Source organism: Anolis carolinensis, chromosome 2 (assembly GCF_035594765.1).
Source record: "Anolis carolinensis isolate JA03-04 chromosome 2, rAnoCar3.1.pri, whole genome shotgun sequence".
In the NCBI taxonomy this organism is placed as follows: Eukaryota; Metazoa; Chordata; class Lepidosauria; order Squamata; family Dactyloidae; genus Anolis; species Anolis carolinensis.
In genome coordinates this window covers 34647065-34771792 of record NC_085842.1, presented here as the reverse complement: position 1 = coordinate 34771792, position 124728 = coordinate 34647065, and the positions used below count along the sequence as shown (strand labels likewise).

Here is a 124728-nt window from a genome sequence, read left to right as displayed (position 1 = left end):
TGATGATAAAGTCGGCATACTGTTCCTGAGAAGGACGGAGAGGTTGCAGGTAAAAGGATAGCACTCTGCAAGAACAAGAATGAAACAGCTTGCTGCAAATGCTCTGCAGATGAGAAAGAAGTTTAACCAACATTATCAGGGGAGATGGGACCATTGTGAGAAATCGGCAATCAAACTCAGTCGAAGGATCAAAGTGGATTTAGCTCATGAAACGTCTGTGTAAGAAATATTTTTGATCCAAAGAAACCCCAATCAGACAAGAGGTTGTGAGCCATGCCAGGTTAGCTCCCACAAGGGAGTCTGCCAATACACAACATTTCCGAAGAGACAGAATAATCCTCACTTGCTGCAAGGTTCAGCAATCCGTGTTCGGAAATTCCCTCCCTGCCTTGGCTTTATCTGAAAAGGACAGCTAATAAAGCCAGAGCCTGCATTTAAATAATTGCATTTGTTCAGGACAGTGTTCTTAAATCTACACGGGGGAGATTTCCAACCCACAAAAAGATCCTCGTTCTATCAAAGCTTGGAAAAGTTGCAGTCAGCATGGCTGCTGATCATGACGGTCAAGGGATTTGGGGAATAGTAGTCCCAGGTTTAAAGCTAAAGGTTAGTCTCAAGCACAGTCTGAATCACTGCTTCAATTGGTCTTCTAAAAAAGCCATGAAGACCATGAATCCTTATGAGGAGTGTCCTAAAGAGCTGGGTCTATGTAGCCTGCAGAGAAGGTTGAAAGGAGACATGATGGCCATGTATAAATATGTGAAAGGATGTAATAAGGAAGAGGGAGCAGGCTTATTTCCTGCTGTCTTGGATACTAGGTCTCCAAGCAGTAGCTTCAAATGATAAGAAAGGAGATCAGAACATTAGGAAGAACTTCCTGATAGTAAGAGATGTTCAACAGTAGAACTCTCTAAATGCTATTTATGAAGTTATGTCTGTATGTATGTCCTTGTTCGCACTGAATATTGCCTTTTATGTTGTCAGCCACTCCAAGTCCCATATTGGGAGATGAGGCAGGATATAAATCAGTGGTTCCCAAACTTATTTGGCCTACTGCCCCCTTTCCAGAAAAAAATTACTCAGCACCCTGGAAATTAATTTTTTTAAAATTTTAATAGCAATTAAACAAAGATATATGTACCTGTGGTCATCACCGCTCCCCTGTGGCCATCACCGATTCCCAAAGTGGGTAGCGCCCACTTTGGGAATCACTGATATAAATAAAAGTTTATTATCTATTATTACCCCAAGGAAGCCCCCAGTAGCACAGCGGGTTAAACCAGTAAGCTGCTGAACTTGTTGACTGAAAGGTCAGTGGTTCGAATCCAGGGAGTGGGTTGAGCTCCCGCTGTTAGCCCCAGCTTCTGCTAACCTAGCAGTTCGAAAACATATAAATGTGAGTAGATCAATAGGTACTGCTCCAGCAGAAAGGTAGAAGCACTCCATGCAGTCATGCTGGCCACATGACCTTGGAGGTGTCTATGGACAACACCGGCTCTTCAGTTTAGAAATGAAGATGAACTCAATTCCCTGACGTTGGACAAGACTAGACTTAATGTCAGGGGAAAACCTTTACCTTTATTATTACCTCAGAGTGTGACAGAAGCTCCTTCTTTAGAGGTTTTTAAACAGAGGCTGGATGACCAGTTGTCGGGAGTGCTTTGATTGTGCTTTTCCTGCATGGCAGAATGGGGTTGGACTGGATGGCCCATGTAGCCTCTTCCACCTCTATGATTCTCTCAAAGGAGTGAGAAATAGGTTTCAGAAAAAGTACTTATGCCAAGCTCTGCATTTGAAGTGCTGGTATTATGCTCCTGGGAGCACCTGAGAATAGACGGCATTGCTGACTCCAAAGAAAAGGGGTCACAGCTGGAGTGCTCAAGCCACAGCTGGGACCCATCTCTTATCTCTGGGGGATTGCAGGGGGATATATTGACACATGCTGCTAATCCTTGGCAAAATTGCCTCAAAGGGATATTTGTACATCAAGGAGGCAAAGAAGTCCTGGCAGATGCCTCCCATTAATGGTGAGGCTGGCATTTACTGGTGAAGCTCTAGAATATCTTCATCAATGATTTGGATGATGGAATAGAAAACATGCTTATCAAATCTGCAGATGGAATTAAATTGGGAAGGGATAGCAAATACTCCAGAGGACAAGATCAGAATCCAAAATGACCGTAACAGATTGGAGAGCTGGGCCAAAACTAACAAAATGAAATTCGACAAGGAGAAATTATTATGGTACTACACTTACCACTTCATCACATACAGTAGAATCTCACTTATCCAACATAAATGGGCCGGCAGAACGTTGAATAAGCAAATATATTGGATAATAAGGAGAGATTAAGGAGAAGCCTATTAAACATCAAATTAGGTTATGATTTTACAAACTGAGCACCAAAACATCATGTTATACAACAAATTTGACAGAAAAAGTAGTTCAATATGAAGTAATGCTATGTAGTATTTACTGTATTTACAAATTTAGCACCAAAATATCATGATATATTGAAAACATTGACTACAAAAATGTGTTGGATAATCCAGAATGTTGGATAAGCGAGACTCTACTGTAACATAAATTCCACTGAGTTCTACACTTAAAATCTGGTATTCCACTGGGTTCACCACATTCGTTTCGGTTAAAGTGCAGTTTTTGAGTCTTTTAAACGTTGAGGGCATCATTTTTTCCAACGTATCAGGAAGAGGCGAGGAAATGTATTTTCCTTAAAACTCCAGATGTTTTGCCAAATTTCTAATGAAGTAGCACTAATTGCCCTCAGTTTAGGATTACCCAATTTGTGGGAGGAGAAATTGTGAGAGGAGTCAAAATAAACTTTTTGGGGCAATTTCCTTTTGCTCCCCAAGCGGGAAGGTTTGGTTGTAAGCTATCTCATAATGTTTCTACTTTGCAAAAAAATAAAATAGCCCTTTAGGGTTCCTTTATTCCTTCCTTCCATGATTTGTCTGTGTCCTGTGTTGGGAGGGCCAGTGCTGTTGCCGTTTCAAATGGGATCCCCCCCGCCCATCCCTTTTCTCTTTCTCCCTCCCTGCTTTTGGGAATTGTGGGAGTTGAAGTACCAAAAAGCACGGAGAGGGATGGTGGACGGGGCCAAATGTCTGCAGTGTGGAAACCTCTTCATTGAAAAATATGTAAGACAACTGAGTGCACTAAACAGTGTGAGTAAAAGGTAGGGAAAAACTCCATTTTATTACGAAATGGAGTTAGACTGAACTCTCTTCTTCTGAACACTTCTGAACACTTCCCAGCGTAATCTGATGAAGTCACTAGACAAGAAAAGAAAGGCTGGACAAGACCAGGCTTGAAAACAGCTAGGTAAACAAGACAAGGACATTTAGGTCTTGGAGGACAGGGAGGGAAGGAATTCTGATGCTCAGTTTGCACAAAGAACTAACTGTTAAAATTAGTATTTCTGCTCAGATATGAACTACACAAAGATTGGTAGGGCTTACTCCCAGTGGAGCTGCAACCTAATTTTTGCAATTATCATAAGGATTTGAATACTGTATGAGAGGGGAAAACAATAATAGATAATCCTCTGGCACCTTCAAGGCAGCAAACTAATATGCTGTGACACAGGAACTCGGAGACGAGTTCATCAGACCCATATAGATATTATCCCGAACTCAACTGAATCATTTTTAACAGAGATATGAGACCTCTAATTAATCTGATGAGAGGGTCACCTTTAAAGATCTCAGAAATCAGCAATAGAGCCAGCATAATAAGTGCCGGACTAGGTCTCTGGGACAGCGAGTTTCAAAGCTCTGCTCACTAATAGAAACCCAAGAGGTGACCTTGGGGAAGTTACACACTCTCAGCATCAAAGGAAGTAAAAAAAAACCCCTCTGAACAAAAAACCCTGCAATAAGTTTGCCTTAGGGTATCATAAGTCAGAAATAATTTGAAGAAGAACAACTGAAAAAAAACCCTGCTAATCCCTCCAGATGACATTATTACGAGGGTTGAATGAAAAGTAATGCCTCCACCTTCGTTACTTGGGTTTGGATGGGAATATTTTAATAAATCAAATGCAGATATAATCCTTAGAATGTGCTCTTTAACTACCACTATTCACTTTTCCACATAATCACCAGACAACTGGATACATTGCTTAAGTCGCATTGACCAACCGTCTGCGCAGGGTTCCATACTTCGCACTTTAACAACACAACCGTTCAATGCTAAGGCTTCCTGCCAAATGGAACTGTAGAGGAGAGTCTACTGAACAAGCCAGTACCTGTTGCATACCAGTACTGCCTTCTGTTAGGGAGTTACGAAGTTGGAGGCATTACTTTTCATTCAACCCTCATATTTCCATTGTCAACAGCATGTTGGACCAATGGCAATGCTAACTGGATACAACAGGAGTTGCTGTCCAACAGAACAACAGATCTCGGATGAATGGAATTAATTATATATACGTTTTTAAGGTTTTTATAATGTGTTTTAACAATGTTATTAATAGATCTGTTTATATTGTTTTGTTTTTATGATTGCATTTTGGGCATTTAAATTTTGCCAATTTTTGTAAGCCGCCCTGAGTCCCCTCGGGTGAGAAGGGCGGGGTATAAATGTTGTAAATAAATAAATAAATAAGCAAGCCTGAAATAGTACAAAATGCAGTTGCAACATTATCACTGAGCCTGCCAACCATATGGCTGAAGGATTTTGGGAGATGGCTCAAATAAAGATGATTTCTCCATATCTTGGTCTGGCTACAGAGAACATATTGTTTCTTAACATTAGACGGATTGAGTTGCTGTGAGTTTTTCGGGCTGTATGGCCATGTTCCAGAAGCATTCTCTCCTGATGTTTCACCCACATCTATAGCAGGCATCCACAAAGGTTGTGAAGTCTGCAGAACCAAACACGAATCAAGGAACACGAAAGGCACTGGAGACTAATTCAACCAGAGAAATCAGCCATAGCAGAGCATTGATGAACCAACCTGGACACAGCATATTATTTGAGAACACAAAAATGCTGGACACTCTAACAACTATCATGTCAGACTACACAGAGAAGCCACTGAAATCCACAAGCATGTGGACAATTTCAACAGAAAGGAGGAAACCATGAAAATGAACAAAATCTGACTACAAGTATTACAAAACTCTAAACTCAAGACAGTAAATAAAGAACAACACTCAGAAAACAGAAAACAGACAGAATAAAATCAGGGCCAGCTAACACCTCCCAACAAAGAATTCTCCCAGGCAAGAAACAGCCAGACTTGAAGCTGCAAGGCTTTTCAATGCTAATCAAGGTTTTTAATTGCAACATTCACACTTGCCTCCAACACACAAGTGTTCTTTCTCCCATTCTGGACCTTCCACAAATATATAAATCCCTCTTGCCTAGTTTTCAACAGACTTCACAACCTCTAAGGATGCCTGCCATAGATGCAGGCAAAACGTCAGGAGAGAATGCTTCTGGAACATGGCCATATAGTCCAGAAAACTCACAGCAACCCTGTGATTCCGGCCATGAAAGCCTTCGACAACCTATTAGACAGTTTGGTTGTCAATCTGTTTCCAGGCATAAATGAGCTGTGTGTTCCCTATAAAACCCTTAATGGTTTAGGAACGGAGTATCTTCTATCCATTATCCATTTGAACCTTTTAATCTTCATCCCTTCTCTGAGGTCCACTGTCTTCTAAGATAAGGCTGGCAATAGCCAATGAAAAGTTATTCTTTTTGGTGTCCTCCCCCTTAAAAAAGAATGTGCCTAATATCTCCTTAGATATCATGTTAGTACCAAGATAGATGATAGATAGAAAGATATTAAATGTCTGGGCACTGAACGATCTTGTTTTAATGGCTGTTTTATGGTCTGGCTCACTTTCACTGACTCACGTTGCTGTACCTTACCGTACTGTGTGTGTTTTTAACTCACGCTTTGACAAATGGATGACTAATGAATGCATGTATCCACTAACTAAAATTAGCCTTCTTTTCAAAACAGAATTAGGAAGAGGAACCTGAGTGGTAGCTCAAAGCCAACGCAGTCAAAACTCTTTATGATTTTGGTTTTAAATTACTTGGAGTAGTGAGACTTTGGCTAGCTTCATATTTAAACCATCTCTCCCACATCCCTTTAGCACTGTCCATCTTGACTAGGTCTTCTGGGAGCTGGAGTCCCAAAATATCTAAAGAGCTCAAAGTTTTCCATTATTGAACTAAAAGCTCATGCATTTCAACCCAGAAGCCTCAATATCCCACAGACCGATTTCTTGCTGGGATATCTCTGGGATTGGCTAGGCAGGGTTCATAGTTTTCTCCTCCCCCAAACGCATTGTACTGAACACAGGAGCGTGAAAAATTGGAGCTGAGCTGAAATCGAAACCCTCCCCAAGTTATATAAGTGATGCTTTTTTCCCCCTTGAAAACGCCTGGGGCATCTGGCTGGTTTATGTCAGAAGACAGGATCTAGTTGCCAAAGCGAGTGTTGATAGCTCAGCGGTGGAGCACACAACTTGTGTCGAGAAGGTCACAGCCTGTCTGAGATTTTGGAGAGCTAATGAAGGTCAGACCACACGATATAAAACAAGCCAAAGTATGGAAAAGTTATGTTTTTGGACACTTTAAGGTTCTGGGAGTTGCAATGACTCTAATAACGGTCTTGAAGTTATCATTAGAGACCAGACAACTTCTAATGAAGTTATCTTTAGAGACATTTCATATTGGTGACACACTTTTTAGACACAATAATTCAGTTTTATTAACAAACCAGGGGTTAAACCAGGCATGGGCAAACTTTGGCCCTCCAGGTGTTTTGGACTTCAACTCCCACAATTCCTAACAGCCGGTAGGCTGTTAGGAATTGTGGGAGTTGAAGTCCAAAACACCTGGAGGGCCAAAGTTTGCCCATGCCTAGTTTAAAACAATACCTTATAAGAGATAAAGACACATATGTAAATTGTAATAATGAAATATATGCGGTCACAACATAACTCATGAAAACCTTTCGTTTTTCAAAAAATACATTATTTATTGCTTATTTCGCATAGACTCAAAAGTTTCTCGCTATGTTTGCACGACACACCTACACACTGCAGGTGACACATGAATGTGTCATGACACAGTTTGGGAAAGCTCTGATCCAAATAGATCAATAGGCTCACTTGAGATGAGGCATTTTAATCTGTTCATATACAGTTCATATATGCAGCATAGCCATTCTCAAGGGTAGCTGCAGAGTGTAAAACTAGGACTGTAGATGAGATATTGGTACTGGGACTGTAGATGATGTATTTGCACAGTACTCAAACTCCCTAAACGTTCATGATTTCCCACCTTAAATACATCTTACCGCGTTAAAACAGTGGATGTGGCTCTTAATGAGACATGCTGCAATATCACAGGATGTCTACATCCTACACCGCTGGAGAAATTATACTGTTTAGCCGGTACAGCACCACTTGACATCCATCGGGAAGTAGCAGCCAGCAATGAAAGGACCAAAGCATTGACATCTCCAGCCCATCCTCTGTTCGGATATCAGCCAGCAAGCCAATGCCATAAATCAAGAAATAGCTCTTTTTTTTTTGCATTTAATTTTTATTAAAGAGTTATATACACACCATAACAAACAGCAAGTAACACAAAGAAATAGCTTTCTAAGATCTACAGAGATATTCACAGGAACACCTCAGCAAGCAGGAGTCCAAAAGTGGCAGGCTAAGACCCAGAATCTCAATCAGTGGCTGATACCGGATGAGAAACTCCCTCCTGGGCACACAGTAGACTGGGTGACTCAGAAGGTGCTGAACAGACTACGCTCTGGCACCACGAGATGCAGAGCCAATCTTAAGAAATGAGGCTACAAAGTGAGTGTGGAGAAGAGCAAACCACAGACCACTTACTACAATGCAGTCTGAGCCCTGCCACATGCACAATGCCACATACACCTTCTCATAGCAACACCAGAGGCACTCCAAGTGGTCAGCTTCTGGTCAAAGGAAATTTAGCATAATGCCAAGTTTTTAACTTTGTTTGTGGTTTTTTATACATTATAGTTGTATACTCAATTTGCTTCTGACTCGATAAATAAACTTTAAATATGACTTATACAAAACACGTGCAACTACAGCCCGTGAACATGGAAAGCTGCCTTCTGCCAGACTAGTTGCTTAACTGGATCAGAGTTGTCTTTCCTAGCCAACAGCACCTTCCTAGGACCTGAAGCAGAACAAAGTCTTTCCAGCACCTTGTTTTCTAGCCATTGCCAGCCCTACAGTTAGGCTCAGTGAGCAAAAACCTCAGGCTATGGATGGTGATGGGGAAAGAGATGGAGAAAGCAGACTAGCAACAGTTCTCCTGTGCTCTCCACCACCATTCTTGTGTTTTTGAAAAACAGGACTCTGGGTGCTCCCCATACCTGTTCTGCATCCTCTAAACAACTCTGATGCCCTCAACTGCAGTGAAAGACTTCATCCTATTGCAAGGGCTGAAGTAAAAAGATCTGCCTCTAGTCCAGTCAAGTTTTTTTTTTTACAAAATATATAGAACAGAGGAAGGTACCTTTTTGATATTTCCTTCAGATAGCAAAACACCCTATACGAGATCTTTTTTTAGTGGTAGCTTGGGATATTGAACACTGGGAATTTCTGCATGCAAAAAATTGGTTCTAACACACTGTGGTTGCTTGCCCAATAATACACGGATACTCTATATAGCAGGAATGGGCAAACTTGGATCCTCCACAGGTGTTTTGGACTTTCATAATTCCTAACAGCCACAGGTGCCTTACTTTCCCCCCTGAGCCACTTAAGTCTAGTCCTGTCCGACTCTGGGAGTTGGTGCTCATCTCCATTTCTAAGCCAAAGAACCACCATTGTCCGTAGACCTCCATTTATATAAATTACACTATGTAACAAAATTTGAAAATGTTTCGGTGTTATTTCCTGTTTAATTGTGCGGCACTTACTTTGAAAGCAGTTGTTATACCCAGAAACTTTCTATGTTGAACTGGCTAAGACTCTATGAGATATTCATTGAAAAACTATAGAAAAATGTGTTGTAGGATGTCCCTCCCACAAAAACAAAGTTTTTGCAATTTAAAAAACTTTTTCCATGTTTATTAAACCGGGCTTGTTTATTAAGCCTGAGCTGGACTTTAGTACAGCAGATTAACTACAAGCTGCAATAAATCTTGCTATCGAAAGTTTGGCAGTTCGAAGCCCGAGTTGGGGTTGAGTGCCTGACTTTCAGCCCAGCTCACTGCCCACCTGGAAGATCAAAAACAATCATGAGTAGATAAATAGGTACCACTTAGCGGGGAGATATTTTAATGGCACCATAAAGAAAATGCCAGAGAAATGCTGGCAATAAAAAAAGAGGAAGTCTGTGAACAGGGCTCTCCGACATGGAGCATGGAGAATGGAGCAACAGTACCCCCCATAGTCAGAATAAAGCACAACCTCCAGGACGCTGAAGATGGGAAATGACTATATACCTCTATCTGTAGTGTTGTCTGTCCTGTCTGTATTTAACAGCATTGAATGTTTGCCTTATATGTGTTCTGTGATCTGTCCTGAGTCCTCTTAGAAGTGAGAAGGGTGGAATATAAATGCTTTAAATATTTTTAATGATAGAACCAATTAGGAAATAAGATTTATAATCCAGGAACAAAACTTGTGTTACATTGTGTTATACACGAGTGTATATGTATATATCTACACACACATTCATCCATTTTACCGCCAATGCAGGCACTGCAAACCGAGAAATCTTTCCCTCTTAGGGCACACTAGCTGTAAGAGAAACCCAAAGTCTGTGAAGCGTCTCCCCCCCCCCCCCCCCCCCACTGCCTTGTATCTTAGGCTGTAACCAAGACTCTCCGTGCAAAAAGACTTTCCACACGACACCGACTTGTCCTGGGGTGGTTTCATTTGCTGTGGGAATTCTTGCAAGGCTGAGGATATTAAGGACATAAATCTCCATGGAGCCGGTGGGAGGGGGACGTGGGCCAGAGCTGCGAACAGAACCATCCGTCAACGGCACACAAAAAGTAGAGGTCTCGCGTGACTCATTACCGAGGTGGTGTAGGCTGGGAGTGTTGGAGGCAGGAAAAGGTTTGCTCCTCCGAACCGGAAGGATCCCCTGTGCCAGCCGAAGGCAAGGACATCAATACAGGAGGAAGAATGAGTCAGGTTAAGGGGGAGTCGCATTTTCTCAAACATCCCAAGTGCAAAGAAGAGTGAGAAAGCCAGTGAAGTGAGGAAAGAAAAAAATGGATATGGCCCCTGAAGGAAGGAGAGGCAACACACAATGCTGGGAAAGGTCTGTATCTGCATCACAAATCAGTTCAGGTCAGTTTGACTACTACAACTCCTGGAACAGAGAATCCAAGAAATTTTATTTTGGAGAATGTGCCAGTCATCTTCTCTTACTTTCAGTCCCTCTTGCAGAACCTGTGTTCTCAGGACTCTTTGGGAACAGATTCTGGGCACCGCAATTGAAGGGAGATGTTGACAAGCTGGAAAGCGTCCAGAGGAGGGCAACTAAAATGATCAAGGGTCTGGAGAACAAGCCCTATGAGGAGTGGCTTAAAGAACTGGGTATGTTTAGCCTGCAGAAGAGAAGGATGAGAGGAGACATGATAGCCATGTACAAATACGTGAAGGGAAGTCATAGGGAGGAGGGAGCAAGCTTGTTTTCTGCTGCCCTGCAGACTAGGACACGGAACAATGGCTTCAAACTACAGGAAAGGAGATTCCACCTGAACATCAGGAAGAACTTCCTCACTGTGAGAGCTGTTCGGCAGTGGAACTCTTTTCTCTGGAGTGTAGTGGAGGCTCCTTCTTTGGAGGCTTTTAAGCAGAGGCTGGATGGCCATCTGTTGGGGGTGCTTTGAATGCGATTTCCTGCTTCTTGGCAGGGGGTTGGACTGGATGGCCCATGAGGTCTCTTCCAACTCTACTATTCTATGATTCTATGACTTTATACTGAAGCTGCCTGAAACAAATGATAAATTCCAAATAGAGAAACCTATGGGTACTTCAGACTTATATCAGCTTTTGTGATAGGATGACAATCTCAAGCTGCATGCTAAATGCAACTCTAGCCTCCAATGTATTGCCATTCTATTGCCCCGTCCTTCAGGATGTGTGTCTTATTCTACATAATGGTTTTACTAGTGAAATAAGACTACTCTTATACATTTAGGTCAGTGCAACATCTATCCCCATATAGATAATTAGACAGAAGGCATCAGAAAATCTTCCAGCTTTCTAAGTTAGATGGTATCCCCCTCTCATGTAAATTAGACAATATGCTATCCACATTTCATTTGTTAAATATTTGTTCTTGTTCACTATTCTCAAGTTGACTTTCACTTATGGCAACCTGATCAATGAGATCTCTTCAAGTCACCCTAACTTCAAAGGCTCTGCTCAGGTCTTGTAGACTCAGGGTCATGGATTCCTTGGTTGAGTATATCTATCTGGAATATGGTCTTATTTTTTTTCCTTCTGCCTTCCATCTTACCAAAGGTTGTTGATTTTTCTAGGGAATCATCTCTTCTGGGTGATCCATGAGGCCTCTTCCAACTCTATGCTTCTATGATCAATATAGAATTCAACATTAGAGGAGGAGGAGGACTAAGGGATAGAGCTTGAAGCCTTAGTTCATGCCACAATCTCCATTTGAATTTAGGCCATGCCTTGGGAAAGTTGTATTTTCTGAATTACAGGTTCATCAGATAAGATGCCAACCTAGCAGTTCAAAAACATGCAAATGTGAGTAGATATCAATAGGTACCGCTCTTGTGGGAAGGTAATGGCACTCCATGCAGTCATGCTGGCCACGTGACCTTGGAGGTGTCTACAGACAATGTCGGCTCTTCGGCTTAGAAATGGAGATGAGCACCAACCCCCAGAGTTGGACACGACTAGACAATGTCAGGGGAAAACCTTTACCTTTAGCTATCAGATAAGAAGCAGATCTGTATATGAAAGGACTATTATCTCAATACTAGTACTAAAATTAGTTCCTTATTTAATACAGTACCCAGAGGCACTCAGTTTTGAAAGTTTGAGCAAACGCTCCTTTGCCTCTCAGCACTATTTTGCACCGTAATGTTCTAGTTCTAAAACTAGCAGATCTGGCAAATGTGGTACCAGGAAATCCTTGCCTTGTGTGTCTATGTACCTTCATATCACCGGTCAATTTATGGAGACCCCATGAGTTTCATAGGGTTTTCTTAGGTAAGGAATACTCAGATGTGGTTTTGCCAAATCGTTCCTTTGAAATATAGGCTACAGCAACTGGTATGCATTGATGATTTCCCATCCAAGTACCGAACATTAGGATCTGGTACCTTAGATAACTATTTTCTCAAACTAATTAGTAATCTCTTTTGCTCTGTCCTTCAAACATCTCTGTATGCTTTGTAAAATATACATATTAACAGCACTAAATAGCCCTTCCTGTACCTTGCCTTCCCAAATCCTCATTTAGGAGATCCCATTCCTATACAATCATGGTTTAAATTGAAAGAAGGCATACAAGCACGTATTTAGGGTATACAGAAAGGCTCAGTTTTGAGACATTAATAGTGATAACCAAAAGGAGCCAGTGGCAAGTAAGGTGAAGCATATTAAATCTGATCTAGGAAATTTGGAATTCAATTTTCTATTCAGCCTATTCAACTTGTATGCAGAACACATCATGCGACATGCGGGGCTTGACGAATCCAAGGCTGGAGTTAAAATTGCTGGAAGAAACATTAACAACCTCAGATATGTAGATGATACCACTCTGATGGCTGAAAATGAGGAGGAGCTGAGGAGCCTTATCTCCAAGGCGAAAGAAGAAAGCGCAAAAGCTGGGTTGCAGTTAAACATAAAAAAGCAAGATTATGGCAAGCAGACTGATTGATAACTGGTAAATAGAGGGAGAAAACGTGGAGGTAGTGACAGACTTTATATTTCTAGGCGCAAAGATCACTGCAGATGCAGACTGCAGCCAGGAAATCAGAAGACGTCTACTTATTGAGAGTAGAGAACAACGGCCAACCTCGATAAAATAGTGAAGAAAAGAGACATCACACTGGGTAGGAAGGTCCACATAGTTAAAGCAATGGTATTCCCCATAGTAACCTATGGATGAAAGAGCTGGACCATAAGGAAGGCTGAGCGAAGGAAGATAGATGCTTTTGAACTTTGGTGCTGGAGGAAAATTCTGAGAGTGCCTTGGACCGCAAGAAGATCTAACCAGTCCACCCTCCAGGAAATAATTCCTGGCTGCTCACTGGAGGGAAGGATATTAGAGGCAAAGATGAAGTACTTTGGCCACATCATGAGAAGGCAGGAAAGCTTAGAGAAAATGGAAGGAAAAAGGAAGAGGGGTCGACCATAGGCAAGATGGATGGATGGTATCCTTGAAGTGAGTGGCTTGACCTTGAAGGAGCTGGGGTGGTGACGGCCGACAGGAAGCTCTGCCGTGGGCTGGTCCATGAGGTCACGAAGAGTCGGAAGCGACTGAACAAATAAACAACAAAATTTAGCCATGAAACTCTTTTGCCTTTTCCATCCCAAAATTTGGGGGAAAATGCTTTTCGGGGATAAAAACTCACAAAATGTTTCCACCAGCACTATAACACTAGTTGGGGAATTCTGTGAGCTCTACTAAAAAAAGTAACTTTTCTAGATTTTGACTGAAACCTCCTCCCTGAAACCGACTCTTTGGAATGGAAATTTACCATATGTGTCAATGAGAGCCTTTCTTGTATTACAAGCGCCATTGGTTACATTTAAAAGAGTACTCTAAGGCCCCTTCTGCACTGCCAAATAAAATCCAGATTATCTGATTTGATAATCCAGATTATATGGCAGTGTAGACAGAGTCTAAGAAAGATTAAAAGCCCTTCCCCAACTAGTCATGGTCCCACTATTGCCTTCCTTCCCCAACACACTTGCATGGACTTAAAGATATCATACAAGCACCAAAGTCTTGGAACATCATCTCATTGCGTTTACCCCTCCTCCTCATTTCCATAAGTATTCTATGACTTTGACGCACTGACCTTATTATCTTACCAGCACAAATCTCTGAACCGTCATGCACAGATATCAACCTTTTAAGATGACAACATCCATAACTTGACACAGTTTGGTAGGTGGCAGATTGGATAACAGCTTAGCACTTCCTTGCATGATCTCTCACGGAGAAAGGGAAGGGAACAGAACAGTCTTTGGATGGATAAGGATGAAGAGGAAAAGCATGTCGCAAACCAGGCCCAAGACATGCTGTCTGAGACAGACCAGTAAGTGCCTCTCCTCTGGCCCAAGTCAAGGTGTGCAATGCCTAGAGCTAAATAATTTCAGTACAGGAGGCAAAAATCCCACAAATCTCCCTACCAGTAACTTATACAAGGACATAAGCAACTGTAGATACTCATGTAAAAGTGTAGAAATTTGGTCCAAAATGACCAAACAAAACTTGTCCATGGGTCAATGTGTGTGTCATGGTTTGCAAAGGCACAGTGCTGTGTGTGTGTTAACTGGAAAATGAAGTGCATGAAGCCCATTGGCTGAGCCTGCAAACACCTGGGGATTGATTTGATACTGCTTCTGTTCTGCTGCTGCAGAACCAGTTTGGACAAGTTTTTCAGTGCGGACTGAGTACTGCTGGTGAAGAGAGCAATGTACTCAGAGAGGCCTTGCTATTTTGAGGCCTGTTTGCTGCTGAGAAAAGAGGGCGAAGAACCAGGACTGTATTCTTCTCTGAAGCAGATTTGTGGACTGAGAAAGAAAGGTTTATGACTGGACTTCTGTAAGTGATCAGAGGGACCATTGTAAATACTAGTGCTCTTTGATCTCTTGCAATCTGTAAAGTTCTTGTATTTTTGTTCTGCAAACCTGGGGGGCATATTATTGTTCTGCGGGTGACTCTGGATCACCGGCACATGTAAGTGCTTCCATTTATCACCATCAATCCATAATAGTGTGTAATGTACCTTAGCTCTCATAAAAAAGGAACCACTTCCTTCTCTATTGAGTGGCATAAGGCTTAAAACCTAACCTCTTCTACTCTCTCCACCATAGCACTGTTTCTGCCTTTTTTGAACGGATGGATTGGAAATTGGTAACGGTGGCAGTGCTGGTGCTTTTCCCTCTCTAAAGAATTACCCTCCATATATTTAGGGTAAAACCCATAATTTAGGCTACAAAGCCTTTCCCCCTGACTTATACATGAGGTCTACTTATAAACAGTACAAGCACATCCCAAGTTGCAAACATCTGACTTACAAATGACTCACAGTTAAGAATGAGGGTAAGATGACAGGAAGGGAGAGAAATCTAGAAGGGAAATTCACTCCTGGAAGAATTATCACGGGGAAAAGGTGATGCCTACCTCGATAGCAGTATGTGTGAAAGAGATCTTGGAGTCCTCGTGGACAAGTTAAACATGAGCCAACAATGTCATGAAGCACCTAAAAAAGGCAATGGGATTTTGGCCTGCATAAATAGGAGTCTAGTGTCTAGATCCAGGGATACACTACCCCTCTATTCTGCCTTGGTCAGACCACACCTGGAATCACATTGTGTCCAGTTCTGGGCACCACAATTTAAGGGAGATGTTGACAAGTTGGAATGTGTCCAGAGGAGGGCGACTAAAATGATCAAGAGTCTGGAGAACAAGCCCTATGAGAAGCGGCTTAAAGAGCTGGGCATGTTAAGCCTGCAGAAGAGAAGGCTGAGAGGAGACATGATGAGGACCATGTATAAATATGTGAGGGAAAGTCATAGGGAGGTGGGAGCAGGCTTGTTTTCTGCTGCCCTGCAGACTAGGACATGGAACAATGGCTTCAAACTACAGGAAAGGAGATTCCACCTGAGCATTAGGGAGAACTTCCTAACTGTGAGAGCTGTTCAGCAGTGGAACTCTCTGCCCTGGAGTGTGGTGGAGGCTCTTTCCTTGGACGCTTTTAAACAGAGGCTGGATGGCCATCTGTAAGGGGTGCTTAGAATGCAATTTTCCTACTTCCTGACAGGGGGTAGGACTGGATGGCTCGTGAGTTCTCTTCCAACTCTATGATTCTAAATGCTAGAGGGATGTTTACGTTTCCCTATACTATCCAATGCATGCATACATGCATGCATACACACACACACACAGAGTAGAGTCTCACTTATCCAATATTCTGGATTATCCAATGCATTTTCGTAGTCAATGTTTTCAATACATCGTGATATTTTGGTGCTAAATTCGTAAATACAGTAATTACTACGTAGCATTACTGCATACTGAACTACTTTTTCTCTCAAATTTGTTGTATAACATGATGTTTTGGTGCTTAATTTGTAAAACATAGCCTAATTTGACGTTTAATCAGCTTCTCCTTAATCTCTCATTATTATCCAACATATTCGCTTATCCAACGTTCTGCCGGCCCGTTTATGTTGGATAAGTGAGACCATACTGTGTGTGTGTGTGTGTGTGTGTGTGTGTGTGTGTGTGTGTGTGTATGGAGTTACACTGACCTGATCTGACTTACATTCAATTTCAACTTAAGAACAAACATACAGAACCTATCTTGTTTGTCACTTGGGTTAAGTTAAACAACTAAGGTCTTTTAATGATACCAAAAATCTATTGAAGTACTGTTTCATTCTGACAAATTGTAAGGCCAGCCCTGTTTGGTCCACCAGTGCAAATTACAAATAAGGAAAGCAACTGTACATCTCTACATATTTTAATTTAAAGGGCAGGGAACTCCAAAGATCGCAGACCAGAAACTCCAAGAATAAACCAGGAGCATGGCTTCTGTCAAGTAGTATATGCAAGAGGGGCAGGAGAGAGAGAGGGAGAAAAAGAAAGAGAAGGAAAGAGGGAGAGAGAGAGGGACCTTCAATGTGGTCCAGTGAACTGGAGATGGAAATGGACTCAAATCCTTGCTCAGACATGAATTTATAGGATGCCCTTGAGTGAACCACTCTTTCGGCTTGCCTTTCTTGTCAGAAATAGTGCAAACAAGGGCATCGCTAGAGATAATGCAGGACAGCTACCATAAGACTCCCTCCCTCCAGTTTAAAAGGTATACAGTAAGTAGCAGGAATAGTGAAGGAATCAAATCAGGTTTTCGGGAAAAGACAGGGATCATCTTTCACAGTCATCATTCTCTCTATTGAAATCGTCCCAGTAAAATGACTACTGGCTGGGAGAGAAGGAATAAAACATGACCCATATATGTGTTGAAACACTTGTGACCTTTCTTTAGGGTGAAAGTTATACATGTTGAAAATCTCTATTGCACAAAGCTATTGGAAGTACAGTAGCCCTGTCTTCTTTTTTCATGCAGCCAACTTCTTGACTTTTTCCTGAAACTGTTAGGAATTAGAAGTGCAGAAATTAGAAGGTGAAGCCTTTCAAAACATGGCTGCATATCAAACAGTTGTTAACAGTGGAAGGGTGAAAAGCTGTTGATGGTTCTGAGTGAGAAAAGGGCAGCACAGTGTTTTGTGTATTTAAAGGATACAGAGCAATCCTAACTGGCCAAGGTTCAGCTGAGAGCCATATAATCCAGAATATCAAGGCAGATAATCCACAATATCTGCTTTGAACTGGATTATCTGAGTTCACACCACCATATAACCCAGTTCAAAGCAGATAATTTGTGATTTTATACAGCTGGGTGGAAGGGGCCTAGGACATAATAATAATAATAATAATAATAATAATAATAATAATAATAATAATAATAATAATACTTTATGTTTCTATCCTGCCTCCATCTCCCCGAAGGGACTCGGGGCGGCTAACATGGGGCCAAGCCCAAAAACAGAAACAAAGTATGGCAAGTCAAAACAAATATAAATAACTAAATAAACAGTACCAACAAAACAATTGAATAAAATAAACAGGTTAAAACACAGTAATACAATGTAACACCATAAATAACCAGATAAAAATAAAATAATAATAACAAATGTCACCACTAATGGATAAAATAGGGGCGGTCTAGTCAGAAAGTGTGTAGTTTAAATGGATTCAAAGCACAGGAAAAGAAATTCTATTTAAATCTTAGGCAGGACTTCCTTACAGCAAAAACTGTTTGACAGTAGGATATGCTGCCTTTGAGTGTGGAGGAGTCTTCTTTGGAGGTTTTTAAAGAGGCTGGATAGCCATCTGTCAGGAGTGCTTTGATTTTCCTGCTTGGCAGAATGGGTTGGACTGGTTGGATCTTGGAGTCTCTTCCAACTCAATCAATCCAAAGAGTAGTAGAAGAAGGAACATAACGGCATGTTTAAGGGTAACTGGTTTTTATTTTAGCCTGTTTGTGTTAGGATTACACAAACCACCTCATCACCCCGGCTTTATGACTGAGGAGACCAGATTCTTGTTTATTACAACTTATAAGAGATGAAATCATGTATTCAGGAGATGGACTCTGTGTCCTAACCCTCCCACTACTGCAACCACTTCTGGCTCCTAATTCAGGCTGTCATAACAGGGCGGCTAACAGTTTAATTATTTAGTGCATTGTTATTTTTGGTCACCAGGTTGGGCCAGTGCCTATTGTTCCTCTGCTTCTCAAGGAACTCAGCTGGTTTTGGATATCACGCACCTTGAAGGCAATCGCAAGCTGTAAAATGTCTTGGGTCATACCTGCTTAAAATCCCCAAAATGCTTAAGAGGTCAAATTCTCTGCAGGCAGAAAGGACTTTACTAGAGCTCTCACAATACTTTTACACACTCATTATCTGTACCACAATGAGAAAAAAACCCAAACACACAACACAATCCAAGCTTTTCTTTCCTAGCTAGAGACAAATATCAGCAGCCTAAAAATCAGAATGCAAAAAAAAATCTGCGAACCCCACCTCCTCCTCCAAAGTGAACTGAACCACCTAAACTGGGCTCTCCAGGGCAATGGAGACTCTACCACAGACATCAGAAGAGCTGCAAAGCCAAGAACAAGACAGGAGAGGAAAGACAAAGATCCACCCAGAGGAAAAGTATTCTTACCATACATCAAGGGAACCAATGACCGCATAGGGAAGCTGATGAAGAAACACAACCTACAAACTATATGCAGACGCACTAAGAAAATCCAACAAGTTCAGCGAAGAACAGGAAGGATCCTCTCACCTCTGCAGGAGTCTATCATATACCATGCAACTGTGAACAAGTCTACATAGGGACCACCAATGGCATAATTGCCCAGACACGAATCAAGGAACATGAAAGGCATTGCAGACGAACTCAACCACAGAAGTCAGCCATAGCAGAGCACTTGAGGAACCAATCTGGATACAGCATATTATTTGAGAACACAGAAATGCTGGACCACTCTCACAACCACCATGCCAGACTACACAGAGAAGCCATCGAAACCCACAAGCATGAGGACAATTTCAACAAAAAGGAGGAAACCATAAAAATGAACAAAATCTAGCTACGAGTACTAAAAAAAAACCTCTAGAATCAGGACAGCAAATAAAGAACAACACTTAAAAGACAGGGGAATTCCAGACAAGAAACAATCAGGACCAGTTAACACCTCCCAACGAATGATTCCCTCAGGCAGGAAGCAGCCAGGCTTTGAAACTACAAGGCTATTCAGTGCTAATCAAGGTGTCCAATTGCAACATTCACACTTGCCTCAAAAAGATAAGAGTTCTTTCTCCCATCCTGGACATTCCACATACATTTCCCTTGCCTAGTTTCCAACAAACCTCACAACCTCTGAGGATGCCTGCCATAAATGTGGGTGAAACGTCAGGAGACAATCCTTCTGAAACATGGCCATACAGCCTGGAAAATTCACAGCAATCCAGTGATTCTGGCCATGAAAGCCTTTAACAACACAAATCAGAATGCAACTTTAAAAAAGAACAAAAGGCAAGAATGGAAGAATGCCAAGTAATTTGGTTATTGTTTTTTGGCTACAAAATTTATATCCCTTTGGCAAAGCATTACAGACCCCCCTCAGCCTAAAACTCAATGAAGTTGTGTCCCAGCCTCATCAACACACAGCATCAATACAATGCAGCACAGCCAACCCACACACTTTTCCATATGTGTTTGCATGTAAATGAATCTGGACTCTTAAAAGCTGGCACCACCGCCACCTACTTAATGAGGCTAATGAAGCAAGGTCAACTGTATCACTTCCAAGGATAATGAGCTCGGCAGGAGCTCTGGAGGCAAGGCAAGAGACTCTTATGACACATCGTGCCTCCGGGGCTAGACCAATAAGGTGGAATGGTACCCACTAAGAAATATGGCAGCAGGGAAGGCAGGGAGAGAGTTTGAGGCCCCTTCTACACTTCCATATAAAATCCAAATTATCTGTTTTGAATCGGACTATATGGCAGTGTAGATACATATAATCCAGTTAAAAGCAGATAATGTGGAATATCTGATTTGATAATCTGGATTATATGGCAGTGTAGAAGAATCTTGAGAGAGGGGAAACAGAAAAATTGTTTGCCCACCATATCCTAAGGAAGAAGGAACTGAAAGGAGAATGGATCCAGATTTATGAAGCTAATCCCGACACACCCAAATTCCTGGCTATTGAGGCACATAAGGGCCCACAACCAATACAGGCAAGAGACGGCTTTGGTGACCAGCTTAGTACAGAGTTTTGGCAGATGAAGGGACAGTCACATCGTTGGATGAGACCATAAGGGCCATAAAGTCCAATCTCATTCTGCCTACAGGAACACACAATCAAAGCACTCCCGACAGATGGCCATCCAACCTCTGCTTAAAAACCTCCAGAGAAGAAGACTCCACCACACTCTCAGGCAGCTTATTCCATTGTCAAACAGTTCTTACCATCAGGAAGTTTTCACCAAAGTTTAGGTGGAATCTCTTTTTCTGCAGTTTGAATCCATTGCTCGGTGTCCTATTTTCTAAAGCCGCAGAAGAGCCTTTCTGATTTCTCGTGGTCACTGGTATATAATTTCCATGCTCGTGGCCACAGCTAGGAAGTTGTGGCTTTGGAGGGACTTCCAACATCGCTGTTGTTTGCTTGTCTATATGTTTAACTAAGTTATACTCATGTTATGGTTTCATTAGTGGCATGTTATGGCTCATTAACTGTAAACCCACTGTGTCTGCTCCGAGGATAACAAGCTCAGTCGCTCTCCCAAGGCTCTCTGCAATGACACAAAATGCCTCCGGCAGGGCATCTAGTGGAGAAGGGTGGACAGTACTACAGGTGAATGAGGAGATTTTGGCTTATTCTGTTTGCAACTCAATTCACAGGAAAACAGAACTGAAGTGGGAGCACAGCTTGCTCGGAGCAGCTCCTCATCCTCATTCCCTGGCTGCTTTGGGACAAGGAGAGGTCTGAAAGTGAGAAAACAAGTGATATCTTTGGGTGCATCCACATTGTAGAATTAATGCAGTTTACCACCACTTTATCTTCCATGGGTCAATGTTATAGAATCATGGGAGGTGTAGCTTTAAAAGGTCAACTTGTAAAGAATGGTAATACAGTACCTCTTTCAAGCCATAGCTTCCAGGATTCCATAGCGTAGAACCATGGCATTAATTCTGCAATGTAGATGAAGCCATACATACCTAATATCTAATTTTCATGCTTGGGATGAGTCGGTGTGGAGAGAAAAAGTGGGATATAAACAAACATAACAATAATAACAACAATAACAATCAAACAGCTGGACACCTTAACTAGGTTTGAAAGCAATTTAACATTATTAGAATGTGTATACAGTAGAGTCTCACTTATCCAACATTCGCTTAGCCAACGTTCTGGATTATCCAATGCAGTCTGCCTTTTAGTAGTCAATTTTTTTGTAGTGAATCTTTTCAATACATTGTGATGTTTTGGTGTTAAATTTGTAAATACAGTAATTACTACATAACATTGCTGTGTATTGAACTGCTTTTTTATTGATTTGTGGTAAAACATGATGTTTTGGTGCTTAATTTGTAAAATCATAATGTAATTTGATGTTTAATTGGCTTTTCCTTAATTCCTCCTTATTATCCAACATATTCGCTTATCCAACGTACTGCCGGCCCGTTTATGTTGGATAAGTGAGACTCTACTGTATGTGCTAATTACAAGCCAACCTATTTCAGGTTCAGTACCTATTTTTATGTGATGGCACAGAACTCAAGTGTTCATGGCTACAAACATCTCCCAATCATCTAATGATTCAGCCCCAACTACAGTGAAGTTATATGTGTCTCCAAAGATTTAATACACAAGAAATCTTTTTTTAAAAATTTTTGCTGTTGTCATTTTTAAGGACTTTTCAAACTATTTATGAGATGTGCTGTTGAAGGCTTTCATGGACGGAATCACTGGGTTACTGTGAGTTTTCCGGGCTGCATGGCCATGTTTCAGGAGCATTCTCTCCTGATGTTTCACCCACATCTGTGGCAGGTATCCTCAGAGGTTGTGAGGTCTGTTGGAAACTACGCAAGTGGGGTTTATATATCTGTGGAATAATGTCCAGGATGGGAGAAATAACTCTTGTCTGCTTGAGGCAAGTGTGAATGTGAATTGGTCAGCTTGATTAGCACTGGATAGCTTTGTAGCTGGTTGCTTCCTGCCCGGAGGAAATCCTTTGTTACACAGAGAAGCCATTGAAATGTACAAGCATGTGGATAATTTCAACAGAAAGGTGGAAACCATGAAAATGAACAAAATCTGGCTACCAGTAGTAAAAAAAACTCTAAAATCAGGACAGTAAATAAAGAACAACACTCAGAAGCCAGGGTAATTCCAGACATGAAACAATCAGGGCCAGCTAACACTTCCTAACAAATGATTCCCGCAGGCAGGAAGCAGCCAGGCTTTGAAGCTGCAAGGCTATTCGGTACTAATCAAGGTGGTCAACTGCTGCTCTGAGTCCCTTTGGGTGAGAAGGGTGGGATAGAAATGATGGAAATAAATAAGTAACTGCAACATTCACATGCTTCCTCCAACAGATAAGAGTTCTTTCTCTCACCCTGGACTTTCCACAAATATATAAACCTTACTTGCCTAGTTCCCAATAGACCCTACAACTTCTAAGGATGCCTGCCATAGGTGTGGGCGAAACGTCAGGAAAGAATGCTTCTGGAACATGGCCATACAGCCCGGAAAATTCACAGCAACCCACTGATTTATGGGATACTTAAGAGATAGTCTGTTATTAGGCAGAATGAAGCTGCTATTTTAGGCTGAAATTTCTGAAAAGTGGCAGGAAGCTGCTGTGTAGCACTATTTATTTCTATTTCGCACAGAACAACAACAAGCGACACATAGAATCAATGAATAGAGTATTTATAAGCAATGTACATTATAATTCACCAATAAATATTTTGAAACTTCTGAATTTTAAAATCTTCTGGTTAGCCTTGGCAGAAGAGGCTGGTCTTTAGTGTTATTTTAAATGCAGCCAGCGTCACCAGCTGATGAATTTCTTCCGGTTGGTCCTTTCACAATCTAGGGGAGTCCAAAGAAAACATCCTATGAGTAAGAGTCTAGTTTTGGCTTATTGAAGTAAATGTCTCCCACTTTTATTAGCAAGGGGAGGTACTTCAGATAATCCAGAGGTCTGTCATTCTGTTTTTAAAATGGCACGGAATTCAGGTGACTAATTAATCCATAAATTGAATATGCCTGCAATTGTTCGCGAGGAGAGAAACAGCACAATTGGACCACCCCAAGTATACGGACTTTGTTTTTAAAAGTTGAACTCATATCAATACTTATTTCAGAAGGAATAGTCCAGCTTCCTACACAGAAAAAGAAGAGAAATCCTCTACTATGAGGATGTTTGCCACCTGCAATTTTAATAAATAGCTGTAATAAATAATTAAATCCAGGAGAAAGGTGGGACATAAATTAAACATGCAAAGAAATAAATCAGTGCTCTGTTCTGTCAGGTTCCTAAAAGACCAGGAAGACTTAAAGATTTGACATATACCACTTCAACTTCCTCAACTTTGCTAAGAAGAGAAACTGAACCCAGGCTGGATCTACACTACCCTATATCCCAGGATCTGATCCCAGATTATCTGGCAGTAGAGACTCATATAATCCAGTTCAAAGCAGATAACCTGGGATCAGATTCTGGGATATAGGGCATTGTAAACCCGGCTTCAGTCTCCCTCTATTCATGGCAAATACTTTTGGAACATGGCCATACAGCCCAGAAAACTCACAGCAACCCAGTGATTCCAGCCATGAAAGCCTTCGATAACACTTCATATTAACTCCCCATTGGGTGCATCTCTACAGTCTTGAATTAATGCAGTTTGACACCACTTTAACTGCCATGGCACAATACTATAGTGTCTTGAGAGTTGGTGAGGCACCAGCACTCTTTTGCAGACAAGGCTGAAGATCTTATAAAGCTACACCTCCCATGAATCCACAGCATTGAGACATGGCAGTTCAAGTGGGTGAAACTGCATTAATTTTACAGTGTAGATGGAGCTATTGTGTCTTGGAGATGTTATTGGTGAAGGTTAAAGGGAGTCTAGAATCCTCTTACTGAAACAGTTCCACTGGCTGCCAAGTCGTCTCTTGGCAGAATTCAAAATGCTAGCTATGACCTTTAAAGCCTTATGCAACGAGAGTCCAGGCTATTTGAAAAACTGCATCTCCAACATGAGCCTGCTTAGGTCCCTTCTACACTACCATTGCCCTAGAGCAGGGGTCCTCAAACTTTTAAAGCAGAGGGCCGGTCCACTGTCCTTCAGACTGTTGAGGGGACAAATTATCATTTGAAGAAAAAAAAACCAAAAAAATCCTATGCACACTGCACATGTCTTATTTGTAGTGCAAAACAACAATAACAATGAAAGACCAATACAATATTTAAAAATGAAAATAATTTTAACCAACATAATAAACCTATCAGGATTTCAATAGGAAATGTGGGCCTGCTTCTGGCTAATGAGATAGGTTAATTAGGGTTGTTGTTGTTGTGTGTCTTCAAGTCATTTCAGACTTTGGGCGAGCCTAAGTCCAAAATTATTTATTCATTTACTACATTTATTTACTACATTTATATCCTACCCTTCTCACCCTGAAGGGAACTCAGAGCAGCTGTATGTACATACAATATATTATATTATTAGCATAGCACAATATTAGCATGATATATTACTATATTGAACTATACCACTCTACTGTAATATTATATGTAATATATAACATATAATTAATATTAAAAAGGTAAAGGTTTCCCCTGACGTTAAATCCAGTCGTCTGACTCTGTGGGTTGGGGCTCATCTCCATTTCTAAGCCGAAGAGCCGGAGTTGTCCGTAGACACCTACAAGGTCATGTGGCCACTGGCATGACTGTATGGAGCGCCGTTACCTTCCCGCCGGAGCGGTACCTATTGATCTACTCACATTTGCATGTTTTCGAACTGCTAGGTTGGCAGGAGCTGGAGCTAACAGCGGGTGCTCCCGCCGCTCCCGGGTTTTGAACCTGGCACCTTTCGGTCTCCAGCTCAGTGCTTTATTATTATTAATATAATAATTAATATTATTATATGATATTATTATTAATATTATATTGTATAAAATGATAATATTATTATCAATATCATATGTATATACAATATATTATATTATTAAAACTGATATAAAAATCTTATATTATAAATGAGGGCGGGGGCCAGGTAAATGACCTTGGAGGGCCGCATCCGGCCCCCGGGCCTTAGTTTGGGGACCCCTGCCCTAGAGGGTGGGTGCAGTAATTCCTAATAGCAATTTGGGGTAGGAAATATCTTTGCTTCTGGCTAGACTAGAAAAAAAAAGAAGAAAATACTCGAGTCAAGGGGTGTGCACCTGGTTTGCCCGTCGCACCACTAAGAGGCCCTTCTAGGGCACACATGTCCGCAGGTACATGTGTTTGCCAAATCCCCAAACACCTCCAGAGATGGATTTGGGAAGCAGTTATTAGAGACTAATCCTAGTAATGCAAGGTGGGCAAGAATACTTTTTGTATTGGCCTCAAAACGATTTGGCATGATGCTCAGGTGGAATTCCTTTATACAGAAACAAGGCAGGTGTGATGCTTTGTTTGAGAGTTGTCTGGACCGTTGCAGACTGCATTGCTGCTCTCTCGGCAAAAAGCACATTCATGTTACTAAAAAGAGTAATGTCAGTGCCAGCACTTGAATGTTCATATATATTTTTTCACTTCCCGGGACATCTGTCAGTTCTCTGCACAAATGAACGCGACAGAAACGTCGCAAAGCAACGCAACAGAGGGGGATGAAGAACTTTTTAAATTTAACCAAAAAAATTACGCATGCAGGGATTTGATCTGTAATTACTTTTCTTCATTAAAAAATACTTTGAACAAGGCAGCAGTGGAAGAAATGGAGGGAGAGACATTCTTCCTCAGGACTCTTCCCTAAGCATTGTTCTTGCAGAGTCAAGTCCAGTATTGCTCAAAGTTGTCCTCAACTGGAAAAAAGAACAGTCTGAAGGCTACTGGAAGACTTGCAATTAATGGGTCTTGAAATATAATAGAGAATTGACCATGGCTACTGAGAAACAGCAGAGCTAATAGTCTGGATGTCAAGTCCTATGAGGAGTGGTTTAAGGAGCTGAGTTTTCAGCTTAGAGAAGAATAAAAGGCTGAGAGGGGGTAGGAGAACCATGTTTAAGAAGTAACCACTGGAGTGCCACAAGCATCTGAAAGGATGTCACACTGAGGAGTAGTTCTGTCCTGTGTCCGGTTCTGTTCAATATCTTTATTAATGACTTAGATGAAGGGTTAGAAGGCACGATCATCAGGTTTGCAGACAACATCAAATTGGGAGGGAGCAGAAATCAAAACGATCTTAATAGATTAGAGAGATGATTGGCCAAAATTAACACAATGAAGTTCAATAGAGACAAATGCAAGACACTCCACTTAGGCAGAAAAAATGAAATGCAAAGATACAGAATGGGGGACATGCCTGGCTTGACAGCAGTACGTGTTGGAGTCCTCATAGACAACCAGTTAAATATGAGCCAACAATGTCATGCGGCAGCTAAAAAAAACAATGGGATTTTGGCTTGCATAAATCTGGTGCCTAGATCCAGGGAAGTCATGCTACCCCTCTATTCTGCCTTGGTCAGACCACACCTGGAATCACACTGTGTCCAATTCTGGGCACTGCAATTTAAGGGAGATGTTGACAAGGTGGAATATGTCCAGAGGAGGGTGACTAAAATGATCAAGGGTCTGGAGAACAAGCCCTATAAGGAGTGGCTCAAAGAGCTGGGCATGTTTAGCATTCAGAAGAAAAGGCTGAGAGGAGACATAACGAGGGCCATGTATAAATATGTGATGGGAAGTCACAGGGAGGAGGGAGGAAGCTTGTATTCTGCTGCCCTGGAGACTAGGACGCAGAAAAATAGCATTAAACTACAGGAAAGGAGCTTTCACCTGAAGAACTTCCTAACTGTGAGAGCTGTTCAGCAATGGAAGTCTCTGCCACAGAAGTGATGATGGGGGCCCCTTCTTTGGAGGCTTTTAAACAGATGGCCATATGTCAAGACTGCTTTGAATGCAGTTTTCCTGCTTCTTGGCAGGGGGTTGGACTGGATGACTCTATGATTCTATTATTCTAAATATCAAAAGGACGTCACACTGAGGAGTGGGCAAACTTGTTTCCTGCTGTTCTGAAAAAAAAAAAAGGACATGGAGCAAGGTATACAAATTGTCGGAAAAAGATTCAACTTCAACATTAGAGAGAATTTACAGATGGAAAGAGTTGTTTGACAGTAGAATTGGCTGCCTTGGAGAGCAGTAGAATCTCCTTTGGAGGTTTTTAAACAGAGGCTGGATGGCCATCTGTCAGGTGTGCTTTGATTGTGCATTCCTGCCTGGCAAAATGCGGTTGGATTGGATGATCCTTGGATGATATTTCAATTCTATGGTTTTTAATGTCACAAATGCTTTAGAATCATAACTCTGCTTATTGCTACCCATTGATTTAAAAGATTCTGGTTGTTTTCATCTCTACCAGGATGAGGTTTTTTGTCAAGATAAGGGACCATGCCTACTCAGGGCCCTTCCACACAGTCCTATAACCCAGAATATCAAGGCAGATAGTCCACAATATCTGCTTTGAACTGGATTATCTGAGGCCACACTACCACATAATCCACTTCAATGTGGATTTTATACAGCTGTGTGGAACGGGCCTCAGGACCACGTTATTCCAAAATATTTTGGACTGCATCAGGGATAGCTCATAAATAGAAAACAGTTTCCTCTTCCAACTTTTTGTGCTGGGTTGTAGTAGCAAATTCTCAGTAAACAATGCCGTGAAGATTGAGAAAAAGTGAAATTATACTCTAGAGTGCTGCTTCTTAAACTGTAGGTCCCAAACCCAAATGCGGTCCCCCTAGCTCCATGTTGGGGTCCTAAAAGATTTGGCAACAGCAAAGGTTTCTGAGTGCCACCTAGTAGCTGTTTTAGACATTACGCATATCTGTTGTGCAGCGTTTAGAGTGGGCCCTGCAGAAGATGCTTCTGATGTACTTCATAAAAAGGAAAATCAGCCTCTTAACAAGCTCTGCAAATGCTGATTTGTTATCAGTAAATTTTTAGTTTTTATACCATATACTGTGTGTGTGTTTATATATATGCCCAATGTCACGCTTTCTTGCGGGACCATTTCATCCTAGATGTTCTGTTTTTCCTCGAGAATGGACATCCCAGGGTTCCTTAATTTGCATGACCCCGCCCACTGCCTCTATCGTAACCCTTTCCTACCCTTTCATATGGCACATAGTTCACAGAGGAATTCATCAACAACTGAACAAGAGGTTTGGGGAGAATTCACCATGATTTACAAGAGTTGTATTTCACCTACATCCAGAGAGGACTGTTAAACCAGCTAATGATGGATCTGGACCAAACTTCCCATGGATAATGGGACTTGCAGTACCTTCACTGGTATTGTGACCACCACTGACAATGGACTGGGACCAAACTTGGCACAGAGAATCCCCATGACCAACTGAACATATTGCAGGGGTTAGTAGGAATGGACTTTGATTATGGGAGTTAGGGTTCACCTGCATCCAGAAAGCACTGAACCCAGCTGACAACAGATCTGGACCAAACATGGCCAACTGTGCATACAGGGGGTGACTGCCCTGAGAATATGGGAATTGTAGTCCATGTGAGGATTTGTAAAAGAGACACTATGATGTGGTGAGTTGACTGGAAAGGGAATGTGTCGCCAGCTGGTTGGCTGAGCCAGTCAGGAGTCAGTATTCCGATTGGCTGCTATCTCTACCTTGGTGCTGAGGCAAAGGGTTTTAACTGCCACTTTCATCTCGGAGAGGGAGGAGAGCAGCTGACTGGAAATTGGTCAGGAAGGAAATGGCCACCATACACTCTGAAGCCTGATTATTTATAAGGTCAATGAGGCATATTTAAAGTGACTGTTTATTCTCTATGTTCTCTGTGTGAATTCAGAAAGATTACTATATATTTTGTTGCCATGTTTGAACTTTTGAACTGAAGTAAATATACTACTACTTGTTGCACAAGCCTGAGTGATATTTTATTATACTGTAGGGTTTATCTTGATTCAGAAACTGTGGTAAAGCTTGTATTAATTTATTTCTACAACCATCAACAGTTCACCCTTATCCAGACAACACTGAACCCAGCCAATGACGGATCTGGGCCAAACTTAAGTGATATTACCTAACATCCCAAAACAAACAATGCCTTCTGCTAATAACCCATGCACTGCTGGGTCCCCAAGCTAGTATATCTATATACCTGGAGTCATGTAAACATTTCTCTGGAGGAAAGGGGTCATTAATTGAAAATGTTTAAGAAATCACTGTGAGCCTTCCTACAACAGGCAAGGTGAATAGTTCCTATCTCCAGAATCTCTTACTGAGAATGGATGAACATGAAAGCAGACAAAGAGAAAGCAGATAAGCCTGATTCACTAGGCATCCACGTCATATAAAAGAAGCACTGATGTATACTTTGACCATCAAAACAGAAATCATAAGGCAAGTGTTGGCTTGTGAAATGAAAGGTCATCCCTAGATGCATTTTGGAATATTTCCAGTGGTCCCTAGAAGGTTCAACGTGTTTTTGCTTACTTACCTGATATTGTAGCTCCATTTCACATGTGCATATGCTTAGCATTGAATAAAAAAATTGCTGACATATTTTGAACTGCTCTTCTCATTATGGGATAGGAACCTATCCCAATCCTTTCAATTTTATTTCTCTTCTGGTACCAAATTTTCAGTAGGTGAAGTAATATCCAGGAAGACATCTACTTTATTAAGGAAGGCATGCCTGTATTGCTCATGCCACGCAATACCTGGCCCACAGTACGCTATAAAAAGTCTTATATTTAACCTTCTGCTGCTTCTCTGCCTGATAAATAAGAGATGTGCTTAAGCCATATAAAAAAAGAACTCATTTATAATGGGCAAACCAAGAAGCCTACACAAAAGAAAAGGAATAGAGATTAGGACATGAAGCATAATGCTTCGTATAAAAAGCATGCTTTACGGACACTCGGATAATATGCTAAACAGCCGCCGGCCACAAACGCAGTCTGATGGGGGGGGGGGGGGGGAAGGACGGCAAGTACCATTCTGTATGGTTCATTAACCCTCATGTTGCCAGCAGCGACTCACAAATTGAAGCACAAGGGGAAAACGATGTGCCGCAGACGAACTTGAGTGATAAAATCCATCTCCTTAGAGGCAAGACCAAGGGTTGAGCAGATTGGGATCAAACTGATGATTTGAAGTAGGCTGGCAAGGGAATCTAAGGGCCCTTTCACACTAAATAGTCATAGTGCTTTTTTATTGTGTCAGAAGTGACTGGAGAACATACTGCGTCGCTTCTAGTGTGAGAAAATTGGCTGTCTACAGAGACGTTGCCCAGGGGACATTCAGATGTGATAGCTGGGTGGCTTCTCTCATGTTTCTGCAAGCTAGAGCTGACAGATGGGAGCTCACCCAGGGTTGGATTTGAACTGCCAACCTTCAGGTTAGCCACCCAACTTTCAGGTCAGCAGTCCAGCCAGCACAAGGGTTTAACACATTGTTTCTCAACCTGGGGGTCGGGACCCCTGGGTGGGGGGTCGTGAGGAGGTGCCAGAGGGGTCGCAAAAGGCCATCAAAAACACATATTAATTCACAGTGCTCTCTGGAAGTAGATGAACTACATCTCCCCTAAATCTTTGTCAATTCTTCCCAAATACCTCCAGTATTTTCTGTTGGCAATGGAGGTTCTGTGTGGGAAGTTTGGCCCAGTTCTATCATTGGTGGGATTCAAGGGGCTCTTTGATTGTTGGTAAACTATAAATCCCAGCAACTACAACTCCCAAATGTCAAGGTCCATTTCCCACAAACTCCCCCAGTGTTCACATTTGGGCATATTGAGTATTCGAGCCAAGTTTGGTCCAGATCCATCATTATTTGAGTCCACAGTGCTCTCTGGATGTAGGTGAACTACAACTCCAAAACTCAAGGTCAATGCCCACCAAACCCTTCCAGTATTATCTATTAGTCATGAGAGTTCTGTGTGCCAAATTTGGCTCAATTCCATTGTTGGTGGAGTTCAGAATGCTCTTTGATTGTAGGTGAACTATAAACCCCAGCAACTACAACTCCCAAATGACAAAATCGATCCCCTCCCAACCCCACCAGTATTCAAATTTGTTCCAAATTTGGTCCAGTGAATGAAAATACATCCTGCATATTACATTATGTTTCATAACAATAGTAAAATTACAGTTATGAAGTAGCAACGAAAATAATTTTATGGCTGGGGATCACCACAACATGAGAAACTGTATTAAGGGGTCACAGTATTGGGAAGGTTGGGAACCACTGGTTTAACAGGATTTGCAATTTTGGCAGTCTTCCCCAGAAACAAAATGCAGCCACTGAACTGGATTGATATAGAAGGGACAAGGGACTGATTTACATGCAAACAGACCATACGCTCTGTTACAAGAACACATTCTTGGGTTGAATGTGTGCACAGCGGCACTGCCTTCCTTAATTCTTAATCAATGTTCTTCGCACACAAGTCACTGCTTTGCACCCTCTGGGTATTGAGAACCAGAAGACTTGATGCCTGACAAGCTGCACCTTTGATCACGGTTTCTTTATCTTCTGCTCTCGCTATTCCTTAGACATCTCTGTACTCTTGATGGAAAAAAATTAGTGCTGCTATTCAACATCTTTATCAATGACTTGGCTGACGGAAGGGAAGGCATGTTTACAAAGTTTACAGATGACATCAAATTGGGAGGGATAACTAACACTCCAGAGAACAGGATCAGAATCCAAAATGAGCTTCACGGATTAGAGAACTGGGCCAAAACTAAAAAAAAATGAATGTCAACAAGGAGAAATGTACCATACTATACTTTGACAACAAAAATGAAATGCACAGATGTAAGATGGATGGCACTTGGCTTGAAAACAATACACATGAAAGGGATCTAGGCATCTTAGCAGACCACAAGCTGAAAATGAGTCAACAGTGTGATGCACCAGCTACAAATACCAATACGAGTCTAGGCTGTATGAATAGTATTGCATCAAGATTGAGGGGAGTCCTAGTCCTACTCTTTTCTGCTTTGATCAGACCTCAACAGGGATAACACTGTGTCCAGTTCTGGGCATCACAGTTCAAGGAGGATATTGACATAAAAGACTGTGTCCAGAGAAGTGCAACCAAAATGATCAAATAATAATAATATACTTTATTCCACTCTATCTCCTCGAGGGGACTGAGGGCAGATTACAGAACTCAATGCCGTTATAACAAGGACAGACAACACACAGACATCCATCTTATTTCCAGCATCTTGGAGGCTGTGCTCGACTCCGGCCATTGAGGAGGGAGGCGGATACTGTTGCTCCATCTTCCGTGCCGAGGAGCTTTGTCATCCTTAGACATCCTCTCAATCGATGTTTATTTCCTCCCTGCTCAACGTGGTACCTATTTATCTACTCACATTTCTGCTTTCGATCTAGGTGGCCAGGGAGTTGGGGCTAACGGGAGGTGCTCACCCTGACTCAGGCTCAAACTTCCGACCTTTCAATCGACAGGATTTTTCTGCAGCTAGCGGGTTAGCCCGCTGTGCTAAGCACGGCCCTCAAAAGTTTTGTAAGCATGCTGGCTGACAGATTTTATAATCTGTAGTCTAAAAAAGTTACATTTCCAAACTCTATTCAATCTACTACAAAACACTGGTTACAATCCAAGATCTTCAGCAAAAAGGTGAAACATAAATACAATTAATAAATAAGAGTGACTTTAAGTATGTACGAAAATTTGCTTTTATCTACAAAAACCTGCACATTTAAATCTGGAAATAGGAGTGTGGTCACTGAGATCAGAAGGTGCAACTTTGAACCTCCCAGCTGGACCACTCATTTTAAGTATTCAGGTCACAATGGTCAGAGCCAAAAACTCTCCGTTGTCAGGTGCTCTTTCCATCAGTAATGAATTTAGAAGGGAATTTGTACCTTTATTCTGCTCCATCCTTTCACAAAAGGCCACAAAATGGGTAAATTATTTAGATTTCTAAATATAGCAAGCTTCCCATTCCTATAGAGAGCAATATCCCTTTCTAACAAGAGAAGTCGAAATCCCACCACACCTCTCCTTACCGAGACAGGGCATTATATAGAATCCCATACTACATATACAAGGTGACAATCTTACATTCTGTATTCAATCTGGACTGGTTGGCCCTTTCATCCCCGTGAGTAGAGAGCTTAACACTAAAATACTGCCAAAGGCAGGGGGTGTCTTCCAGTGCTTCCTTTCCCACCCACCCCAAGTGCGTTTGTTCGGCTTCTGAATACATTACAGCCTGATTCATGACTTTGATGTACGATTTAATGCACGGCTTATCCTCGTCATATCGGATGATAAATCAGCGCGCACGGATCTGATCGCAATCATTAATATTCACATAGATTCTTGAATGAGCACTGATGCTGCAGATTTTCCGGAGAACAAAAAGGAAAATAATGCTAATGCAACTCTGGCAGGGAAGATCCGCGCTGAATATCGGAAGAGCTCCAGCTGGATGGGACCAAAAGCATATCTAGTCCAACGTTTTTCCTCCCGGAGTGGCCAATCTGTTCCTGTTGGGAAGTCCACAAGCAAGAATGGCACTCGCTTGTTATTTCTTACCAGCAACTATTATACAGTACAGAGGTACATTTCTAGTGATGGAGATGAGACAGAGCAGTGAACATGAGCGATTGTTGTGTGTCTTCAAGTCATTTTCAATTAAGGCAAACCTATCATGGACTATGTGTTTTCGAAGGTTTTCATGGCCAGTATCACTGGGTTGCTGTGAGTTTTCCGGGCTGTATGGCCATGTTCCAGAAGCATTTTCTCCTGACTTTTTGCCTGCATCTATGGAAGGCATCTTCAGAGGTTGTGAGGTCTGTTGAAAACTAGACAAGTGGGATTTATATATCGGTGGAATGTCCAAGGTGGAAGAAAGATCTCTTGTCTGTTGGAGATAAGTGTGAATGTTTCAATTGGACACCTTGATTAGCATTGTATGGCCTTTCAGTTTCAAGGTCTGGCTGTTTACTGCCTGGGAGAATCCTTTGTTGAACATTCTGCTTATATATAAACCCCACTTGCATAGTTTCCAATATACCTCTATGCCCGCCATAGATGCAGGCGAAACATCAGGAGAAAATGCTCCTGGAACATAGCCATACAACCCAGAAAACTCACAGCAACCCTATCATGGACTTTTCTTGACAAGGTGGTTTGCTACTGCTGTTCTCTGAACTTGGGAGAGTATGATTTGCCTATGATCTTTTCATGGCCAAGCAAACCGTTTGAACCCTGGTCTCTTAGAGTCCTACTCAAACCACTATACCATAGTTGCTTTCAGGATGCCTTCATGAATTACATTGAATTCCTTTTTCAAAAAATGTCTAAATTGGTTGCAATCGCTGCATTTTGCAGGACCAAATTCTATTTATGTTTTGTGTGAAGCGCTTCCTTTCCTGTTCCGAATCTCCCTCCATTCTGCTTCAACAGATGGGTTCATGTTCCAACGTTATAAAAGAAGGAAACAAACAACTTCGCCACTCTTGCATAATTTTATCAACCATTTCTTGCCCTAACTCAGCCTTTTTCTAAATTAAATTCCCCCAATGCTATAGCTTCTCCTCTTAGAAGGATTGGCCCAACCTATAGATTTTTGGGGGGCTGCTCCTTTCTGCATTTTTTGCATTTGACATTAACTGGGTTGACTTATCCACGGGTCTATTGGGAACCATCCCAATCTCTGAGTGGAGATTAGCATTTAGTCTATCCGGCAAGAACCTAAAAGTAGAATCGACACTATCTGTTCTATGTAGCACCTCTTTTTGAATTCCTGGGCAGGAAAATGTTGCTGACATTGGCCAGGGGTATCTGGCCTTCTCGGGCAGCGCTAGCACTTTTCTCTCTCTACAGAATGACACTCAACTAATCCATGCATCACATAATTTTGATCCAAAACCTTGCCCTTGACGAATACATGAGGCCAATTTATATACACTTTATATCATTTCCTTTGGTGGTTTAGTAGATAGTTGAGCAAATATCCTATTTGTACCCATGAACACACAGTCACTGAGTATATTGCTCTAGATCAGGGCTCCTTAAACCTTTTCTACTCACAACCCCTTTTGGCCCAAGAAATGTTTATGTAACACCAGATATATATGTATATAAAATAGGTGTAAAAACTAAAAAAAATTACTGATAACAAACCTGCATTGGCAAGGCTTGCTAAACAGGTTGATTTTCCTTTTTATAAAGTACAGCTGAAGCATCTTCTGCAGAGTCCACTTGTAAACGCTGCACAACAAATTTGTGTAAATCTAAAACAACCACTAGGTGTTGTTCAGAAACCTTTTACTGTTGCTAAATTTTTCGGGACCCCAACACTGAGCTAAGGGGACCCCATTTTAAGAAACTGTTCTTTAGATTACAGGCAGAGTAACAAACAAGATAGGTTCTGTAGGTTTTGTTTTGCTGTCTTTGACCCTGTTCAGAAGATTTCCCCTCACTTTTCCCCCTTAATTGGATTTTGAAAAAATTGGCTTGTTGTGGAAACAAGGATTGTTGATAAGGTTTCAAGGTTGCGGCACCTTTTCCCCTTGATAACTCTTCCAGGAGTGGATTTCCCTTCCGAGGGGTGGATTTATCTCAATTCTTGTGTTCTCACACCCGCGCTTAACTAGGAGCTGTTTGTAAATTGGACATTTGTAATTTGGGGACTGCCTGTACAGTAGAGTCGAACTTATCCAATATAAACGGGTCGGCAGAACACTGGATAAGCAAATATGTTGGATAATAAGGAGAGATTAAGGAGAAGCCTATTAAACATCAAATTAGGTTATGATTTTACAAATTAAGCACCAAAACATCACGTTATACAACAAATTTGACAGAAAAAGTAGTTCAATACGCAGTAATGCTACATAGCAATTACTGTATTTACGAATTTATCACCAAAATATCACGATGTATTGAAAACATTGATTACAAAAATGCGTTAGATAATCCAGAACGTTGGACTTTGAGAGCTACCACGCAAAGAAATACCTTTCCCAAATTCAGGCATCTCTAAATCGAACCTCCAGTGTTTTATTTCAAAATACTAACATGGAATCCAGTTGTTAACTAGCTGAACAGGAAGGGAGTATTTCCCCTATACTGCACCTTGACTATGAAAATAGAAGGGTAATTAAAGGGTGTTTAGGATCCACATCCATGATGACACACTTATGTTGCATCTACACTGCAGGATTAAAGCTGTTTGGCAATGCTTTAATGCTATGGAGTCATGGGAGCTGCCGTTTGGAGAGGTCCCAGCACTCTTTGGCACCTTGTAAAACTACAATTCCTAGGATCCCATTGCATGCTTAGCCTGCAGAAGAGAAAGTTGAGAGGAGACATGATTGCCATGTATAAATATGTGAAAGAATGTCATAAGGAAGGAGCAGGTTTGTTTTCTGCTGCCCTGGAAACTAGGAATTGGAGCAATGGGTTCTCAGGAAATGAGATTCCACCTGAATATTAGGAAGAACTTCCTGACTGTAAGAGCCATTCAACAATGGAACACTCTGCCTCGAAGTGTGATGGAAGCTGCTTCCATGGAAGCTTTTAAACAAAGGCTGGATGGCTATCTGTTGGGGTGCTTAGATTGTGCTTTTCCTACATGGCAGAGGGTTGGACTGGATGGCCCACGTGGTGTCTTCCAACTCTGTTATTCCATTATTCTGTGATCCATTAAGATGTGGCAATTAAACGGATGTCAAACAGCATTAGTTCTACGAGGTGTAGATGCACTCTTTGGGATTGATGGGAGCCTCACAAAATCGTAAGATCCAGCCCAAGGAAGGACTTTGCACAGATTGAGCATTGCACCGTCTCTCCTCACCATCACTGCATCTGATCCAAAGGACAGCAAGCACCAAACAAATCGCAGGAGCAATTTAGCCCTTGGCCTCACAAATGCAAGACCACAAAATCGATGCTAACGTAGTATCTGGGCACCACCCAACCAATCATTTATCTTCCCAACCCCTGCAGCTTGGCAAAGAAATATCATTATCTCCATTTTATAAGTGAGGCACAAAGCGAGATTGACTTGGCCACCGTCGTCGACGGAAAGAGTCTGCTTTACAGCTACGAGCGAAAATAAATCAAAGACTCCCAAAGACAGATACAACACACATCTCAACAGACCACGCTCTTCGCTCCTCTCCGGCCACAGAAGGCAATCAATCAGTCTCCACTCCTTACTTCTTTCTCCCAGTTTAAAGGAGGCAAAAGGAGAGAATAATAGCCTTCAAGGCAGTGCTTTCATTCCATCCAAAACAGTGCCAGTTCTGAGCCTCTCCCAATCCTGGCAAACCAACCTTTCAGCCAGAGATACTAATAAGGCCACAGAAAAGCAAAAAATCCCAATCTGTTATGTCACGAAACACAACTTCAAGAGCTCCAAAGGGACGCTTTTTCATACATTATATATTCCCTGCTTAGAAAACTTAACCACATGCATGAAGTTAAATGCCAGAATAGCCCTGCCTTATTTTCAGGGAGATTTCATACATGGTGCTCAAAGGGGAGTTGTAGCTGCATGATGAGTAAGGGGTGCATCTACACCAGGCATGGGCAAACTTGGTCCCTCCAGGTGTTTTGGACTTCAACTCCCACCATTCCTAACAGCCGGTAGGCAGGCTGTTAGGAATGGTGGGAGTTGAAGTCCAAAACACCTGGAGGGGCCAAGTTTGCCCATGTCTGATCTACACTGTGGAATGAATGGAGTTTGGCACCACTTTAACTTCCATGTCTCAGTGCAATGGAATAATGGAAACTGTAGTTTTACAAAGTCTTTAGCTTCTCTGCCAAAGGGTGCTGTGAATCCCAAACTATGAATCCCAAGGTTCTATAGCACCGAGACATGGCAATTAAAGTGGTATCAAACTGTGTTAATTCTACAGTGTAGATGCAACCTACTACACTGCAAACGGAAATTTTCAGCAGTTTATGCACACACGCAGGAAAACATTTCTAGACTTCTGTTTACAACGCCAAGCATGGTGTTGCAATGATGCAATTAGGGATAAAATCGCAGGAACTAAAACTAGGAGCAAAAGCCGAACCATAGGAGCCATGAAACTAACAAAACTATCCCATAAAGCTAAAACAGATTACAATACATGCAGGAAATTGGGGGGGGGGGGGCGGCGAAATATAAAAACAGTCGAGCTTCAACTAGCGTGCATGAGAGTGTTTCAACCTTAAAGGCAGCCAAAAAACATTTTAAATGATTAAAAGGAAAAAAAGGCATTGGCACATTACAGGCTTCTGGGGCAAAGATGTGGAAAGTCGACCTTTTCCGGACATTTTCTACTAGAATCACAGAGTTGGAGGAGACCTCCAAGGGCCATCCAGTCCAACCCCATTCTGCCAGGCAGGGAAAACTCAAGAGATGCTTTGGAAGAGGGAGGTGTGGGTTTGAACTCGCTTTTTGCTGCTCTGGAGACAAGGACATGAGCAATGGATTCACACTGCAGAAAGAAGATTCCACCTGAACATTAGGAAGAATTTCTTGATAGTTAGAGCTGTTTGACAATGGGATATGTTGGATTACATAATCATTTGATATATTGTCGAAGGCTTTCATGGTTGGAATCACTGGGTTGCTGTGAATTTTCTGGGGTGTATGGCCATGTTCCAGAAGCATTCTCTCCTGACGTTTCACCCACATCTATGGTAGGCATCCTCAGAGGTTGTGAGGTCTGTTGGAAACTAGGCAAACGAGGCTTATATATCTGTGGAATAATGTCCAGGGTGGGAGAAAGAACTCTTGTCTGCTTGAGCCAAATGGGAATGTTGCAACTGGCCACCTTGATTAGCACTGAATGGCTTTTCAGCTTCAAAGCCTGCCTGATTCCTGCTTGGGGGGATCCTTTGTTGGGAGGTGTTAGCTAGCCCCGATTGTTTCATGTCTGGGATTCCTCTGTTTTCTGAGTGTTGTTCTTTATTTACCATCCTGATTTTAAGGCTTTTCAATGCTAATCAAGGTGATGAATTGCAACATTCACACTTGCCTCCAACAGACAAGAGTTCTTTCTCCCACCCTGGACCTTCCACAGATACTGTATATAAACCTCACTTACGTAATTTCCAACAGACCTCACAACTTCTGAGGATGGCTGCCACAGATGTGGGCGAAACGTCAGAAGAGAATGCTTCTGGAACATGTCCATACAGCTTGGAAAACTTACAGCAACCCAGTGATTCCGGCCACAAAAGCCTTTGACAATACAGTAGGAAGAATTTCCTGAGAGTCAGAGCTGTTCGACAATGGGATATGTCGAACGGATTATAATAATTTGGCTGTGAGGTTTTATGGGCAAAGGGAGAACCAATGCTGCCTTATGCAATTAGGAACCCAAAGCTCAACTAAGCTTAATGGTAAGAGCTGCTTGGACTGAGAGCATGGTGGAATCTCTTTCTCAGAAGTTTTTAACCAAGGTCTGGATGGCCATCTGTCGGGAGGGCATTGATTGTGTATTCCTGCATGGCAAAATGGGGTTAGACTAGATGACCCTTGGGGGTCTTATCCAACTCTATGATTGTATGAAATGAATCCAGGTGGGTTGGCTGCTTTCCTCTCCATCCAGTCATCATTTGGCACAGTCAGCCTTGGACAAAATGTCCCTTTTGGCAGCCCACTGGTGGCAAGGTCACTGGAGGAGAGGGTGAGACAAGTCACAGGACTGACCCAGCCCCATTAGGTGCATCTACACTATAGAGTTAATGCAGTTTGGCACCACGTTTCCTGCCATGGCTCCATGCTATGCAATCCTGGGGGTTGTAGTTTGGTGAGGACACAACCCTCATTGACAGAGGAGGATGAAGACCTTGTAAAACCACAACTCCAATGATTCTATAGCCTTGAGTCAGTTAAAGTGGTGTCAAACGGCATTCATTCTACAGTATAGATCAGGCATGGACAAACTTGGGCTCTCCAGGTGTTTTGGACTTCAACTCCAGCAAAACTACAGCCCACAGGATTCCATACTATTGAGCCATGCCAAGCTGCATTCATTCCACACTGTGCAAATGCACCCCAGGCACTCTAGAGCAGGGAAGGCAAAAGGACCTTGCAAAAAACTACAACTCCCAAGATTGTGTAGATGCACCCCAGGCATTCTGGGGCAAGGAAGGCGAAAGGACCTTGCAAAAAACTACAACTCCCAAGATTGTGTTGATGCACCCCAGGCATTTGGGGAGCAGGGAAGGCAAAAGGACCTTGCAAAAACTACAACTCCCAAGATTTTGCAAATGCACCTCAGGCACTGTGTGGGTGGGGATGGCGAAAGGACCTTGCAAAAACTACAACTCCCAAGATTGTGCAGATGCATCCCAGGCACTCTAGGGCAGGGAAGGCGAAAGAACCTTGCAAAATTACAACTCCCAAGATTGTGCAATGCACCCCTGGCACTCTAGGGCAGGGAAGGCGAAAGGACCTTGCAAAACTACAACTCCCAAGATTGTGTAGATGCACCGCAAGCACTCTATGGGCGGGGACGGCGAAAGGACCTTGCAAAACTACAACTCCAAAGATTGTGCAGATGCACACCAGGCACTGTGTGGGTGGGGACGGCGAAAGGGCCTTGCAAAACTACAACTCCCAAGATTGTGTAGATGCACCGCAAGCACTCTATGGGCGGGGACGGCGAAAGGACCTTGCAAAACTACAACTCCAAAGATTGTGCAGATGCACACCAGGCACTGTGTGGGTGGGGACGGCGAAAGGGCCTTGCAAAACTACAACTCCCAAGATTGTGCAGATGTACCACAGGCACTCTGGGGCAGGGAAGGCGAAAGGACCTTGCAAAACGACAACACCCAAGTTTGTGTCGATGCACCCCAGGCACTCTGGGGGCGGGGAAGGCGAAAGGATCTTGCGAAACTACAACTCCCAAGATTGTGTTGATGCACCCCAGGCACTCTGGGGCGGGGAAGGCGAAAGGACCTTGCAAAACTTCAACTCTTGAGCCATGCCGAACTGCATTGATCCTACGGTGTAAAACGATGCACGCTCTGCTTTGCTTGCGCGGGAAAAGCCGCATCCGCAGGTCGCCCTGCCAAGGTCAGGCAGGAGAGGAGCCAAATGGGAGTGTTTTGTTTTGGGGGGGATTAGGATTGGGGTCCACTTCTCCTTGGGGATGAACCACAAAAATCCAAGCGAGAGTGCCCCTGCGCATATGCAGAGGGCGCCTTCTTGGCATGCATAGCAAAGAAAGCCCCAGCTCCTTGCAAAATATAATAATATAATAATAAGGGGGAAATATGTCCCTCTTCCTTCTCACCTGATCCTGAACCGGATTGCCACAGCCGCTGCGGGAAGGAGATTGCTGCAGCAGAAACGGCGGAAGAAGAAGCAGTAGCAGTAGGAGCAGTAGGTCCAGCAGCAGCAGCAGTATCTCCTTGCTCCTATCCCCATCATCATCATATTCGCCTCCGCTCTGCTCTTTTTTTTTTTTTTTTTTGCCGCGCTAGGAGGTGTGTGCACGCGCCGCGCGCTCCCGCCGCCCGCTTTTACTTACTGTACTTATTTATTTTTTTTATTTTGCAAACACACAGCGCGCGCGCCCGCGCGTGCTTAGGCAAACCAAGCTAAGCCCGGGGATCCTGGAGGCAGGTGCGCGCGCGCCGGCAGAATGCGGGAAAGGCAAAAGGGGGGGGGGGAAGGCGCGCGCAGGGGGGAGTGAGTGAGCGCGCGCACAGCAGCAGGAAAGAGGCAGGCAAAGAAGGATGCGCGCGCCTGGCACGTGCTCGGTCCCCAACACTAGAGGGCGCCTCAAAGAAAGAGAGAAAGCAAAGAAGTCGCCCAGGCAATGATTCCCCGGTTCTGCCTGCAGAGGTCGCTAAAGAGAAGCTGGGAGGGAACGGGAAGGGTAAAAAAGGGAGGGAAAGAAAGCACGCGCTTGGCACGTGCCCACAGACAGACCCCAGACCTCAAGGCCAGCTTATGTCTGTCCCAAGGTAAGAGGAATGTGAGTCTTTCAGGCTGTATGGCGCAGCTGGTTAGTAGCCTGCTGCAATAAATCACTACTGACCAAGAGGTCATGAGATTGAAGGCTGGGTCGGGTTAAGCACCTGACTAGCCGGGGACATAGGAGCCCTGGTGGCGAAGTGTGTTAAAGCGCTGAGTTGCTGAACTTGCAGACCGAAAGGTCCCAGGTTCAAACCTCGGGAGCGGCGTGAGCACCCACTGTTAGCTCCAGCTTCTGCCAACCTAGCAGTTCGAAAACATGCCAATGTGAGTAGATCAATAGGTACCGCTCTGGTGGGAAGGTAACGGCGCTCCATGCAGTCATGCCGGCCACATGACCTTGGAGGTGTCTACGGACAACACCGGCTCTTCGGCTTAGAAATGGAGATGAGCACCAACCCCCAGAGTCAGACATGACTGGACTTAACGTCAGGGGAAACCTTTACCTTTTAGCCTAGCTTAAAGCCAACCTTAAAAACTGTGGCATAGACACTGACAACTGGGAAGCCCTGACCCTTGAGTGCTCTAATTGGAGGTCAGCTGTGACCAGCTGCAGAGTTCGAAGAGGCACGAGTGGAGGGCTTAAGGGAGAAACGTGCCAAGAGGAAGGCCCGTCAAGCCAATCCTGACCAGGACCACCTTCCACCTGAAAACTGATGTCCTCACTGCGGGAGAACATGCAGATCAAGAATAGGTCTCTTCAGCCATCTACGGACACACCCCCAAGACACCAGAGATGGAAGACAATCCGCCTCGAGCTACGAGGGATCGCCTAAGTAAGGTGTTTACCTAAGCAGCCCGAAAGACATTTGCATCTGTCAAGTAGGAAATTTAGGTACTCTTTGTGCAGAAAGCTATGCCACTAGCACATGGAAAAGAATGAGGAAGTAATGGGGTCGGGCTGTGGCGCAGGCTGGTTAGTAGCCAGCTGCAATAAATCACTATGACCAAGAGGTCATTAGTTTGAGGCCAGCCCGTGTCGGAGTGAGCACCCGACCATTAAAATAAAAAATATCCCTGCTCGTTGTTGACCTAAGCAACCCAAAAGGTTGTTGCATCTATCAAGTATGACTGAGGAGGCTAATTTAACTAATTTATGACACCATAAAAATCGTCCAGCAGCGTTTGGAGTGAGGAAGTCGGCATCACAGTGGATGATGAAGCAGCTGCTCCCCCTGTGGCTGAAATCGAGCATAACCTCAGGACGCTGGAAGCTAGAGAAGGTTAAATTGCCTCTGTGTCTGTCTCTATGTTCATATGGCATTGAATGTTTGCCTTGTATGTGTACATTGTGATCCGCCCTGAGTCCTCTTTGGGGTGAGAAGGGCAAAATATAAATACTGTAAATAAATAAATAAAAATATATGTCAAGAGCATGGTGTCATAAGTGGATGGTGAAGCGGCAGCTCCCCCTGTGGCCGGAATCGAGCATACACCCTCATGAAGCCGGAAGCTGGAAAATGTTAAATTGCCTCTGTGTTTGTCTATATGTCATACAAGATTAATCTAATGATTCTATTTTTATATTTATATTGCTGCTACAGTCCCCCCACCTATGAATTTGACTGAATTGTATTGGTGGTTGTTTGATACTATTACTGTTGTATTAATTTTTGTTTTAACTTTTGTTTTTATTAGCATACTAGCTGTGCCCGGCCACGCGTTGCTGTGGCAAAGTGGTGGTGGTATTGGTTAAAAATTGTTGTGTAATTTTTAATTGACGTTATTTGCAATTTTTTATTAATTTTATTGTAAGTTATATTTTTATTTATTATATTTTATTATTTTCTTGTATTATTTTTAGTTATTTTCTGTTATTATAGTATTTTATTGTATTAATTTTTAGTGTTTTTTATTATTTTTTATTGGGTTGCTAGGAGACCAAGTTGGAGGAGCTTAGCCTTCTAACTGGCAGCAATTGGATAAAAGCAATTATTCCTCTCTCTCTAATTAGGACTTTATTTTTCTTTTCTTTTTGTTGTATCAACCTAGAGGCGTGGATAATGGGTTGTGTTGTCAAATTTCGAGGTTGGAGGCCCTGTAGTTTTGTTGTTTTGTGGGTCGCCGTGATGCCATCACTCTTTTATATATATAGATGTCTAATGGCATTGAATGTTTGCCACGTATGTGTGCATTGTAATCCGCCCTAAGTCCTCTTCGGCGTGAGAAGGGCGGAATATAAATACTGCAAATAAATAAATAAACAAACAAACAAACAAAGCCATGTTCCAGAGAAAGCTTCTGGAACATGGCCATACAGCCTGAAAGACTCACAGCAACCCAGTGATTCCGGCCATGAAAGCCTTCGACAATACGAGAGGAATGTTGTTGTTTTTTCTCCCAGAGCAATTCCCCGACAATACCTCACAACCTCTGAGGATGCCTGCCATAGATGTAGGTGAAACGTCAGGAGAGAATGCTTCTGGAACATGGCCATACAGCCCAGAAAACTCACAGCAACCCAGTGATTCCGGCCATGAAAGCCTTCGACAACAGATTCCCTGACTCTGCCAACATATGTTTTACCATCCTGTGGGAGGCTTCTCCTATGTCCCTGCATGGGAAGCTGGAGCTGAGAGATGGGAGCTCACCCTGTTCCCCGGATTTGAACCCCCAACCTTTCGGTCAACAGTCCTGCCAGCACAAGGGTTTATGCCACTGGGGGTGTCCAGATAAAAAACTAGTCATAAGGGTGCTGTCTGTCTCCCTTCCTTCCTTTCTTCCTTCCTCAGATTCCTAGAATTGCTAGCATTGCAGTATGTGAAGCATTTAGAAATACAGTTTAGACATCCAAAGAAAAAAGGGACAAGGCACAGTTACCAAGGAAATGCCAACACAGCAAATAAAAGAGTTCTATGTAGGAACATGCCATTAACCCCCCCCCCCCCCCCCAATGCTAGAAATTTGTGGACTGAAGTAACATTTCATTCATATTCGGGAGGGTGATATGCCCATATGATTCGTATTCTGAAAGGCGATATGCCCATATTCCCCCAGAGCCATTCATCTGCATTTCAAGATCTAAGAAAAGAAATAGCACTGAAATATTAGGCAGGACATATTTCTTATTTTTTTCTATTTAGTAGCTAGAATAGATTGTCTCATTGGGTGCTGAATCTCACATCTTTGGAGGTCTTTAAACAGCATGGATGGGCATCTTTCAGGCGTGCTCTAGTTGTATATTCCTGCACAGCAGTTTTGTTGGACTAGATGGTCCTTAGAGCCCTTTCCAGCTCCAAGATTCTGTAATCATTGTAACCCATTGCCCTGCAGGTGTCTTGGAGTGTATCTACACTGTAGAATTAATGCAATTTGACACCACTTTAACTAAGGGCCCCTAGTGGCACAATGGGTTAAACGTTTGTGCCGGCAGGACTGCTGACTTGAAGGTTGGTTTGCTGATGTTATTGTTGTTAGGATGAGCTCTCTCTGTCAGCTCCAGCAGGGAAATGAGAAAAGCCTCCCACAAGCTTGGTAAAACATCAAAACATCTGGGCGTCCCCTGGGCAACGTCCTTGCAGATGGCCAATTCTCTCATACCAGATGTGACTTGCAGTTTCTCAATCACTCCTGATACGAACCCCCCCCCCCCCCCCACTTTAACTGCTATGGCTCAATGCTTTGGAATCCTTGTAGTTTTACAAGGTTTTTAGCATTCTTTGCCAAAGAGTTCTGGTGCATCACTCAACTACATCTCCCAGGATTTTGCTTTTAGCAGTATTCAAGTTGACTTTAGCTCATGGTGAACCTATGAATGAAAGACCTCTAGGTTCTCCTGTTGTCAATTGCACGGCTTAGGTCTTGCAGATTCAGGGATGTGATGCATTTTCACTGGTGAATTAATACAGTTTAATGCCACTTGACCTGCCATGGCTCAGTTCTATGGAAACATAAGAATCAAAGTTTTGCAAGGTCTTAGCCTTCTCTGCCAAAGGGTACTGGTGCCCTAACCAAACTGCAACTCCCAGGATCCCGTAGTATTTAGCCCTGGCAATGAAAGTGGGGTCAAACTGCATTAATGGTATTTTTCCAATTCCTCTACAGCATCACATTTCTAAGGAGTTCATTTTCTTCCTGTCCGGCTTTCACAACCGTACATCAAAATGGGGAATGTGATGGCATGGAGCATTATTGCTATAACCTTATAAAAGAAACCTTCCCTTTTTAATTTGATGCGTCACAGGAAACGGTATCTTCTAACAATGTTATTATGTTTGCAGACCCCTTTTTCTTTCAAATTCAGAATTTCTCCACGTCTAAGGCCCTTCTAAACTGGCAGATAATTCTCATTATCTGCTTTGAACTGGATTATATGGGTCTAAGGTAGTAAAAGTTTTCCCCTGACATTAAGTCTGATCGTGTCCGACTCTGGGGATTGGTGCTCATCTCCGTTTCTAAGCTGAAGAGCCGGCGTTGTCCATAGACACCTCCAAGGTCATGTGGCTGGCATGACTGCATGGAGCGCTGTTACCTTCCCGCAGGAGCAGTACCTATTGATTTACTCACATTTGCATGTTCTCGAACTGCTAGGTTGGCAGAAGTTGGAGCTAACAGCAGGAGCTCACCCCATTCCCCAGATTCAAACCACTGACCTTTTGGTCAGGAAGTTTAGCAGCTCAGCAGTTTAATCTGCTGCACCATCGATGACTCCATGCGAGTCTACACTGCCATATAATCCAGCTCAAAGCAGACAATAAAACAATCTGAGTTTTATATGGCAGTGTAGAAGGGGCCTAAGACACCATCAATACGAGTTCAATACGTCCAAAAGAAAATAACAAACTTTATTTATATATTTAGAAAAGCACCCACAATTCTGAGATGCATCCTATTTAGAAATAGGAAACAAAACACATCTTAGAATTGAAGAAATACAACCCGGGTCTACCATTAGAGCCAATTAATGTAATGAAAGGACAGCTATTTAGATACTTGTCTTGTTGTTCCTGTGCAGTTCTTTTACTGTTAGAGATGGGGAGAGATGGTTTTCCCTTCCGGTGCCAAAAGAACTTGGCTGGCTTGATGTAGGTGAGCGGAGGTGCGATGTTTACTACTCAGCCTCCGGCAGCAACATGCTGCTCTCTTCTTCCTTAATGGAAGATAATGAGTTGAAGAGCTGTAGAAATTTGTCTGAATTAGAATTTTTGGAAGGAAACAGAGCTTCGGAGATTGCATAGCAATGCACTTTGCTTCCTAGCATTCCCACATGTTTTGGACTCTGGACTTCATGGTTTTCTAGATCAGGCATGGGCAAACTTGGGCCCTCCAGGTGTTTTGGACTGCAACTCCCACCATTTCTAACAGCCTCAGGTTGTTAGGAATGGTGGGAATTGCAGTCCAAAACACCTGGAGGGCCCAAGTTTGCCCATGCCTTTACTAGATAGTCATGTGCAAATAAATCACATTTGTCCCTTCCCTCCCTGCCTTTCCATGTTTTGCAAAGCAAAATAAATCAACATACCTCTTTGGCAGTTCTGTCAAAATACACACGGAAATCCTGAGCATGCATGGTCTCACATTTTCAACTCACTTGCATTATAGCACCATCTTGATGAGAGGAATTTGCTTCTGGCGCTAAACACATTTGATCAGAAATAATAAGCATCATTTGGTGGTAGAAATAGAGGGTTGTATGCTGGAAGCAGAAAGCAATACGTACAATGATTCTCTGTGATCTTGAGATGCCAAGTTAGAGCTCTTCGCTTCTCGTTGTTGTGTGCCTTCAGCCCTAAGGGGATCACATCACCAGGTCTTCGGAGTGACACTTGCCCAAGCTGGGATTTGAATTCTACAGTAAGTCTACATTATGGAATTAATGCAGTCTGACACCACTTTGGACATTGTCTATGAAGTGTTTCAGGAATGTGGGGCAGCGGTGGAGAGATTGTGTTGTAGCAGGCTTTCATGGCCAAAATCACCGAGTTGCTGTGAGCTGTTGGTGCTGTATGGCCATGTTCCTCCCAACGAAGGATTCCTCCAGGCAGGAAGCAGTCAGGCTTTGAAGCTGCAAGGCTATTCAATGCTAATCAAGGTGCCCAATTGCAACACACTTGTCTCAAACAGACAAGAGTACTTTTCCCACCTTGGACCTTCCAGAGATATATAAACCCCGCTTGCCTAGTTTCCAACAGACTATTTATTTATTTATTATTTATTACAATTCTTATATCCCGCCCTTCTCCCCATTGGGGACTCAGGGCGGCTTACAATAAAAAACAATATAAAAATATTACAGACAATTCAATCAGTTAACAATTAAATACATTAAACATTGATGAAAGTATACATATAAATACACAGCCTCTGAGGATGCTTGCCATAGATATGGGTGAAACGTCAGGAGAGAATGCTTCTGGAACGTAGCCATACAGCCCAAAAGCTCACAGCAATCTGGTGGAGAAATAGATGTGGGGATAAATTGTCTTCTGAGCTCACAATGTGCATAGAAATGGGAAAAAACAGTGATTAAAGTGTGGGATGGGATCTTCAAGAACGATGTTGTGTCTCCTTCAAATTACGGAAATTGAGAGGGAAGGAAAAGGAGTCTATTAGAAGTGTCTGTCTTACAAACGATGCCTTGTGTCTTCTCTACAGATGGCTGAGGTGGGATGATGTGATACCGTGTGATGGGGGTAAGTAAATTCTTTGTCTTATTTAAAGATGAAATCCCACACAAAGAAGACAATTTCTCCTGTTTTCCCCAGCTTTGTCTGAGGATGTCCTTTAACTGCTTTGGCTCAGTGCTATGGAATCACGGAAGTTGTAGTTTCGTGAGGCATCAGCATTATTTGGCAGAGAAGGCTAAAGATGACATCTCTCATGATTCTCACGTAGTGTCAACTGTATTAATTCCACAATGTTAATGTAGAATCATAGAAGTATAGAGTTGGAAGAAGAGAGCACATGAGCCATCTAGTCCAAACCCCTGCCATGTAGGAAAAACACAATCAATGCACCCCCAACAAATGGTCATCTAGGCTCTGTTTGAAAACTTCCAAGGAAACAGCTTCCACCACACTCCCAGGTGATGATTTCCACTGTTGAACAGCTCTCAAGGTCAGGAAGTTCTTCCTAATGTTCAGGTGGAATCTCCTTTCCTGTCATTTGAAACCATTGCTTCTAGTCCTAGTTTCCAGGGCAGCAGAAAACAAGTCTTCTCCCTCTTCCGTATGGCATCCTTTCACATTTTTGTACCTGGGTGGATATCATGTCTCCCACTAACCTCCTCTTCTTCAGGCTAAACCCACCCAGCTCTTTTAAGTTGCTTCTCAAGGGGATTCATGGTCTCCAGACCTTTTAGTTGTCTTTTGGACACTTTTCAGCCAGTAAATATCCCTCCTGAATTGTGGTGCCCAGAATTGGACACAGTATGATTCCAGGTGAGGTCTCACCAAAGCAGAATAGAGCGGTCCAAGACTTCCCTTGATTTAGACACTATCCTCCTTCTAATGCAGCCCAAAATACTATTGGCTTTTTTGGCTGCTGCATCACATTGTTGGCTCATGTTTAACTTGTTGTCCAATAAGATCTTTTTCACCTGTACACCTGTTTTCCCTGTGCCCTCGACGAAGCACCAAAATCCTTTGGCAGAGAAGGCTTGTAAAATTGCAGGATTCCACCGCATTGAGCCATGGCGTTTAAAGTGGTGCCAAACTGCATTCATACTACAGCATAGATACACCCCATGGATTTTTGTATCCAGAAGGCACTAAATACCAGTGGATCCCGAGACCCACTGTAGAATCAGTCCACTACTCGCTGGGACCTGAGGGCAGAGGATCTCATGAAAGTGAAAAACCTTGAAAAATGAAATTATTCTTACTATTTTACCTGATATTACTTTGTAGGAATTTCTAGGTCTTCCAACACAACTCTTTGGCAAATTTCAATTGAAAGAAAAACACAGAATAGCATTGGATGACCTAGAGATTCCTAAAGCGGTGGTTTCTCAAGAAATCTCTAGATCCTGTAGTACAGTTGGAGGAAGGTTTACCATAGGGTAAAGATGAAAAACCTGCAAATGGCTAGGAAAGTGTTATCTGAATACATTGCTAGGTTCTCCAGTGCAACTGGAAGAAGGTCACCAAAGACTCACACTGAAGGACCTAATGTTTCCTATAAGGTAAAGGTTTTCCCTTGATGTTAAGTCTAGTCATGTCCAACTCTGGGGGTTGGTGCCCCTCTCTATTTCTAAGCTGAAGAGCCGGCGTTGTCCGTAGACACCTCCAAGGTCATGTGGCCGGCATGACTGCATGGAGCACCGTTACCTTCCCGCCAGAGCGGTATCTATTAATCTACTCACATTTTCATGTTTCGAACTGCTAGGTTGGCAGAAACTGAGGCTAACAGCAGGCGCTCACTCTGCTCCACAGATTCGAAACCCCGACTTTTCGGTCAGCAAATTCAGCAGCTCAGCGGTTTAAACCGCTGCGCCACTGTGGGCCTCTCAATGTTTCTTATAGATTTTGCATCAAATCAACTTAAAGACAAAACTGCAAATGTAGAGGGACTGCTGTACTCCTAAGCTCTTTGTGTTGCAGATCTGCTGCCTTGAAGGATTGTGGCTTTGTGTATTATTATTTTTTACTATCTATGAATGTAGCAGCAAACAGACCATACTACCAAACTATGAAGCCTTTTGTTTCAAATGTCATCTCAGTCATGATGGCCTCACTTGGTAGCCTTGAGATGAGAGGGCTGCCTCAGGGCCCCTGGGCTCCCATCTGCAAAGGGAAGATAATAATACCCACCTGCCACGGCTGTCACAAAGATTACAAGATAATGCCTCCAAAGTGCTCAGAACCCTTGAAACACGATACAAATGCTAATGCCACAAATGCTATTAATATATGTTCAAGTCAGTACTGAGTACAAGGAAATTATGTTTGACTATAAGCATCCATTTACCCATATCGTGTTATGGTAGTTAAAACGTAAGCAATCATTACTCGAGGAAGTGTTTATTAGGCTCAGTCAGAGCTCTATTAACTCTTTTGAGTCAGAGGGAATAATTCTGTACTCGTAAGTGGCGTACGGGTTTACAAAGGAATGATTGGAGGAAGTGGTTCCCAAGCTTAAAACTACTAATGTTTGGGGATTTATGCTCACAGAAACACCAGCCAAATAACTCATCGGGGATAGTAGGAGTTGTAGTCCAATATCTGTGTCTGTGAGTTTTCTAGGTTGTATGACCATTTTCCAGAGACATTCTCTCCTGACGTTTTGCCCACATCTATGGCGGGCATCCTCAGAGGTTGTGAAGTATTTTGGAAACTAAGCGATCGGTGGAAAGGCCAGGGTGGGAGAAACAACCCTTTTCTGCTTGAGGCAAGTGTGAATATGGCAATAAACCACCTTGATTAGCATTGAAAAGCCTTCCAGCTTCAAAGTCTGGCTGCTTCCTGCCTGAGGGAATTATTTGTTGGGAAGTGTTAGCTGGCCATGATTGTTTCCTTTCTGTAATTTCTTGTTTTCAGAGTGTTGCTCTTTATTTACTGTCCTGATTTTAGAAGGTTTTTTTTAAAAAAAAAAATACTGATAGCTAGATTTTGTTCATTTTCATGGTTTCCTCCTTTCTGTTGAAATTGTCCACATTCTTGTGGATTTCAGTGGCTTCTCTATGTAGTCTGACCTGGTGGTTGTGAGAGTGGTCCAGCATTTCTGTGTTCTCAAATAATATGCTGTGTCCAGGTTGGTTCATCAAGGGCTCCTATATGGCTGACTTCTCTGGTAGAGTTAGTCTGCAGTGACTTTCATTTTCCTTGATTCGTGTTTGGACAATGCTGCCTTTGGTGGTCCCAATGTAGACTTGTCCACATCTGCATGGTATACAGTAGACTCCTGCAGAGGTGAGAGGATCCCTCTTGTCCTTTGCTGAATGTAGCATTTGTTGGATTTTCTTAGTGTGTCTGCATATAATTTGTAGGTTGTGTTTCTTCATCAGCTTCCCTATGCGGTCAGTGGTTCCCTTGATGTATGGTAAGAACACTTTTCCACTGGGTGGATCTTTGTCTTTCCTCTCATGGCTTGTTCTTGGCCTTGCAGCTCTTCTGATGTCTGTGGTGGAGTATCCATTGGCCTGTAGAGCCCAGTTTAGGTGGTTTAGTTCACCTTGGAGGAGGTGAGGTTTGCAAATTCTTTTTTAATTGCATATTCCTTTATGGCATAATGGAATAGGATTGAATTGGCTTTGGGATCTCTGCCAACTATATGATTGTGTGATTTTACCATGAATTTAGTTTTATTGGCACAGATGCCTTTCAGAACCATAGCTTTGTGGCACGGGGTAGCCCTTAGGGCAGGCATGGGCAAATTTTGGCTCTCTAGGTGGACTTGAACACCCAGAAATCCCAGCCAGTTTACTGGCTGTTAGGAATTGTGGGAGTTGAAGTCCAAAACACCTGTACAGCTGAAGTTTGCCATGCCTGCCTTAGGGTCTCTTCCAACTCTATGATCTCCTCAGGAAATTTTGTCAGTCTAAAGAGTGCTTGCTTGCTTTTTTGTATTTACCCTTCACCCAAAAGGTCTTCCAGAGCAGCTTACAAATACTTAGTGTCAGAACCCTGCTACTAGAGCCTGGATGTGGCTCTGAGTTTCAGGGTCACTGACATTGATAAGACACCTGCGTCCCAGGACTCGGAGGAGAAACGGCTGATGGACTTGGCGGGGAATTTGCGCGGGGTTTTACTGAGCGGGAAGATACTGTTCAAATGAGGGGGAGGGTATATAAAGGAGGGTTGGCCGGAGCCTCCCATTCTTGGCTTTTCTGATGTTCATGTTTCCTACAGTAAAAGTTCCTGGTGATACCACAGAGAGTCTCGTGTGTTCATTCAGGAGCGGCTGTGGTGAGCTGACACTAAGCCAAGAATACGGACACCATCCCGCTATAGCGGTGAGGTGTAACATGCAAGTGGAGGATGAAGAGCTCTTGGGCGCCGGAGGAGGAAGGTCGGAAAGGGCAACTCCCGAGACGGACGCTGAGTTCCACCAGCTGGCGGCCCTGGCGTCATCCACCGCTTATGCCCAGCCAAATGGGGTAACCCAGAGGCGCGGAGTGGTGCGGGGAGATAGCACCGGAGGAGAGGAAGGTTCACCTTCCCCAGGCCCGCAAAAGATGGTGTTTCTGGAGGAGAGGATGTCGGCGATGGAGACCACCCTGGCAGTGATGTCGAGGGCGATGGAGCGCCTGGCGGTTTTGGCGGAGCCGGAGCGAGGAAGGGAACTCCGGGCTAGCTCAATGTGGGACGTGAGCATGGGAAGCAGCCAGGGCTTTGCAGACCTCCCAGCACCGAAGGGAAGGGAAATGCGAAAGGAGCCCGGTGCCCGGCCCAAGATCCAAACGAGCCTGACGCGGGTGGAGGAGAGTGACGACGAAGGGGAAAAGCCTCCGAGAATCCCGGCTACGCTCCCAACTGAGACCCTGGTGCCCCTGGCGAATGCCGGGCGTGGCACAGGACAAAGGGAAGCAGCAGCGGGGCCCACTGGCCCGCAAGGGGGCTTGCGACGGGCGGAGAATTGGGGATTGCCACCACAGGGACCCCTACCGAGACGAGAGGAACTAAGGATCGAGTTTGGGGGAGAGTCCTCTGAACTGGATTTTTTCCTGACCACGGTGAGGGGCTATATGGAGGACAATGCCCACACTTTTAGAACGGAATCCAGCCGGGTACGGGCCATTGGTGCAGTGTTGAAGAGGGGAGCGGCCAGCTGGTACGTTCAACTACACGCGCGGCGCGACCCATGTCTGGGGTCACTCCGACGCTTTATGGGGGCCCTGGAGACCCGTTTCCGAGATCCACTGGAGCAGATCCGGGCGAGGGAGGAGTTGAAGACCGTCTCCCAGGGGCAGAGGTCGGCATCTGAGTATGCGGAGGAGTTCCAATGCCTCGCTGAAAAGGTGCCGGAATGGTCTGCAGTGACAAAGATAGAACTCTTCAAAGAGGGGCTCAGGCGGGAGATCCTCTCCTGGGCGGTGCATCGTGATGAGCCTGACACACTGCGCGGATGGATTCAGCTGGCGGGGCGCATCGAGACATCGCTGGCCCAGGCGAGGAGGCACCGAGGAGGGCTACAGCAGCGGCCGCAGATGAAAGAGGGGAGCCGGAAGGAGGGATCAACCCCAGCCGGGAGGAGAACGGAGCCGACAGGGAACGTGAGCACCAGCAGGAGGGGCTGCTTCGTGTGCGGCCGTTTGGGCCACAGGGCTGCCGAGTGCTGGCAGAGAAAAGGGGAAGGCGGAGGCCCGCCCAAACCAAGAGCCGTGGCAGGGAAACGCGCCGAGGAAGAACCACCGATGAGGCACCACTCGGGGGGGTTGGTAAGTCAGGACAAAGCCATGATAGTGGTCCCCATTCAGCTGGAAAGTGGCAGCAAACAAGCAACCTGCAAAGCATTTGTGGATTGTGGATGTTCCAGGAACATCATCTCCCCTGAATTAGCCGAGGGATTGGGATGCGAAAGAACGAACCTAGAATCCCCAATAGCTTTTTCGCAGTTGGACGGATCCACAGCATCGGGATCATTAGCTAAGTACAGTGCCGAAGATGTAAAGTGTAAGATAGGGAGTTGGGAAGGAAAGGTGTCATTTGTGATATCACAAATAGCCAGCTATAATGTTATACTAGGCATGCCATGGCTGGGGCAGGCCAACCCGCAAATCAACTGGGAGGATAAGAGCATGATCTTCAGGATGAAGTTGGAAGGAGGGAGCCAGGAAGTGGAGAGGGAGCCGGGGAAAAGGGGGGAGGAAGACTCTATCAGGATAGCAGAACTGGCAGATAAATTACCCCCAGAGTATCGGGATTTTGTGGACGTATTTGATGAGAAGGAAGCAGACAGTTTCCCACCGAAGCGGAGAGTTGAAGTGAAGATAGAGCTAGTCCCAGGAGCAGAGCTTCCTAAGGCAAAAATATACCCAATGTCGGCTAGGGAAAAGGAGGAACTGAGAAAATACATTGATAAAAACCTAGCGAGGGGTTTCATAGAGCCTTCAAATTCCCCTCTAGGGGCGCCTGTGTTGTTCAGGCGCAAAAAGGACCAAACGCTGAGGCTCTGCATTGACTACAGGGGCCTGAATGCAATCAGTTCTGGAAATAAATACCCCCTACCTTTAGTGAAGGACTTGATCGCCCAGTTATCGGAGGGACAGATATTCACTAAATTGGACTTAATTGAAGCGTACCATAAATTGCAGATTAAACCAGAGGACAGGTGGAAGACGGCCTTCTCCTGTGCATTCGGATTATTCAATTATCGTGTGCTCCCTTTCGGTTTGTGCGGCGGAGGCGCCGCGTTCATGCAATTAATCAACGAAGTGTTGCATCCATTGTTGTACAAGGGAGTCTTTGTTTTTTTAGATGACATATTGTTAGTATCTCGGACTAAGGAGCAACACATAGAACTAGTCAGGGAAGTCCTGCAAAAGTTGAGAGAAGCAAAACTGTATGCGAAGCTTGCCAAGTGCGAGTTCAATAAAGACCAGATAGACTTTCTGGGGTATAGGATTTCCTCCCAGGGAGTGGCGATGGACCCTGCGAAGGTAGAAGACGTGAGGGGGTGGGAAGCCCCCAAAACACGGAAGCAGCTGCAATCCTTCCTAGGGTTCGCAAACTTCTATAGAACATTTATCAAGGACTTTGCGCGCCTCACTTTGCCATTAACGGATTTGTTAAAGACTAAAGGTAGGGGAGAAACAGCCAAAGTGAAGGCCCCAGGGGCCAAACTGACCTGGACAATAGAATGCCAGGAAGCTTTCGAAGCCCTTAAAAAGCGTTTTACTGAGGAGCCTGTCCTACAGCACCCTGATATGTCTAAAGCCTTTGTATTACATTGCGATGCGTCAGACCGGGCATATGGGGCAGTTCTGCTACAGAAAGACGAGGGGGGGAACCTGAAGCCATGTGGCTATCTGTCAAAAAAGTTTAGCGATACAGAAAAAAACTGGCCGATTTGGGAGAGAGAAGCCTTAGCGATTCTAAAAGCACTAGAGTGCTGGAGACACTTTCTGGAAGGAAGTGGAACACCGTTTGAGGTGTGGACTGACCATAGAAATTTACAGTATCTAAGATCCCCTCGTAAACTATCAGCGAAGCAAATTAGATGGGCCCAATATTTCAGCCGTTTTGATTTCAGACTCAGATTCTTCCAGGGGAAACATAATATACTCGCTGACGCTCTCTCTCGGATGCCTCAGCACGGGGGAGGAATTCAGGAATCTGAAGGGAGTATTTTTCTTGATAAGCAATGGGGCCTGGCAGTACTAACTCGAGCACAAGCGGCCAAAGAAAACAAACGTACTGCCATTTCCACGGGGGGAGGAGAAATATGGGAGGAAGAGTTGAAGCGAGCGTATGGAATGGACAAATGGTTACAAACAAACAAAGAAAAGGGAGAATTGTGTGGGGATTTGGTGTTTGTAAATAAGAAATTGTATATTCCTGAATGTTTAAGACGAGAAATGTTAAGGAAGTACCATGATAACAAGGGTGCGGGTCATCTAGGCCCCACCAGGACTATTAAACTGTTGGCCAAACAATGCTGGTGGCCCGGAATGAGGAAAGACGCCAGGGGGTACGTCACGCAGTGTGAATTATGTGCAGAGGGAAAAACACCACCGGGGAAGCCCCAGGGGCTATTGCAGAAGGTGGTGGAGCCCATGAGGCCATGGGAATGCGTAGCCATGGATTTTGTAGGCGAACTACCCCCCAGCAGAGGCCACAGATACATTTGGACAATATTGGACCTATTCTCAAAACAGGCACACTTTGTGGCTCTGCCAAAACTCCCTTCAGCTGAAAAACTTGCTGATTTGTATGTGAAGCATGTATATCGCCTACATGGGTGTCCCGACAAGATAATTAGTGACCGGGGAGTCCAATTTACTGCAAAATTTTGGGGAAAATTCTTACAGCTGTTAGGAGCAGAAAGGAACCTGAGCTCGGCCTTTCATCCCGCGACCAACGGGGGGGTCGAACGTACCCAACAGACACTGTGCCAATTCTTAAGGATGTACACCAATTATAGACAGGATGATTGGGCGGACCTTCTTCCGTTTGCTGAGATGGCTTTTAACGGGGCCGTACATTCGGCCACAGGTCGTGCCCCATTCGAAATAGTATACGGACAGGAGGTGGCACCTTTCCCCAGGCTACCCGAGTGGAAGGAAGGGGAGGGCCAGACCGACGAGGAATGGCCGGCCAAAATCAAGCAAGGGTGGCAAACCGTGGTAGAGGCATTGCGGGAAACACAAAAGAAGTACAAGCTCTTTGCGGATCGTAGGCGCCGAGAGGGGGACAAATTGGGCGAAGGAGATCTGGTTTGGCTGAGCACAAAAAACCTGAAATTGGGGTTCCCATCCAAGAAATTGGCTCCACGCTATATAGGGCCATTCAGGGTAGCAAAAAGAATAAACGAAGTGACCTATGAGCTGAGGCTACCAAAGGACCTAGGAAAGGTACACCCGGTATTCCATTGCAGCCTGTTAAAAAAGTATAAAGGAACTCTGGACAGCGGAGAACAATAGTTGTGTTTAATCTTTTCCTTCCAGGACGAAGGGGAGGAGGACGCCATGTCAGAACCCTGCTACTAGAGCCTGGATGTGGCTCTGAGTTTCAGGGTCACTGACATTGATAAGACACCTGCGTCCCAGGACTCGGAGGAGAAACGGCTGATGGACTTGGCGGGGAATTTGCGCGGGGTTTTACTGAGCGGGAAGATACTGTTCAAATGAGGGGGAGGGTATATAAAGGAGGGTTGGCCGGAGCCTCCCATTCTTGGCTTTTCTGATGTTCATGTTTCCTACAGTAAAAGTTCCTGGTGATACCACAGAGAGTCTCGTGTGTTCATTCAGGAGCGGCTGTGGTGAGCTGACACTTAGTATGACAGTTCCCTGTTTACCAACTAAATAAGGCTGGACACAGAGTCAGTCACAGAAGTCAAACTGATGGAAGACTTAAGACTGCAGTCTCTACAGGATTAGACTAGTGGAAGACAGATACAAGCAATGGCTATCTCCTTCTCTAAGGGAGCTGTTTACCTTTCAAGAGAAGCACCCATAGGCATCAATGCAGGCTTCACCTGAAATTCAAGCATCACTTTCAGGTAGAATATTTGTTGTGACAGTGGCACGCAGAAAGATGCAACTCCTTTCACATCACTATAGTACTGAGGCTGCTCTGCAGCCCTTTACAGCCTTTTTATAAACCCAGAGGAGTATGTATTAATTAGAGCCGTGGGTGTGCAACTCAGCTATATCATTAATCACTACCAACAACCCCCCCCCCCCCAAAATATCAATCATGTGATAATTGTAGTCAGTTTGAGAGCATTCAAGTTTGGGTTCAAGTATCCCCTTGTTGGGAGATACATTTCCCTTTGCAAAAATACAAAATGTAATGTGTCTCTTTTAAACTTCGTAGCAGCAACCTAATTTTTTTTTCAGTGCTAACTAAGCCCCCATCTACATTGACCACTTGATGCTGTTCGAAGCTAGGTTCAAACGTGGTGGCTAGACAATAAACGCCCATAAAAATGTGTGAAAGAAAGCCCTTAATGTGCATCAGTGCTCTGTGGTTTGTGTAATCACCATCAGGACCTCAAATTGGTTCCAATGCATTTTCTTGCACAGGAAAACCACTTTCATCAATACTGATTTGAAACTGCATTAAAGAGTCAGTTTAGATGTGCCCTAAGTCACCTCAGATCAACCCTCTCAACAAAAGTGTGGAAAACTAAGTAACGTGATCCAATATACTTTGCACATCTATGAGTTCTGCTCAATAAGTGACACTCTTGGATTATGTAATTCTGACATGGAAACAATGCTGGGGCTATTGGAGAATATCATATTGAAACATTGATTTTCAAATTTGTCCAAAATAGAGTGAGGACCGAACACTTTCGCAGTATAGATTCATAGGGTTGTTGTGTGTTTTCCAGGCAGTATGGCCATGTTCCAGAAGCATTCTCTCCTGATGTTTCACCCACATCTATGGCAGGCATCCTCAGAGGTTGTGAGGTATATAGATTCATAGATCCATAGAGTTGGAAGAAATCCCCAAGGGCCATCCAGTCCAACCCCATTCGCCATGCAGGAAGATACAATCCACACACTCCCTTAGATAGCCACTAGCTGTGCCCGGCCACGCGTTGCTGTGGCGAAGTATGGTGGTATGGAAAATAAAGTATTGAGGAATTGGTGGTAGTTAAGGTCAAGGGTAAAGGTTTTCCCCAGACATTAAGTCCAGTCGTGTCCAATGACTCTGGAGGTTGGTGCTCATCTCCATTTCTAAGCCGAAGAGCCGGCGTTGTCCGTAGACTCCTCCAAGGTCATGTGGAATGACTACATGGAGCGGCGTTACCTTCCCGCCGGAGCAGTACCTATTGATGCACTCACATTGGCATGTTTTTGAACTTCTTGGTTGGCAGAAGCTGGGGCTAACAGTGGGGGCTCTCTCCGCTCCCCCAATTCAAACCTGTGGCCTTTCGGTCCAGAAGTTCAGCAGCTCAGCGCTTTAACACGCTGCGCCATCAGGGGATATTATTTCCTAAAGGTTGTGAATATACAATATTTCTGATTGGTTTTTTTTGTTTGTTGGAGGCAAGTATGAATGCTGCAATTAGGAAAAGTGATTAGGATGTAATAGCCTTGCAGCTTTAAAGCCTGGCTGTTTCCTCCCTGAGTGAATTTTTTGTTGGGAGGTGTTAGCTGGCCCTGATTGTTTCCTGTCTGGAATTCCCTTGTTTTCAGTGGTGTTGTTTGCGATATTTTATGTGCTTCTACTGTCTGTGGCCCTGAGAAAACAGAGGATTTTCCAGACTTTGATGATGGGAATACTTTGTTGGGAGGTGTTAGCTGGCCCTGATTGTTTCCTGTCTGGAATTCCCTTGTTTTCAGAGTGGTGTTGTTTGCGATATTTTATGTGCTTCTACTGTCTGTGGCCCTGAGAAAACAGGATTTGCCAGACTTTGATGATAGGAATACTTTGTTGGGAGGTGTTAGCTGGCCCTGATTGTTTCCTGTGTGGAATTCCCCTGTTTATTTACTGTCCCGGTTTTAGAGATTATATTGTTCTGCATTATTCTATCCCAGTAATTATTTCATATTAAAGAAGAATCTCACTTATCCAACATTCGCTTATACAATGTTCTGGATTATCCAACGCAGTCTGCCTTTTCATAATCAATGTTTTTGTAGTCAGTGTTTTAAATTCATTGTGATATTTTAGTGGTAAATTTGTAAATACAGTACAGTAGAGTCTCACTTATCCAACATAAACGGGCCGGCAGAACGTTGGATAAGCGAATATGTTGGATAATGAGGAATTAAGGATAACCCTATTAAACATCAAATTAAGTTATGATTTTACAAATTAAGCACCAAAACATCATGTTAGACAACAAATTTGTCAGAAAAAGTAGTTCAGTACACAGTAATGCTATATAGTAATTACTGTATTTATGAATTTAGCACCAAAATATCACGATATATTGAAAGCATTGACTACAAAAATGCGTTGGATAATCCAGAACGTTGGATAAGTGAGACTCTACTGTAAATACTACATAGCATTACTGCGCATGGAACTACCTTTTCTGTCAAATTTGTTGTATAATATGATGTTTTGGTGCTTAATTTGTATAACGATTACCTAATTTGATGTTTAATTGGCTTTTCCTGAATCCCTTCTTATTATCCAACATATTCACTTATCCTGCCGGCCTGTTTACGTTGGATAAGTGAGACTCTACTGTATATTTCTAATCTTATATTATCTGCTCAGAACTGGATTATATGAGGCTCCTTCTTCACAACTGTATAAAATGCACACTGAAGTGGATTATATGGTAGTGTGGAGTCAAGATAATCCAGTGCAAAGCAGATAATATAAGATTATAAATGGGTTATATAGCTGTGTGGAAGGGCCTTTAGTCTACACTGCCATATAATCCAGTGCAAATCTGATAATCTGTGGAAGAAGCCTAAGTGAGGCCTAAATCTGCCTGTCCCCTAACTGAATCCTGGCTGTCCCTTGGTTGCTAGGCAACCAAGTGGGCAGAGATTAGCCCTCTAAACTGGCAGCAATTGGATAAAAACAATTATTGCTCTCCCTCTAATTAGAACTTTATTTTTCTTTTCTTTTTGTTGTATCAACCTAGAGGCGTGGATGATGGGTTGTGTTGTCAAATTTTGAGGTTGGGGGGGCCTGTACTTTTGTTGTTTTGTGAATTGCCGTGATGCCATCACTCTTTTATATATATAGATTTGTCAGGAGTGCTTGGATTGTGTATTCAGAGCCGGCCCTAGGTATTTTTCAAGTGTAGGCGAACAGAATTTTGGCGCCCCCCCAAACCAATCACTGAAAAATAAAAGCGTTGGATAAGCGAAAATGTTGGATAATAAGGAAGTATAAAGGAAAAGCCTATAAAACATCAAATTACATTATGATTTTAAAAATTAAGCACCAAAAGATCATGTTTTACAACAAATCAATAGAAAAAGCAGTTCAATACATGGTAATGTTATGTAGGAATTACTATATTTGCAAATTTAGCACTAAACATTGAACAGGGATATAGGGCAGTGTGGACTTAGATAACCCAGATAGCCCTCAGTATTTTAAAAAAACCCCTCTAAAATCAGGACAATAAATAAAGAACAACACTCTGAAAACAGAAGAAATCCAGACAGTAAACAATCAGGGACAGCTAACTCCTCCCAAAAAAAGATTCTCCCAGGCAAGAAGAAGCCAGGCCTTGAAGCCACAGGGCCATTAAATGCTAATCAAGGTGATTAATTACAACATTCACACCTTCTTCAAATAAAAGTTCTTTCTCCCACCCTGGACCTTCTACAGATATATAAACCCCACATACCTAGCTTCCAAGTTCCTACAGACCTCACAATCTCTGAAGGCCCCAAAGGTGGGCTTGCGTGGTGGGAAGGTGGGTCTGCGCTGGCCGGAAGGCCCAGCGCGGCCGCTAGAAGGCCCAAAAGAGAAGGAGGTGGAGAGTGGTGCCCTCCTCCCAGGACGATGGTGCCCCCGGGACGATGGCGCCACAGGCAAATGCCTATTTCGCCTTATGGTTGGACCGCCTCTGTGTGTATTCTTGCATTGCTGATGGGGTTAAAAAACTACAGAGAAAGAAATGCCACTGGATCCTGAGGCAGCATATTCCACTGTCATCCAGCTCTTCCTATTAGGAAATTCTTCCTTTTGTTTAGGTGGAATCTCTTTTCCTGTAGTTTGAATCCATTATAATTGAGGACATTTAACACCTTTTCTCCAGTGGATGCAGTGCAATGTACACAACTCTTGTCTTAATCCCTTCAGTCTCATTGCAAACCAGCTCAGCTGACTGAAAGAATGACTGGAGCAAAGGTCACCTGTGGGTTCTTGTTATTAATAGTTTCTGACTATGTGGAATATGTTGCCTTGGAGTGTAGTGGCATCTCCTTTTCTGGAGGTTTTAAAGCAGAATCTGGATGGCCATCTGTCAAGAGTGCTTTGATTGTGTCCTTCTTGGGTTGGACTGAGTAGCGCTTGAATCCTCATCCAACTCTATGGTTTTATTATTCTATTTCTTACCCACCTCTTCTCAAGGTTCAAGTCGGGTTACAACACGATCAAAATACAATAGATAAAAACATGTAAAACTCATATAAAAAGGTAAAGCTTTCCCCTTGAAGTTAAGTCTAGTCGAGTCTTACTCTGGGGGGCGGGGGGCTCATCTCCATATCTAAGCCAAAGAGCCAGCATTGTCTATAAACGCCTCCTAGGTCATGTGGCCGGCATGACCGCATGGAGAGCCGTTACCTTCCCACCGAAGCAGTACCTATTGATCTACTCACATTTACATATTTTTGAACTGCTAGGTTGGCAGAAGCTGGGGCTAACAACGGGAGCTCACCATGTCCCACGGATTTGAACCGCCAACCTTCCAGTCAGCAAGTTCTGCAGTTCAGTTGTTTAACCCATTGCGCCACCACGGCCCAAAACACATATACGTAAGATTAAAATACACATCAATATTATTCAAACCAGTCGAATGTCGATTTAAAAACAATAATTTAAAATTGACTGGGTAGACCTATTGGTTCAGCAGGGACTGAAACCCAGCTCGAGCTAAGTCACAGCACAACATCTTTCCTGCTATGTCTCACTATGAATATTATTTATTGACTTGGCTCATAAGGAAGTAAATGTTCTCATCCAGCTATGTGGAATTGCTGGATATAATTGATGCAGCACTGTGGGCACAGAAGTAGCCTAGGGCAAGAAGCACAGACTCCTCTTAAAACACTCACACTTTTCATAAAGTGGGGAGCAGACTTTCAGTAAGAGCAGAACAGAAGCAAAACTTGGGAAAGTTACTTTTTTTGGTTTTTTAGAAAGCCACTCTTGGAATCTCCCAGCCACTGGGAACTGCAATCCAAGTATTTTACTGAATTCGACGCAGTATTTCTGCTGCCACCTTGTGTTCAAGGTCTAGGAGAGCTGTCTTTTAAAGACTTTATGTAACTCCTTCCAACATCATATTCCCATCCTCAATTATTAGTGCAACAAGAACTGAAAAGACAATGCAAAAGGAAAGATTCCTCTATTAAACAGACAACGTCCTGTTACATATGTATGTATATATACATACAGTAGAGTCTCACTTATCCAACATAAACTGGCCGGCAGAACGTTGGATAAGCGAATATGTTGGATAATAAGGAGGGATTAAGGAAAAGCCTATTAAACATCAAATTAGGTTATGATTTTACAAATTAAGCACCAAAACATTATGTTATACAACAAATTTGACAGAAAAAGTAGTTCAATATGCAGTAATGTTATGTTGTAATTACTGTATTTACGAATTTAGCACCAAAATATCACGATGTATTGAAAACATTGACTACAAAAATGCGTTGGATAATCCAGAACATTGGATAAGTGAGACTCTACTGTACTTCTGGCTTTAAAACTTGCTCTCCAATCCACAACCTGTCTCACATTCCTATGAAAATATTTAGTATATTGTTTCTACAAGGCTAAATTTTGATTGTGATTTCTTGTCAAGCTTTCGACTCCCTAATCCTGGATATGTAATGTCATTGGATGCATCTTTACTGTAGAATTAATGCAGTTTGGCACCATTTTAATTGCCATGGCTCAATACTATGGAATCATAGCACTGAGCCATAGCATATATAATATTATATCACAGTCATTTTGTGAGGCACCAGCACTATTGGGCAGAGAAAGATTTGTAAAACTACAAATCTTAGGATTCCATAGCATTGGGCCATGGCAGTTTAAATGATGTCAAACCGCATTAATTTGAAAGTGTAGATGCTCCCAACTGGACCAACTGCATAATCACACAGCCAGCTGTCTCTCTGGGAAGCTAACGGCACCATACCAACCCTTGGAAATCAAAGTCTGGAAAAGTTATTGCTGTGGGCTATAGATTTCAGAATCATTATCAACCCTCATCTGCCAATCTAGGGCTTCCATAGAGTGTTGCCATGGCAGTTCAGGTGGAATCATAGTACTATAACCTAATGTGAAAGGGTCTACAGTGTTGAGACAGGTTCCCAATTCCTTATTTGTGTGAGACTTTGAATCCGCTCAGCCACATAAACCCAATTAAGACATGAAGATTATCTGCTCCCGCTCTTTAAAACTAAAGAGCAGAATGACCCTGAAACCAAGTAGCTTTATGATCAGGAAATTGTCCCCATGAAAGAGAAATAATCCTTCTTTCTGTTAAGCATAGCTAGTTTAGCTGCAAGCATATTCATACATAATGGCTCAAGATGACAGTCAAAACTGAGCTTCTGCACTGTAAAATAAGGTGTGAATCACATAGAGAGCCAGGTGTCGGGCAAATTGTCATGTCCTCCTTCAGATGAGATGTGATTTGACTTTTTTTTTCACTTCAGACATGTCTATGCAGAGCAGAGTGTTGAATGCAGCTTTGAAGACTGGTATCTATATATCTACCAAACAGATTGGCTTGAGTTGCAGTGTATATATAGTATATCCATTTAAGAAGCTGACATACCCCCAGCCTTCCACATTTATGGACTCTGCATCCATGGATTCAACCATGCATGGCTTGAAAACATTTTCTTAAAAAAAAAAAAGAATTCCAAAAGGAACCCTTGATTTCCCTATTTTATATAAGGGGCACCATTTTGCTAAGCCCTTGAATATAATGGGACTTGGGCACCTGTTGATTTTGATCCTGAAACCAAACCCTGGCAGATACCAAGTGCCTATGACTGTTTCATAAGAAAGCCTGAGATGAAAATGTTTCAAGAACACTGCTTTACAGCAGCCTTTCTCAACCTGTATTGGACTACAATATCCACCACTCCCATCCAACATGTCCAGTGGGAAGATATGGCAATTCTTATCCAAAATTTTTGGAGGATGGGGAAAAGCTGCCCTAGTTTTCTCTGCTGTACCTGAGTAACATTCAGTAATGGAACCTGCAATGTCTTTAAAAAATAGTATAGGCTGAACATCTCTTATCCAGAACTGTTCCATATTTTGGATCTTTTGGATATTGGAATACTTGCATATACACGTGTTGTCTTGGAAATGGGATCTTATACTCACAGTCTGATGACAGTTTTATATGCAATATATTTAATAATGTTGTGTATGAAACAAAGTTTGTCTACAATGTATACAAAGACTATCTCAGCCACTCCTCTGAACCATTTAGAGATTTTGGAGCATTTTGGATTTCAGAATTCTGGATAAGGGATGCTCATCTTGCATAGAACAGAAAACAGCGAGATGACTGTGTTGTTGAATGCTTTAATGGTTGGAATCACTGGTTTGCTGTGAGTTTTCCGGACTATATGGCCATGTTCCAGAAGCATTCTCTCCTGACGTTTCACCCACATCTGTGGCAGGCATCCTCAGAGGTTGTGAGGTCTGTTGGAAACTAGGCAAGTGGGGTTTATATATCTGTGAAATGTCCAGGGTGGGAGAAAGAAATCTTGTCTGTTTGAGGCAAGTGTGAATGTTGCCATTCGCCAGCTTGATTAGCATTGAATGGCCTTGCAGCTTCAAAGCCTGTCTGCTTCCTGTCTGGGGGAATCCTTTGTTGGGAGGTGTCAGCTGGCCCTGATTGTTTCCTGACTGGAATTCCCTGTTTTCTGAGTGTTGATCTTTGTTAACTGTACTGATTCTAGGTTTTTTTAAAAAAAAAATACTGGTAGCCAGATTTTGTTCATTTTCAATTTTGTTCAATTGTCCACATGCTTGTGGATTTCAGTGGCTTCTCTGAGATGAATGTTTAAAAATTTTCTATAAGTCAGTTGGCTATTTTCCCAAACTCTGATCATTATAAGCAATGACACCCTCCTGAACTGGGAACTGCAATATATGAAACAATAATTGGCTGCAGAATGAAGCTCAAATACTTTACCCTGTTAAGAGAAGCCAGTGTGGTGTATTGGTTTGAGGCATTGGTGTAGGAATCCAGGAGAGCACAATTCGAATCCCAGTCTGCCTTGGAAACCCTCTGGCTAACCTTAGGCAAGTCATACTCTCTCAGTCTAAGTGGGGAAAAATACCAAGATATTCTTTGGAGAGGGTCCCCATCAGTCAAAGTCAACTTGGAGATGCACACAACAATAAAATGTAACCTGGCCTTCAAAGATACCACCAGTAAGGGTTGTTTCAGAGATCCCGGTTTGACAAAGATGCCACTGACAAACAGATTGAATCTCTCCCATATTTATTGTCAGAGGTTGGATCTGGAGCATGTTGGTACATAACGGCAAAAAACAAGGAGTTGAGAAGTCAGCTGTGGCAGAAGGGAGCGAACAGTTATTACAATTTCATGAGTAGAGGAAGGTGGGCTCAGCCCAGTTTGGCACAAACACTCATATATTACAAAATGCATACATTGGAGGAATGGAGTATCACTGTTGCAACGCTGAGAGAGGGAGAGGAGCCTTTGCTCATCAGGATTAAAATTAGGCCTGCCGCTCTTCTTCTCTACTTACAGAGAGAAATCCAACAAATGTCTTTTTTCTGATTCTGGATTACTAGGGACTTCATCACACTAGAGCTTGGATTCACTTTAAATCCACTTTAGGAAGGGCCTTTAAACAGCTGAGCCAGACAGGTCCTGGGCCTCACCAAACTACAAACCCCAGAATTCTGCAGGAGGCAGAAACCGGATTTAAAGTAGATCCATGCTCTTGTGTGATGAGGCAGTAAGAGTCCAGTAGCTATGAATTTGTTGTGATGATCTGCTTTTCCTCAGAGCCACAAAATTCTCTATTCGTTGCCACTAGTTTTGTTGTTATTGGTCAACTTCAACACACTAATATGTTTTGCTCTCTGGATGTGATAAAGCTACATCTGTTGAATGTTCTGGTGACTTCTATGTTAGTGGGGCAGGGAATCCATTCTAGATTTCAATTCAGATTTAGGACCCATTTACACTGCCATATAGTTTTGTATGAGCTGCATTATAATTGTCAGTGTAGACTCATATAATGCAGATTGAACCACATTGAACTGGATTATAGGAGTCTGCACTCCCATATAATCCAGTTCCATGCAATTAATCTGCATCCTGAAACTGGATTATATGGCAGTGTACATGGGGTCTTTGAAGAGCTGACAAGTACCCACTAATGGAATAATAACAATGTATTAGATATTATTAAACATTGTATTATGTACAATAAATGAATATAAATATCAGATAAATGGTTGCAAATCACAATCAAATTGTTACATTTACAGTATGATGAATGGTAGTTGCATCCACAACATAGTAAACTTTCTTATTTTCTTGTGTCTTTGTAAAGGATAAGTAGATCCCTTATCCACAACCGGTTTTGACTTCATTTGGTGGTAGGGTCTGCAAGTATTAATACAATTGTACAAAGTGTTTTCTGGCCTAGTAAAATTGGCTAATATTACATAATACATACTACTTACTTTTTTATTTAGTTCAAATAATTCAAGAATGTAATCAATGAAAAATAAAATCTTTCATACCCTGTTTCCCCGAAAATAAGACATCCCCAGAAAATAAGACCTAGTAGAGGTTTTGCTGAATTGCTAAATATAAGGCCTCCCCTGAAAGTAAGATCTAGCAAAGTTTTTGTTTGGAAGCATGCCCACCAGACAGAACACCAGAGTATGTGGGATTGGTAAATGTACATACCATACATGGAAATAATGGTAATAACAAGAATTCACAGTTTGTCTGGTTATGCTGGTTTGTGATGACAACTACTGTACAGTATATAATGTTCATTTTTTGTTCAATAATAAATGTGAATTCTTCATGGAAAAATAAGACATCCCCTGAAAATAAGACCTAGTGCATCTTTGGGAGCAAAAATTAATATAAGACACTGTCTTATTTTCGGGGAAACACGGTAGATATCGTGGAACCTATTGGGAACATACAGTGGCTTACAATATTCATTTATTGTACATAATACAATGTTTAATGATATCTAATACATTGCTATTATTCTATTAGTGGGTACTTGTCAGTTCAAACCCTTGGGAACCCATTTTTTCTTATAGTCTTTGAAGAGCTGCCTAGGATGTCGAACTATTCCAGCACCCTGGATAGCTCCCCTGAAGCTGACCAAAACTAATAGTGGATTCAGCACTGCAATCACATAGAATTGGTGCACCTGATAGACAGAGGTCAAAGCTATAGAAGTCCAACCAGAAAGAAATATGCAAACTGTATCCATGGCTGTGTGTTGCTCAAAGGATTTCCCTCTGCTTGATTGAGAAGGAAGAAGCAGGTTGACACAATTACCCCAGATTTTCTAGCTCCTCAACCCTTTCCAATTTCAGTATCATTGATGGGATCTATAAAAGTTTTGTCCATTTAGAGTGAGACTGTTTGCACTCAGTGGAAGATTTAAGGGCATCGTCCTCAGTTCTGGTTTGCAGTGTGCACTTGGCATCCCTTCTCCAACCGGCTCCTGGTTAGAGCCAAAAGTAGACCAGAAGGAAAGAAGGAAAGGAGAATGGATACATTTAGAGCAGGCATGGGCAAACTTGGACCCTCCAGGTGTTTTGGACTTCAACTCCCACAATTCCTAACAGCCGGTAGCCAGTTTGCCCCTGTCTGATTCAGAGTGATGGAAGCAAGAAATGATGCTGAAGAAGACAAACACACACACACACACACAAGCAATTGCTGCATAATCGAGAATGTTTAAGTGGAACTATCCTTGAAACTGTAGAAGGAATGTGATTATGAGAGTGGGAAGAAGCTATGAAAAGAAGTAGGCCACAGAGTGCTGGAAATAGATTGGGAGTGGTTGTGTTTATTTTCCCCGAGGGAGAGAGAAATGGGAACCTGAAGAGCGGGATGCTGTTAGTCTCCCTACACCAGTTAAGGTCATATTAGGGACTGGGCTAAAAAAATAAAATAGACCAAAAAGGTAACTACAGGGCAAAAAATAAAAATCAGAACCAAACAAAACTACACCAGCATCACACAGAATGCCAGAATCCAGCACTTTTTTAGAAACAGCCCTGGCTGGGTTCAGGAAGAAAAAGCTATGGGGTTTTTGCTGCCATGGGGGGAAATATCCATGGAGAGTCTGGAGAGGAACTCTTTTCCAGTTGGTGGGACCTCTTTTTTTGCAAGTCACTAAGAAGTCAACATCCTTGGCTTGAAGCTCGATAGGTAACAATGCAAGAACAAGACAAGGGAGAAGTTTGATTTTGTTTACAGCTTCAAAGGGGTAAGATAGAAATATCAGCCTTGCACATCCAGATTTCTTTATCTAAGGCAGGAATGGGCAAACTTAGTCCCTCCAGGTGTTTTGGACTTCAACTCCCACAATTCCTAACAGCCTACCGGCTGTTAGGAATTGTGGGAGTTGAAGTCCAAAACACCTGGAGGGACTAAGTTTGGCCATACCTGATCTAAAAGAAGGCTGGCCCAGATCATGTATGTTTCTTCCCCTTTGCTGCACTACGAGCACCTCTAACGTAACCATATTAGGCCAATTCGTAGGTCTTTTCATTAGTTAACTGCACTGAAGATGGCCTCTTCTACAGAAAGTGGTCACAAAGGACAACCAGAGGATGAGTCAAGGGTACTATAGGTTTTTCTCCCAAATCCCATCCCCTTCTCTCCTCAGCTCAGACCGTGCTGCTGGTGGCATTGCTACAGGGGGAGGAGGGTCCAAGAAACTAAATCACAGTCTCAAAGAGGGTGGCCTTCTCTGGAGGAGCTGCTGTGAGGCCGTCTGGAGGCGGGAGGAGCTTTGTCTCTGCTTCAGGTGTCATGTACTCCAAGTGGTGGTGGCCCCAGACAGGGGTAGTCAGCAACTGCCAGCGCTGCGGGAGAAAGAAGACACAGGGATCAAGAAGCAACTCCAGGAGGCCGTTTGGCTTGTTTGTCACTATTAATTTACATGTAACGTATACCTTAGCACAGTGGTTCTCAACCTGTGAGTCCCCAGATGTTTTTGGTCTTCAACTCCCAAAAATCCTAACAGCTGGTAAACTGGCTGGGATTTCTGGGGGTTGTATTTATTTATTTATTTACAGTATTTATATTCCGCCCTTCTCACCCCAAAGGGGACTCAGGGTGGATCACATTATACACATACAGGGCAAACATTCAATGCCCATAAACACATGGAACTGAGACAGAGACAGACAGACAGACAGACGCACGCATAGAATCATAGAATCATAGAAAAGTAGAGTTGGAAGAGACCTCATGGGCCATCCAGTCCAACCCCCTGCTAAGAAGCAGGAAATCACATTCAAAGCAACCCCGACAGATGGCCATCCAGCCTCTGCTTAAAAGCCTCCAAAGGAGGAGCCTCCACCACAGCCCAGGGGAGAGAGTTCCACTGTCGAACAGCCCTCACAGTGAGGAAGTTCTTCCTGATGTTCAGGTGGAATCTCCTTTCCTGTAGTTTGAAGCCATTGTTCCATGTCCTAGTCTGCAGGGCAGCAGAAAACAAGCTTGCTCCTAGTCTGCAGGGCAGCAGAAAACAAGCTTGCTCCTAGTCTTCAGGGCAGCAGAAAATATGCTTGCTCCTAGTCTGCAGGTCAGCAGAAAACAAGCTTGCTCCTAGTCTGCAGGGCAGCAGAAAACAAGCTTGCTCCTAGACTGCAGGGCAGCAGAAAACAAGCTTGCTCCTAGTCTTCAGGGCAGCAGAAAATATGCTTGCTCCTAGTCTGCAGGGCAGCAGAAAACAAGCTTGCTCCTAGTCTGCAGGGCAGCAGAAAACAAGCTTGCTCCTAGTCTGCAAGGCAGCAGAAAACAAGCTTGCTCCTAGTCTGCAGGGCAGCAGAAAACAAGCTTGCAGAGGCAATTTAACCTTCTCCTGAGGGGATGTTTGATTCTGGCCACAGGGGGGAGCAGCTGCTTCATCATCTACTCTGATGGCACTTCCTCATTCCAACGTTGCAAATTAGTTAAACTTGCCTCCCCACTTTTATACGTAAGTGGTATCTTATTTCCTACTTGATAGATGCAACTATCTTTCAGGTTGCTAGGTCAGCAACGAGCAGGGGCTATATTTTATTTTTAATTGACGGGTGCTCACCCTGCCACGGGCCGGCCTCAAACTCGTGACCTCATGGTCAAAGTGATTTATTGCAGCAGCTGCTTGCCAGCCTGTGCCACCGCCCGGCCCAGGTTGTAGGCCATAAACATCTAGGGACACCAGGTTGAGAACCACTGCCTTAGCGAAACTAACGCAGTAAGGTTCTTGAGGATGCTTTCATCCAATAGCCATCGGTAGAAACACAGAGAAAGTGCTCCAGAATTTTTAAAGCATTGGAATCAAGGGCAAGCATGACATAAAAGGTCCCTATATTGGGTTGCTGTGAGTTTTCTGGGCTGTTTGGCCATGTTCCATGAGGATTCTCTCCTGATGTTTCACCCACATCTATGGCAGATATCCTCAGAGGTTGTGAGGTCTGTTGGAAACTAGGCAAGACTACATAGAGAAGCCATTGAAATCCACAAGTATGTGGACAATTTCAATAGAAAGGAGGAAACAATAGAAATGAACAAAATCTGGCTACCAGTATTAAAATAAACCCCTCTAAAATCAGGACAATAAACAAAGAACAACAGTCAGAAAACAGGGAATTCCAGACAGGAAACAATCAGGGCCAGCTAATACCTCCCAACAAAGGATTCTCCCAGGCAGGAAGCAGCCAGGCTTTGAAGTTGCAAGACCACCCAATGCTAATCAAGGTGGCCAATTGCAACATTCACACTTGCCACAAAGGGACAAGAGTTATTTCTCCCACCCTGGACATTATTACAAATCCCACTTGCCTAGTTTCCAACCTCACAACCTCTGAGGATGCCTGCCATAGATGTGAGTGAAAAGTCAGAAAAGAATGCTTCTGGAACATGGCCATGCAGCCTGGAAAACTCACAGCAACCCAGTGATTCCGGCCATGAAAGCCTTCAACAACACATTTCCCTATATTGTTTGGAGGTGCAGCTACACTACAGAATGAATGCTGTTTGACACCTCTTTTAATTTTTTATATTGTCCCCAAATATCTGATTTTATTAAGGTCCATTTTAATGTTTGAAAGCCACCTTGAGTCTCAGGAAGGGCTTAAATAAATTAAATATTAATCACAACCCCCAAGCACACTGTGTCAGTCCGTCATTTTTATTTGACTAGATATTCCAACTGAGTTGCTTTTAACAGTGTCTTTATTTGCTTTGCTGGGTTTTATTACAACTGTTGCCGATTTATGTTTCCAAGTGACTTCTATAGACTTATGGTAAGTCTTGTCATTTCATTGCACATTGCTCTGAGAGTTAGCCTAGGCATTACATATACCTACAGATAAATAATCCTTAATTGTTGCTAAAAGTTCTTTCTTGTAAGGTTTCAGTTGTGAAGCCAGGCTGCCTTGTGCATGGAATTTTACAGGTAAGACAAATAACAACATGAACAACGTCTTCCACTTGTAACCCTATTGTGTTTTCACACTGTTTCTTTTATACATTTCAAAGGAATGGCCCTGTTAGTATCGTGCAGCATAAAAAGATGGAAGAAATGGGGAGAAAAATATTGCAGTACTTTAAAGTCTGAAAGTTCATGCAAAATTAAGAACCAACCGCTCTTAAGGTGCTGTGCCACATTTCTTTCACCCCTTCCTCCTTTTGATGGATAGATTATACTAAGTAACATAATTTTTGTTCCTGGGTTATAAATGTCATTTCCTAATTGCTTCTATCATAAAAACCATGAAAAAATGTATTAAACTGCAAGTACTTTGCTTTTGCGGGATATCTTGCACCACATTTTGCTATAGTTTTTCAATGACTATCTCATAAAGTCTCAACCGATTCAACATAGTTTGTGGCAGCCACAAAAACAAAGTTTCTGGAGTACAATAACTACTTTCAAAGTAAGTACTGCACAAATAAATAGGAAATAACACTTTCAAACCAGGTTCAGATTTTTTTTTCAAATTTTGTTACATAGTGATATCTAATAAATTACATTATGGATGAAAAAATGATATATCTGCATTCATATATGCTATGGATCATGTCTGAGGCTTCATGTACACTGCCAAATAATGCAGTAAACCTGCATTATATGAGTCTACCCTGATCATGTAATGCAATTTCAAACTGCCCAGAAAACTCACAGCAATCCATTTGATAGCAGTGAGACATATCAGAAAAAGACACGCCAAACTGCATTCTTTCCAAAATGTACATGCACATCTGTGTGCCAAGAGCATGAGACATCTCGAAGCAGCATCCCAATGGCTTAAAGCAAGCATGGGCAAACTTGGGCCCTCCCTGTGTTTTGGACTTAACAGCCTACCAGGAATTGTGGGAGTTGAAATCCAAAACACCTGGAGAGTTGAAATTGGCTCATGAGTGGCTTAAAGAGAGAGAGAAACACAAGGAACTGACAAAGAGGAGAGGCTGAAACTCACCTGTTGTAGAGAGCCCTTGCTTCGCAGCAGCTTGTAAACAACAGTGCAGGGGATGCAAAGCATGGAGGCAAGGGCCAGAGCCCAGCCAATCACTTCGCCCCACCAGGGGTAGACGTAGGTCTTGTTGTAGGTCAAGCGCTGGTAGTTCACCACATGGAACAGGAAGATGCCCTGTTAGGAAGGGAAGGAAGAGGAGGGAGGAGAGATCAGCATAAAGGCAGAGGTAATATATAAAGAAATATGAGGGGTGGGTCCCACATTAATTATATGAATTTGGCTTCTTTCCAAAACTTTGAGGGTGCATGTGTAATTTTTCTAACTACAACTCTCAAAATGTTCTAACCACCTAAAGAATTCTACAAGTTTTAGTTTTAAATAGTAACTTCACCTAGCTCTGCTTCTTCCCAATTATGCAACGTTGCGCTCTTCTTATGACATTGATCTTCAGGTGCATGTACTTATATTCTAGAATTGTTTCATAAGAGAAAGGTCTACTTTTGCAAACACAATGAAAGGTGTAACAACACTGTAGAATGAATGCGGTTTGACATCACCATAAAAGCCTTCGACAACACATCACTTTAGCCAACTGAGCCCCCGGTAGCACAAGGGGTTAAACCCTTGTGCCAGCAGGACTGCTGAACGAAAAATTGGCAGTTCAAATCTGGGAAGCAGGGTGAGCTCCCATCTGTCAGCTCCAGCTTCCATGTGGGGACATGAGAGAAGCCTCCCACAGGATGGTAAAACGTTAAACATCTAGGCATCCCCTGGGCAACGTCCTTACAGACGGCCAATTTTCTCACACCAGAAGAGACTTGCAGTTTCTCAAGTTGCTCCTGACACGAAAAAAAGGTCACTTTAGCCACCAGTGGCTCAGGGCTATTCTGGGAATGGCAGTTTGAAAAGACACCAGGTGCACCTTTTGGCAGAGAAGACAAAGCCTTGTAATACTACAACACCCAAGATTATATAACACAGGATGATGGCAAAGATAACCAAAGACCTTTGCCCTTCTGAAAAGGGGAAATATTTAACTTTTTACAAAAGCAATTTTGTTTTTAAAAGTAAGGTTCATAGAACAGCTTACATGTTGTGTATTAGTTGAGTCTCTGTGTTGAAGGTATGTTTTTTGTTTCTGCTTATACTTTTGTTATGTGTTTGTAGTTAGTTGCAATCATTAAAATGTAGCTATGTAGTACGTATTAGTATTATATACCTCAAAATATTTCTTGCTTCTATTATGGCCACCTTTTTATTAAGTTCTCTTTTTGGGGAATAAAAAATTACTGAAACTTTGACTCTATTTGTAGGAAAAAAGCAAGAGCGAGACAGCATTGGAGCTGCCAGCCTGAAAGCAGCGCCAGTCACATGGGACCGATCAGTTCAACTAAAGTGCAGGAGAAGATTGGAATGTAATTTCCTGAGTGTTAAGCAAAGTCACCCTTTCCAGAAATAATCTGAGCTTCTCCTTCTTAACATCTCACATATAGGTTTGGGGCTGGCTGCAATTAACAGCTGCCAGGGCATATATCAAAAAGATGATAAAGCTGAGACATGGATGCTTTTTAAAAAGATTTGGGGATGCTTTGGAGTAAGATGGTGTTGCTGTGGTTGTCAACAATGCCATTAAATATCTGAGCTTGATAACACTATATAACACGATTTTTGTTCCTGGGTTATAAATGTCATTTCCTAATTGGTTCTAGCATAAAAACATGGAAAAAAGGTTTATTACACTGCAAAAACATTGCTTTTGTGGGACATCCTGCAGCACATTTTGATATCGAGTCTCAACCAATTCAACATAGTTTGTGGCAGCCACAAAAACAAATTTTCTGGAGTATAATAATTACTCTCAAATAAGAACTACACAAGGAAATAACACTTTTAAACCAAGACTAGAAGTGTTGTTCGGGGCTTTCCTGGGGGGAATCACTGGTTTGCTGTGAGTTTTCCAGGCTGTATGGCCACCTTCCAGAAGCATTCTCTCCTGACGTTTCGCCCACATCTATGGCAGGCATCCTCAGAGGTTGTGAGGTATATTGGAAACTAGGCAAGTGGAGTTTATATAACTGTGGAATATTACAAGAAGAGTAAATAAAGTAAATAAAGAGGAACACTTAAAAAACAGGGGAATTTCAGACAGGAAACAATCAGGGCCAGCTAACACATCCCAACAAAGGATTCCCCCAGGCTGGAAGCAGCCATGCTTGGAAGCTGCAAAACACTCTATGCTAATCAAGGTGGCCAACTGCAACATTCACACATGCCTACAACAGTCAAGAGTTCTTTCTCCCATTCTACAGATATATAAACCCCCCTTGTCTAGTTTCCAACAGACCTCACAACCTCTGAGGATGCCTGCCATAGTTGTGGGCGAAGCGTCAGGACAGAATGCTTCTGGAACATAGCCAAGGTCAAAACTGCCTGGAAAACTCACAGCAACAACACAGCCTGGAAAACTCACAGCAACCCAGGAACAGAAGATTTTCAAATTTTGTCACATAGTGTAATTTAATGGTTTGTGTGTTGGGCTAGGACTCTAGAAGTTCAGGGTTGAAATCTCCACCCATCCCATGGAAAAGCTTTGGATGCCCTTGGACAGGTCACACTCTCTCCATCTGCAACCTCCATCTGCTCTTGTCAGTACATGTAGTAAGGATGCATGGGAGGAGCAGTCCAATAATATTTGTAGAGAAACATACCCCTTGATTTTATCAAATCGAGGGGTATGTTTATCAATACTTTTGCAACCGGTATAAAATAGTAGCTGGATGGAAATGAAAGTAAAGGGATTAAAGTCTTTGACAATACAAAGGGAATAAAGTTGGATCACCCTTTTTGAAAATGAATTTCAACAAGATGGAAACGTAATCATACACTTCTCATTTCTTCTAGTTTGGCCTTTAAACCCCATGGCATCTGGTATCTTTGTATCTCAGTCAAATTGGGCAGGGATCTTTTGAATGGGGCAGGGAGAGGTTTCAACCTGGCCACTGGGCCTTTGCATGTGTTGTACTATTTTAAATGTATACAAAATGCCAGGACTGACTTCCTGTTAGGAACATAACAAGGAACGGCTTAGGAAGCTGAACACATTCAGCTCTGAGAAGGAAATAAGTGATACAATCACCAACTTTAAATATTGGAAGGGATGACATATAGAAGACCAAGTGAGCTTGTTTTCTGCTGCTCCAGAAACTGGAAAATGAACCAACGGATTCAAATTACAAGAAAAGAAAATCCACTTAATCATTAGGTTGAACATCCTGACTGTAAAATATGTTTAGTAGCAGAATTGACTATCTGAGAGAATGGTGGACTCTCCCTCTTTGAAGAACTTTAAACAGAGATTGGATCAGCATCTTTCTGGCATGCTTTAGTCATGTATTGACCTAGATCAGTGGTTCTCAATCTGTAGGTCCCCAGATGTTTTGGCCTTCAACTCCCAGAAATCTTAATAACTGGTAAACTGGCTGTGATTTCTGGGAGTTGTAGGCCAAAACACCTGGGGATTTACAGGTTGAGAACCACTGACCTAGATGGGTTTAGATTCAGCCATGAAAACCCACTAGGGCCCCTTCCATACAGCTGAATAAAATCCCACATTATCTACTTTGAACTGGGCTATATGGCAGTGTGGACTCAGATAACCCAGTTCAAAGCAAATATTGTGGGATTTTCTGCCTTGATATTCTGGGTTATATGGCTGTGGAAGGGCCCTAAGTGACCCAGAGCAAGTCACATACTTTTAGTGCCAGAAAACCCCACAATAGGTTCACCTTAGGCTCACCATAAGTCAGAAATGACTTAAAGGCAACAAACACAACAACACAATCCTAATACATGATTACAAGCTCAGTTTTCACTTGGAATTCTACTTGGAATGAGGTACAGTGGCAAACCATATACACATCAGCTACATTTTTAATACTGATATGCCAGAACTTAGAAAAAGTTACATTTTTGAACTGTGTATTCAGGTAGACTATTGACTTATGATGGTCTCATTAACTGAGATAATCTCAGTTCTCTTAGGCAAGGGATACTCAGAAGTAAGGTTTGCTATTGCTTTCCTCTGAAATACAGCCTACTGCACTTGGATGGTTGTCCTCCATCCAAGTATTAACCAAACATCTCCCAAATTCCACAGCTAGTATGACAGTGTTGTGGTATGAAAAGTTCATCTTTCCATACTGTAGCTCAGCCCCTGCATGATGGAAAGCGAATCTGATGAAGCTCTCTTTTAGGAAAGAGTTCTCTCCAGTCCACTCTTTGACTTACCACACACACCAGTGGTGTAATGTATAACCAGCACCACTTCATGTAGGGCAGAGGCCGGTAGCCAATCATGCGGGCAACATCATCCATGAAGCGATCAGCTCCTGAAGGAACAATAAATTGGACGTTAGCTTCCTCTGAGCCGGCCCTGCCTGTGGTCTGAAATCAACATATTAAAAGAAATTCCCAGACTCAGTTCTAGAAGTTGGAAAAGTGATACTTCTAAACTACAATTGCCAGATTTTCCTGGGCAGTATAGCCACTGGATGATTCTGGAAGCTGTAATCCTTAAAAAAATGCTTATCCATGTTGTTTAATGGTTAGATCAGAGCAGAGCTCCAGTGCCTAGGGTTCCTTTGACACTGAATGGTTCTAGCACTGTGATTCCAATTCAACCCATAGTTCCATCCTATGGAATCCTAGAAATTGTAGCTTGGTGAGGCAATAGGGCCAATTGGTCATAAAATTCTACGTGCCTCACAAAACTATAAATCTCAGGATTTGATAGGAAAAAATACAGCAATGCCAGCCAAAGTAGCACCAATATGCTAGAAGTATGTTTCACTTCTAGTGTACGTGGCCAAGAGCTACCCAGTGGACTCCTGCAATCCAGTGTTCACTAGATATATAGGTCTACATCTCTCACAATCTCCAAACAGCATTGCCAATGGCCATCTGTCGTGGCCATATTAGCTGGGGATGATGAGAATTGTAGACTGATGCACATGATAGTAATAGGTTAGAGGCGGCTATCCGATAGCATCAGTAAAAAGGCAAACGACAGCAGAAGGAAGGAGAATATTCCCTTGCTCCCCATCTTCTTTGGCACTTACCATAGACCCAGGCGACCACCACACACTCCCAGAAGGCCTGCCACAGAAGCGTGATTCCACTGGCTGAATAATTGTCAAAGAGCTGAAAGACATACATGCCTCCCTAGGAGCCACAAGATGAAGAGAAAGAACCAGTTGACAGATACCGTATTTACTTCATTATAACGTGCCTTCAATTGTAATGCACACTTCAATTTTGAAGGTGTGCATTGCAAAAAAAGGATTTGTTGCTGGATGTAACACACGGCTTTCCCTTCTGCTGTCTATCCCAGAACAGTTGATAAGCAAGAGGAAGCAGGCCAAGACTAGCAGACTTGTCAGCCTCGGTCTGGTGGATGAGCCGCTAAGGTTTTGTTCATGAGACCTTCAAAACCAAGGGGGAGGTTTTGAACACCTTGTCACTGAGACCAGTTGGGAAGTCATGCCCCTCCATCAGGCTGAGGTTGGTGAGTTTACCAGCCTTGGCCTGACAAAGGGTTGGAGGAGGGTCTATGTGAGCAATTTTTATGCTTTTATGGTTAGATATATTTTTATTATGGAACCTCCAGTGGTGCAGTGTGTTAAAGCGCAGAGCTGCTGAACGTGCAGACCAAAAGGTCCCAGGTTCAAATTCGGGGAGTGGAGTGAGCACCCTCTGTTAGCTCCAGATTCTGCCAACTTAGCAGTTCGAAAACATGCCAATGTGAGTAGATCAATAGGTACCGCTCCGACGGGAAGGTAATGGCATTCCATGCAGTCATGCCGGCCACATGACCTTGGAGGTGTCTACAGACAACGCCGGCTCTTTGGCTTAGAAATGGAGATGAGCACCAACCCCCAGAGTCGGACATGACTGGACTTAACATCAGGGGAAACCTTTACTTTTTACTATAATTTTATTATATAACTGTTTGTGCGATTTTAGGTTTTATTTATAATTGGTTGTTTGATGTTGATTGGTGTTGGGATTGAATGGGTTGTTAATTGTAGCCTTGTCTGCTTTTGTGTTGAGGCATTGAATGTTTGCCTCTTGTGTTTTTTAGTGTATTGTAATCCGCCCTGTGTCTCCTTGGTGAGACAGGGTGGAATATAAATAATGTTATTATTGTTATTGTTATTGTTATTTTAACAAACCAACGAATCTAATGTACACCTCAATTTTGGGTGTGCAATTCAGCCAAAAAAAGATGAACATTAGATTCAAGTAAATATGGTTATTCATACATGAATGTTGCTTTTTATTGCAGCTAATGATGCAGTGTCGTGAGTGTTGGGATATGATTTCAGAGACCAGAGTTTGAATCCCTGCTCAGTCTTGGAAAAACACTGGGTGAACTTGAACAAGTCACTCCCCTCAACCTTAGAGGAAGGCAAAGACAACTCGCTCTGAACAAACCTTGCCAAGAAAACCCTGAAATAGGGTCACTTTTGGGTTGCTGTAATTGCATTTTTATATCTATGTCTGATTCCCATACTAATCTCAGCCCAACTTTTCAATGTTGTGAAACTTGTCATTGGAGATAGATTTGAATAATGCTACACCTCTTGGGGGAGCCTCTTCCCTTATTAGATTTGTCTGAAATGTGCATCAGTTGCCACCAAGATGACTTTATTAATTTCAATTTATTTTTGAATTGATTTAATAGAAGGGGGTTCCCCCTGATAAAATGAGTAATTCATTTTGTAAATCCCTTTCTCTTTCCAGCCCACAAATTGACTTCATTTATCTTCATGTTAATTCTAGAGAAAGGATGCCGTTCATTCCTCCCTGTGTCGGCCTCACCTGAGTCACCATGGAGAGATCGAGGATGCAGCAAACCAGGCAGCAGATTGCGGCCGTGATCTCCCTGCGCGGTGAGCCCGCCCCGGGCTGCTGCGGGAACATGTCCAGGATACCCGTGATGAAACCCTCCACTCCCACAAACTGAGAGGAAGACATAAGAGAAGAAAGGAGAGAGAAAGAAAGAGGAGAGGATTGAATGACTATCAGGTGCTGGGCTTCATGCTACGTAATGCAGAGATGTTGTTTCCCCAAGAGACATATACATTCTCTATGACCCATTGTGGTTTGCACATTTTCCAGCTTTTGTGTGAGACTTTCTCTGATTCTGAAACATTACATTGTTTCTCCTTAGGCTTAATTACACTATGCAACAGTTTTTTTTTGTTCCTGGGTTATAAATGTCATTTCCTAATTAGTTCTAGCATCAAAACATGGAAAAGTTTGATTCAACTGCCAAAACTTTGTTTTTGCGGGACATCCTGCATCACATTTTGCTATAATGTTTCAATGAATATCTCATAGATGTGTAGCTGCGAGTTTTCCGGCCTGTATGGCCATGTTCTAGAAGCATTATTTTCTGACGTTTCACCTACATCTATGGCAGGCATCCTCAGAGGTTGTGAGGTCTGTTGGAAACTAGTCAAGTGGGGTTTATATGGCTGACTTCTCTGGTTGAATTTGAAGCTGCAAGGCTATTCAACGCTAATCAAGGTGGCCAATTGCAACATTCACACTTGCCTCAAACAGACAAGAGTTCTTTCTCCCACCCTGGACATTATTCTACACATATATAAACCCCACTTGCCTAGTTTCCAACAGACCTCACAACCTCTGAGGATGCTTGCCATAGATGTGGGTGAAACATCAGGAGAGAATACTTCTGGAACATGGCCATACAGCCTGGAAAACACACAATAACCCTATAGCAGCAAATCTTTAGTAAACAATTCAGTAAAAGCTTGTGATGGCCAAGAATGGCATACTGCTTTAACCATTCGTGATGTAACAGAGAAGGTAAAGAGCAGATGCCTCCAGGATTCCATATAGAGTATTTGTGGAGAAACGTTTTGGTTTTCTCCCAAAAGGAACATAATGCTCAACCTGGGGATGCAGTAGGGAAATGCAGCATAGAACAGGTAAAAAGGAAGTATGGCAATACCTGGCTACCCTAAATTAATCCAAGCCCCCAGGACTAGATGAACGACATCCAAGGGAATTAGAAAAACGAACATAAGTTATCTCAGAACCACTAACAATAATTTGATAATTTCTAGAGAACAGAAGAAAGTCCAGCAGACTGGAAGAAGGCAAATGATATCTCCATCTTAAAAAAAAAAAAAAAACCTGCCCAGGTAGCCCGATCTCAACTTTCTTACATACAGGCACCTGTTGACTTTGTCAACTGAGCTATACCAGGTGACCTACTCTTGATTTAAAAACAAGTTTCTGATATTGTTTGCATTTGCTGTGAGAATGAAGCAGCCCTCCAGATGTTGTTGGACTACAGTTCCCAGCATTCCTCACTGCTTTTTTTGCTGGATAGGGCTCCTCAAACATGTAGTTCAAGAACATCTGGATGATTCAAGGAATCCCAGTCCTGGCAGAGAAGGCAGAAAGGCATCCATATTGCTGGGTTGTAAATATGGGTTAGTGGTGCAAATTCTGAATTTTCATGCTCACCTCAGCTGCTGAGAGCTAAGGACAGAAATGTGTGTCTTCTGAACAGTCTCAGACATATTAAATGCACTTTTGCATTTAGCACGTTGGCTCTTACTTGGAGGGCTGAGGACAAAGAAGGCAGTGGTGGGCAGTCGAGAAGCAAGCTGGTAGTGTGACTTGACTCTTTTTAGAGAGAAGGGTATTTTGCATTTTGCTCATGCTTAGTAGCACCCTGAAAATCCCAGTGAAAATGCATAAGGTGCATCCAATTGGACACTGATGAGTGCTGGATACTCTTAAGTTCCCCTTTACAGGCTCTATGGGCATGCACCCCATTCTCAGATATATCTCTTATCTTGGATATATCGGGGCTGTCAACTTGCTGCCCCAAGCTTGTAATAGCATATTTATACCTGGAAAGCATAATACTGTCTCCTCAAGCTATGAAAAAGCTCCTCAAACTCCTCAACCACTGATGTCTGCAGATAAAAATACAGTTAAAGGCACAGAACAACCCAATTGTTTCTGGTAGCAAATTTGGGGCAGGCACTGATCATTAACGGCACTCCATGCAGTGATGGGGACGTTTACGGACAACGCGGGCTCTTAGGCTTGGAAATGAAGATGAGCACCAACCCCCAGAGTCAGACATGTCTAGACTTAATGTCAGGGGAAAACCTTTACCTTTACCTACTGATCATTACTACCTCCATATCCATACACCAAATTAGTGGTTTCCAACTTTTGGGCCTCCAGTTGTTTCGGATTTCAACTCCCACAGTTCCTTAACAGCTAGTCAGCTGGTTGGGATTTCTGGAAGTTGAAGTCCAAAACACGTGGAGGCCCAGAGGTTGGGAAGCATGGCACTAAAGGGAAAGTCCAAAAAGCAGACAGCTATGTTGATTCACATCAACAAACCTGTCTGCGGTTTTACTCTCTACAAGGTACAGGTCTTTTGTAAAGCTAATGGATCTTAATGGTAACTTCAAAACCAAACAACCCTGTTCTATTTTGTATTGAAACAGGGGTAGCTCACAACCATGCATTGCTGCCAGGACAGTCCATTTCCACCCCAATGAATGTGATGAGTGCAGCTAACCTAATCTTGGCCCTCTGGGTGTTTTGGACTTCAGCTTCCATAATTCCTGAATCTTGATCAAACTGGCTGGGGCATCTGGGAGAAGAAGTCCAAGAACTTTGGAAGACCAAAGTTTGGGAGCCACTGGCTGAGAAGGTAGAATGAGGAGAGTGGCTGATGAGATCATTGTCCCTGAAAAATCTCAATGCTTTGACCCTGCAAGGAGTAGATTTCCGACACTCTCCCCACACCCTTTCCAGCCCCACACGTGGTTACCTGGCTGTCCAGCCCCAGCACAAGGAGCATGAAGAAAAACAGAATAGCCCAGAGTGGGGAAAGTGGCATCAGAGTCACAGCTTTGGGGTAGGCAATGAAGGCCAGGCCAGGACCTGCAAGAGACAAGATCATTTGAGACGGACATTAGCTACATATAATTCTTCAAAGGTCTAAGAAGCTGCCTTAACCATTCAGGACACATCATCCACCCATCTTCTACTATCTGGATAACATTTCCATTCCCAGACCAGGGAATTAAATCCCTTGAGTCTTTCTCCATGCAAAGCAGACACTCCCCACCACTGTGCTGCTTTGACTCATGCAAAACATCCTGCAAAAGCCATAGGGAGGGAGGAGGAAATCAGAGTGGGGATGAAGGGGAATCCTCAATGCTGACACTCACCTGACTCTGCAACTTGGGAGATGTCCACCCCTTGCTCCGACGCCATAAAGCCCAATACTGAAAACACCACAAAGCCAGCAAAGAAGCTGGTCGAACTGTTGATCACAGCCAAGAGGTAGGCATCCCTATAAGGAGGAACAAGCAAGTCAGTTGCCACCAGGCAGACACCTGTATCCTGATCCAACCTCTCTCATCCAAAGGAAAGGCTTACGATGCTTTGGATGGGATTGCGTGGTACAGGGCTCCTATTCACCTGGAAGTTTTTCCCTGTCTGACCTAGAAGACCATCCCTCTAATTCAAGCATGGGCAATCTTCAGCCCTCAAGATGTTTTGGACATTAACTCTCAGAATTCCTGGTCATGAGAACAGCTGGCTAGGGTTTCTGGGATTTGGAGGCACAAACACCTGGAGGGTTGTAAGTTATTCAGGCCTGCTCTAACTGTGTGCTGCATAAATAATTCAGTGTGACACTACTTTTACTAACATGACTCAATGCTATGTTGTAATGGGAGTCGAAGTTTTACAAGATCTTCTGCCTTCTCTTCCAAATAGTGATGGTGCCTCACCAAACTACAGCTCCCATGATTCAGGCCCCTTCCAAACAGCCATATAACTCAGAATACCAAGGCAGAAAATCCCACAATATCAGCTTTGAACTGAGTTATCTGAGTCCACACTGGTGTAATTTAGAAATAGACCAGAGAAAAATGTATAGAAACATTTGAGTCAATTGATTTGTATTCTGATATATTTAGTTTCACAGCATATTATCACATACCATTTTGGAGAGACCGAATGTACACATACTGTGTTGCTAACAAATGTTTGGTTGGAGTATTGTTGATATATGTTTGATATAGGTTCTATACTGAAAACTGCTCTGTGTAGCATTTAAATCTGGATGATTGCAGTCTATAAATTTTATACTCTGTAAGTTACTACTTTGTAAGTTATGACTGTGTGCCACTACAGCTGACTGAATTTGGTCATCAGTTGTATTATTATTTGTATTATTGTTAATATTATTATGTATATGATGCTCTAATATACATATTGTGTTCTATGCATTGAACCTTTATCGTGGTGCATATTTTTCTGATATTGTTTAGAATAGACAGCTGTGTTTAGTTATTAATTTAGGAATAGACCTGAGAAAAATGTATAGAAACAGAAGTTTGAATATGAAGACTAAGGAAAATTAGTGAAAGGGTTAGAAACAGGGAAAGGAAACAGAACTGGAATTGGGGAGCTCTATAAGATGTCGGTATCAAGGGATAGACATAGAGGTTAGATATGGGACTGTGCAGTTTTCTTTCTTCTGATATTCAAACTGCCTTCTTGTATTTAATATCAAACCTACAGTATAACTAAAACTATTAAAAGGTGGCGTACATCTCTAAAGAGCTCTCCTTCCAAAAGGACTAGAGCTAGTTTTCCTACAATGTCTCTCTGCAAGTACCCTGTTTCCCCAAATATAAGACATCCCCTGAAAATAAGACCTAGTAGAGGTTTTGCTGAATTGCTAAATATAAGGCCTCCCCTGAAAGTAAGACCTATAAAAGTTTTTGTTTGGAAACATGCCCGCCGAATAGAACTCCACAACATGCAGGATTGGTAAATGTACGTACCATGGATTGTTGCGCATGGAAATAATGGTAGTAACAAGAATTCTTGATAGGATTCACAGTTTGTCTGCTTATGCTGATTTGTGATTACAACTACTGTACAGTATATAATAAATGTTCATTTTTTTGTTCAACAATAAATGGGAATTCTTTTTCATGGAAAAATAAGACATCCCCTGAAAATAAGACCTAGCACATCTTTGGTAGCAAAAATTAATATAAGACACTGTCTTATTTTCGGGGAAACATGGTAGGGGGCATTGCAGAGATGCCAGAGAATAATATTATGGTCTCCCTCCCTCCACTGCCATATATTCCAGTTAAAGTAGATAATGTGGGATTTTATTCAGCTGTGTGGAAGGGGCCTCAGTCATGGCAGTTGAAGTCATGTCAAACTGCATCAATTCTACAATGTATTATTGACTTGTTGTTGTTGTTGTTGTTGTTGTTGTTGCTGCTGCTGCTGCTGCTGCTGCTGCTGCTGCTATATATGCCACTCTCCTCTCTTAAAGGAGACTCAAAGCAGCGTAGATGCACTCCAGGTATGTTGAAGCTAGCTGTGAATGCTTTTTGGTAAAAATATGTGTACTCTGTACATGTTAAAAGTATTCCTTTACACATTTCCAGCATGAAAAAGCAGTTTGTTGGGATTGAAATTAAACAAGGAAGGCTAGCAATTTAATGTTTGATCTCTGTCTGGAAAGTAACTCCCTCCAGAAGATCAAAGTGCCTGCACTGTGGTGCTGAATAATGCTTTAGGGACATCTGTATGAGTCTGGAGGGAAGAAATGAAGATGATGTAGGGAAGAGAAGAGTCATATAGAGATGATACAAAGGTATGCTGTATTTCGACTTGCATCGGTGGCAAAATCTCTTTAAAAATCAGACTTCACCAATACAACTCAAAATTTGCAGCAAGAAAAGCTGGACATGGTGCAGTGCAAGCATATTTGTGCTGGAAAGAAAGCCAGATTCTCTAAACCTCGAGAAAAATCTGTCTGCTCAATGCACACCATACATATAAATGATCACATTTTAACTGGCTTCAGATTTAAGAAACAACTGAAAACTTGGATGTTTAGGTTGGCTTTTGGAGAGACAGCCATTGGATGACCAGCCTCACTATAACTCTATTCTGAATTCTACTAGGTCCCTCTTAATTGGGTATTTTAATCTAATGATTCTATTTTTACATTAATATTGCTGCTACAGTCCCCCCACCTATGAATTTGACTGAATTGTATTGGTGGTTGTTTAATACTATTACTGTTGTATTAACTTTTGTTTTAACTTTTGTTTTTATTACCATATTGTGTTTTAACCTGTGCATATTGTGTTAATGTATGTGTGTTGTTCTTTTGTAACATTGTAAGCCGCCCTAAGTCCTCGCAGGGAGATGGTGGCAGGGTATAAATAAAGTTTTTTAATTATTATTATTGTTATCTGTTTGCATACAACTCCCCAAATCCATTTGACTTCCACAGGCCATACTAGTTGGGGTCTTTAGAGAGCTGTAGTCTAATAAAGTAAAGAATCAACATATTTTAAGTCTTTCACGTATTATAGTCTTAAGGTTTAAGACCTTGCTTTTAATAAAAAGAGAGCAAGGCAGAGCATTTGTATATTTGTGTGAAACAGAGAGTGGCCACTCAAATCTGCCAGGTTTCTCAATTCCCTGTGGCCCTTTACACACTGACCCTATATCCCAGGATCTGATCCCAGATTATCGTCTTATCCCAGATTATCTGGCAGTGGAGACTCATATAATCCAATTTAAAGCAGATAATCTAGGATCAGATCCTGGGATATAGGGGCCACAGAGGTAGAAGGGATCTGTGTTGTATTGAATTTGCAGGCTACACACAAGGCTGGCAATAAATGCTTTGGGGAATGATTTGTAGGTTGAAAGGAAGAGGTCAGAGATAACAGAAGCTGATTGGGAATTATGGATGGGAAAAGATTATTTTTTAAAAGCCTACATAGCATTTTAAATCTTTTCTGTTACAAAGGGTTTGTGCACAATCTGTAAAATGTAGAGTCTTCCAGGATTTAGACTCGGGCTGGACCTACACTGCCCTTTAACCCAGGATTTGATCCCAGATTATCTGATTTGAACTGGATAATATGAATCTACACTGCCAGATAATCTGGGATAAAAAGGGAATCTGGGATCACTGGGTTGCTGTGAGTTTTCCAGGCTGTATGGCCATGTTCCAGAAGCATTCTCTCCTGACGTTTCGCTTACATTTATGGCAGGCATCCTCAGAGGTTGTGAGGTCTGTTGGAAACTAGGCAAGTGGGGTTTATATATCTGTGGAATGTCCAGGGTGGGAGAAAGAACTCTTGTCTGTTGGAGGCAAGTGTGAATGTTGCAGTTGGCCACCTTGATTAACACCGAATGGCCTTGCAGCTTCAAAGCCTGGGCGTTTCCTGCCTGGAAGCATTCTTTGTTGGGAGGATATAGGGCAGTGTGGAAGGGGCCACAGAGGGGAGGCTGCATGGATCTCAAGATGCATGGATCTCAAAGCTGAAAGTGTAGGGGTGGGTAATGGGCAGGTGGGGGACCTCACCTGTAGCAGTTGTTGTGGAATCGGTTGTAGCTGCCAAGTGCGGTCAGGGCTCCCAGCCCGATAGCATATGAGAAGAAGATCTGGGTGCCAGCATCAATCCATACCTGGGGTGGAGGAACAGCCGTGGTATAAACCCCACCGAGTGGGGGGAAGAGCTCTCGCTTGCATGGCCTGGCCAGGCCACCACCACAGGGCAGCGTTGGTTGCATGCAAGGGCCTCCTTCCCTGCACAGACACATGGGCTAGCTAGCCTCATCATCTCCCAACGGCTTCCCTCCGCCCCACAGCCAGCCTTCGCTTCCTCCCAGGTCTGTTCTTACCTGAGCCACAGCCAGCTTGGACCAGTCAGGCTTCAGGTAGTAGACGATGCCATCGAGGGCACCTGGCAACGTCACCCCGTGCAAGAGCAGCAAGATCAAAACCACGTAGGGGAACAACGCAGTGAAATACACCACCTGCCAAACAAGGATTGGGTTATGAGCCTACTGACATGGCAAGTGGATGGGCTACAAACTGCAAGGGACAGGCTGCCTCCTGTTTGGTGGGTCGGCAGATCTCAGTCATAGAATTGCAGAGTTGTCTATGCAGGAATACATAATGCTATGTAACAAAATTTGAAAAAAAAATCTGTTCCTGGTTTGAAAGTGTTATTTCCTGTTGTGTAGCACTTACTTTGAAATTAGCTGTTCTATTCCAGAAACTTCATTTTTGTGGCTGCCAAAAACTAAGTTGAATTGGTTAAGACTCTATGAGATATTCATTGAAAAAATATAGCAAAATGTGGTGCACAAAATAAAGTTTTTGCAGTTTGAAAAACCTTTCCCATGTTTTTATGATAGAACCAATTAGTAAATGACATTTATAACCCAGGAACAAAAATCATGTTACATAGTACAGTTGAGTCTCATTTATCCAACATTCTGGATTATCCAACTCTTTTTTGTAGTCAATGTTTTCAATGCATTGTGATATGTTGGTGCTAAATTTGTAAATACAGTAATTATTACATAGGATTAATGTGTAATGAACTACTTTTTCTGTCAAATTTGTTGTATAACATGATGTTTTGGTGCTTAATTTGTAAAATCATAACCTATTTTGATGTTTAATAGCCTTTTTCTTAATCTTTCTTTATTATCCAACATATTCGCTTATCCAATGTTCTTATTATCCAACATATTCGCTTATCCAATGTTGGATAAGTGAGACTCTACTGTATAATCAAAGCACTCCCAACAGATGGCCACATTCCATACTCCAGAAGCATATTCCACTATCGAACAACTCAAAACAACAGGAAATTCTTCCTCAAGTTTAGATGAAAACTTTTTTTGTTGCTCAGTGTCCTGGTCTCCAGAGCAGCAGAAATCAAGCTTGCCCCCTTCTCAACGTGACATGCTTTAAAACATTTAAATATGATAGCCAATGTGACGTCTGCTGTCTGCTTCAGACTGCAAAATATCTTCTATCGGCTCTGCTAAAAAAAACTCTCATTAAGCCCATCTCTCTTTCCTCCGATTCATACAGACAGACAGATGCCTCTGGTAATAACAGAACAGTGTCTGGGATTCTTTTCTTTTGTCTGTTTCAATAGCTGTGGGTGTGTTTCCACCAGGAATAATAAATCAAGAAAAATTATGACGCCACCTGATACAAAGCCAGAAATACAGACAGAGGCATTGGCTGGGCAAACTCCCTGCCATTAGAGCTGACATCAGATGTGAAATGACACCGGCGGCATTTGCTTGTATATACGATGCTGCCTTCTTCTGAGTGGTTATGTAACACCCTTCCAGACACCACAGTTCTTATATAACATCTGCCGATAATTGAGGTCATATGGAGCTTTGGGGAGGAGAGGAAGAACCCCTTAAGAAATATAGGTTGGATATTCACTCAGAAAATGGTTGTGGGTATGGGGCCTATGCCAAGAACAGAAAGGGATAGCATGCTATCAGATTTTTATCTCAGTGCTCATGAGACTGGAAGCAAGCTCAGCTTTCAGGAAAAAGGAATGAAGCATTTCAGCATTCAGACGCTGCTAAATTCTTCATTACCTTTTCAGACTACAACTTCCAAAATCTCCATAGCCAGTATTGGTCATATACTTTTTCTGGGAGCTGTAGTATGAAAGAGTAATTTCCTAAACTCTGTTAATTGGATTAGCTTTTCTCAAGTTTTTCCCTCTGGAAGAATACTTAAACTAAGTTTCAGTTCTCAGGGAAACCCAGAATAATAATAAAAAAAATGGAATCTACAACTCAAATAAACATATTTTTTTGTAATCACAATCTCTGGTAGAAGCCGTAACACTGACCAACACACATTTGGGTGCCTCAAATGTTAAGCCTGTTTCTGGGCATATCTGACCTGCTGATTTCAGAAATGGCACCAGTTTTCCCCTCTTAGCTCTAGTTTTTAAGATACAGAACATATGGCATCTACTACAGTAGAGTCTCGCTTATCCAAACATAAATGGACTGGCAGAACATTGGATAATAAGGAGGAATTAAGGAAAAGCTTATTAAACGTTATGATTTTAGAAATTAAGCACAAAAAATAATGTTTTACAACTAATAGACAAAAAAAGTTGTTCAATACACAATGGCAACTACTGTATTTATGAATTTAGCATCAAAAAATCACAATATATTGAAAAAATTGATTGTAAAAATATTGATTACTAAAAATTGACTATAAATAAAGATCGAATTGCATAAAATCACATTGTTGGAAGTTAAATCTATAAAAAGTTCAGTCCCTGCTGCTTAGAGAGAGAGCTGTGGATACTGGCGGGAGGCTGACTGCGTTGGATAATCCAAAACGTTGGATAAATGAGACTTTGCTGTATTTGCAGATGACACCAAATTCAGAGGGATAGTCAATACTCCAGAAGACAGGAGCAGGATCCAAAATGATCTTAACAGATTAGATAGATGGGCCAAAACTAACAAAATGAAACTCAGTAGGGACAAATGCAAGATACTTCACTTAGGCAGAAAAAATGAAATGCGAAGATACAGAATGGGGGACACCTGGCTCGACAGCAGTACATGTGAAAAAGATCTTGGAGTCCTCGTGGACAACAACTTAAACTTGAGCCAACAATGTCATGTGGCAGCTAAAAAGTCAATGGGATTTTGGTCTGCATAACTAGGAGCATAGTGTCTAGATCCTGGGAAGTCATGCTACCCCTCTATTCTGCCTTCGTCAGACCACCCCTGGGCACGACAATTGAAGGGAGATGTTGACAAGCTGGAATGTGTCCAGAGGAATGCGACTGAAATGATCAAGGCTCTGGAGAACAAGCCTTATGAGGAGCGGCTTAAAGAGCTGGGCATGTTTAGCCAGCTTAAGAGAAGGGTGAGAGGAAACATGATGAAGGTCATATATAAATATGTGAGGGGAAGTCGTAGGGAGGAGAGAGCAAGCTTGTTTTCTGCTGCCCTGGAGACTTGGTCAGAACAATGGCTTCAAACTTCAGCAAAGGAGATTCCACCTGAACATTAGGAAGAACTTCCTCACTGTGAGAGCTGTTCAGTAGTGGAACTCTCTGCCCCAGAGTGTCGTGGAGGCTCCTTCTTTGGAGGCTTTTAAGCAGAGGCTGGATGACCATCTGTCGGGGATGCTTTGAATGTGATTTTCCTGCTTCTTGGCTGGGGGTTGTACTGGATGGCCCACGAGGTCTCTTCCAACTCTAGGATTCTATGATTCTACTAGTAGTCACCATCTGTTCACCCATAGAAAACCAGGATAACCATATCTAAGAGACTAGAGTTAATGTGGTCCACCCAATGCAATTTTCTGAATCATCGCCCCAAATAACCCTAGGAAGAGGCCTAAAAACCCAGAATTCTAAGAAATCCTGCTTGAGAAACCCCGCTTTAGGTTCTACATCTTATTCTTGCCAAGATACATTTTTACGCTTCCTCTCAAACTTATCGGCAGTGACGCATAATTATCAAAAAAGGCTTAGTTACCTTCCCAGTTGACTTGACCCCCTTCCAGATGCAGAAATAGACAATGACCCAAGTTGTGAGAAGGCAAAGGAGCAGCTGCCAACTGAGCTCTCCTGGCTCAGCCAGATCCCCTGAAATTCGCAACACTTTTTTCCTAAAGGGCAAAGAAATAGAAAGGGAAAATAAAAATGTGTGCATCCAGGAAAAAGTTTTTTTTTTCAAGGGAACTCTCTCATCTTTACTCATGTTAGGGCAGCTATTACCATTAGGAAGTATGAGACAATAGGCATCAAACAAAATATTCCAGGATCCCATTAAAAGGCACTGAATGGTTGATCATTAATCAATGATTGCAATTTGTTTTCGGTTCCATTCATTTTGGTTTTTATCACCATGCCCTTACCAGGCACTAGAATGTTGAATCTCCTTAAATCCAAATAACTCCTGCCCCACACATTTCAGCCTCCCTTCAGTTATCCCTACATCATACAAACCCCTTCTCTGCTGCTTCTATGCTTTTAGAATTTTTGAAGAGCAATGACACTTAGTACCAACTACCGAATGACTCAGAGCAGGCAGTAATAATAGAATTAGATCATTTGAGTGATCCAAAGTGTCCTCCCTCTTTGTCTCAATATGCTGAAGCTTTTGTGATATAAACTGACATTCTGATGGAAGTTTTTCCACTGCCTCTCTCCTTGCCAGTTCTCTTTCCATTCTTCCATGAAATGGAACTGGTTTAGGGTTGTTGTGTGTTTTCCAAGCTGTATGGCGATGTTTCAGAAATATTCTCTCCTGACATTTCGCCCAAATCTATGGCAGGCATCCTCAGAGGTTATGAGGTATATACCTCACAACTTCTGAGGATGCCTGCCATAGATGTGGGCAAAACGTCAGGAGAGAATACTTCTGGGACATGGCCATACAGCCCGGAAAACACACAACAACACTGTGATTCTGGCCATGAAAGCCTTCGACAACACATTGAACTAGTTTAGATTAGCACCTAGAGTTTACTTTCCTATCGTTGCATGGAGTTCCCATAATAAAGTTTCACTTGTTTCTCCAAAACATCACTGCCTCTTGCCCTTTAATCAGGATCTCTAACTACTGCATACGCATCCTAACAGGTTATGGGCCCAGAACACTTATGATGTGCAGCTACAGTCAGTCCTCCACATTCGCTACAATTAGGGACACAGGATCCCCATGAAAGTGAAAAACCAGATACAATAGAGTCTCACTTATCCAACATAAACAGGCCGGCAGAACATTGGATAAGCGAATATGTTGGATAATAAGGAGGTATTAAGAAAAAGCCTATTAAACATCAAATTAGGTTATGATTTTACAAATTAAGCACCAAAACATCATGTTTTACAACAAATTTAACAGAAAAAGTAGTTCAATACGCAGTAATGCTATGTAGTAATTACTGTATTTACGAATTTAGCACCAAAATATCACGATATATTGAAAACATTGGCTACAAAAATGCGTTGGATAATCCAGAACATTGGATAAGTGAGTGTTGGATAAGTGAGACTCTACTGTATAAAGATATGGCTAGCCTTTTTTAAATAGAGAGAACACCTCTATAGTAATGTCTAGGTCAGGGGTCGTCAAACTTTTTAAGCAGAGGGCTGGTCCAAAATCCTTTAGATTGTTGAGGGGCCGGATTATCATTTGAAAAAAATACAAACAAATTCTGATGCACACTTCATATGTCTTATTTGTAGTGCAAAAACAACAACAACAACAACAACAACAACAACGAAAGAACAATACAATATTTAAAAATAAAAACAATTTTAACCAACATACATTTATCAGGATTTCAATGGGAAGTGTGGTCCTGCTTCTGGCCAATGAAATAGTCAAGTTAATTAGGGTTGTTGTTGTTGTTGTTGTTGTTGTGTGCTTTCAAGTCATTTCAGACTTTGGGTGAGCCTAAGTCTAAAATTTATTTATTATTTATTTACTGCATTTATTTACTACATTTGTATCACATCCTTCTCACCCCAAAGGGGACTCAGAGTGGCTTACAAATTATATGTACATACAATATATTATATTATTAGCATAGCACTATTTTAGCATTATATATTACTCTATTGAACTATACCACTATACTGTAATATTATTAGTAATATTATATGTAATATAGAATATATAATTAATATTATTATATTGTATTATTAGTGTTATATTGTATTATATTATAATATTATTATCAATGTTATATGTATATACAATATATTATATTATAAAACTGAGGGCGGGGGCCAGGTAAATGACCTCGGAGGGCCGCATCCGGCCCCCGGGCCTTAGTTTGGGGACCCCTAGTCTAGGTCTTCCAGTACAACTCTATTGTTAACTTTTGCTGGAATCTGACCATAGAATCACTTTGGAAGACCTAGAGATTCCTAGGGAGACGTTCTCTCTAGAAATCTCTGAGTCCTCCAGCATGACTGGAAGCAGTGTGACTCTCATAGCGTCATACTGATGGACCTAGACATTCATAGAGATAATGGTTTTAATTAAATCCCTGACTACAGGCAGTCCCTAAGTTACAAGCATCCTACTTACAAACACAACCTTTTCCAACTTACATACAAATTTGACTTAAGAACTGTTGGAGTTGAACCCCACACTGCCCAAGACTCCAGTCCTCAATGAGCTTAGAATAGGCTGGGGGAAATCCTTTCCCCGTCTCCTAAATGACAGAGTGCATCTAATCTATTTCTTCTCTCCTCTTTGTTTCTGCTCTCATTCTGATTGGTTGTGTAGGTGGATACTTTGCAGGCGCATGCCTTTTGTCTTTGACTTTCTTCTTTTACATCTTATTGTGCGCTGTGTGTCTTGAGATCTCTTTCTGCTTGTGTGTCAGGTTCTCTTGGACATCTCAGCGGCTTTCGATACCATCGACCATGGTATCCTTCTGGGGAGGCTCTCTGGGATGGGGCTCGGTGGCACGGTTCTGCTGTGGCTGCAGTCCTTCCTGGAGGGCCGTTCCCAGATGGTGAAGCTGGGGGACACCTGCTCGGACCCCTGGCCATTGACCTGTGGGGTCCCGCAAGGGTCTATTCTATCCCCCATGCTATTTAACATCTACATGAAACCGCTGGGAGAGGTCATCCGGAGTTTTGGAGGGTGTTGCCATCTCTACGCAGATGACACGCAAATCCACTACTCGTTCCCATCTGACTCCAAGGAAGCCCCTCGGATGCTGAACCAGTGCCTGGCCGCTGTGGCGGACTGGATGAGGAGGAACAAACTGAGGATCAATCCTGACAAGACAGAGGCCCTCCTGGTCAGTCGCGCGTCGGATCGGGGTATTGGGTGGCAACCTGTGCTGGACGGGGTCGCACTCCCCCTGAAATCACAGGTCTGCAGTTTGGGGGTCCTCCTGGACTCAGCGCTGACGCTTGAGGCGCAGGTGTCGGCGGTGGCCGGGAGGGCCTTCACACAACTCAAACTTGTGCGCCAACTGCGACCATACCTCGTGAAGTCTGACTTGACCACGGTGGTGCATGCCTTAGTTACCTCTAGACTGGACTACTGTAATGCACTCTACGTGGGGCTTCCCTTGAAGACGGCCCGGAAACTACAATTGGTCCAGCGCTCGGCTGCCAGGTTAATTACGGGGGCGAGTTACAGGGAGAGATCTACTCCCCTGTTCAAGGAGCTCCATTGGCTGCCTTTTATTTTCCGGTCCCAATTCAAGGTGTATACCATCACATATAAAGCCCTAAACGGTTTGGGACCCACCTACCTTCGTGACCGTATCTCCTACCACAAGCCTACAAGATCCCTTCGCTCATCAGGGGAAGCTCTCCTGTCCCCACTCCCGATATCCCAGACCCGCCTTGTGGGAACAAGGGAGAGGGCCTTTTCTGCTGTGGCCCCCCGATTGTGGAATTCTCTGCCCGCGGAGATTAGGCAAGCCCCCACACTAGCAGCCTTCAAGAAAGACTTGAAAACATGGCTCTTTCGCTGCGCTTTTGGAGAGTAACTATTTTATATTTCTTTTCCGTTGCTCCCCCTAATATCTATCCTCCAGAATACCCCACTCCCTTATGACTCTGTTCGCTGTGGTTTTTATTTTTATGTCTTTCTCACCCCGAGTTTTAACTTAATGTTCACGTGGTCTGCCCTTGTTTTTATTGTCTCCTTGTTTTATTTTGTAATGGGTATTATTTACTGTATTGTTTACTGTATTGTGTTGTGCTGTTCTTTTATATGCTGTTTACATTGTATTGTTTTGGGCGTGGCCCCATGTAAGCCGCCCCGAGTCCCCATTGGGGAGATGGTGGCGGGGTATAAATAAAGTTTTATTATTATTATTATTATTATAGATGTAATGCCTGGAGATTTTTCCCTCTCTTTCAAAACCCTAGAAGAGATGGGGTTAGAGTGGCTCAGACCCAGTTCTTTACTATTAAGAAATGTAGTTTATAAATAAACCTTTTGTGATTTTAAAGACAGAACTCTGCATGTTTGCTTCCTAAGCTCTAAATTCTTGACAGCCACATGGTGCTTCATGCTCTGCTTGCTGTGAGCTGAATGCTCAACTATAAGTTGTGTAGAATGGATACTTTGCAGGTGCATGCCTTTTGTCTTTGACTTTCTTCTTTTACATCTTAGTGTGTGCTGTGTGTCTTGAGATCTCTCTCTGCTTGTGTGTCAGGAGAGATGTAATGCCTGGAGATTTTCCCCTTTCTTTCAAAACCCTAGAAGAGATGGGGTTAGAGTGGCTCAGACCCAGTTCTTTACTATTAAGAAATGTAGTTGTTGTTTTTGTAAATAAACCTTTTGTGATTTTAAAGACAGAACTCTGCATGTTTGCTTCCTTAGCTCTAAATAATTGACAGTCACATGGCTCTTCACACTCTGCTTGCTGTGAGCTGAATGCTCAACTATAAGAATCCTGTTTTTGCATATTTTTGGATGCTCTGCTATTTTGGGGTAGTTTCTCCTAAAACCCAGAAAATCTTAACAAGAACAAATCTACACAACCTATTTGTAACTTGGGGACTACCTGTACTCATTTCTGCAAAAGTCAAAAAACGGAGATGTGGAGGGACAACTGCACACATTTGGCCCTCACCTCCACCCCATCCCAGGGAAACCCGCTCCCAAGCATTCATTCCTCCGGGGAAATGTCACCCACTTACTCCCAGAATTCAATGATGGGCGAACGCTTGTTGTCTGCCAGGCTGCTGCAATTCCCCCCTGTGCTGTTTCCTGTGCCGTTTCCACAGTCGCCACGGCCAAAGAGCTCTGTGCACTGGGCGGTGTTCCAAGAGTGGCCGCAGGTGGCCCAGGGTAAGGTCTCTGTCAACGAATGCACCAGGTAGAAGAGGCCCCAGACCAGGATCATGATGTAGTAGGTGTTGCAGAAGAAGACAATGACCATGGAGGCCAGGCCAAGACCTAGAGAGAAGGAGTGGGTCAGAGCCTGGAAAAGCTGAGACACACAGTGAGCCTCCTGACAGAGGCAGAACATTTGCATGTTCACACACACAAAACCTACTTCTTCTTGGACTATAGTTCCCAGTGTCCTCCAGGTAGCATGGGTGCTACAGATTGTGGGAGTTGTAGTTCAAGAAACTATATGAAAGTGGGGTACTTACATCAAGACAAGGGGAGAACTGTGGCTCTAGAGATTTTGGACTGCAAGGCTCATCAGTCCTTGTCTTCAGAGCCACCATGGGTTATCATAGCTATAGTTCAACAATATCTGTAGAACCACACAACTTCCTATATCTACATCAGGTATGGGCAAACTTTGGCCCTCCAGGTGTTTTGGACTCCAACTCCCACCATTCCTAACAATCTCAGGCCCTTTCCTTTTCCCCCTCAGCCGCTTTTCTTATGTAGAAAAGAAACAGGAAACTTCTCCGGTGCAAGGACACTCTCTGGTGATCTAACTTGCCCCCAAAGTGGGCCTGAGCTGCTCCTGAAGCTTGTACCTTTGAAGAGGGGAGCGATGTTCCAGGCAGCAATGCCACCTTGTTTCATAAACTGCCCCAAGGCCACCTCCAGGAAGAAGACGGGGATCCCCCCAACGAAGACGATGAGCAGGTAAGGAATCAGGAAGACACCTGCAAAGAGAGACAGAGAAAGAGAGAGAGTCAATGTCCCACTGCTGTGACAAGTCTTGGACAGCAATGGCTCCCAAAGTAACCAATTTAAGGTGGAATCAGGTGTCAAACAAGGATGTGTTATTGCCCCAACTTTATTTTCCATCTTCATCGCTATGATACTTCATCTTGTTGATGGGAAGCTTCCCACCGGAGTGGAAATCATCTATTGGACAGATGGCAAGCTATTTAACCTCAAGCAGACTGAAAGCCAAAACTAAGGTCACAACAACATCTGTTATAGAACTCCAATATGCCGATGATAAGATAGTTTATGCACATTCAGAAGACCTACAAGCCACTCTAAAAAGTAACACCTTTGCAGAAGCATACAAGAAGCTTGACCTCTCACTGAACATCGAGAAAACCAAAGTGCTCTTCCAACAGGCAACAACCAATCCCTCTGCAATGCCAGAAATACAGCTTAATGGTGTAATGTTAGAAAATGTTGACCATTTCCCCAACATTGGCAGCCGCCTCTCCACAAATGACACTGAAATACAACACTGTCTAAGCTCTGTGAGTATGGCATTTTTCCAAATGAAGCAGAGAGTGTTTAAGGATTGGGATATCAAGGGGCTTGTTTATAAAGCTATTTTCCTCCCAACCTTGTTATGCGCCCACAAAACATGGACAACTCCTGGAACGATTCCAACAGCATTGCCTCCAAAAAATCCTGCAAATCTTGTGAAGATAGGCGGACAAATGTCAGTGTGCTGGAAGAAGCATAGCACTGAAGCGATGCTCCTATGCCATCAACTCCACTGGACTGGCCATATTGTCCGAATGCCTGGTCATCGTCTCCCAGAACAGTTACTATACTCCCAACTCAAGAATGGAAAACAAAATGTTGGTGGACAGGAAAAGAGATTTAAAGATGGGCTTAAAGTTAACCTTAAAAACTGTGGCATAGACCTGCATGAAACTGGAAAGCCCTGGCCCTTGAGCACTCTAACTGGAGGTCAGCTGTGACAAGCAGTGCTGTGGAATTTGAAGAGGCACAAATGGAGGGTGAAAAGGAGGAATGTGCCAAGAGGAAGGTGTGTCAAGCCAGCCCTAACCGGGACCGCCTTCCACTTGGAAACTTCTATCCTCACTGTGAAAGAACATGCCGGTCAAGAATAGGGCTCTACAGTCACCTACGTATCAACTGCCACAACACCACACTTAGAAGGCCATCATACTCGGAACAACAAGGGATTGCCTAAGTAAATAAGTAAGTAAGCTGTGACAATGATGCTGTGAGTGGATATGCAAGGCAGGGCCTTTTTAGGGGTGGTGCAGAAGAATGCCTTCCCCCAAAAGAACTTGTCAGGATCCCAATCCCATTTGTTTTTCATTAGATTCTTCTTCCTTATAGCAGAGCTTTCCAAACTCTGTGTCAGGACACACTAGTTTGTCGCCTACAGAATCTCGATGTTTTGCATGAAAACTGCTCCCCCTCGCCCCCACAAACAAAGGCTGATGCTGTTCAGTGTAGGTACTATTATAACTTTCATAGATTACACAGATTGAATTGCAGTTAAATGCCACTAAAATGGTTACGTTTCTAATTAAGAAAAGAAAATCTGTTAGCAATTATGTTTGTACTGAACCAAATGAAGTAGCTATAGAGGAAAGTACACAATAATCAACTAAAGTACATAAGTATAAAGGGAAAAATTCTAAAGCTTCTTTATTCGGTGAAGATTGTATAAAACGTATACATAAAACGTATATATATATATATATATATATATATATATATATATATATATGAGAGAGAGAGAGAGAGAGAGAGAATCAAACTCTTATAAGGGGTTCATTTGAACTCCGATTTGCCAGTAAAGCTGAATTACCATGTGAAGAAAGGATGCATGTCTGAAAAGGGTGTTTTAGGCTGGATCCATATTATCTGCTTTGAACTGGATTATATGTGTCCACACTGCCATATAATCCTGTTCAAACAGATAATCTAGATTATTAGGCAGTGTAGAAGGGGACCCAGTTAATCCTCTGTTATCCTACTTTTTCCTAGGTTGAATCTACATTGTAGGATTGACACAATTTGAAACCACTTTAACTGCCATAGCTCAATGTTATGGAGTGCAGAGAGCTGGAGTTTTACAAGATTTTGAACCTTCTTTGGTCATGAAGGCTGGTACCTCACCAAACTACTCAATTCCATAGTACTGAGCTGTGGCTCTAAAAGTGGTGTCAAACTGCATTAATTCTATAGTGTAGAGGCACTCTATCTGGTTATAGAAGTAATGGCTGGCATGGAATGACCTCAAATAGTGTTCTGTCCCTATTTATCACCATGCTGTGTTCAGAGAGAGCTGTGCAATCTACTCTCGAGACGATGATCATTTATTTATACAGTGCCCTCAGCGTACATGGCACTTTACAAGTAAAACAGCAAAGAACAGGAGGTCCTGCCAAAAGCGTACCATTTAAAATATGTAAACACATACACAAAAGCCAAAAAACACAAGGAGGTAATGTCAGGCTAAATATCAATGCAAGAATAACTCAAGAAAACCAGCACTGCAGTATATACCAACAACAACAATATACTAATAACCATCAGATCATTCACTGAATTATAATGACTTACAATTAAATAAATCAATAATACAAGAAGACATTTACCAACTTGTGGTTTTTGGAAAGTCAATATAATGTAAATCATAAACTCATAATACAAGGAAGCATCCAATAAGTGGCAGTTTTGCAAAATAAATTTGATGATCACAGGAAACTATCCTTCCTGCTTCTTTTATATCACCCCGAAGTGTAGGAGCAAGTCCACAGTGGGGGGGAAAAACAAAAAAAAAATTGCAAGCAACTTCTGGAGTGCATCCTTAACGACCATGGCTTAATACTACAGATTCCTAGTTTGGTGAAACACAAGCACTCTTTGGCAGAGGAAGCTAAAAACTTGTAAAACTACAACTCCCACGATTCCGACTGGTACAGCTTTTCTCTCATTGTCTTTGGAGCATCTCAGGTCAAACTACACCAAGGGAAAGCTCTCACATGCCCTTCGGTTTGAAGCTATTGCAACCGGAACAATAATGTTTACTGCTTTTGTGCCGTCCGCCGGACAATAAAAAGCTATAAAACTGAAACGTGCTGTCCTTTATCCGGGCGAACTGCAAATCCCTATAAGCTGTCCTATAGATATTGAACGACTGAGTCTGGATAACTTCAAAAAAGGATGTTTATTCATACAAGGTTGTAAACCTGGCACAGATCTTAAAGTTGCAGAAAATGAAACAAATTTCTATAGGTTTTAGTCACAGAATTATCCCTGGTTCCAGAAGGCAAAGGTGATTATAAAACCACTATACCCTAATCACGCTGCCTATATTAGAAGGAGAAACTCTTTCCTTCCCTATCTTTACAGCAAAGATTAGTTCTAGAAGCGATGGAATAACTTTGCTCCTCTAACTAGATTTCCTATTCCAGATCAATATAATTCAATACTTATCTAATTTGGATAGGCTTAGATTGGCCTGGTTTTGAGGATGATTTGTCCCAGTTAGCCTTGCACAGCTCCAGCACGTTGGAAGACTATAGCCAGAATGAAGCTCCAAAATGGAGACTAGACCCTGGTAAAAAGGGCGGTCCTAAGATGTTGCACTCTTTGACCAATCACTGCAAAGAAAACTGCAGCCAGCTCTTGCAGATTCCAAGCCACTTTTCCTAGGCTTTTGCAGCCAGAGGCTCAAACAAAATGTAAAGGAGGGAAAACAAACAAACGACCAATAGGTAAGGCAAACCATCGTCCTGGGGGGCGGAACACTCCCCGCTAAATTCCCAGGATGTGGGAATTTACCAATCAAAAACATACAAACACCTTTGTATACACAACAATACAACAGTATAAAACTTTAAACATCTCCAATAAGCAACACGAGGTCACTAATTGGTCTGTCCAGGACAGACATTTTGTCCTTACTATGAGTCTTTACTTGAACTTTTCTAACCTTACCGTCAGGGCAAGGAAAGGTCTTTAGTGTAATGCCCATAGGCCAGGCATAGTGGGGCAAGTCTTTGTCCTTTAGCAACACAAGGTTTCCCGCCTTGAAATTGTCCTTTGGGGTTAGCCAGAGTCTTCTGGTTGGAAGCTGGCTTAAGTATTCGGCCTTCCACCTCTTCCAGAAGTGGTTGGCTAAGGTCTGCACATGCAAAATTGGTGCCACAGTCCGACCAAATTGACTTAATTGGCCCTCTGAGGGCTATGAACCTTTTCAATGCGTTTATGAATGATGAAGTGTCCATTCCCTCTGCAACCTCTATATGGACAGCTCGTACTGACAAACAAGTAAACAAAACCGCACATCTTTTGTTATTTACAACACCACCCCTGGTTTTCCTAGTGACAACCTCCCAAGGACCAAACACATCGATTCCCACATGGGAAAGGGGTGGGTCTGTCAAAGTCCTATCCTGAGGTAGTTCTGCCATTAACTGACTTTGACAGTTACGTCTGAGTCGCCGACATTTGACACACTTAAAAATAACACTGCTGACCAAACTTTTAGCATTTACCACCCACAGGCCTTCATTTCTAAGGGTCGCCTCAGTCAGAGTTCTACCCTGATGATGGATCCTTTCATGGTGATGCCGAACGAGCAGCAATGCAGTGTGACTATTAGGGGGTATGATGATGGGGTTTTTTATGCACGCCTTGAGTTTAGCTTTGGCTAACCTTCCTCCAACTCTCAAAATACCCTCCTTGCCTAGAAATGGGTTTAACTCACGCAAGAAACTCCGACTGGGGGTGTCAAGCCCTTGTTCTAACCTGGCTATTTCTAGACTAAACTCATGCCTCTGAACTGACCTGAATATTACTCCCTTAGCCTTCAACATGTCCTGAACTTGCAAAGGCTGACTATCTTTGCAGACTAAGCGATGTATAAGCCTAGCAACTGCTCTAAGAAGACTGTGCCACTCCGAAAAACGTTCAAAACGGTGTGGTTCCAGGCAAGATCTTTGGCCCATCTTGATTTCTGTGGTTGATTTGCAGGCTTTCACCTCTGCACTTCGTGAGACTTGAGCATTCATAATGTCCGAAAACCTTTGCTCATCTTTCGAGAGCGCTGTGGCTTCGTCTCTCTCAGAGACTTTGAAGATGGAGGAATACTCTGGAGTTATTGCTTGGCAGTAGACCGAGATATGACTTAGGCAACTGCGCACAAGTGTAGGACGTCCACCTTTAAGCACCTGTGCTTGATTGGAGTCCAACGACGATGGTGGGTGCATCTTGTTTATGCACACTGGGCCTATGACTGTCCAGCCTAATGGCAATTGTTGTGCGATAGGTGCACCTGGAGGTCCTTTAACTTGGTCGTTCACACAGAACAAGCTCGGGCAGTCCGAGCCAAGCAAAAGGGCAATGTCCACATCTGGCCGAAAGGCTGGTATAGCATTCTTTAACCGTCGCAAATGTGGATGAGCCTCCACAACTTCTCTAGTTACAATTTGTTTTTTGTTCCGAGGGATGGAGGAACACTCAATCAGGTCTGGCAACTTGAACTGTCTCTTCTGGTCGCAAGAGGAGACAACAAAGCCAGATGCTATGCGACCCTGCAACTTCTTTTTTCCTGCACACGTAGTCATAGTGTAGTCGACCATCTTGGTTTTAAGGTCAAACATGCGGAAGAACTCTGGAGTAGCCAGGGAGGCGTCGCTCTGTGAATCCAGGGCCACATAGAGTCTCTTTCTAAGCCAAGGGCTCTTGGCTGGATATACATCCGCTAGGCAGATAGGATGACAAACTCTGTACTGGTGCGAGTCAGAACACAGCTCTGTACAGGCGACTGCTGAAACTTCCACCTGCATCTCTGGTGCGGCTGGCTTGTCGGTGTCTTCGACTGCTGACTTTTCTTTTGGTGAAGCGTTCTCTTTGGGGTGGGAGATGATATTGGAGTTGTGCATTGCGGTGCAATGCTTGAGGCTGTTGCATTTCTCACACTTGATGTTTTCTTTGCAGTTGGATGCAAAGTGTGGAGTTGCTCCACAGCATCTAAAGCAGATTCCCTGCCTTTGAACTAGCTGTTGCCTTTCTTTGTATGTCTTTCTACTAAACTCCCTGCAGTTGGCCAAGCTGTGAGGCTTTTGGTGAATAGGGCAAAGCAACTCTTTTACCTCCGACCTGGGTTCGTCAGTCTTGTGTTGAGTTTCGACTGCCTTTACGCTGACAGGTCTATTGGCCTCTCTAGGTGGTTTCTTGTCCACTTCAGGTGCCTTCTCTGGCTGGGTCCCTTGGTATAAGGTGGGGAGGCCCGTCTGTGGATCATTCCTTTCTCTGGCTGCCCTGGTGATGAACTGGACCAAATGAGAAAATGGAGGGTATGCCTGGGAGTGGGCCTCCTTGTAGTTGAAGACCTCCTGTCCCCAGCGTTCTTGCAAAGTGAAGGGCAGCTTGGTCAAGATCTGCCTCTGGGACAGGTGCTGATCGAGGCACTTCAAACCGGGCAGTTCTGGATTCTCCTTGGCCGACTCTAATTCCGCAAGGAGATCGCTGAGGTCCCACAAGAGTTTGAAGTCTTTGAGTTTTAAAGCTGGGAACCTTTGGAGCTTGTCCATAAGAGATGCTTCAATCTCTGTGCTGGCCCCATACCTCTGCTGCAACCTGGCCCAGGCCTTTTCCAGGGCTTTGTCGGGATCGGCTACGTGGGCTGCGTAGATCTTCTTAACTTGTGAGGATGAGGCTGGGCCCAACCATGCAGCCAGAAGAGTCAGTTCTTCCTCAGGCAATAACTTTAAGTCTCTGATTGCTCTCTGGAAGGTGGCCTTCCAGAGAAGAAATTCCTCAGGCTTGTCCGAAAACTTTTCGACACCCTTGTCCTTAAGATCTCTTCTGGGGCTTCTGATGATGGAGACAAGCTGGGACTCTGGCGTCGAAGGGAACAATTGAGGAGTTTGCTGTTGTGGAGTGGACTCCCACCGTGTACCTTGCGTCAACCTTTGGCCTCTTGGAGGGATGACATCGACCACTGACGAATCGATGGTTCCCTGTGCAGCTGTCTGTAGGGGCCAACTAGCGCTCGGCCTTGAGGCCCTGATTGACTGACCTAGGGTTTTAGCAGGAGGCACAGGTAGCTCGAGCAAGGGTGAGCTCCCCGCTATGACGCTCTGCTCTGCAGGAAACTCAAAAGTGACTTTGGGGCCCTGCTCTGGGTAAGGAGAGAAGTCTCCCTGTTCCTCATCCGAAAACTGGCTGTACATGCTGCCAAGGTGCGCAAACACTTTGGCAGAAGGGTCCTGTATTGGTAACTGGCTTACATTTTCTTCTGTGAGTGGCTCAATTAGGGCCTTGGCCAAAGTCTCAGCCCTTACCCTTTTGGCTGCGGCATCCATCTTTATTCTAAGCATCTCTATACGAGCCTGTTCTATTTGCATTTCGCTTTGTCTACGGGCCTGTTCTATTTGCATTTCGCTTTGTCTACGGGCCTGTTCTATTTGCAGTCGTTGCTCTTCTTCTTTAAAGGGAAGGGTTAGATCAGCTGCCTTAGCATCAGCCTCCGCCCCCGCTACCTTGCTCTTTAGCTCTAGACGTGCAGCCTCCTTAATGTGCAAGGCAGCTAGGGAAGAGATGGCACTCCCAGCAGCAGAAGACTTGCTAGAGTGGCTGTGTTTAGACGATGCACGCTCCCTTAGTTTAGATACCTGGCTAGAGCGGTTGGACTTAAGACTAAGTGCCACAGCAGGTGATTTCAAAAGATTGGTCTCATGGCTGCATAAGGAAGCTAGGATTGCCCTCACCCTATTTTCTTTCTCATTAGTGTCAGCTAAAACACTCCCTATTTCTAACTCTGAATCCTTGGCGTTAATGCGCTCGAGGACCTGGACTATCTTAGACACTAAACCCCTCCAAAGACCGAAGGCTTCTTCGAGGTCTGTCTGTAATATGGCTGGCACCCTTGTGATACCCAAGCTCTCTATTCTGTCCATTAATGTTACAATTCGCTCCCATGCCGAACCTAACCTCACATGGAGGAGCTCCTTTTCATCTATTAGATGGGCTAGCATCTTGGCTGAAGGGTGCTTTATCCTTTGGGGCCTTTCATTCCTACTTTCAGCCTCAGAAGGAGGTATACCATCTGTATCATCTTGAAATTGCATAGACATTATGTATTCTTAATAGCAAGTAAATTTACAACAAAGGCAAATGCAATATACCTGCAAGTAAATTTACAATAAAAGCAAATTCAATATATAATACAATTCACAGCACTTAACCATAGCAATATATATCACTAAGTAACTATACTTTACAAAGATTGTGACCTTTGGCGCCAGATTTTAGTGGGCAAGCTGCAAAATGCCAACTGACAGCAACTTGCCACTTGATACCTCCCTTGCCCGAGTGACGTAAACTGCCAAAATGGCGACTTCGCCAAATTTTCAAGCACCTCGTGCTCTGCGGCTCGAGGCCTGCCGCCGAAGGAGCACCGAGGCTGGCTTTGGAAAGGAGGAGAGAAGAGACGCCTCCTCCCCGCTGTGAAGGGAGGTCACCACCGCAGGTCGATGAAGCAGGTCACCACCGCAGGACGATGAGGCAGGTCACCACCGCAGGACGATGAGGCAGGTCACCACCGCAGGACGATGAGGCAGGTCACCACCGCAGGACGATGAGGCAGGTCACCACCGCAGGACGATGAGGCAGGTCACCACCGCAGGACGATGAGGCAGGTCACCGCCGCAGGTCAATGAGGCAGGTCACCACCGCAGGACGATGAGGCAGGTCACCACCGCCGGACCATGAGGCAGGTCAAAGCCGGCCGAGTGCTCCGGCCGAACTCCTGATGAAGAGGCTGTCAAAGCCGGTTGAGTGCTCCGGCCGAACTCACAGCAGCGTTGCCAGGCCTGTCCAGGTTCTAGCCTGGTTCTGGTGGGCTCCACGCCTCAGAGCCAGCCAAAGAACTGTCGCTGGTGCTCCGCGGCTCGAGGTCTACCGCCGAGGGAGCCCTGGACGTTGCTGGGAACTGCACAGCCTGTGCAAACCCAGAAAGCCACTGGGCTACGTGCGCACACGCGAGCCAAATAGCAAGGAAATAGAGCCCCACTATTTGACTCCTTCAGGTCTGAGAGCGGGCTCCACTGCCTCAGACGCTGGTAGAGTCTTTAGGTATGCAGACTGAGCTCAGGCGGAAAAGCCGCAGCCTATACTAAAACTTCCTAAACTATAAAAAACTATAAAGCCGTGCAAGCTAGCTGAAGCGGAAAAACCGCTGATCGACCTCAAAACTGTGCCGTCCGCCGGACAATAAAAAGCTATAAAACTGAAACGTGCTGTCCTTTATCCGGGCGAACTGCAAATCCCTATAAGCTGTCCTATAGATATTGAACGACTGAGTCTGGATAACTTCAAAAAAGGATGTTTATTCATACAAGGTTGTAAACCTGGCACAGATCTTAAAGTTGCAGAAAATGAAACAAATTTCTATAGGTTTTAGTCACAGAATTATCCCTGGTTCCAGAAGGCAAAGGTGATTATAAAACCACTATACCCTAATCACGCTGCCTATATTAGAAGGAGAAACTCTTTCCTTCCCTATCTTTACAGCAAAGATTAGTTCTAGAAGCGATGGAATAACTTTGCTCCTCTAACTAGATTTCCTATTCCAGATCAATATAATTCAATACTTATCTAATTTGGATAGGCTTAGATTGGCCTGGTTTTGAGGATGATTTGTCCCAGTTAGCCTTGCACAGCTCCAGCACGTTGGAAGACTATAGCCAGAATGAAGCTCCAAAATGGAGACTAGACCCTGGTAAAAAGGGCGGTCCTAAGATGTTGCACTCTTTGACCAATCACTGCAAAGAAAACTGCAGCCAGCTCTTGCAGATTCCAAGCCACTTTTCCTAGGCTTTTGCAGCCAGAGGCTCAAACAAAATGTAAAGGAGGGAAAACAAACAAACGACCAATAGGTAAGGCAAACCATCGTCCTGGGGGGCGGAACAGCTTTAATGGCACATTAGAGGGCTTCCTTTTAAGGGCTTCGTGCAATATAATTTCAACCGCAGCAATGTGCGTACTTACTGCCTTATACTGCGGCTTACCATAAACATTACTTTTTGAATATTTGCCAGCCTGTGTTGTTGAAGGCTTTCAGCCTACCCTTGAAGCTGAAGGTTGGGAATGTGGTAAATGCACAAAGTCCAAGAAGGAAGCCTCAGGAAGATGAAAACTGAGCTATATTTTTCAATGTTTTATCATCAAATCCATTATTTTGGAAATATTGGTCATGCTGATTCGAGGATTATGAGGCCTCTTCTGCACAGCTGTATATAATCCACATTATCTGCTTTGAACTGGATTAAAAGGCAATGTAGACTCATATAATCTGGTTCAGAGTAGATAATATTTCATTTATTTATTTATTTATTTATTTATTTATTTCAATTATTTATACCCTGCCCTTCTCACCCGAGGGGACTCAGGGCGGCTTACAAGTGGCAATTGATGCCGTTACACTGCTATACATTGAACTAAAACGTTAAAACAGTTAAAACAGTCATAAAATATAATATACAAAGTTTAAAACAATGCAAAGTGCTTATGCCATTCATCCACCAGACCTTATACAAGAGCCGTAAATATGGATTATCTGATTTGATAATCTGGATTATATGGCAGTGTAGAAGAGGCCTGAGAGTTGGAGTCATGAATATAGCTATAGTAGGGGCAAATGAAGAAACTGTTCCTCCGAATTATATTTCCTCCATTTCTTTCGCTCTCCAAATTTCTAACACCAGAGAATGAGGTGCATCTACACTGTAGAATTAATGCAGCTTGAACCGACTTTAATTGCCATGGCTCAATGCTATGGGATTCTGGGATTTGTAGTTTAGTGAGGCACCAGCACTCTTGGACACATAATGCTAAAGACCTTATGCAATTGCAACTCCCAGGATTCCATAGCATTGAACTGTATTAATCGTATATTATAGATGCACTCTGAAAAGGCTTATGTTCTGGTGCCAATTCCTTTTGCCTTGCAGATTCGATTTCTTTCCTGTGTTCCTCCTCTTGCTATTTTAGCAGCAGGCTCTGCTTGCTTTGCATATGTTATTCATTATATGGGCCAAACGATGCTGATGGAGACTTGAAATGATTCACAACAATGACGTTTCACAATGCATTTTTAATGGATAGGAAAAAGGTATTTGCTCCCATCTGGGGCTGAATATTATTTTCCCCCCATCTTGTTCAAAGGCCTTTGAAGGAGAAGCATCCCGGTTCTGTTCAGCCATGCAAAACATTCTTGTGCAGAAACTGTTTGAAGGGCTCAACTTCATTCCTGTTTCATGGAACCAAACCGTTTTGCCACCTGCAAAATGCTGATCTGCCCACCGAAAAACCTGTGATGACAAAGTGCCTGCAGCGGATGCTCTCATCCCGGCTTGTTCTCTCCTGTTTTGAACATGTGACGACACAGAGTCTTTCTTACTCAGCTTGGGATGTGGGATGTGCTTTTCCCAGTGGCGACAGGCGATGAGTAAGCAATGCATCCCCTCCAACGTTTTCATGTATGAAAACCAGGCTAAGTATGGCCGAGCAACATCCGAGTCCAGCCTAGATGGTAAGATACTAATTAGGAAGAATACAAATCCTAGAAGATGCTGCACCCGTTTGCTTTTGCCTGTGTCAACTGGGAAGAGCAAGAATCCTCCTTCTCTTCTCCGCCCCCTGCTACCTACTAATTGTGTCCAAACTGCTTTTGCTTGTTGAATTTACTTTGCAGCAAGGGAAATAATTTGAAGACATTGAAAATAGAAGGGCGGATATATACAGTCAGGACCCAAGTTACAAATATCTGGCTTACAAATGACTCATAGTTAAGAGCGGGGGTGAAACAACAGGAAGTGAGATCAAATCTAATCCCTTAGGAAGGGAAATTGACTCCTGAAAGAGTTATCATGGAGGAAAGGGGTCCTTGTTTCCACAACAAGCCAAATTTTTCAAACTCAATGATCACAGGGACAGAAAGTGAGGGGCACAGGCAGCAATACAAAGACTACAGGGATATTGACCCTTCCCTATCCTATCCAAAGTGAATATATATGTATATGTATAAAGGTAAAGGTTTTCCCCTGATACTACGTCTCATCATGCCCTATTCTGGGGGTTAATGCTTATCTCCATTTCTAAGCCAAAGAGCAGGCGTTGTCTGTAGACACCTCCAAGGTAATGTGGCTGGCATGACTGCATGGAGCTCTGTTACTTTCCCGCTGAAGCAGTACTTACTGATCTACTCACATTTGCATGTTTTCAAACTGCTAGGTTGGCAGAAGCTGGAGCTAACAGCTGGAGCTCACCCCACTCCCTGGATTCAAACCACCGACCTTTTGGTCAGTAAGTTCAGCAGCTCAATGGTTTAACCTGCTGCACCACCAGTGGCTGGAGTTACACTCAAAAATGTATCTGTTCTGACTTACATTCAAATTCAACTTAAGAACAAACCTACAGAACTTTATCTTGTTTGTAACTTAAGGACTGCCTGTAATTATATTTAAGGGCATAGAAAATAATATTTAAAAACCTACAGACTGTCACGGTATTGGCTGATTTTGCAAGGACCTGGGAATTGGTTTGTAACCGTTGCTATCCTGCTGCTGGAGAACCGGTTTGAACAGGTTTCTGTGTGTGTGTGTGTGTGTGTGTGTGTGTGTGAGATTGAGAGAGAGAGAGAGAGACAGACAGACAGACAGACAGACTTCTGAGTAATGGCTGGAAAGAAGATGGCTCTGTGCTTAGAGAGGCCTGACTATTTCTGAGGCCTTGTTTGCTGCTGATCTTTGATGAAGCAGACTCAAGGATTGCCTATTAACTGCTTGTTTCTGTGAGCAAACAGAAGGACTATTTTAAATACAGTAGAGTCTCACTTATCCAATACTCACTTATCCAACGTTCTGGATTATCCAACACATTTTTGTAGTCAATGTTTTCAATACATCGTGATATTTTGGTGCTAAATTCGTAAATACAGTAATTACAACATAACATTACTGCGTATTGAACTACTTTTTCTGTCAAATTTGTTGTATAACATGATGTTTTGGTGCTTAATTTGTAAAATCATAACCTAATTTGGTGTTTAATAGGCTTTTCCTTAATCCCTCCTTATTATCCAACATATTCGCTTATCCAATGTTCTGCCGGCCAGTTTATGTTGGATAAGTGAGACTCTACTGTACCATTGTTCTGTTGTTCTTTTGGATTCAGTACAAGTTCCTGTGTTATTTGTTCTGCAAAACTGAGTGGTGCATCATTCTGCAGCTCTCTGGGCTTACGGGCACACGTAAGAGCTTCCATCTATCATCCACAATCCCCAACACAGACAATCATTGTGAGGCTTGTAGACTAGTTTTTGTTTGTTATATGTTAAGTATGTGTTTAATATTGTGACTTTGTATAAATTAGGGGGATTCTTTTAGATATAGATCAATTAGGCTGGATCTACACTGCCCAATATGTCCCTGATCCCAGATTATCTGCTTTGAACTGGATTATATGAGTTTACACTGCCAGATAATCTGGGATAAGCAGATAATCTAGGATCATGTTCTGGGATAGGTACAGCCTCAGCCCCCTTCTACACTTCCATACAAAACCCAGATTATTTTATTTAAACTAGATTATATGGCAGTGGAGAATCATCTAATCCAGTTCAGAGCAGATAATCAGGGTTTATATGGCAGTGTAGATCCAGACACAGCCTTAGTTCTTGTGGTCTAGTTTTATGTACTAAGAAAAACTTTTTGTTTTTGTTTTTATGGGGACAGATATTGTTTTTGCTTTTTGTAACTCTCCTTTTCTGTATCTATACCTGTTGTTCATATTTTTGTATTTCCATATTTTTGTATGTTAAAAAAGTAAGTGATCTAAAGACAAGGGGGGAAGGTGGGAGGAGAAATCATTTTAGAAGAATTTGAAAGAGTGGGATGACAGAGGATGAATCAGGACTGACAGAGGGAGTGGAATAAGAGAGAGAGAACACATTGCAGCCCAGCAGAGTCAAGCAGAAGAAAGGAAGAGGAGCTGCTAAAGTACATGACATGAAAGCATGGTTGCCAAGTATATGAAGGTTAAAGAACTTTACTTGGAATTGTATTATTTTAAAATCTTCTTGTTGGTTCCAGGGAGCTTGTGGTACTTTTATGCTGGACACCACTTTAATCACCATGGCTACATGCTAAGGAACCATGGGAGTTGTAATTTTAAAAGGTCTTCTATACTGTAGAATTAATGCAGTTCACTGCCACTTCAACTGCCATGATTCAATGCTATGGAATCCTGGGAGCTGTAGTTTCACAAGGTCTTTAGACTTCTCCGCTAAAGAGTGCTCACCAGACTATAAATCCCAGGATTCCATAGCATTGGTTTGGAAGAAGCAGACCAATACCCTGTTTCCCCTAAAATAAGACATCCCCAGAAAATAAGACCTAGAAGAGGTTTTGCTGAATTGCTAAATATAAGGCCTCCCCCGAAAGTAAGACCTAGCAAAGTTTTTGTTTGGAAGCATGCCCGCCAAACAGAACACCAGAGCATGCAGGATCGGTAAATGTACCATAGAGTGTTGTACATGGAAATAATGGAAGTAACAAGAAATTCTTGATAGGATTCACAGTTTGTCTGGTTATGCTGGTTTATGATGACAACTACTGTACATTATATAATAAATGTTCATTTTTTCCAACAATAAATGTGAATTCTTCTTCATGGAAAAATAAGACATCCCCTGAAAATAAGACCTAGAGCATCTTTGGGAGCAAAAATTAATATAAGACACTGTCTTATTTTCGGGGAAACACGGTAACACAGAAAGCCTCCTCTGAGCCTCCTCTCCCCAGGAGATGAATCAATTCCTTTTGATTTGGGATGAGAATAACAAGGCTTTCTAGAATACAGGGACATAATAGTGGAACCAGATAATTGATTTATTTCTTGGGAAGGTTGAATGCAAGAATTTGGCTCAAAGTGCTAACATTGCTGGCACTTTTGTCTTTGATAAAGAGATCCCACGGAGAAACTATGTTTCCTCAGTTGCTTTCAGTTAGTTTTTTTTTTGTTACAGTAAGACAAAAGAACTCCTATCTACCTTCTTGGAAAGTAAGATGCTCTCAGACTATTTCTTCTCTTAAAATTTGAAGGGGTCCTTCTTACTTTTTTAATCTTCAAGTCTCATTTGGGGAATTATCCCCAAATTTTAGAGTATTAAAAAACTCTGAAATCAGGACAGTAAATAAAGAACAACACTCAGAAAACACTCAGGAATTCCAGATAGGAAACAATCAAGGCCAGCTAACACTTCTTAACAAAGGATTTCCCCAGGCAGGAAGCAGCTAGGCTTTGAAGCTGCAAAGCTATCCAATGCTAATCAAGCTGGCCAATTGCAACATTCACACTTGCTTCAAAGAGACGAGAGTTCTTTCTCTCACCCTGGACCTTCCACAGATATATAAACCCCTCTTGCCTTGTTTCCAACAGACCTCTGAGGATGCCTGCCATAGATGTGGGTGAAACGTCAGGAGATAATGCTTCTGGAACATGGCCATACAGCCCGGAAAGTTCACAGCAACCCAGTGATTCTGGCCATGAAAGCCTTCGACAACATATCCCATGTCTCTCACTTCAATAATAGTAATCATTTTGAGTGGCAGAAAAATGTGCCTCAGAGTATATCCAGTTTAAAATTCTCCAACCTGGATATCTATCTATCTATCTATCTATCTATCTATCTATCTATCTATCTATCTATCTATCTATCTATCTATCTATCTATCCTGGTATATAGCTCCCATTATTCTTGGCTCTGCACACTGAGAATGATGGGACCTGTAGTTCAACACAATGCAGTGGGTATCAGATTGGAGAAATCTATAGCACATGAGGAGAAATAAATCTCTGTGCTAATGTACTGAGGTGACTATATAACTACGTATAGAATTTTTGCCATGCTTAAGTGTGGGCTAAAATTTCAGTCTTGAATACACATTTATCGCCTCCATACCCAAATTGATATGATTCACTGCGGTATATCCAGGCTGAAAGAAAGTATGCTTTGCCTACAAAACATCAGGATGGGAGAACGGATAATTGTAGTCATAATAAGAACAAACAGATCTGGGGACTGAGATGGATGGAACAGATAATGCAGGACAAAGCAATAGTAAGAGTACAGCTTATTCTCGAGACTGAACAGATACAATCAAGAGAGAGAGGGATGGGGAAGGACAGATCCTGGAGACAGCATTCAGGATCACACACCCAAAATGTTCTCCCATGAATTGCTTTTTATAACAAGATACGGTACCCTCTTTCTGCCAATACAACTACCACAGATCCATTCTGAGTTAGAATTGTGTTTTCTTCTCCAAAGAGGCTTTAGTTTAGGCTGAGGAATTGCTAAGGCTCAAGCTTTGGAAAAGACTGCTTTGGACCTAGATTTGGAAGAGATCACAAGTGACATCCAGTCCAGCTCCATTCTGCCATTCAGCAATACACAATAAAAGCACTCCTTACAGATGAACGGAGAAGGAGACTCCACCACCTTCCTAGTAACATATTCCACGCTCGGACAGCTTTAACCATCAGAAAGTTTTCCATAAAGTTTAGGCGAATCTCTTGCAGTTTGAATTCACTGCTCTGCATCTCTCTGGAGCAGCACAAAACAAACTTTCCCCCTCCTCAATGTGGCATCCTTTCAACTATTTAAACATGTCCCCTCTTTCTTTCTCCAAGCAAAACATACCCAGTTCCCTAAGCCACTCCTCATAGGGCTTGGTTTTCAAACTTTTGATCACTTTATTCGTTCTTCTCTGGATACCTTCAGCTTGTAAACATTCTTCTTGAATTATAGTGCCCAGAACTGAACACCATCTTGTTTCAGGTGAGGTCTGCCCAAAACACTATGATTTCCTTTAATCTAGTTCCTATACTCCTAGAGATGTGATCTAGAATCATAAATGTCTTTTTCTACTACTCTTTTTCACCATATTCCCCGGATCCTAGACCAGTGCCTGACAGCTGTGATGGACTGGACGAGGGCCAACAAGCAGAAGCTTAATCCAGACAAGACAGAAGTCCTTTTGGTTAGTCGTGAAGTCTATCGGGGTATAGATCAATGGGGTTACACTCCCACTGAAGACACAGGTTCGCAGTCTGGGGGGTCCTCCTGGATCCAGTGCTGACACTTGAAGCTCAGGTGTCGGTGGTAGCTGGGAGGGCCTTCACACAATTAAAACTTGTGCACCAGCTGCGATCATACCTCAAAAAGCCTGACTTGGCCATGGTAGTCCATGCCTTAGTTACATCCAAAATGGACTACTGCAATACCCTCTACGTGGGGCTGCCCTTGAAGATGGCACGGAAATTGCAGTTAGTGCAAAGGTCGGCAGCCAGGTTACTAACTGGGTCTGGTTATAGGGAGCACACCATGCCGAGTGGCTGCCAATGAATTTCCGGACCCAATTCAAAGTGAAGGTTATCACCTATAAAGCCCTATATGCTTTGAGTCTAACCTATCTTCAAGACAGTATCTCCTTCTATGAACTGGAATGGGCTTTAAGATCTACCGATCTACGGGGGAGACAATTGAAGACATGGCTTTTCTGACAAGCCTTTGATGATATTTAGATTCTTTACAAAAATATATGTGGAATATAAAAGCTGTGTAGTAGAGAGATATGTAGTAAAGTTGTAATGGATAAGTTAAAAACTGATAAGAAATATGCTTAAAGATGTGCTTGTTTTTTTTTACTGTCAGATTGTATACAATATGATATATTTAAAATGAGGAAAATGTAAACTTATACATTTTGATTGATAAATTAATTTAAAAAACTTTAAAAGAAACAAAAATATACGCGGACCTTCAGATTCTCTATCAAGCACTTTACAAGAATGACACTTACATACCTGCTTTATACCATACATTTCTCCCTGTTAATATTCATTTTAGTTAGTTTTGGCCCAATTCTCTCATTCAGACACCCAGAATCTTTCAGTCAGCAGATATTATTACCGCTGTATTAACTCCTGTTTTATTGTCTTACTGTGTTTTATTTTTTGTATATTGTGCAATGTATTCATGCTGTTGTTTTTGTAAATTATGCTGGTCAGGTTTGCCCCATGTGAGCTGCCCTGAGTCCCCGTGGGGAGATGGTGGCGGGGTATAAATAAAATTATTATTATTATTATTATTATTATTATTATTATTATTATTATTATTATTATTATTATTACAGTAGAGTCTCACTTATCCAAGCCTTGCTAATCCAAGCTTCTGGATTATCCAAGCCATTTTTGTAGTCAATGTTTTCAATATATCATGATACAGTAGAGTCTCTCTTATCCAACATAAACGGGCTGGCGGAACGTTGGATAAGCAAATATGTTGGATAATAAGGAGAGATTAAGGAAAAGCCTATTAAAAATCAAATTAGATTATGATTTTACAAATTAAGCACTAAAACATCATGTTATACAACAAATTTGACAGAAAAAATAGTTCAATATGCAGTAATGCTATGTAGTAATTACTGTATTTACAAATTTAGCACCAAAATATCACGATATATTGAAAACATTGACTACAAAAATGCGTTGGATAATCCAGAATGTTGGATAAGTGAGACTCTACTGTACTTTGGTGTTAAATTTGTAAATACAGTAATTACAACATAACATTACTGCATATTGAACTACTTTTTCTGTCAAATTTGTTGTATAACATGATGTTTTGGCGCTTAATTTGTAAAATCATAACCTAATTTGATGTTTAATAGGCTTTTCCTTAATCCCTCCTTATTATCCAAGATATTCGCTTATCCAAGCTTCTGCTGGCCCGTTTAGCTTGGATAAGTGAGACTCTACTGTATTATTATTATTATTATTATTATTATTATTATTATTATTATTATTATTATTCTGAGAGCTGTAGTCCAAAGCTGTACATTCCCAAAGCTCTTAATTCCTTGTTGTGGTCATTTGGAAACTTTTGAGACCATTGAGTCCCAGTTTTCAACTCCTTTCCTCCAGAGCCAGTTTCCGTAATATTTATTTACAGCATTTATATTCCGCCCTTCTCACCTCAGGGCGGATCACATTACACATATAGGCAAACATTCAATGCCTTTTAACATAGAACAATGACAAACAAACATCGGCTCCGAGCGGCCTCGAACCCATGACCTCCTGGTCAGAGTGATTCATTGCAGTTAATTGCAGCTGGTTTGCTCTCCCGCTTGCGCCACAGCCCGGGCCCATATACCCCCACAACTCACCCATCCAGGTACTATATCTCCCACAAAGCAATCCCTGGCACAATATCCCCCCCCCCCCCCCCAATTCCTCACCTCCTCCGTTCTTGTAGCAGAGGTATGGAAAGCGCCAGACGTTGCCCAGTCCTACTGCAAAGCCAACGCAGGACATGATGAAGTCCATCTGCCGGGTCCAGGTCTCCCGCTCAGGAAAGGGCAGCTTGGTGGTGGTGCCCATGGGTATCACCAGAGGGGCAGTGATGGTCCTTTCCTCGAGGGCGGACTCTCCTGTGCCACCGATGGGCTCAGCGCTTTCTGCCTCGGTCACTTCTGAGCACCCACTGCCCTCTGCGGAGACAAACACATTGGCATGAGCCCACATCACCTCAACAAGGATTGCTCTTGAGCAGCCATGGGCCAATGTGGGCCTGCCAGTTGTTTTGGACTGCAACTCCCACCATTCCTAACAGCCTCAGGCCCCTTCCTTTTCCCCTTTTCACCTGGAGGGCCCAAGTTGGCCCATACCTGCTCTACGTTATGGAATAGTGAAAATTATAATTTTCAAGATCTGTAGCCTTCTCTGTCAAAGAGTGCAAACCACAACTCCCCTGATCCCACGGTATTGAGCCATGGCAGTTGAAGTGGTGTCAAACTGAATCAATTCTACACTTTACATTGGCAAAAAGAGTCTGCTGAAAACCAACTCCATAGGCGTGCAATGCAGAGTCCTAGATTATATCAACGAGCAACAAATAATATTTTTGTTCCTCAGAAAAGACACATAACGAAGAGAATGATCAACACAAATATCTATCATATCACTGAGTATGAGTGATTTATATGGCTTAATGCGCTTCACTAGAACTAGAGAACAGAGATGTGTGACAGCTGAGATTTCCATATCGGCATCCAGTTTACATGGATGCAAATATCTCTCACACTTAACCTGTTTTTTAAAAAGGTGGAAGGCATCTGTTTAGGCTTTCATGGCCAAAGGATTCCACCAGCCAGGAAGCAGCCAGGCTTTAAAGCTGCAAGGCTATTCAAAGCTAATCAAGCTGCCCAATTACAACATTCACACTTGCCTCAAACTGACAAGAGTTCTTTTTCCCACCCTGGACATTATTCCACAGATATATAAACCTCACTTGCCTAGTTTCCAATATACCTCACAACCTCTGAGGATGCCTGCCATAGATGTGGGCGAAATGTCAGGAGAGAATGCTCCTGGAACATGGCCATGCAGCTCGGAAAATTCACAGCAACCCAAATTGAGGAAGACAGAATTCAAGGATGTGATCTTACGACAGCACTTGGTAGTTGTTTTGCATTTTGCCCCTTCTCCACAGTCATCTGTTTTGTTACATGTGCTTTTCATCCCCTAATATATCTTGCATTTCATAGGCATTATTTTGTGATTGGTCCTTGGAATGTAAACACAGGCTTCAATGGGCCGTGTCATCGCTGAACCACTCATCCCACTGTTGGAAAGAAAACAATCTAAAATGTGCCCCCCTTAACGTTTTAGTTTGACCTTCAGACTTTGGGTTTTTTTTAACAACATCTTGGTGGCAGTATAGACATAAACCATAACATTCTTCATGATGTTGCATGAGATTCTGGGCAGATCTAGATACATATAATATTTGTAAAGGCAACAAAATGTCCATTCAATTATTGTAATGCATGTGAGGAGTTGGGTAGCGTTTGGATTTCCCGGCTGTGTCCAGCTCTGCTCTGCATCCACTTACCATACAATACATCCTTTTAGGCTTTCTTATAAATACGGGGCCGCATGGGATTACTTGAAATGTTTATCCAGCTCGGCTAGTTCAACTTTTCAGCCATCTTGTGGTGCTCTTAATCAGGGTAATTAAAGCTTTAGAAAGGGAAAGGTTTTCTCCTCTTCTCAACTTACAATTGATGACGATGGAGCAAAGGTTTAAACGGGAAGAAATAGAAAAAAGAAATTGTCAAAGAAGAATTTGAATGAATAGCCAGGATGTGTAGGGAGAAAGTTAAGAAACGCCGAAGCACATAACAAGCTCAGGCTTGCAAAAGCGATTAAAAACAATGAAAAGGCCTTTTTTTGATCACGTCCATAGCAAAAGAAAGAACAAGGAAATGATTGTACCAGTGTGAGAAGAAGATGAAAAAATGCTAATATGGAACTACTCAAAGACCTTCTTTGCTTTGGTCGTCTCCCAAAAGGAAAATAGTGTTCGACCTGGTGGAAATGGAATAGATCATGCAACTGGGGAAATGCAGCACAGAATAGGTAAGGAGGCAGTACAGGAATATCTGGCGTATCTAAATGAATTCAAGTCTCCAAAGGCAAATGAATATTATTCAAGAGTATTAAAAGAACTGTGTTGTCAAAGGCTTTCATGGCCAGAATCATCTGAGGTTGTGAGGTCTATTGGAAACTAGGCAAGTGGTGTTTATATATCTTTGGAATGTTTGAAGTGGGAGAAAATACTCTTGTCTGTTTGAGGCTGGTGTGAATGTTGCTATCGGCCACCTTGATTAGCATTTCATGGCCTTGCAGCTTCAAAGCTGGGCTGCTTCCTGCCTGGGGGAATCTTTTGTTGAGAGGTGTTATCTGGCCCTAATTGTTTCTTTCCTGAAATTCCTCTATTTTTTGAGTGTTGTTCTTTATTTACTGTCTTGATTTTAGAGGGTTTTCTTTTACAAAACAGTATTAAAAACTCTAAAATCAGGACAGTAAATAAAAAAACAACACTCAGAAGACAGGGGAATACCATACAGGAAACAATCAGGGCCAGCTAAAATCTCCCAACAAAAGATTCCCCCAGGCAGGAAACCACCAGCCTTTGAAAGTGCAAGGCTATTCAATGCTAATCCAGGTGGCCAATTGCAACATTCATCCTTGCCTTAGGAAGACAATAATTATTTCTCCCAACCTGAATATTCCACAGATATATAAAGTCCACTTGCCTAGTTTCCAACAGATTTCACAACCTCCGAGAATGCCTGCCATAGATGTGGGCGAAACGTCAGGAGTGAATGCTTCTGGAACATGGCCATACGGCCCGGAAAACTCACAGCAACTCAGAAAGGAAGTGTGTTTAGAATACCAAATTAAGGAACACGGAATTCAAGGATGGGATCTTACGACAGCACCTGGCAGGTGTTTTGCATTTTGCCCCTTCTCCACAGTCAGTGAAGAACGAACGACGTGTGTATGCATGCATTTTTGTGTGCAAAAATAATGCTGTATTCTAATGCAATGGTGTCTCTCTCTATCCCCTGCACTCCTTTACTGAGATTGGGATGACACTCTACTGGATACAAAGAAAACCTCAAATGCCCCCAAGTCCCAGCCGGGGAACCTGCTTGTTGGTATCACAGCTCTTCCACGTCCATCCTTGCATTCCCATTCCTCCAAGCGCTATGTACTTCAGAAACACTTTGACAGCACCAGAGATGTGGGAATTTTCCAGGCTCACTTTTATGTAATAAGCCTGCCCTTAGAGGGGAGAAGAAAGAAAGAAAAAGGCATACCGAAATACCCCGCCCTCTCTCATTCTGGAGTCCTAGTTTCCACGTCACAATGCAGGGTGGTGAGTCACCCACTAGGCAGCGAGGCTGAATCCACACACACAAAACACAGTCACATGAACTCACACAGCGTTAACCATGCTTGCAATGGACTTGTGCGCAGAGCCAGACAAGGACCGTCACAGCTTGTGATGCTTTGTGATCTATCTAATTCTGCAAATAGGAAAGCTGGAAGTCTGATCTCTCTCACTTTCAGAAAAAATGTAAAGACAATCAAAAGATCCCTGGTGCAAAGAGAGAACCACCTTGACACAAAGCTAAGAGCAAAAAAGGGGTGATGCAAGGAAAGGTCTTCCTCATAGTAGCTTAAGCAGGAGTGAATTCTAAGTGACATGGTCTCTTGCTATTATCAGACAGCTATATTTCCCTCTTATTCCACTAGCAACTCATCCTTTTCTGCTTTCAAAACCGTATCAATAGACCACCCCAGTGGAAGCCTTCAAACTCCCTTTTTGTGCTGATCAGCCTCGTCAAAAACCGGGGAAATGACCCACTTTGGACAAGGAGACAAAGGCCACAAGAGTTGTGGGCAGCCGAGCAAAGCTGCCCAACGCATTCCAGACACAAAGCCCCTTTTCCTTGTCTGGCTCCCCTCCCTCTCCTCCAACACGCGGCCAAGGCCCTGGCATGTGAGGGAGATAATCCCCACTTGTGGGGCTGAAGCCGTTCCTGGACACCTCCCTTTCCCCCCCATGTTCGGATTGACAATTTGGCAGGCATTGCTCACAGGCGTTCTCTCGAGCAAAGCCACTTAGAAAGCATGATTCCCTTGGAAACGCGGAGCAAGGAAGAAGCAGAGGAAGTGCCAAAGAGTGGCCAACTTTACACAAACCACCTTTTTCCCCCACTCCAACTTCTCCTGCTGGTACTGCCTTATAAGGAGCTGATAAACACAACCCTCTAGGTTCTCTATATCGCTTAATTCACACAGCTGCTTCTGTTGTTTGCTGTGCACACAAGAGTCACACATGGAGAGGAAAACTTGTTTCGTCAAAGGCTTTCATGGCCGGAATCACTGGGTTGCTGTGAGATTTCCGGGCTGTATGGCCATGTTCCAGAAGCATTCTCTCCTGATGTTCCACCCACATCTATGGCAGGCATCTTCAGGGGTTGCCTCAGGAGAGAATGCTTCTGGAACATGACCATATAGCCTGGAAAACTCACACCAACTAGAAAACTTGTTTCTCTGCTGATTCAGAGACTAGGATATGGAACAATGGATTCAAATTGCAAGAAAAGAGATTCCACCTAAACATTAGGAAGAACTTGCTGACAGTAAAAGCGATCAGTAGAATGTGCTGGCTCTCAGAGTGTGTCAGAATCTCTTTCCCTGGAGCTTTTTAAGCAGAGACTGGATGGCCATCTGCTGGGAGTGCTTGGTTTGTATTTTCTTGCATGGCAGTGGGGTTGGACTGGATGGCCCTTGTGGTTTCTTCCAATTCTGCGATTCTACAGGGAGTTCGGATCCTATTAACTCCGGATGAGTGAGCTTGGACCTATCTACTGCCACCGCTCATGATTCTGTATTCGACTACCATCATGCCAACTTATGAAATTGGCCTGCTGCTGCTTAGAAATGCAATAGAAAAAGCCACGCTGTAATTACATCCGAGGGAGTTGAAAAGTACAAGGAGGGCGAAGATTGTGTCCTGAGCAGAACAATGAGCATGAAGTACCCAGCAAGGAGGCCCTGGGCACTTTGGCATTAAGATGCCCCGAAAGAAACAGTGGCGACCGGGGAAAGAAACAGGATGTTCTCCTGACACACCGAAACAAAAATAAAGTGAGTAGGATTAATAGGCAGGCTGTTTGAAATAATCAGTTTGAAGGAGGCGATAATGGTGGTAACATTTGGAACCAGTGGGAGGTTGCTCCACTCAAGCCGAGACAGACTTACCTGGATTGACTTTGGTGGATACCTGTTTCAGGATGCACTGAATGTACAATAAGTTGCTACATGCTTGGTTGCTTACCTGAGGCCTCCATAGGAAAAACAAGACAGGAATAGTATACTGTGGTGTGTGTGATTTCTTTCCTGGCGATGCCCAGGTAGCCGTGTGCCCGGTCCTTACCTGAACATGTTTCCGTGGGGACTGGCGCCATGGCACTGGGTGGGCGGCCGGGCTCCGGGGCAGAAGGCTGAGACGGGTGTCGGGTCGGGAAGCTGGTTCCGGGTCTGGGAGGGGGTCTGGGAGCAGGCTCAGAAGCAATCCACAAAGCACTTGAAGGTGAGACGAAAGAACCTCATTGATGGGGATTTACACCAGGGAAATGGGTTGCAGGCGAGGGTCTGAGCAGGGCCTTTGGCTCAAAACCAGGCGGCGCAGGGCAGGCTGAGCAGAGGCTCCATCGCTCAGCTCCAGCACCAGGCTCTGCTCCTCGGAGGAGAAGAGACGGAGAAAGGCAACTGCATCTGCTCCGGTTCCCCTCCCACCTGATGCCTCATTGGCCACAGATCCTGGCATCAGACTTGGCGGAGGCATTCTGGGAAGTGGAGTCCACCTGCCTCTTGCTGGGTACCATGGAGATGCTGGAAGATGCAGGCAGGCGGGGACAGAGACAGACCCCTTGGCAGCCTCTCTGATGCTCTTACAAGCAGGAGCGAGGAAGCCAGGAAAGTGGTACTAGAGCAAGCAGGAGAGCTCTCCATTGTAGCTCTTTCTCATAGCACATCTCTTTCCCCCAGGCAAGAAGGAACTTGGTGCACAATCTATTCCAGCCTTTTCCTGGCACAGCTTATGATATG

At 43.0% G+C, this 124728-nt stretch overlaps 3 protein-coding genes across 3 annotated transcripts in view; 1 reads left to right on the top strand and 2 right to left on the bottom strand.

Moving 5' to 3' along the window:
• Nucleotides 1-42247, bottom strand: part of LOC100562276 (G-protein coupled receptor 22) — a 110291-nt gene extending 68044 nt beyond the window's left edge. The window contains exon 1 of the mRNA XM_008105448.3: nt 41904-42247. The gene's annotated coding sequence lies outside the window, so the exon portion shown is untranslated. The remainder of the gene's footprint in view (nt 1-41903) is intronic.
• Nucleotides 42248-53140: 10893 nt separating this feature from the next.
• Nucleotides 53141-58458, top strand: LOC134297089 (uncharacterized). The gene is made up of 2 exons (XM_062973777.1): nt 53141-54905; nt 58134-58458. The coding sequence occupies exons 1-2, from the start codon at nt 53358-53360 to the stop codon at nt 58173-58175; spliced, it is 1590 nt and encodes a 529-aa protein (XP_062829847.1). The 5' UTR covers nt 53141-53357; the 3' UTR covers nt 58176-58458.
• Nucleotides 58459-67316: 8858 nt separating this feature from the next.
• Nucleotides 67317-124386, bottom strand: LOC100562477 (sodium- and chloride-dependent creatine transporter 1). Its single transcript, XM_003217866.4, has 14 exons — nt 124055-124386; nt 118497-118748; nt 98970-99101; nt 98172-98430; nt 93016-93148; nt 89356-89490; nt 89036-89139; nt 84840-84964; nt 84437-84549; nt 81424-81564; nt 79662-79764; nt 78832-78932; nt 74548-74718; nt 67317-70938 (listed from the first exon to the last, which is right to left on the bottom strand). Exons 1-14 carry the CDS (start codon nt 124083-124085, stop codon nt 70792-70794), a joined length of 1947 nt encoding a protein of 648 aa, XP_003217914.3. The 5' UTR covers nt 124086-124386; the 3' UTR covers nt 67317-70791.
• Between the last annotated feature and the right edge of the window lie 342 nt (nt 124387-124728).

Excerpts from the sequence above, each read along its gene's own strand:
- LOC100562477 (XM_003217866.4), bottom strand. The coding sequence starts at position 124,085 with ATGGCGCCAGTCCCCACGGAAACATGTTCAG. Across the intron at positions 78,933-79,661 it reads GGTGGTCGCCTGGGTCTATG|GAGCTGATCGCTTCATGGAT; the intron begins GTAAGTGCCAAA and ends TTGTTCCTTCAG. Across the intron at positions 74,719-78,831 it reads TTACACCACTGGTGTGTGTG|GGCATCTTCCTGTTCCATGT; the intron begins GTAAGTCAAAGA and ends CCTTCCTAACAG.
- LOC134297089 (XM_062973777.1), top strand. The coding sequence starts at position 53,358 with ATGTTCATGTTTCCTACAGTAAAAGTTCCTGGTGATACCACAGAGAGT. Across the intron at positions 54,906-58,133 it reads GGCACCACTCGGGGGGGTTG|GACGAAGGGGAGGAGGACGC; the intron begins GTAAGTCAGGAC and ends TTTTCCTTCCAG.